The 144,179-nt window shown below is 46.5% G+C and overlaps 1 long non-coding RNA gene and 1 other non-coding gene across 2 annotated transcripts; both read left to right on the forward strand.

The window, feature by feature from the left end:
* The first annotated feature begins 57,335 nt into the window (after nucleotides 1-57,335).
* On the forward strand, nucleotides 57,336-102,727 carry LOC144767750 (uncharacterized). The gene is made up of 3 exons (XR_013598334.1): nucleotides 57,336-57,413; nucleotides 101,140-101,525; nucleotides 102,265-102,727. It is a non-coding gene; the product is annotated as an uncharacterized LOC144767750 (long non-coding RNA).
* A 6,045-nt stretch (nucleotides 102,728-108,772) lies between these two features.
* On the forward strand, nucleotides 108,773-108,845 carry TRNAR-UCG (transfer RNA arginine (anticodon UCG)). Its single transcript has one exon. It is a non-coding gene; the product is annotated as a tRNA-Arg (tRNA).
* Nucleotides 108,846-144,179: the final 35,334 nt, after the last annotated feature.

Genomic DNA, 144,179 nt, shown 5'->3' on the forward strand with positions numbered 1-144,179 from the left:
TAATTCTGTGGCGGAGATTGCCAGAGTACCGTGCACGTATAGGCAGTCCGTGACGGAGATCGCCAGAGCCCCATGTACTACTATGCGCATCTTTTTCGCGCAGGCGAAAACCTGATGAGAATTGTAGTGTGCTTTGGGTCGGCCCTCCTCATTCATTGGCTGGCTCCGTAAATGGAGCCTTGCCATTGGACGAGGGGCCTGTCCGTCAATGCCGGACCAGACACGGGGGCGTTCCCGACATTCTTTGGCTTTTGCCGACGTCACGCGACGCCGGGAACGCCCCCGATTCTGTTCCGGCATTGCCGGCACCTCCCTTGCTCCCCCTCCCTAATTCTGTGGCGGAGATTGCCAGAGTACCGTGCACGTATAGGCAGTCCGTGACGGAGATCGCCAGAGCCCCATGTACTACTAGACACACCAGCTCTAATGCACAGTGGCATAGATCGCCGGAGCACCGTGTACTCCTGGGAACTCTGTGGCGGAGATTGCCAGAGCCCCGTACACTCCTAGGCAGTCCTAGGCAGTCTGTGACGGAGATTGCCAGAGCCCCGTGTACTGAGTGGGCCGCGGCTGACGGAGAGCGCAGAGCGCTCAGGCCCCCACCCCTCCCGTCCCCAGCCCCCCATCCTGAGCTCTAGAGACGGGTCCCCGGCCGCCCAAGAGCCACCGGTGACAGGTCTGAATGTTCTCTTGTCCGGCCCAGGATTGCATGAGCGGACGAGAGAAACAAACCACGTCCAAGGTCACCGTCAGACTAGAACAGCCACCGCGAGACGATTGTCATGAACCAACTCTGTCACGACACGATCGACACCGCTTTCTGTTACATACACATGTATGCACGCACACATGCACCCCCACATGTGTATCACGGATCCCTGCGTTTCTTGGTCACACACTGACACCGAAGGGTAGTGGTGCGTCATGGTGTCCCAGAACTGTCCTTTCAGGAGCACAGTGCAGAGTGGAGCTTCAGAGTGCAGAGTGGAGCTTCAGAGTGCAGAGTGGAGCTTCAGAGTGCAGAGTGGAGCTTCAGAGTGCAGAGTGGAGCTTCAGAGTGCAGAGTGGAGCTTCAGAGTGGAGCTTCAGAGTGCAGAGTGGAGCTTCAGAGTGCAGAGTGGAGCTTCAGAGTGGAGCTTCAGAGTGCAGAGTGGAGCTTCAGAGTGCAGAGTGGAGCTTCAGAGTGCAGAGTGGAGCTTCAGAGTGCAGAGTGGAGCTTCAGAGTGCAGAGTGGAGCTTCAGAGTGGAGCTTCAGAGTGCAGAGTGGAGCTTCAGAGTGGAGCTTCAGAGTGCAGAGTGGAGCTTCAGAGTGGAGCTTCAGAGTGCAGAGTGGAGCTTCAGAGTGGAGCTTCAGAGTGCAGAGTGGAGCTTCAGAGTGCAGAGTGGAGCTTCAGAGTGCAGAGTGGAGCTTCAGAGTGCAGAGTGGAGCTTCAGAGTGGAGCTTCAGAGTGGAGCTTCAGAGTGGAGCTTCAGAGTGGAGAGTGGAGCTTCAGAGTGGAGAGTGGAGCTTCAGAGTGGAGCTTCAGAGTGCAGAGTGGAGCTTCAGAGTGGAGCTTCAGAGTGCAGAGTGGAGCTTCAGAGTGGAGCTTCAGAGTGCAGAGTGGAGCTTCAGAGTGCAGAGTGGAGCTGCAGATTCAGAGTGGAGCTGCAGAGTGGAGCTGCAGAGTGGAGCTTCAGAGTGGAGCTTCAGAGTGGAGCTTCAGAGTGGAGCTTCAGAGTGGAGCTTCAGAGTGGAGCTTCAGAGTGGAGCTTCAGAGTGCAGAGTGGAGCTTCAGAGTGGAGCTTCAGAGTGCAGAGTGGAGCTTCAGAGTGGAGCTTCAGAGTGGAGCTTCAGAGTGCAGAGTGGAGCTTCAGAGTGCAGCTTCAGAGTGCAGAGTGGAGCTTCAGAGTGCAGCTTCAGAGTGCAGAGTGGAGCTTCAGAGTGCAGAGTGGAGCTTCAGAGTGCAGCTTCAGAGTGCAGAGTGGAGCTTCAGAGTGGAGCTTCAGAGTGCAGAGTGGAGCTTCAGAGTGGAGCTTCAGAGTGCAGAGTGGAGCTTCAGAGTGGAGCTTCAGAGTGCAGAGTGGAGCTTCAGAGTGCAGAGTGGAGCTTCAGAGTGCAGAGTGGAGCTTCAGAGTGGAGCTTCAGAGTGGAGCTTCAGAGTGGAGCTTCAGAGTGGAGCTTCAGAGTGCAGAGTGGAGCTTCAGAGTGCAGAGTGGAGCTTCAGAGTGGAGCTTCAGAGTGCAGAGTGGAGCTTCAGAGTGGAGCTTCAGAGTGCAGAGTGGAGCTTCAGAGTGCAGAGTGGAGCTTCAGAGTGCAGAGTGGAGCTTCAGAGTGCAGAGTGGAGCTTCAGAGTGCAGCTTCAGAGTGGAGCTTCAGAGTGGAGCTTCAGAGTGGAGCTTCAGAGTGGAGCTTCAGAGTGGAGCTTCAGAGTGGAGCTTCAGAGTGGAGCTGCAGATTCAGAGTGGAGCTGCAGATTCAGAGTGGAGCTGCAGATTCAGAGTGGAGCTGCAGAGTGGAGCTTCAGAGTGGCGCTTCAGAGTGGAGCTTCAGAGTGGAGCTTCAGAGTGGAGCTTCAGAGTGGAGCTTCAGAGTGGAGAGTGGAGCTTCAGAGTGGAGCTTCAGAGTGGAGAGTGGAGCTTCAGAGTGGAGCTTCAGAGTGGAGAGTGGAGCTTCAGAGTGGAGCTTCAGAGTGCAGAGTGGAGCTTCAGAGTGGAGCTTCAGAGTGCCTAGTGGAGCTTCAGAGTGGAGCTTCAGAGTGCAGAGTGGAGCTTCAGAGTGCAGAGTGGAGCTTCAGAGTGCAGAGTGGAGCTTCAGAGTGCAGAGTGGAGCTTCAGAGTGCAGCTTCAGAGTGCAGAGTGGAGCTTCAGAGTGCAGCTTCAGAGTGCAGAGTGGAGCTTCAGAGTGGAGCTTCAGAGTGCAGAGTGGAGCTTCAGAGTGGAGCTTCAGAGTGCAGAGTGGAGCTTCAGAGTGGAGCTTCAGAGTGCAGAGTGGAGCTTCAGAGTGGAGCTTCAGAGTGCAGAGTGGAGCTTCAGAGTGCAGAGTGGAGCTTCAGAGTGCAGAGTGGAGCTTCAGAGTGCAGAGTGGAGCTTCAGAGTGGAGCTTCAGAGTGGAGCTTCAGAGTGGAGCTTCAGAGTGCAGAGTGGAGCTTCAGAGTGGAGCTTCAGAGTGCAGAGTGGAGCTTCAGAGTGCAGAGTGGAGCTTCAGAGTGGAGCTTCAGAGTGGAGCTTCAGAGTGGAGCTGCAGATTCAGAGTGGAGCTGCAGATTCAGAGTGGAGCTGCAGATTCAGAGTGGAGCTGCAGATTCAGAGTGGAGCTGCAGATTCAGAGTGGAGCTGCAGAGTGGAGCTTCAGAGTGGCGCTTCAGAGTGGAGCTTCAGAGTGGAGCTTCAGAGTGGAGCTTCAGAGTGGAGAGTGGAGCTTCAGAGTGGAGCTTCAGAGTGGAGCTTCAGAGTGCAGAGTGGAGCTTCAGAGTGGAGCTTCAGAGTGCAGAGTGGAGCTTCAGAGTGGAGCTTCAGAGTGCAGAGTGGAGCTTCAGAGTGGAGCTTCAGAGTGCAGAGTGGAGCTTCAGAGTGGAGCTTCAGAGTGCAGAGTGGAGCTTCAGAGTGCAGAGTGGAGCTTCTGAGTGCAGAGTGGAGCTTCAGAGTGCAGAGTGGAGCTTCAGAGTGGAGCTTCAGAGTGGAGCTTCAGAGTGCAGAGTGGAGCTTCAGAGTGGAGCTTCAGAGTGCAGAGTGGAGCTTCAGAGTGGAGCTTCAGAGTGGAGCTTCAGAGTGGAGCTGCAGAGTGGAGCTTCAGAGTGCAGAGTGGAGCTTCAGAGTGCAGAGTGGAGCTTCAGAGTGCAGAGTGGAGCTTCAGAGTGGAGCTTCAGAGTGGAGCTTCAGAGTGGAGCTTCAGAGTGGAGCTTCAGAGTGGAGCTTCAGAGTGGAGCTTCAGAGTGCAGAGTGGAGCTTCAGAGTGGAGCTGCAGATTCAGAGTGGAGCTGCAGATTCAGAGTGGAGCTGCAGATTCAGAGTGGAGCTGCAGATTCAGAGTGGAGCTGCAGATTCAGAGTGGAGCTGCAGAGTGGAGCTGCAGAGTGGCGCTTCAGAGTGGCGCTTCAGAGTGGAGCTTCAGAGTGGAGCTTCAGAGTGGAGCTTCAGAGTGGAGCTTCAGAGTGGAGCTTCAGAGTGGAGCTTCAGAGTGCAGAGTGGAGCTTCTGAGTGGAGCTTCAGAGTGCAGAGTGTAGCTTCAGAGTGGAGCTTCAGAGTGCAGAGTGGAGCTTCAGAGTGGAGCTTCAGAGTGCAGAGTGGAGCTTCAGAGTGGAGCTTCAGAGTGCAGAGTGGAGCTTCAGAGTGGAGCTTCAGAGTGCAGAGTGGAGCTTCAGAGTGCAGAGTGGAGCTTCAGAGTGCAGAGTGGAGCTTCAGAGTGCAGAGTGGAGCTTCAGAGTGGAGCTTCAGAGTGGAGCTTCAGAGTGCAGAGTGGAGCTTCAGAGTGGAGCTTCAGAGTGGAGCTTCAGAGTGGAGCTTCAGAGTGGAGCTTCAGAGTGGAGCTTCAGAGTGGAGCTTCAGAGTGCAGAGTGGAGCTTCAGAGTGCAGAGTGGAGCTTCAGAGTGCAGAGTGGAGCTTCAGAGTGGAGCTTCAGAGTGGAGCTTCAGAGTGGAGCTTCAGAGTGGAGCTTCAGAGTGGAGCTTCAGAGTGGAGCTTCAGAGTGCAGAGTGGAGCTTCAGAGTGGAGCTGCAGATTCAGAGTGGAGCTGCAGATTCAGAGTGGAGCTGCAGATTCAGAGTGGAGCTGCAGATTCAGAGTGGAGCTGCAGATTCAGAGTGGAGCTGCAGAGTGGAGCTGCAGAGTGGAGCTGCAGAGTGGCGCTTCAGAGTGGCGCTTCAGAGTGGAGCTTCAGAGTGGAGCTTCAGAGTGGAGCTTCAGAGTGGAGCTTCAGAGTGGAGCTTCAGAGTGGAGCTTCAGAGTGGAGCTTCAGAGTGCAGAGTGGAGCTTCTGAGTGGAGCTTCAGAGTGCAGAGTGGAGCTTCAGAGTGGAGCTTCAGAGTGCAGAGTGGAGCTTCAGAGTGGAGCTTCAGAGTGCAGAGTGGAGCTTCAGAGTGCAGAGTGGAGCTTCAGAGTGCAGAGTGGAGCTTCAGAGTGGAGCTTCAGAGTGCAGAGTGGAGCTTCAGAGTGGAGCTTCAGAGTGCAGAGTGGAGCTTCAGAGTGGAGCTTCAGAGTGCAGAGTGGAGCTTCAGAGTGGAGCTTCAGAGTGCAGAGTGGAGCTTCAGAGTGCAGAGTGGAGCTTCAGAGTGCAGAGTGGAGCTTCAGAGTGCAGAGTGGAGCTTCAGAGTGCAGAGTGGAGCTTCAGAGTGCAGATTCAGAGTGCAGAGTGGAGCTTCAGAGTGCAGAGTGGAGCTTCAGAGTGGAGCTTCAGAGTGGAGCTTCAGAGTGGAGCTTCAGAGTGGAGCTTCAGAGTGGAGCTTCAGAGTGGAGCTTCAGAGTGCAGCTTCAGAGTGCAGCTTCAGAGTGCAGCTTCAGAGTGCAGAGTGGAGCTTCAGAGTGCAGCTTCAGAGTGCAGAGTGGAGCTTCAGAGTGGAGCTTCAGAGTGCAGAGTGGAGCTTCAGAGTGGAGCTTCAGAGTGGAGCTTCAGAGTGTCAAGAGCAATGCCAATAGCTCTAACTTTAACAAAGGCAAAACCATTGCATTGTAAATGCTTGTTATTATGTATATAACAGTGTCTCCCAAGCGAGACGCCTGCTCTAGCACAAGCTCTCACAGGCTCGATCCTAAAAAGTGGGGAAAAGAGATAATTGCCAAAGATCACACAGTTTGATCGAGCAGGAAAGCTGGGATTGCTGACAGGTTTTCTGGTTGTACTTCGTGCAATTCAGCTACTAGTTGAGTTTCTCTTTCGCCTGTCCACTTTACATCCAAGGCTTTGCTCGGTGGTGCATAAGGTGGGCGGCTGGCACAAGCCACTTCAAAAGTCGGTTCGGTTGGGCTCGAGGGTCCAAGGACCTCGAGCTGAGTCAGGCTCGAGCTTTCAGTGGCTGGCTTGCCTCTTTGTCAGTGCTGGCTGTGGTTCCTACTCCAAACTTACTGGAGTCTAACCGCAGAAGTCAGGACTTCCTGTTCCTGCGCGTGTTGCCACTGACTGTGTGACGGATGTGGCCAGCACAGCATACACTGTTTCTTCGACTTGTGAGTAACAAATCTTATTATTTAGTGCTGGTCAAGTTTAATATCGGATTTGAATATTTTGCTAAACATTTTTCAATGAAGTGTCATTATATAAAGTGTATTTGTGTAAAGACCCGTAAAACTGGACACAGGAAGAAAAAACTTCTGTGACTGAATTAGAGTCTGTGCCTGGAAGCCTGGGCGGAAATTACACATTTTAGCGGAGGCCAAGTTGCGTGATCTTGGGCAAACACTTTCATGTCATAGTTAGTCACTGTTATTACTTGTAAAAGTAGAAGCACCTGCATTTTAGCGCACTTCATTAAGAAATAATGTAATACATTATGTAGTATTACACTGAAACAGTCATCAAAAACGATTAACTGTTTTTTCATCATTGTGCGACATTCTTGTTTCAAGTATTACATGTGGTGCGATTAACATGCTAGGGGTCAAATTAGAGTTTTTCACGATGTCCGTTTGTTGCACTGATAAGGGGGAGGGGGCACGATATGAAAGACTTCGACCGCTTCTCCCCACCGATCGATCAGATAGAAATGCTTGTTTTTTTGCCGATCAAACCTTTACACTCACCTGGGTGACGCCCTCCTGCGCAGCGCATTTCTTCTTTCAGTTTCACTTTCATTGCTGTGTCGTGTTCAGGTTATTCTGTGAGCTTCTCCCTCCTCTGCCAGAGCAGCGCGGAGCCGTGAAGGGATCAGACGAGACTCAACATATCTCACCCTCGGACCATGAGGCAGGGAAGGGGCCCCCAGGGACCTGAATACACGCCTGAGACCGCCCAGGAGCCGCTTCCGGGACCCGGGAAGTCCCCAGAGCCAGGCCGGCACTGCTGTAAGTACACCGGGCCCCGCCCAAGGATGCTGCCCCTTCCTGTGCGCCAGGGTAGGGGTTGTGGTGACTGTTGTTTCTCTTATAAGCAGTGCTTTAAATGGGCAGGTTCTGTCCGGTACTGGGTCCCTGCACTTATTAGCACATGTGCAATGTAATGGGGGAGAACCGGGACTTCTCAGCAGGGAACAGGTACTCTAAAGAATGAGTCCCCGCCCGCACTTTTATATTTTCTGTAAAGCACTGCTTATAAGGGGAGTGGGAGGGCTTCGAGAGATGTTGGAATGTACGCTGGATTGGGGGCGGGTGAAGTGGCACAGGGTAGTCAGTCAGTAGATATGGTCAGTGGTGAGCGGGAGCCTCAGACCACTCTGGCCGTGCTCAGACAGCCCCTATATTGTACTGAGCGTGTGCAGCGAGCAGGCGCAAGGACCTTTGGGCTCAAGAGCAGTAGCGGCTCCTCCGCTAAGGCGGAGGATTGTTGCCCCACTGATTTTCAGCAGTGTAGCGAAAAATAAAATGATAATAACTGAAAGTTATTATCATTTTATTTGTTCCTGTTGCGGGCCCGGTAGCTTTGCCAGGCGGGGCTGGTCTGCTGACGAACCAGGGAGGGGAGGAGTGGTTTTCACTCCCTAAGTGCGCATGAATGTTTGGCCAAAGTTCTATCACTGTGTGCTCTTTTGTGAGCTTAGATATTACAGTTATGGGGAGGCAGGTCCTCGTTAAAGGTAATGCTGCATTTTGGGATCTCACTTCTTTGCATTGACATGCCCTTGCATAAACACTGGCCGCCTCTACGTGTGTTTTTGTCACACATGCCACATTGTAACGGATAGAATAGTTTTGTTTGACAATATTTCATTGCTCGTTCCTAATTCACTCAGCATGTTGTGCTTGCATTGTGTTTATTTATTTTTTGGACCTTTTGTGTTCATGGCGCCAGTATCTTCTAATGTCTGTCATTACCCTTTACCATTTTGTTGAGTAGGGCGGGGTGACTATAACAGGAACATATAACATGGGAGCGCACTCCGACGTCTGCGGTTCTATAGAAGGTGAAATATTTTACAATGTAGGTCATGTGGTGGAGGGACGGGGGATCCGAAGTAACACATGGAACTGCCGCCAATGTGAACAGGGTGGTAAAAGCAGAACAGGTGCAGGGTAACATCATAATTAAGATCTGGAGACTACACAGCCCCCACGGTGCTGCAGGAGACAGGGAACTGCAAGGACTAGATGGGCGCGATGGGTCTTCAGATACTGGTAAAAATAAATATCTGTGTGTGTAATCTATACTGAAGCTGTGCCACCCTTCAACTCATTTTTCGCATGTGAGGGTTCGCTGTGGAGGTCTCGCTCCACCTTGCACTTCTGATAAACTGGGAGCAGTGTTCACCCCTTAAGGGATTACTGTGCTCCTCGCTGAACCTGTTTGTAAAACATTCTAAATGACAATTTACATTTAGACTCGTAGAACATGTTTACTCCTATAAGAATGACATAGCTAGGGGGAGGGGAGGTGAAGGGGGCGGACCGCCCCAGGTGGCACTGTTTTTGAGGCGGCAAGGCGGCGCGGCACTAGTGGCACGTTGCACGCACGGACGGTTCCGCTGCACTGGCTCTGAACTCTAAGTGATTACGGTGACACACTAAAAGGTCAGGTTTAGCACCTCAAATGCATGCAAAATTTAATTGTAGCAGACTCCGGTCTGTGTGTACATTGTGGTTTTACAAATAATATTGTTGAGCATATTTAGTTTACAACCTGAGCCTGTAGCTCATAGATTAATTACCTTAGGCTGGTGCCGGCAGCGGGCTAATAAGCTCATGGCCCAAAATAATCTAGACCCATGCAATGAGACAAACATCACTGGCAGCATAAAAGGCCACTTTATTCATTAGATCAGGCAATTTCATAAATATCCATAAACCTACAAACACTTGTAATTTAACACTTATCTTCAGAACCGTAGAATTTGCATTTTGTACCAAAACCATAACATTTATTTTTGCACTTCTTTGTTTATAACTGTATTATTCCAAAAACCAATATAACTTCGTATTCTTGAATTCACCCCATGTTTCAAAATCTTTCACTTTCCATCTTTTCTTTTCTTTTCCCCCATCCTGTACCTCCCACCACCCTCTCTCATGAAGGACGATCAAGTCCGCTCTAGATCTTGACCTCCCCCTATTGCACCATGCCAAGATATAGGATATAAATCAATTGCCTCACCTACAGTGGCATATTGCAGATATAACATCCCTGCTTAATCAAACAATAGCTTATTAATATAATAAACAAATTTATTTAATATCTTCTTTCCAAAGGGGTGGGTGGGCGGGCCTCGCCTAAACGCTCCTACCTCCTAAGACTGGAACCTAAAATGGCGCCTCTCCCCTGCCTAACGCCTCGCAGCTAACTATGCGCGCGCTGCCCTGCTCTATCGCGTCATCGCTCTGGGTCTGTCCACTCGGGCGAAAATCCACGGGGGAGACTGCTTCGCTCCGCTCCCCCCCCCGAGGATCGCATCGCCCAAAATAATCTAGACCCATGCAATGAGACAAACATCACTGGTAGCATAAAAGGCCACTTTATTCATTAGATCAGGCAATTTCATAAATATCCATAAACCTACAAACACTTGTAATTTAACACTTATCTTCAGAACTGTAGAATTTGCATTTTGTACCAAAACCATAACATTTATTTTTGCACTTCTTTGTTTATAACTGTATTATTCCAAAAACCAATATAACTTCGTTTTCTTGAATTCACCCCATGTTTCAAAATCTTTCACTTTCAATCTTTTCTTTTCTTTTCCCCCATCCTTTACCTCCCACCACCCTCTCATGAAGGACGATCAAGTCCGCTCTAGATCTTGACCTCCCCCCTATTCCGCCACTCAGGAAAAAGAGAATTGTAACAAGACTCAGGTAACAACCACAGCAATTGCTGTAGCAAATCAAAAGTTATTGGTGCTCTTGTGTGTGGAATTGCAGCCTTCTCCCTCTGCAAACCTTTCAAAACTTTTTTCACCAATACGTTGTTATTCGGATCCAGTCCCCAATATAATTGACCGTAGAAAGAAATCCCCGCTAACTTTCCTGCTATGGTGTTATGTGAAAACCCTTTATCAATTAATGTTAAACCAAAGTCAAGTATTAGTGGGATACACATCTCTTCTCTTTTTACAATGTCGAAAGTCTTAACATAACTTAGAAATTCATGCCATGCCAGCATATAACTCCGTTGGGTGGATGACGCTATTGAATTTTCCACCAGCTGTAGGATCCTCAGTCCCCTAGGGCCCAGACGCTGTGAGGCACCGGTGTTTTCTTGACTGCTGCTCCCGGAGCCAGCGCACGAAATCTATCCCACTGGGAACGAGAGTGCATCAGCGATTGTGTTATTGATACCTGGTATGTGTGTTGCCCTGAAAACTATGTTCAGACGCAGACTCAACAACATGAAAGCCCTCAAAAGACCTAGCACTCTTCTGTCTCTTGCTTTCTGCCTATTTAGCAAGTGAACTACTGACATGTTGTCGACGTGAAAAAGGATCGTTCTGTTACTAAGCTCCTGACCCCATACCTGCAAAGCTACCAAAAGGGGGAAAAGCTATATTAAGGCCCTGTGACTTACACACCTCTGGCCACACCTCCCCGCACCAGCGCCCGTCCCAAAAAATACCAAATCCATTCAATCCTGACGCATCTGAATAAAGTTGCACCTGCCATTTCATGCCCTCTGCAATGAAAAGAGAGACACGCCATTAAACTCCTCCAGAAACAATAACCAAGTCCTCCTTAATACTTCAGGTTAGCCTGATTCTATGGTGCGGCAGAGTTGCTCCCGACATGGCCATGCCTAACAACCTGCAGAAAGTCCTGCCTGCCCTCACCACTCTCCACGCAAAATTCAAATATCCTAATAGCTTTTGCACTTGCCTCAGTTGTAATTTGTCTGCCTATAGCGCCTCTTGAACGCATGACTTAATCTCTTCCAATTTTTCTTAGGAAGTCTTGCCACCATCACCACAGTGTCTATTTCTATTCCCAGAAACGTAAACTGTGTACTTGGTCCCTCCGTCTTGTCTTGTGCCAAAGGCACACCGAATGTTTTGGCCATGTTCTGAAAAAATTGTAAAGCTCTCTCACAATGTCTAGACTGCGTTTGTCCCATGAATAAAAAATCATCAAGGTAATGACACACCTTGCCTTCACTAAACCCTTGTTGAAAAACCCACTGTAAAAATGAACTGAATAACTCAAAGAGGGCACAGGATACTGCACACCCCATTGGTAAAACTTTGTCAAAATAAAAATAGCCATTCAACTGCATGCCCAGGAGCTCAAAATCTATGGGGTGAATGGGGATCAAACGAAACGCAGACTGAATGTCGCATTTGGCTAACACAGCATTTTCTCCTAAACTTTTTACCATTTTCAAAGCCTCATGAACTGTGGTGTAAGAGACCGCCGTGTCCTCGTCTGCAATTAAATCATTGATTGACCTACCCTCTGGCCATGAAAGGTGCTGTATCATGCGAAATTCGCCTGAAGACTTCTTAGGAATAACCCCTAATGGTGACACCATAAAATGAACAAAAGGCATCTCCTCAAAAGGGCCTGCCACTCTACCTAAATGCACTTCCTCTTCCAGTTTCTTTCGCACTACCTCCGGGAAGTCCTTTCCAGACCTTAAATTCTCTGCCCAGCGCCTGCATCTGGGGCCCTGGTAACCAATTCTGAATCCATCCCTAAACCCCAAATAAAGTTTGGCAGCCGCCTCCCTGTCCGGGTACCTGTCTAACCAAGGGACAAACAATTCCCATTTAATTGGGGTAAAAGCCTTTTGGTATAGGAGGGAGTGGAGCTCCCCTCCCTTTTGCTGCCTGGCCTTAGTCTTGTGGTTTATGTTCAACTGTGTCTGGTGTCGGTGTAAGGCACTGAAAGAGCATGTGTCTACCTCCGCACTGGGAACATTCATGTTTAAACCTATAGTATGGCCTGTTACAAAAACCTCTGTTGTAGTTCCAACATGAGCCCATGCCGCTTGGATGTCCCCTTGCAACCGACCCCGCCCCTCCCTGGGCGGCACGCCCTGGAAAGGGCCGGTGCGCTACCGGCAAGCCACTAGCTGTATGTGTAGTTTCTGTAAGTTGAGAGGATGCCATCCATTGCAACCATAATTCCGTATCTATGTCCCCCCATGGTTTATCAGGATTCATACTCATCCTGGCCCTGAACTCTTCGTCGTAGTTCAGCCAGGAAAACCCACCAAAATGCATGTGTGCCTTCCGTACCACATCCATGTATTTGAAAAGTGAAACTGCCCTCTCCGGATATTGCTCGCAGTAAATGCTAGCAAAAATTAAAAAGGCCGATGACCAATTATCTATATTTCTAGGCACTCTAGGGCGGCTTGCCAGTTCCATCTCCTCCTCCTTTGACCCCTCTCTTGCTTGCACATCTCGATGCAGCAAGCGAAAGACGTCTACATAATCATGCTGCCATATCTTTTGTTTTGTATTTTGTGACAAATGTGTGCCCAGCGGCATTGACATGCCCATATACGTTAACCTGCCTGGCACAGATGATCTGTCTTCCTTGCCTTCGTGCCTAATACTGTCTTTCCACCCTTCTCACCTGACTGTGATATCGCCACTTGGCCGTGCACCGAAACATCCTGCTCCTGGACCTTTTTACCAGCAACCTGTGAAACGACATCCCATGCCCCCCACCAACGCGGCTTACCCTACGTAATGTACGTGGGACAAACCACACAGAAGGTGAAGACACGCATAAGCCAACATCGAAGCCGCATAAGATGTGGAACTCTCAATGCCCCACTAGTGGAACATTTCTCATCCATGAAACACACGGCTGATGATTTGAGATGGACAGTCTTGAAATCAGTAAAATTACCCCAAAGAGGCGGCAATCTGCAACAGATTCTGAATCGTGAAGAATTGAAATCTATTATACAGTTCAACACCATCCACACTGGACTGAACAGGAGTGAGGACTGGACCACTCTTTTGTGAATAGAAAACACTGAATTATGGAATTTTAAACCAAAAAAGACTCAGTACTCCCATCTATTGGTTTTTCTAGTTTTTAATGAACAGAAAAAGATATATCACAAATGTTTCACTGTTATGCATGTAATCATTTCACCTCACCCGTCACCCATGCAGTTGTTTATAGTTGGACTACTTCGGTAGTAGTCCCCAAACTCGCTTGACTCTAGGCTCCTCACCCAGCAATTCCAGTGCCAAGCAATAGGCGCTATTCAAGTCTCCCGATTTTGCACTCTAGATCATGGTGGAATTATAATTTGTAAAGGTTGTCCCCACTCCGGGACACTTCAAAATGGCGCCCATGTTAGCGCACTAGTACCCCTTCATTTTCTACAGCAAGGCATGACGGGAACACCACTCCAAGATGGCGCCCGTAGTCACATCCACGTGACCGGAACACTGTGCCGGGTTAAACGAGCCCGCGAACACCAGCGGTAACCGGCATTGGGACTGGGCACCCCGACCAAGAGCGAGGTTCATCCTTAATCGGTAAGTGGCTCCTCGTCGGGTGATGTGGCCTGACTCTGACCAAACTTTCCGTTTTGGACGCCTTTGCAAATCACGCTCTTTACTTATATTGCAACATTGACGACATTGTTCGTGTGTGAAGTGCAGGGTTACTGATCCTTCACCTGTGGCCACCGAGCCCCTTATGGCACGCTCCATGAACTAATTACAAGGTAAAAATGCCCCTCGCCATGGCCTCATGAGATTCCCCAGGCCAATCTGTTGATAAAGACCTAAATCCTTTAATAATTTATTTCAGCACGGTAAAATCAGCATCCTCTATTGCTGAGTCATCTCGCCCCCAGATTCTGCTGGAAACCATCACGTTTCGTAACCAGCCCACTATGGGTAGGTATCTTGACCATCTGACCCGACCATTGTCTCAACCCTTGCCACGGGTACTAAAATGAATAATTCTTTCCACAGCCCGGCTCAAAATCGAGATGGGATATAATTAAAAACCCTCGACCAGGACAGGGTATTGAACCACTGGATGCTATTGCCCCTAGGCGCCCCTAGTAGGCTGACGCCTCATTCAAAACCTCGTCTAAATACAGAGGTATGTGCTGAAATACCCAATAGTGCCTCTAATGCCCAATTTCATAACAAAACCAAACGTGCATGTGCCCTGGCTCTAACACCAATTCACTGAGCCTTAAGGTTCCCATATTCACTATACACACCATTGCACAATCCCCACAGTCACTCGTGATGCAAAAACTTTCTGCACTTGAATCACTGCGATTCCGAGGAACAGTATGCAAATAAAATGCTAAAACGCAAATGTAAATTATGAACCTGATTGCTTGCTTCACAAAGGCACATTCACCTAGTACATGTCACAATTTGCGATCGCAGTTGTAAATAGCTATTTTTAAGGCATGCGTCTACTGCTCTCTTAAAAAATGTTTTTCTTAAAATTTCTCTAAAGATTTCTCTTTGTGCTTGTTTTTCTTATCTTCACAACAGGCTTTGTTATATTCAGGCAACCCTATTTATTAAGTCCTGATGATGATCCCAATTAATTAATTGAGCGAAGGGATCGAAACGTCGACACCTATGAGTGTACATACATGTAGAAATTCATAATCATCGCTACACTAGCGCAGGTCGCGCTGCTAGCGAGCTGACAATTTTGCCAATTTTAAACTTCCTTATTTTTGTATCTGGGTTTTGATAATTTTCATTTTCCCCTGATTTTAACTCTATCCCTGTGACTGGGCTGCCCCCATACTCACATTTAAATCAGGAAATCGCACCGCCATTCGGCGGGTCCGGGTCCCCGGGGCTGGAATCTTGGGCGCCATCTTTGTTTGGGGTGAGTGTTTGTAGCGCGGGCGCCATTTTGGAGCGTCCCGACGCTCGAGGTGTGCTGGGAGGCGCCTATTTAAGGCGCACTCGTGCTGTGCTCGGTCTTGATCATCGCTACACTAGCGCAGGTCGCGCTGCTAGCGAGCTGACAATTTTGCCAATTTTAAACTTCCCTATTTTTGTATCTGGGTTTTGATAATTTTCATTTTCCCCTGATTTTAACTCTATCCCTGTGACTGGGCTGCCCCCATACTCACATTTAAATCAGGAAATCGCACCGCCATTCGGCGGGTCCGGGTCCCCGGGGCTGGAATCTTGGGCGCCATCTTTGTTTGGGGTGAGTGTTTGTAGCGCGGGCGCCATTTTGGAGCGTCCCGACGCTCGAGGTGTGCTGGGAGGCGCCTATTTAAAGCCGCCCTCTCCCGCGCAGCGGGAACGCGCAGTGGGACGCCGTCGCTTGCCGGAGTCGTGCCAGAGTCGTGCCCGTCTGCGCTCGTCCGCGTCGAGGTAGCGGCAGCGGGACATGGACTCTGGCTTCCTTCTGTAACATCTTCCTCATTAGCATGGTGACGCTCAGGTATGATCGCGCAACTCTTCTGTCTATAAAAGACAGTACTCAGGTGTGTAACCATGTCCCTCTATCCCCTCTGTCGGGGCCCTTTGTTTGCGCCTGCGGCTCCTTTTCTCTGGCCTCACCCACTGGGGTGCGCCCAGTTGATAGGACTGCCCATAGTACACCTACGGACCGTACTGGCCAAGTACTTAATATATGGAGCTTGAATGTAAGATCGTTGGTCAAGCACCATCAGGCACTACGGGACATGATTGACACGGACCTTCCAGATATCATCTTCCTGACGGAAACTTGGCTTCAGGACACCGACACTGCCATTATAAACCTGGCATTTCCATCCACCTATACGGTGTTTGTTCTGAACCGCTCGACTAGGGGAGGCGGTATAGCCATGGCGATCAAATCTTGTTTCCCAACTGAGTGGAAGGCTCTGGATCTGCCTAGGTGTGAAAGCGCCTTGTTCAAGGTAAAGGCGAGTCATCAATTTACTCTCAGCGGCGTACTTATCTATCGCCCACCCGGGAATGACATTGCTTTTAAAGCCGCCCTTGTGGACGTGGTCAGTTCGCATGCTCCCTCTTGTGCCAACTTCAATATAGTGGGGGACTTAAATATTCATTTTGACCAAACGTCTTCCTCTTCCATCAGCTCTTTGCTGGCGGACTTGGAAGCGATGCAGCTAAACCAACTGGTCTCCTCTCCCACCCATCTAGGAGGACATATACTCGACCCCTTTTTTACCACCTTAGTTCGGGCTACATCAGCTGACCCGAAGGTGATGGGTTGGACTGACCATCTGCTGGTTAAAGTGATATGTCCCCTTGACAATCCTCAACTTAAACCTGTTGACAAACAGACTCTAAAGCGCAATTGGCGCAAACTTAAGCTAGAGGAGTTTGTCAGGATTTTGGAGGCGCAACCGCTAGGCAAACTGCAGAATGCAGAACAGGGATATGAACAGTTCTGCAATTGGGTCCTTACTGCCCTCGATTCTCTTATACCTTTGCGTTGGGCAAAATGTCATGCTAAAAATAGGAGCCCTTGGTATAATGAGACTCTTGCCGAGCTCAAGAGAACTTGCCGGCAAGCAGAGAGGGCTTGGAGAAAATCTTTTGATCCCATGTTAAAATCACTGTACTTTGTTCAGCTTAAGATCTACCATAGAGCTATTTGTCAAACCCGGGCCGCATATTATGCAGCTGAGTTTTCCAATAGCCCTAACCCCTCTAAGTTAATCTTTAAAGTACTTAAAGACTTGATGGGGAAACGGGCCACCTCGCAAGTAATATGCACGGACTCGCACTGCGAAAACCTGGCAGACTTTTTCGTAGAGAAGGTGCAGAAAATCTACCGTGCTTTTATTCCATCTGATCCCGGGGATACTCTGAATGATGTGAAGGTCTCGGTGTCCGAAACTCTGTCCACCTTGCCGGCCATGTCTAACGGGGTATTTAACACGCTGAGCCTCAAAATTAAATCGGGCTCCCCCTTAGACCCTCTGAAGCCGGAGCTCTTCGCCCGCCTCCCGCCTCCCGCCTCTCTGTCGGGAGCCCATTTTGGACTTGATCAATCTCTCCCTCAGTGAGGGCATGGTGCCGTCATCCTGGAAGCAAGCTGTGGTCAGCCCTATTTTGAAGAAAACCAACTCTGACCCCTTGCTCCCGGAGAACTATCGGCCCATCTCCCTCTTACCTTGGACCGCCAAGGTCACTGAGGCGCACGTGAATTCTATTCTGTCTGCTCACCTCTCTCGCAATAACATTCTTGACGAGAGCCAAAATGGGTTTCGTGCTCAACACAGCACTGAAACTGCTTTGCTCTTTATGATCGAGCATTTGCGGTCGGTGCTGGATGCGGGGCAGACTGCGGCGCTCTTATTGTTAGATCTGAGCGCCGCGTTCGACACGGTGTCTCATGACATTCTGTTGCGGCGATTGGAGGAAGTGGGCATTGTGGGGAAGGCCCTTCAGTGGTTCCGCTCCTTCCTCTCGGACCGGTCTTTCAAGGTAGCTATACCACCTGGCCAGTCCTCGCTTCATCCTTTGGAACTGGGAGTCCCTCAGGGCTCTGCTCTTAGCCCCACCTTATTCAACCTGTATGTGAAGCCGCTGGCTGCTGTCGTCAGGCAATTTGGCCTTACCATGACATCGTATGCCGACGACACGCAGCTGGCGGTGACACTCAGTGGGGACCCTGAGGTGACTGCGCTCAGATTCCGGGCAGGACTTATAGCTGTGGCTAGCTGGATGCGTAACAACTGCCTACAGCTTAATGCCAAGAAGACCGAGGTCCTGGTGGTAGGGAAGCAGGCGGACCTCTGGGGAGATCAGTGGTGGCCTTCCGAACTAGGGGTGACCCCCCTTCCAGCGGCCGAAGTTAAAAATCTGGGGGTCTGGCTGGATTCTAATCTATCTTTTACCAGCCACACGAAGAAGACAGCAGCTACCTGTTATGGTATTCTGCGAGGACTGAGACCTGTCCTCAAATTCTTCGACCCCCCCACTCGTCAACTGGTGGTTCAGGCCTCCATCCTTTCCCGGATTGACTACGGGAGCGCCTTGCTGCTAGGAGTCAACCAGGCGGAGGCTACTAGGCTGCAGAGGGTGCAGAATGCTGCTGCACGGGCCATTGTCGGCATTCCTAGACGGTGTTCGGTTTCGACTGTTCTGACCTCTCTTCACTGGCTTCCGGTCAGACAGAGAATCAAATTCAAGGCTCTCTGTCTGACATTCAAGATTCTGAAGCTTTCTTCCCCCCCGCCTTGGTGGGCCTCATCTCTTCTTACGTCCCCACGCGGTCCCTCAGATCTGAATCACTCCATTTGGTGAGTAAGCCTAGGTTCAGGCTGAGCAGGATGGGAGGACGTTCCTTTCGTGTTCTGGCGGCTGATCTGTGGAATTCTCTTCCGGTGCACATTCGTGCCCTTAATAGTCTGACTCTTTTTAGACGGGCCATTAAAACCCATTTGTTTTCCCCTGTTGTCTGATCTTCCCTTTTTTCAGCCCTGATCTGTTGTGTTGTGTACATGATCTGGCGCCAGGACGCCCCTTTGCTGGGGCAGCTGTTGCGCCTAATAAATGTTATTAACATAACATAACATAACATAATTTGAGATTGTTTGTTTCACTCCAGGCGACACTGTCATTATTTCCTTTCCAATTCTAAAGTGCCCTGTTTTGCTCTTTTTCCTTGCCTGAAGACACCCCTTTCACCTTTTTTCTCTATTTTTTCCTCTTCTAAGTACGGCACAGGCTTGTGTCATACTAATTGTTTGTAAATATTGTGCCAAAATTGACATTGGTTGATAAAATAAACTTCCTGTCCGGCTGGGCAGGAACAAGATTTCGTATAGTAGTCCATTGTGTGCTATATTGTATTGTTGAAGATTTAAATAAGCTAGGAACCTTTGTTTCTATAACATAGTCATACCCATGGTTCTTGGCTACCCGCTGGGTTTCCCTTGTTTGTCAAAAATACTTGAGCGCAATCACTAGATTGCAGGGTTTTTCCCTAAACTCGAAATACCTCATCCTTGAGGGTGGCCACCCTAGTGCTAGAGTACTTACAGATTCTGAATCTGTCCTTATCTCCCCCTCTATATTCTTCCTATTTTCTTAGGAGATGTCAGACCATGCCCCGTTGTATACTGTAGATCACATCAAACATTTATGTTCACTACCATCATTACTATCAGAGACTCCGGATGCCCCCCCGGGTGCGGCTTCCAGTTTACCTGAGCAACTAGAAAAACTAAAGAAGAAACAGGTCAGGCTCCAACTAATGGTACTTATGCTTACAGATTATCTCAAATCAGATGTCATACCAGTAGGATTACAGGTGCGGAACATTCCAGGCATATTTACGGATAATCCCAAGTACACGACAAATTTTAGCTACATTGGGACTACATGTTCCAGGCAATGGCTAGCACTGGGCATTGATATTGCCTCTGAGACATTAAAAACACTGGAGGTTGAAATTAGTGACCTCCTGAAGCAGATTAATGACTCAGACCCCACACCTGAATGCAAGAAACTGCTCGAACAAGTCGAGAAGGCAGTAGCGGAGTTTAATTACATAGAACAAAACAAAAAAGCGAACAAAGTTAAGAAAGATATTAAGAACTACAGTGCTGAGAATACCTATCCTTATCTGAATAAAGATTTCTATACTAACAGACCTAATTTCAATCCCCACAACAGACCGTGCGGCCGTTTCAACAAACGGCAAAACATAGTGGGGTTTTCCGATACTTCGGAAGATTCATCTGATCACTCAGACCCTGGTGAAGGAGGGAGTAATTCAAGAAGAGGTGGAGGAGCACCGCAAGGGAATTTTTTATCCAGGGGCCAATCAGGAACTCCTCAGAGAGGAAGTGTGAAAAAACCACGCAGATGGTTCAACGCCCCAGGGGAGCGGAAAACCCGCATCAACTTTTACCAATGGTAGCCCCCTCGCCACAAAATGCTCCTGAGGTAATTCCAATCTTTAACCTGTCCGACCATATACTACAACATTCAGAGCTAGAACTTTTGAAAAAGGGACTATCCTTTGTCCCCACTATTCGTCCAAATTTTATGGAATTGCAAACCGAATTACTTAGATTCTTTAGACTTATTCGTCTGAAGGCCTTCTTTCAGTTGCACCCTCCACCTCAATCAAACCGCAATACACCCTTTAGCCCTCCTTCCACCTTTCTGCCATCTGCCAGCATGGTCCCATCCGAAATAGTAACTTTTGAAAAAATGATTATCAAAGATCTAGAGTCATTGCAAAAGAAAAAACTATTTATCCCATACAACATCCCTAGGAGTGAGAAAGAAGCAATAAGCACACTTAAGTCTAATGCCGATCTGATTATCAAAAGCGCCGATAAGGGCGGAGGAATTGTACTGCAGAACATTGACTCGTATAAAGATGAGATTAATCGGCAACTAAATAACAGAGAACACTATCAAAGGCTAGGGCGGAATCCAACTAGTGACATTCAAGCGCAAATCAAAAAGCTAACCTCAGATGCCAAAGATGAAGGTTACCTCAGTAAAAAGGAGTGTAACTTCTTGAATGTTAAATGTCCACGCTTGCCTGTGATCTACACCCTACCTAAGGTGCATAAAGACGTTGAAAAGCCCCCAGGAAGACCGATAGTGTCTGCATGTGGCTCCATTTTGGAACCATTAGGTTCTTATGTGGATTTTCACATCAAAGATTTTGTGCCATCCACCAGCTGTTATGTCCGTGACAGCATGGAAATGATTAACCTGGTAGAGCATTACCCTTTTGACCCTGATTCTCAGACACTCTGTACCCTGGACGTAGAGTCGCTCTATACTAATATCCCCCAAGGAGCGGCTCTACAGGTCATTCGAAAAATCCTAGACTCCAGGCCCAGACCTCATAGAGTACCGACACTATTCATACTCCAGCTATTGGAATTGTGTCTCACGAAAAACTTTTTTGTCTTTGATGGGGTATTCTACCAGCAGATAAAGGGTACATCTATGGGGGCTATTTTTGCCCCCCACCTGGCAATTCTGTTTATGGACGCACTCGAGACAGGCACAATCCTATCGGATTTCAATCCATTCCGCTCTGGGATCGCCATCTGGCGGCGATACATAGACGATATTTTTCTAATTTGGAATCTGGATGAAAAGACCTTAGAGTCCTTCTTACACTGGCTAAATAATAATTGCGATGATCTACAGTTCACCCTCTCCCATCATAAAACAGAGATCCCTTTCCTCGACTTGACAATTTACCATGAGGAAGGTGAACTACTAACCCGATTGTACAGGAAACCAACCGAACGCAACACGCTGTTGAGGTATGATAGTAATCATCCCAAAGCCCTTAAAGACTCTCTCCCCTACTCGCAATTCCTCCGGATAAGACGCAACTGCTCATCAAAACTGGACTACTTCAGAGAGGCGGATGTTCTGTCATCTAAACTTAAAGCGCGGGGATACCCAAAAAGACTAGTCAGGAATGCTGCTAAAAGAGCTTGGTACTGCCCCCGAGACGTCTTACTCGAACCAAAAAGTAGAGAGAGATCTGATAGAATTGCGTGTGTAACCACTTTTTCCCCAGTTTCAAATCAAATTCGCAAGACAATCCTTCAGCATTGGTCAGTTCTGAACGCAGGCCAGCTAAATTTTGAAAAGCCACTGTTTGCGTTCAAAAAAAGTAGAAATATAAAAGACCATCTTGTTAGGGCGGCCCTACCTACAAAACCTATAACTAACACGATTGAGTCTAACTGGGGCTTGCCACCTGTGACAGGGCATGCTAAGTGCGGTCAATGTATTGTTTGTGATTTGACACTGGAGGGGCGCACTTTCACTCACAATAATGTCACAAATGAAATGAAAACCGTAACAAACTGTAACAGCCACAATGTAATTTATGCGGTCTTATGCCCTTGTCCAAAAATGTACGTGGGACAAACCACACAGAAGGTGAAGACACGCATAAGCCAACATCGAAGCCGCATAAGATGTGGAACTCTCAATGCCCCACTAGTGGAACATTTCTCATCCATGAAACACACGGCTGATGATTTGAGATGGACAGTCTTGAAATCAGTAAAATTACCCCAAAGAGGCGGCAATCTGCAACAGATTCTGAATCGTGAAGAATTGAAATCTATTATACAGTTCAACACCATCCACACTGGACTGAATAGGAGTGAGGACTGGACCACTCTTTTGTGAATAGAAAACACTGAATTATGGAATTTTAAACCAAAAAAGACTCAGTACTCCCATCTATTGGTTTTTCTAGTTTTTAATGAACATAAAAAGATATATCACAAATGTTTCACTGTTATGCATGTAATCATTTCACCTCACCCGTCACCCATGCAGTTGTTTATAGTTGGACTACTTCGGTAGTAGTCCCCAAACTCGCTTGACTCTAGGCTCCTCACCCAGCAATTCCAGTGCCAAGCAATAGGCGCTATTCAAGTCTCCCGATTTTGCACTCTAGATCATGGTGGAATTATAATTTGTAAAGGTTGTCCCCACTCCGGGACACTTCAAAATGGCGCCCATGTTAGCGCACTAGTACCCCTTCATTTTCTACAGCAAGGCATGACGGGAACACCACTCCAAGATGGCGCCCGTAGTCACATCCACGTGACCGGAACACTGTGCCGGGTTAAACGAGCCCGCGAACACCAGCGGTAACCGGCATTGGGACTGGGCACCCCGACCAAGAGCGAGGTTCATCCTTAATCGGTAAGTGGCTCCTCGTCGGGTGATGTGGCCTGACTCTGACCGAACTTTCCGTTTTGGACGCCTTTGCAAATCACGCTCTTTACTTATATTGCAGCATTGACGACATTGTTTGTGTGTGAAGTGCAGGGTTACTGATCCTTCACCTGTGGCCACCGAGCCCCTTATGGCACGCTCCATGAACTAATTACAAGGTAAAAATGCCCCTCGCCATGGCCTCATGAGATTCCCCAGGCCAATCTGTTGATAAAGACCTAAATCCTTTAATAATTTATTTCAGCACGGTAAAATCAGCATCCTCTATTGCTGAGTCATCTCGCCCCCAGATTCTGCTGGAAACCATCACGTTTCGTAACCAGCCCACTATGGGTAGGTATCTTGACCATCTGACCCGACCATTGTCTCAACCCTTGCCACGGGTACTAAAATGAATAATTCTTTCCACAGCCCGGCTCAAAATCGAGATGGGATATAATTAAAAACCCTCGACCAGGACAGGGTATTGAACCCCTGGATGCTATTGCCCCTAGGCGCCCCTAGTAGGCTGACGCCTCATTCAAAACCTCGTCTAAATACAGAGGTATGTGCTGAAATACCCAATAGTGCCTCTAATGCCCAATTTCATAACAAAACCAAACGTGCATGTGCCCTGGCTCTAACACCAATTCACTGAGCCTTAAGGTTCCCATATTCACTATACACACCATTGCACAATCCCCACAGTCACTCGTGATGCAAAAACTTTCTGCACTTGAATCACTGCGATTCCGAGGAACAGTATGCAAATGAAATGCTAAAACGCAAATGTAAATTATGAACCTGATTGCTTGCTTCACAAAGGCACATTCACCTAGTACATGTCACAATTTGCGATCGCAGTTGTAAATAGCTATTTTTAAGGCATGCGTCTACTGCTCTCTTAAAAAATGTTTTTCTTAAAATTTCTCTAAAGATTTCTCTTTGTGCTTGTTTTTCTTATCTTCACAACAGGCTTTGTTATATTCAGGCAACCCTATTTATTAAATCCTGATGATGATCCCAATTAATTAATTGAGCGAAGGGATCGAAATGTCGACACCTATGAGTGTACATACATGTAGAAATTCATAATTTGAGATTGTTTGTTTCACTCCAGGCGACACTGTCATTATTTCCTTTCCAATTCTAAAGTGCCCTGTTTTGCTCTTTTTCCTTGCCTGAAGACACCCCTTTCACCTTTTTTCTCTATTTTTTCCTCTTCTAAGTACGGCACAGGCTTGTGTCATACTAATTGTTTGTAAATATTGTGCCAAAATTGACATTGGTTGATAAAATAAACTTCCTGTCCGGCTGGGCAGGAACAAGATTTCGTATAGTAGTCCATTGTGTGCTATATTGTATTGTTGAAGACTCTTCTTGATGTGGCATAACCCCTAATTCCTTTTCACTGCCACCGGAATAATCAACTAAAGGCTGAGACTGTAACTGCCGTGCCTCTGGGGCTGATGTAGTGGGCAGGCGCTTATCCACCCCTTTTACTGTATTGCCCTCTAAACCTTGAGGCACACTGAATAAAGGCACTGGTCTGGGCCGTGTCTGCCGCTCTGGGGCTGCTCTTGCTGACCTGCCCCTTCCACCTACTTGACACAGGGAACCTGAGCCGGGCCCGCCCTCTGCTAACCCCTCCCTCGAACCCGGGGGCGTAGCCAACTCACCCAGCCGCCTGACGACACAGCCAGACCCTCGCAGCAATGCTGGGGAGAGGGAGCGTGAAGACTGGCCCCTCCACAGAGCCAATTGCAGAGCGTGCACACAGACTGACGTGCACCTCTGGCCGAGCGCGCTCTCCTTGTGCCTTTTTTGCACTGCCGCCGGCTGCCTGCACGCCTCAACGGCCCTCCTCACACCATTCGCCGCCTGTCTCCTCGGTGGCCTGTGAGGGGGCTCTGCTGCACCGTCGACTCCGACCGCTAATAGATCGCTTCTTCCCGCTGCCGCTATGACGCGGAGCGCCTCCTGCAGTGCCTCCTTCGTCACCATAGCCAAAGCGTTAAGCGGCAATGTTAAACAAAAAACTGTTATATTCACTTTTGCCTAAAATGCCCCAGCCTCGCCTAAACGCTCCTAAGACTGGAACCTAAAATGGCGCCTCTCCTGCCTAACACCTACGCAGCTAACTATGCGTGCGCTGCCCTGCTCTATCGCGTCATCGCTCTGGGTCTGTCCACTCGGGCGAAAATCCACGGGGGGAGACTGCTTCGCTCCGCTCCCCCCGAGGATCGCAGTCTGTTTCTCATGTGGGTTAGTGGCCTTCCATTGCTGGTGCTCTGCAGAGTTGCTCAAATTTATTTATTTATTTATTTATCCAAAGTTTTATATAGCGCGAACAAGATCCTTACAGATATCAGAGTGCTTCACAGAGACAGGGGCAAGTGCAACAGGAATGAACAAGATAATGGGAGCAATATAGTAGTCACTAAACATAGAAGAGAACAATAATGTACAGAAACATATCAAAACCTATCAAAATACAGTCAGGTAAACAAGTAATATAAATACAGCAAAGAGTAGCATATATTGGTCGTTAGAAAGAGAGTAGCGTAGTAGTGACCCCCTAGGTAGGAGGATAGTGCCAAAGGGTAGGGTGATCAGTGATACATCGCGATGCAGAGACTCAGTTCCAGTCTCTGTAAGGTTCAGGAGATCTTGGCCAGAAGGATTCTCTTCACCTCTTTCTTGAAGAGTGCAGTGGAGGAGATAAGCCTCGTTTCCGGAGGGAGCGCATTCCAGATCCTGGGTGCCATTCCTGAGAAGGAGCGCTTGTATGTTTTTTCTTTCTGGAATCTACTAGGTTTCAGAAGTAGATTTTTTGTACTACGATTGGATCTCGACCCTCCTGATATAGACAACTTTTGCGCGAAGTAGTTGGGTGCTTTGTGGTGCACGGCCGAGTGTGTCATTATTGCAATTTTTAGCTGTATTCTGGCTTCAAAAGGCAGCCATTTTAGAGATTTTAAGTCTGGGGAAATATGCGAATGTTTTCTTGAGCCAGTAATGAGTCTCGCGGCAGCGTTCAGGGAGGCTCTTAGGGGTGCTGTTGTGGATAGCGGGAGTCCGCTGAGGGCCACAATTCCGTAGTCTATGCGAGGGATGACTAAAGCTTGCACAGCAGTTTGGAAGTCTTTGGCAGGGAGGAAGGGTTTGAGTTTCCTCAGTGTGTTAATTTGGAAATTAGCCCCTTTTTGTGGCTATGCTAACGTGCTGTTGCATGTTGAGCTTGGCGTCAACTGTGATGCCTAGGGATTTCGCTGAGTCCACGATAGTAGGTTGGACATTGAGTGCTGTTAGGTTATTGAGCCACGTTTGGGTGGTGGAAGTTTTCGCCGGGGGTGAGATGAGTAGGAACTCAGTTTTCAGCGCATTTAGTTTGAGGTGATTAACGGCCAACCAGGATTGAGTGTTGCTAAGTGTGGAATTCAGTAGTTTAATATCTTCCGGGGATTGTAGCTTTAGGTAAAGTTGTGTGTCATCGGCGTACATATGGAAATATGTACGCCGGAAAAATGTGTGTAATTTTTGATATTTATATGTTTCCCTCATCTTCCTTGCTTGAATTTTGCTTACAAGAAAGTGTCACTCATAATCATTGAATGTCACTCATAAGTACACCGAAATTATGAAAATGTCACACATAAGCAATCTGAAACCTTGGCAGCTATGCATCGAGCAGGCGGCATTTCAAAGGTTTCTGAACTGCGCGACATCCTGGGACTCGGGAGCCAGTCTCGAACTATTCAACCCTGTCCCGGTGCCCGGTGGGGATCTTGAGGAATGGATTGATTCGGGATGACACTTTAAGGGCCCTTGGTCCACAGTTCCCAGTCAATCCTTCATGCTAATAGGAGCTCCAGCTAGGTTATCAAAAACTCCCAGTTCATAAGAAGGAAGGCTGGCTTAGATATGACAGAATTCATCAGTTTAAATCGAAGCAGAAAAAGTATAGCACCTCCTATGTGTGGAGCAAAACAAGTAATACAAGCCCCCTGGATCCAATGTCAATTAGTCCGGATATACACTAGGGCCGAGTTTAGCAAATTGAAAGACAGTGAAGTACTGGGGTGGTGGCCGAGCCCTCTCAATCTTTTCTCCTGAGGCGTTGCATGCACCCCAATGCTTAATTGTGTCTCAATGGTAAATACTTAGACTTGCAATGCAACGTAGCTTCAACCTCAGGTTGTTAATAAATAACGGGCGGCGCCGCACACCCTGCTATTATCAGTGAATTAATTTTTTTATCAAATTGCTCAATGTGTCTTTTTGAGATAAATTACAGTCTGCAGAGGGTTTGTGACCTCTAAGCTGTGCGTATATCCTTCCATTTCCAGTACTTTGCTGCCGTTTTAAAATCTTCTTACAGTTCTCTTTGCTCAAATGGGTGTAATTTCTGATATTTATGTTTCCGTTGTTTTTATTGCTTGATTTTCCTTGCGAAAAAAGTGTCACTCATAGTTGTTGAAATGTCACTCATAATTACTCTGACATTATAAAAATGTCACACTTAGCAATCTGAAACCTTGGCAGCTATGCTTCGTTGCGAGAGTCTAGCTTTCAGTCTAGAATTTTCCCCTAACAACTGCTTTTCAGGCACCGTTGTATATCGCCCCCCGGGACCCCCCAAACAGTTCCACAGTCACCTTCCGACCATCCTAGCTGAACGAGCCAGAATCGCCTCTAACTTTACTCTGCTAGGGGACCTTAATTTTCATTTTGGTGTCGCCCTGGACCATACAGCTATGTCACTTATAGATGATCTAGCAGCATTACAGCTAGTCCAACGAGTAAAGGCTCCCACCCACATTAAATGTCACTTGCTGGACCCTGTGTTCAGTAACTGTACAGAGATTGCGGTGGGATTGCCAATCCCCCTCCCATGGACTGACCATCTACTGGTGCCTTTCACCGGGACTATACCCAAGGCAGCCCCTTCTAGACCCATCGTAAGGAGGGCTAGAAGTTGGGCCAAACTACCAGTTGAATCTTTGACCAGTAGACTTGGGATGGGCCAGCCCTCCTATAATGAGGATCCATGTGTAGCCAATCAGGAATTTGAAGACTGGATTGCACAGTCTATCGATGCCACTGTTCCTCTTAGCAAAATCACATTGAAATGTTCTCAAAAGACTGCCCCCTGGTACTCCGAGCTCCTTAGGGATAAGAAACGCCATTGTAGGAAAATGGAAAGACGGTGGCGTTTAGGCTACTCACTGAACGATACAGCCCAATATAGAGAGGCAATTAAAACCTATACATCTGAGGTCAGATCTGCCCAATCTATATACTTTGCTGATAAAATTATACAAGCTAAGTCCAAGCCCAAGGAGATCTTCCAAATAGTGAAGAAGCTGACCAAACTTCCTTCCCCCATCACGCACTTGGACAAATCCACAGCCCACTGCAATAACTTGGCAGAATTCTTCCACCAGAAAGTCACTCAAATCTACTCTTCCTTCCCCTCTATAGCATTACAGCCCATAGCCCAGGACCTGACAATCTTGGGGGATATGTCATCCCAATCCTTCATCACGCTAGATCACTTCCCGCCACTTGACCCTGAATCTCTAGCTTCCATAGCCAGCAAAGTAAAATCTGGATCTCCATGTGATCCAGCACCCCCAGAAGTCATGATGCTGGCACCTCAGGTTATCTTGCCGACCATTCAGAACCTCCTAAATGCCTCCATTACTTCCTGTATCGTGCCGCCTGCCTGGAAGCGGGCCATGGTGCGTGCTCTGCTAAAAAAAAACAATTTGGACCCCGGTGACTTCAGTAGTTATCGTCCTATCTCTCTGCTCCCCTGGGTAAGCAAAATTCTCGAGAGGCACATCAATATCCATCTGGGGCATTTCCTCGAGAATAACCAGCTCTTAGATGCCACCCAGACGGGCTTTAGACCCAGGCATGGGACAGATACCGACCTGCTGGCAGTCACCGAGGCAACCAGAAAGATCTTGGATCAGGGAGGGTCAGTGGCAGTGATCCTCCTTGATCTAAGCGCGGCATTCGACACGATCAGCCATGACATCTTGCTGAGACGTCTGTCGAGTGTCGGAATAGTTGGCGGAGCATGGCTATGGTTCAAATCCTTTTTGAGTGATAGGTCTTTCCAAATTTTTGATGGAGACTCGATATCCTCAAGCAGGCCACTGATGTGTGGAGTCCCGCAGGGTTCCTCTCTAAGCCCTGCGCTTTTTAACATCTATATGAGACCACTGGCTGAGGTTGTTCGTCCGTTTGGCATTAAGATCATCTCCTATGCGGACGACACTCAGCTAGTGGTCTCCCTGGCACAGGAGCCGGGCTCGCCATCCCCAGGTGGTCTGGCAATATGCTTAGAGGAGGTAAAGGGATGGATGACTTCCTCTCCTCTCAAGCTTAATGGGAACAAAACAGAGCTGATGCTCCTGGGTCCCACTAACCCTACTTTTGTCAACCCCTTGTGGCCATCATGTCTTGGTGCCCCCCCAATACCCAAGGACAATATAAAAAGCCTTGGGGTTTGGCTGGACAAGACTCTTTCTTTTAACACCCAGGCCACAAAACTCGCGTCTACTTGCTTTGGCCTCCTAAGGATGTTGAAGAAAGTTCTTTCTCTTCTGCCGGTGGAGGCAAAGCAAGTGGCCATTCAGGGTCTGATTCAGTCCCGCTTGGACTCTAACAACGTCCTCTATCTTGGCGCCCCGGAATATACACTGCGCAAGCTTCAGATTGTGCAAAACTGTGCGGCTCGTACCGTGCTCCAGTTGCCGCGCAGGCTGTCAGCCAAACCTGGTCTGATCAGTCTGCACTGGCTTCCAGTACGACAAAGAATCGCCTTTAAGGCGATGTGTATATTCCACCAAGCTTTCTGGGACACAGGACCGGCTATTATTCGGGACTTAGCAACACAGTATCAACCCAGCAGAACTCTCCGTTCTAGCCAGGCATGTATGGCTATAGTCCCCAGAATAAAAAAGGTAAGAGCTGGCGGCAGGATGTTCACTTACAACGCCGCCAAGCTGTGGAATTCACTCCCGTTTCAACTCAGGTCCAATTCAAACCTCTCCACCTTTCGTAAACAGCTGAAGACTTTTTTTGTTCAATGCTCCTTTTTAATTCTTTTTCTTCTTTTTAGGCAACTTCATTATTGTTCGCTAGTGCTTGGACGCCCCAGGGCAACAATCGCGCTTTATAAGTTGACATTTCATTTCATTTAATTCATTTCCTTTATGTCCGGCCTGCTGTTGTTACCTGTACTTCCGGTGCCAGCTGTGCCACTCCACGTGCACAAACCATGAGCTGAACATTGCAGGCATTGCTCTGCAACTGCAGAAACGTAGACATGGCCGCCGGTTGTACAGTGGGGTGTCGGAGAACATTCCATAAAGTATAGAACCCTGCGAATGCTGGTCATTTCTAAGTTTTTATTTCTTTATTTGAAATTTTATATCACACACAGACAACGTTAAAGTACTCTACAGTTATTTTTTTACAAAAAAATGTGAGAAATGATTCCAAATAGTAAACATACATATTTACAAAGAAATATTCAGGATGATGTCAGAGCATTTTGCAATGTGTAGATACATATTCTGAGAAATGCATCTAAGTCATACAAATCCATGTTAGCAAAGATGTGTTGTCTTATAGTGAACATTAAGTCATCAGTTTGTTCTTCACGCTACAATATTTGATTTAAGAATTGCACTGCATATGTGGCGGTACAGGTACTGGAGAGAGCTGCAATTAAATGTCACAAACGTAAGTGTTAGTATGGTGGCAGTCTGTGTGTTCTCCCTTGTACTGCCGGTCACCGGTGTATTTAACTGTGTAGCCTTGGACCGTGTCATGTATGTGCATGTAACTTGCATGATCGAGGTAACTATTAGCGGTGATACTTCGTGACTCTCAGTCCTTTTTCCCCAGCCCCCTCCCCAGGGGCGGCAATCTGAGGGATAGCCCCGGGCGCCACAAGCTCTAGCTACGCCTTTAAAGGTTTATTTTCAGATTTTAGTTATATAGAAAACGAGTAATGTAGTCAATAGTCAAATTAATCAAACTATAAATCAGAGTGCAAATCTCAGTTAAAGTACAGAATTGAACAAAGAACCTATGAAAATTCCGTATAGGAAAATACGAAGTATATAATGGGAGAGCAATCCCGCACAGACGTGCCTCCAAGGTCAATGAGAAAAGGCCTACCACACTTCTAAAAAGGCACATTTGTATCAGGTTCTGAACAAAGGATTTCTTACATTCAGGGCAGTTGTACACAGTTTCCACAATATAGAGTAAATAGAATTAAGCGCAGTGAAACAGCTGCAAGGCAGTACATTTAAAAGTCTCTCATAATTCTACAACTTGGAACTTTTCACAGACACTAGCTGTATGTGTACACAACTTGATACATTATTTGTGATTCTACTATTACAAGTAGAACCATTAACACGCACAGCTGTGCTGAAACAGCATTTTAATATTCTCACGAAGGTCGTCATCTAATCAGGGTTGGATTGGGCTAAAAAATTGACCCACATTTGCAGATTGCATCTTTTTTCAAAACACTGCTTCAGTGGTTTAGGTGGTATAAAAAGAATGAGAAGGGGTTTCTATAAAAGAGGCGTGTTTTCTTAACTTCTCTAAGTAAAAAAAAAAGCAGATGTTGCCAGGACTCTGTGTTTACGGATTAGTCACACTGGTGAATTACACCTGAATATAAGTGAGGCCACTTCTGCTCAGGCCCCCTGCCACTGCTCAATCTGTGTACATTAATGGGCTGACCCAGTAAGAGACCAGGACTGACACCTTCGCCCCGTTGGTAAAAGGGAGGTAATAGAGGTCCATCTGCCTCTGGAAAAGCCGCTCAGGCCCCCAATGGGCCACTGGTGACATCTTACACAGCCCATATCGGCCACCACACCTACCCAAAAAAGCAGCCCCACAGCTGGAAGTCGGATTCCGGCCCATTGCCCGCTTTACCAATCCGACCCTGGTCATCTTACCTGTCAAACTGTATTCAGCATCATTTTACTGAGACACAAAAATACATGTATATCCATGTGGTTTGGATTATTTATAGTAAATGTAACAAACAAGATGGAGTATGAAGCCCAATACATTAGTTAGCATTTGATTACCAATAGCGCAATTCATTTATTTTCAGGACAAAAAAAGTTCACACTATCTTCTGGTGCATTTATGTGCTTGCTGCCACCCACCTTGCCTACAATTACTTTGCTCTTGTTCTCTACTTTGTCACCGATGTCCTTCCATCGATTACAGGGCATTTTTCAGTTTTTAGGTTTCGCCTGATCCAGAGCATCCGTTGGCCTGGCGAGACTTTTAGTAAGGGCTTCAAAAAATGCTTCCATGGCCGGCCTGCAGCTTGAGTGCATGTGCGCAGGCGCGCGCTTCCGAGCAGAGGAGCCATATGGCTTTCCTCGTCATGCTCATTAAGCACATCACTGGCCTCACTTGATCGTGATCACTTTCACTTTCGTGGCCGCTTTGATGTTCCTCTCATCCTCAGTCCTGTCGCTGCCTCTCTTCTCCTTCCCAAATCTCGCTTCACATCCTTTCTCCCACTTTTCCGTCTCTCTTCTTCATACTTTCTTTGTTACTGTCACCTTAACTGTTTTGTGCCTCTATCCCCAATTTTCCCACCAACTCCTTTCCCTTTGTTTTCACCTCCCTCTCTTGTTTAACTTTCAGCATGTCTATTTTAAGGAGATTGAGTCACTTCAACAGCAGCTCATCTGGAATGGCAGACCCCGCATAGCTTTTGTCAAGTTAACCCTCCCGTGGTAAGATGGGGGCATTGGTCTCCCGGATTTGAGGAAATAATATTAGGCCTCACACCTTGCGGCTGTGAATCACATAGTTTATGGGCCCCCTGGGGACCCAGGCTATGCTATGGATCGTGGCCAGGCGCCGGGTGGTGATATTATTAAAGCCTTGTATGCTATACCTGGGAGGTTCACGCTGGCGGGCCCAACAGCACACGCTGTGCATGTTTGGCACGCTGCTACCAGAAGTTTGGGGTGGGAGTGAAGATTGACGTTGGCCACCCCCCTGTTCAGCTCGGAGAAGCTTGGGAGTTTGTGGAAGTCTAAAGGGTTTGACAAGTGGGACCTCATTGGAATCAGCCATATTAAGGATGTGTGAGGGAGGGGCAATGTGCAGGCATTTGAAACTTTAAAACACCAATACAGTTTAAATGATAACAAACACTTTCGATATCGACAGATTAGACACGCTCTTCTTGCCCACATACCCAGAGACTGGGAGCTTCCAGAGGCTCCTCCTGAGGACTGAGTGCTAGATGGTCACATCCCAGAAAGGACTATCTCCTCAATATATTGGAAGCTTGTAAATAACATGGATGACTCGTTGGGAAGTCTTAGAATAGTGTGGGGGGCAGATGGGCTGGAATTAGACGACGAGGACTGGGTTGCAGTGGTTGCAGTTCAGATGAGGCTCCGATTGGTACAGCTTAAGATCTTACATAGGTCCTATATCACGGAGCCTAGACTAGTCCATATGGGGCGTGCGGAGAGTGTAGAAGAGGTTGTGGTGAGCCCGGCACTTTCATGCATATCCTATGGCACTGTGAGGAGATACAAACCTACTGGGTTAAGAAACACGATGAGATTAAAGAAGTACTGGGGGAGGAGATACGACCGGAAGCCCGGAGATGTATACTTAACATATGGGAGCCCACAGATTTGAATGGGTATCTGAAACAGTGGGTGACGTTGGCGAATATGGTGGCGAAGCGAAATATTGCTCTGTTATGGGGAGCCAGCCGGCCACCCCGGATTACTAAGTGGGCCGAGGACCTAGATTGGTGTATGTTCAGGGAAAGAGCAGTGTGTGTGGCCAGGGGTTGTCCGGAAAAGTGGGGGAAGATCTGGGGGGCTTGGAGTAGTTATCGAGGCGAATTGTGTACACCCCCGATGCACCAAAGGGAAGCAGAAACACAGGTATCCCTGTGGTCCCAAATTTTATGCACATTGTAATTTATGATTATGTACGAAAGACAAACTAAATCTCACAATGATGTGAATGGTTGTTCACCTGATGCTGTTTCCTTTGTTTCTTTTGTTTCTTATCAATAAAAATAATTAAAAAAAAAAAACTTTCAGCGCGTCGTAATTGTATTTCTGCCTAGTGTGCTGTCTATGGAAGGGCCAGCTCTGATAGCAAGACAGTTTTTTTTTTTTAAATGCACGAGTAACATGATACAATGTTGGCAACAAGCCACTGGTTTCGATTTCGTGCTTGTTAACTGAGTGTTTGCTTCTCTGGCTTTGCATGCAGTTTACCAGCAGAGGCAATGTATAGACCGTGAGCTGCTGGAAATGCAGCGTTGGAAGTACTGTTCACTGAGTGCTTTCGTAGTTTTCTGAGCATTGGTGACGTCTGCGTGGTGTTAGTTTGTTGCGGACAATGTACAGAATGGCACCAGGCGCCGATTCTGTCTGCCTGGCTCTATGTTAACTCGTTTGATTAATTGGTAGCAGATGCCCTAGCTTAACAAGTTAAAAGGCAAGTAAACGAAGCTGGACACATCAAAAAACGGTACTCTTATAGATGGAATTGCCGCTAATGGATCACCTCGGGAGTGAAAGGTCTGTTAATGTAGTTGTAGCCTATGTATAGCCCTGCACTGAAACGGACGCGTCGAGGGACACTGCCACCACATCTCAAGACGTCACGAGTAGAGTAAGTAGGCACCAGATATGCTAGAGAAAAGGGATGGGATTGTAGTACTACTGCCTGAGCACCACTAATCACGCTGTGCGGAGGCTCGCGCTAGCACGTTTAGTGCTATGTAAGTGTGAATTTACATTTTTAGAGAAATCTTTCTTTATAACACACTATTTTTCATATCCTGTTTTCCCCATGAATCTTCTGGCCTACTAAAAGCGAAAACACATTTGGGGTGTTTGATGAGTGATTGCCTCTTTTTCGGAATAAAGGACAGCATTTAATGGTTTGGGCTTGTGTTGACCCGATTCCTAGTGCGCCCTGTAAAATATTTAGCTGTAGATATTTGCCTGCCAGTGCTTTCTGTTTGCTAGCCTGCCTGCTGATGTTCTGTGGATGTTGCTTTTGGTAAAGACGAAGGGTTTCCCCACATTTGTCAATGAAAAAGTGGATGCGTGTCTGTTTGTGGGGGTTTGTCGGTGGTTTTGGTGTTTAAGAGGGTCACAACGGAATGTACCTGTGCCTTAGTGGCAGTTGGGTGCTTCGAGGAAGTTGGGGATTCTTTTTGATAAAGAATACTGTTTTTGGTGGGACGGGGTGAACGGGGAGTTCCGATGAATGCAGCAGTGATTTACAATCCAGGCTGAATCTGGTTTTATCTTTTAATTTATACGTCTGTCTCTGGCCTGCTTTGTCTTGGCTTCGAATGTTCTAGTTGCAGGCTTTCGCACACCATTTAAACTGCTAAAGTTAGGCCAGACTGTATTTGGAGTGATGTATGTTGGTCCTTAAAAACTGTGATATGTTTTTGTAAATTAAAATGCTTCAGCGAACGTACCTCTGGGCTGGTCACTCCCACGCACCACGCACACTCCTCGTGAGTGAGCCCAGGCTGCCCCCCTTTCCCGCCAAGTGCCGCCGCCGCCGCTCGCAGCTGGGTCCTGTGACCCTGTGACTCCGCTGTTGGCGCTCGTGACCCTGTGACACTGCTGTTGGCGCTCTTGCCCCACCTGCGCCGCGTCTGTTTTTAAGTATCCGATTGTTTCTCTTCCCCCCGTGTGTTCTCTGCTCCCTAGCATTTTACACTCCCCGTGTTGCTGTACTTGTTCCTCTGTAACTCCGTTTGCTTTGAATCCCTGTGTAGCTTCTGCTCCCTGTTTATTTTCTGTTTCCCCGTTTTGTACTATTGTACCCCTGTGACTTGTCGCCCCCGGCCCCTGCCGCGCTTCCCGCCACCTCCCAGCTCCCCGCCGCTGCCCCCTGCGGCCCCGCCCCTCCCCTCGTCAGCCCTTCCAATTCGCCGCCCCGCTCCCGCCTCCCAGCTGCCCCTCCCTCCCACTGACTGGGCCATATAGGACGAGGTGGGCGAGGTGGCGAGCAGTGACCACTGTCCCTCTGGGCTGGTCACCCCCACGCACCATGCACACTCCTCGTGAGTGAGCCCAGGCTGCCCCCCTTTCCCGCCAAGTGCCGCCGCCGCCGCTCGCAGCTGGGTCCTGTGACCCTGTGACTCCGCTGTTGGCGCTCGTGACCCTGTGACACCGCTGTTGGCGCTCTTGCCCCACCTGCGCCGCGTCTGTTTTTAAGTATCCGATTGTTTCTCTTCCCCCCGTGTGTTCTCTGCTCCCTAGCATTTTACACTCCCCGTGTTGCTGTACTTGTTCCTCTGTAACTCCGTTTGCTTTGACCCCCTGTGTAGCTTCTGCTCCCTGTTTATTTTCTGTTTCCCCCGTTTTGTACTATTGTACCCCTGTGACTTGTCGCCCCCGGCCCCTGCCGCGCTTCCCGCCACCTCCCCGCTCCCCGCCGCTGCCCCCTGCGGCCCCGCCCCTCCCCTCGTCAGCCCTTCCCATTCGCCGCCCCGCTCCCGCCTCCCAGCTGCCCCTCCCTCGCTCCGCCCCCCCCCACTCTCCACATATGGCAGAGCGGTCAACGCGCAGCGTGCGCGCGCAGCGGGCGCACGGAATGTGCGCCGAAGGCGCGCCAAAGGTAAGCCCGCCAGCGCCCGTCCGCGCCTGGACCGCGCCCAGTGCCAGGACCCCTGGCTCCCGCAGAGACCAGTCCAGCCGCTAGACATACGACGCCACCGAACTCCACGCACTCAACGCCGGCCGACCCCCAGGATACTTCCGAGCCACCCCGAGACGCACTCACGGACCCTTCTGCTGCCACTCCTGCAAGTTCGCCTGCACCCGGACCTGCTCTACTCCAGCACCAACTAAGACCAAGACGCACAACAGCTGCAACCACCTGAAGTGCATCCTGCTCAACACCCGCTCCGTCCACAGACACGCCGTCGAGCTCTGGAACCTGCTCGACACCACATCTCCAGACGTTGCCTTCCTCACGGAAACCTGGATGAACGCATCCTCAGCGCCCGACATCGCCATCGCCATCCCGGACGGCTACAAGATCATCCGGAGGGACCGTGTCAACCAGACAGGAGGAGGCATCGCCATCATCCACAGGAACACCATTCGCATCACGACCATCACCGACGACAACCTCGCAACCGCCGAACACCTACACTTCCAGATCCACGTCAACCCCAAGACCACCCTCAGAGGCACCCTCATCTACAGACCCCCGGGACCACGCACACAATTCAGCGAGGACATCGCCGACTTCGTCAGTCCACACGCCCTCCCCTCCGCCGACTACATCCTCCTCGGGGACCTCAACTTCCACCTGGAGAACAACAACGACCGCAACACCACCACCCTGCTGGACAACCTCGCCAACCTCGGACTCAAGCAGCTGGTCAACACCCCCACCCACTACGCCGGACACACACTCGACCCCGTCTTCTCATCCAGCAAGGACATCGCCTTCAGCCACGCCACGGGACTCCACTGGACGGACCACAGCTGCGTCCACTTCAGCTTCAGAAGGACCACGCTACACCATCACCAGCAACAGGCTCCCCGCAGAAGGTGGAACAAGATCACTGCAGACCAGCTCGTTACCTCCCTGAGCAAGAACCCGCCCACCAGCACAACGAACCCCAGCCAAGCGGCCACCAACCTCACGAAATGGATCAGCGACTGCGCAGACGACCTCGCCCCTCTGAAGACCCAGCCGAGCAGACCCGGCAGCAAGAAAGCCCCATGGTTTAACGACGAACTCAAGAGCTCCAAGAAGAACTGCAGAGCACTCGAGAAAACCTGGCGCAGAGACCCAACACCGGACAACATGACTGCCCTCAAGCTCGCCACCCGAAAACACCACCAACTGATCCACGCCACCAAGAAAACCGCATTCAAGGAGCGACTGGACAACAACGCACACAACAGCAAGGAACTCTTCAACATCGTCAAAGAGCTCTCCAACCCCAACGCCGTAAACAACGACATCACCCCTTCGCAAGACCTCTGCAACTCCCTCGCCTCCTACTTCCACAACAAGATCGCGGACATACACAACAGCTTCAGCACTCAACCGACGCACGCCGCGACCGAACCACCGCCCCCCACCACCACCCTCCGCGCCTGGACCCCGATCAGCACCGAAGACACCATCCGCACGATGAACTCCATCCACTCCGGATCTCCAACAGACCCCTGCCCTCGCCACGTCTTCAACAAAGCCGACGCTGTCATCGCACCCCACCTGCGGGACATCATCAACACCTCCTTCGACAACGCCACCTTCCCGGAGAGCTGGAAGCACGCCGAACTCAGCGCCCTACTAAAGAAGCCATCAGCCGACCCCACCGACCTCAAGAACTATCGCCCCATCTCGCTACTCCCGTTTCCGGCAAAGGTCATCGAGAAGACCGTCAACAAGCAACTGGCCGCCTTCCTCGAGACGAACGGTTCCCTCGACCTCTCGCAGTCTGGCTTCCGGGCCAACCACAGCACCGAGACCGCCCTGATCGCAGCTACCGATGACATCCGAGCCCTGCTCGACAACGGAGAAACAGCGGCCCTCATCCTCCTGGACCTCTCCGCGGCCTTCGACACTGTCTGCCACCGTACCCTAGTACAGCGCCTCTGCAACGTCGGAATCCAGGAGAAGGCACTTGAGTGGATCACCTCCTTCCTCGCCGGAAGGACACAGAGAGTCCGCCTCCCCCCGTTCAGATCGGAAGCCACCGAAGTCATCTGCGGCGTTCCTCAAGGATCCTCGCTCAGCCCAACACTCTTCAACGTATACATAAGCCCCCTAGCAGCCATCGCACGCCAGCACAACCTCAACATCATTTCCAGCTGATCCTCTCCCTCACCAACGACCCCGCCACCGCCAGAGCCAACCTGCACGAAGGGATGACAGACGTAGCCAAATGGATGTCGAACAGCCGCCTGAAACTGAACTCGGACAAGACGGAAGTCCTCATTTGGGATCCTCACCCTCCGCCTGGGACGACTCCTGGTGGCCCCCCGCCCTGGGCAGCGCACCCAAACCAACAGACCACGCACGCAACCTGGGCTTCATCCTGGACTCCTCCCTCTCCATGACCAGACAAGTCAACGCCGTCTCCTCGTCATGCTTCAACATCCTGCGCATGCTTCGTAAGATCTTCCGATGGATCCCCACCGAGACCAGGAAGACGGTCACCCAGGCCCTCGTCACCAGCCGTCTGGACTACGGCAACTCCCTCTACGCCGGAACCACCGCCAAACTCCAAAAGAGACTCCAGCGGATCCAGAACACCTCAGCACGACTCATCCTGGACATCCCCCGCCGAAGCCACATCTCCGGACACCTGAGAGACCTGCACTGGCTCCCGATCAACAAGAGAATCACTTTCCGGCTCCTCACCCACGCACACAAAGCCCTACACAACCAAGGCCCAGGATACCTCACCAGCCGCCTCAACTTCTACGCTCCCAAACGCCAGCTTCGATCGACCAGCCACGCCCTCGCCGCCGTCCCCCGCATCCGAAGAGCCACCACAGGAGGAAGGTCCTTCTCCTAGCTGGCCGCCAAGACCTGGAACTCCCTTCCGACCCACCTCCGCCTGACCCAAGACCACCTCGCCTTCAGGAAGCAGCTCAAGACCTGGCTGTTCGAGCAGTAGCGGACCCCCCCCAGCGCCTTGAGACCCCCCCGGGTGAGTAGTGCGCTATATGAATGCTTTGATTGATTGATTGATTGATATTGCTACACTGGGTACATTTTAGAGGTAATTCACTGTGTAAAGTTCGAAGCCTGCAAACGCTGTGATTAAATGAATATTTTATCCACCTCCTCTGACCAAAGATGAGGTCACCTCCTCTGTAGTAGTGGAAAGGCGGGATTTTCCTTCAAGAGTATGCTTACCGTTTTTTAGAATCCCGTCACAGGTCGACTAGACCTTTTTACCTGTCATAGAATGAATTAGGCAACCTACCCACCAATAGTCAATCAAATTTCAACAATTCCCATTGTTTTCCCCCAAAGAACCACCGACTAAGGACTAAGTTTGAAAATTTATTACATAACCAAAAACAACTGAAGGCATAAACACCTCAGCAAAAGGTTCAGAAGATAAACAGGCACTAATACAAACATAATCCTACGGAAAAGTCTCAGACGGCTTATGAATAATACAAGAATCAATTCGAGAATCATCAGGCTAACAAGAATTGCTATAACCTGAGTTCTAGTATGCATTGGAAAGGAGTATAGATCCGGTTAATCTGTCCCTACACTATACTAAGTGACATCCCTAGTCAGCAATAGCCCAACCTAATAAAGGTGTCACCAGTGGTGACTTCCAACGAAGTTCACTCACTTTCCTCCTACTTAGTCTAGAGATCTCTCAGTCATAGCTAAGCTCTCTGTCAACCAACTGCTCCCTCTCGCCTCTCAGCCCATCTACTCTGCTTCCACCCTCGGGGTGCTGTCCCTAATACAAAACCCCACAATGCGGACGACACTCCTTCAGGTACGCCCCTCTCAAAAGTGTTGGTTTTCAGAATTTTCCATTATGGCACATCTCCATCCTTGTCCGTTAAGACGTCCTTGGGTTCCAGACTCTCCTTCGCTTCAAGTTGCTTCCTTGAATTCCTCGGCGACTCCTCCATGTCTGAGTCTAGCTTCCTAGCACTCATACACAATGGGCCCTTCTACTTTACTGTCTACTTGGTCCGGCACCTGCAAAGGAATACATGTGAAGCGGCTCACAAATTCTTTAATGTTGCAATGGACTTTAGCTAAAGGCAGCTTTCTTCATAAAACATTTCTACGATTTAATGCTAAGCAAGACATTTTCGATCAGGCCTACACAATTTCCATGAACTGGGCCTCTGCACGTTTATAGTCCCAACATCCTAACATGAACATTTCTTTCGTTTCTTAAGCCTCCATCTTTAAAGCAAATACATTTTTCTACTTCAAGCACTTTTATAACATATAAAAAGGTACACTATAACTTTAATAAAGCAGAACCAAATACACAATGGTGATCAAATTACAACACCTCTTATTAGTGAAAGGCTTCACGTCAAACGACATCCCTATATTAAAACGGCATTACTAATTTTCAAAACTCTTAACATTAGCTCTCCATGTATCTCTAATACCAAGTACATTAGTCCTCAACCCTACATTACATTTGAACACGATTAGTAAGTCCTCTATATACGCGGGTGTTGACTACTTATATATATGATACACCCCTACGAATTTTTATTTCTGTTTGACGCTCTCTCAGTTCCCCCCTTTGATGACCTGTGTCATCACCATCACCACACCATCCCTGAGGGTAAGAACAGAGTTAAACAGAGCTTGTCGCCATTTTCCCTCGCTTGAGCATCTCCAATGCTCTCAAGCTCCGATATTGACTGTCCTGCAGGCTCTCCATTCTTTGCTCTTGTACTCTCATCGATCTTTCCATCCTAGTTGACCTGTACCACTTGTACACTCGTACCAAACCCCACAACCCAATCACACATGCCACAACTATGATGAGGGGTTTCAGTACAAACTCAAGGAAACTTCTTCCCAGATTTGCAAACCAGTTTCCCACATTTCCAAATCCCTTGCCAACCTTCTCCCACACGTTCTCTTGCGTCAAATCCTCAATTTCATAATGAATGGCAGTAATGTTACTTATATACTTCTTCAGATCATTGGAGTGGTCTGGAATATACGTGCAACATTCCTGAACCTTCAAAAGTTTACAGACTCCTCCCTCTTTTGCTAGAAGGACGTCTAAAGCAAGACGGTTTTGTAAAACCATTGCCCTTATCGACAACATCTCACCCTCAACCAACACTAATGACTTAGCTGTGTTCATTGACAGTTCATCCACCACAGTTGCTAACCACCGTATCTTCACGTCATTCAAAATCACTCCTAAAATGGGTATTACTGCTCCAAACACGTCTCCAACTATTGCACCTGCACTTTCACCTCGCTTTACCCTCGTCTGCCGTCCTCCCTCCAAAAGAGCAAAATCCTCAGTATGGTAAATCTTGGGAAAAATGATCGCTAGATAACACGTTCCATACCACTTTTCCGGCAATCTTACATACGCATTCCTTCCGCAGACAAAGTAAACCCTAGGAATCACCTGCACCACGCTCTTCAAGAAATCCTTCGTGTAATACTCCATTGTGAAAGTGTGTTCACATGTAGTATGACCCACATACACATTTTCATAATACGTCTGTGGTCTGTGAATACACAACTTCCCTTTCTGTACTTCTTCTAGAGCTATCGGACCATAACTCCCTCTTGACTTGTGCTGTTTCTCCTCATCCGTCCAATCAACTTGACCTTGCCCTGAATCTTGCAACTGTTTTTGCCTTTTGTACCTGTCCTCAACTTGTTCTATGAACTTTTTCTCTGTCTCTGCTAACAAACATGTCAAATTGTGTCGGTGTGCATATGAGGTGTCTAACTCTTGTGTCGGAATGAAAAAATACCCAAGTCTATCCTCTGACTTATAATAATCGAACTTATTCAGGTGTTTATAAGCAGGGACTTCTGGTAGCACAGCATCATAATTTGAAAAGAAATATTCAAAATGGTTTCGCCCATAAAATATGCTAAGCAGCAAACTACATGAAATTCCATATGTCAATGGAAGATGATGGTATCTAATACCCTCATCTACTGAAGCCGGCAATTGCATACACACATAACAGTCTTTCGCATCCATCGCATCAATATATTCGTACAATAACTTTGCATACGCATTCTGCCCAAAATTGCCTTTAGACAGATCGGTATGTAACCTACGACTCTCCTCTTCCAGCAAAGCCTTCTCTGCTCCTACCTTGACCTCTTTCTTGCTAGAAGTGGGAGGTGTCGGTGTTCCCTCAACCTTCGCTGCCTGCTCATGTGGTACTAAATAGGAAACTATAACTACTAAGAAAATAAAGAATATCACTACTCCTATAAGGGTGCCTACAATGCACTTAGCCCTACGAGTCGGGTTTGCAGCCTCCATGGTCTCGGAACAATGTAGTTTGATTTCAGCAACAACCCAAAGTTTCTTTCTTGGTTATTTGAGTCTCTCGAACCACACCGCTGAAAGCAGAAATCCCCGTTTTAGTTCTTCTCTTACATCAAAAACAGACCTTCTCCGTCTTCTGAGGAAAGTCCCTAAATTTCTTCTTCTTCCACTCGGCTCTAGGTTAGTTTAGCAGCTATTTACAAAAGTCTTTAATAATCAATGAAAATATTTGCTCCGACTGCGCTTAGCACATAATCCAGAAGTTCCATGCGAAGCACAACCGATTCGTAAGCTGGTATTTCTGGACCAAGTGTAGGAAAAATCAGTCTATCCAGGATTAAATCACGTATCTTGCTTAGGTAAGGGGGATTTGGAATGGTGAGTGTCAGTACGCCTTCGATCTCAAGTCCTGGTACCAACAGCACCACTTCCAACTTAACATTTGGGATCGTACTGGTCACTGTCACAGCCCTCACCCTCCTTGATCTCAGTACACCGGGCATTTGTCACAGGATATGTCCACTCAGGAGTGGCGTATCTTCGACAAGGTACTCTCAACCTCCTTTACCTCCTCGGACCTCTTTGCTCTGTTTCTTGTTCTCCCTCATCCTGGTCGGATTCTTCAGAGACAGGGGCAAGATCTCTTTCGGGAGCCAATCTTACGTTCAATCGCCTCCGCCTCTCCGGCCAATGAGCCTCTGCGCTTCTCACTCTTCTGCTTCTCGTTTGCACACCCTGCTCATCACTACTTCCAGCTTGTTCTGCGCTCAAATCGCCTTCACAGTCACTTCCCCATTCAGAGGCAGACTCAGTGTCACTGTTGTCGTGATTTCCTTCAGCTTGATCAGATGAGTTACCAGCCTCTTCAGACACCCCCACAGCTTGACTTGTCCCCTCTAGTGGATCTTCTTCCACGTCCGGATTTTCATCTACGAGAGGAGCTGTCTCTTCCAGGGGTGCAGGAACTCGTCGGGTGTGAGAAGCATGGACCCAGTTTGGCAATCCTCCACACTTCACAGCAGTGTTCGTCACCAGGATAACTTGAAACGGTCCTCTCCAGCGCACATCCAGGCAGCTTTTCCTTACGTGCTTCCGCACCAAGACCCAGTCACCCGGGCACAAGTCGTGACAAAGGTCTCTAGATGCCGGAATTTCAGCAGCCTGCACCTGAAGGGACACAGAATGGATGACATCAGAAAGTCCTTTGCAATAATCAAGAATCAGATCATCTGTGATATTTAGCAAGGCTGTTGTAGGAATAGATGGCAGTCTCATAGCCCTCCCCATCAATACTTCGTGAGGTGAAAGTCCTGTCCTCCTGTCTGGCGTACTACGCATGCTCATTAGCACCAAAGGTAAAGCATCTGGCCATTTCAGGGACATGGATGAGCACACTTTCGCCATTCGGGCCTTGAGGGTTCCATTTATTTGCTCCACTATGCCAGAAGCCTCTGGTCGGTAACTACAATGCAGTCTCTGATCAATGTTCAGCGCAGAGCATTTTCACAATTTCGCTATTAAAATGCGTCCCTCTGTCCGATTCCAAGGAGGTCGGAACCCCGAAACGTGGCACTAGCTCCCTCAACAATAATTTTGCTACTGTGAGCGTATCGCACCTACGAGTTGGGTATGCCTCAATGCACCTGGAAAACACACACACGATCACCAAGACATACCTGAGGCGATTACACCTCGGCATCTCAATGAAATCCAGTTGCATCCTATAGAAAGGTCCGCCGGACCTCCCAATGTGACCCATTGTAACTGGTGTTCTTTTCCCAACGTTCATTTGTTGACATGTAACACACCTCTGACATACTGCTTCCGCAGCCGTTCGAAATATCGGGTTGTACCAAGTTTGTCTGAACACATGCATCATCGCATCTCTCCCCAAATGTACAGGACTATGTATCTGTCGTGCCATCGGACTCACCAGTTCATTCGGCAACACCGCTCTCCCATCGGCCGAAACCCACAAGTCCAATTCTCCCTTGACACAACCAGCTATCTCCCATACCCTTTTCTCATAGTCTGACGCCTGCTCCTGCATGCTCTTCAATTCTTCCCAGGTATCTGCCACCTCAAGCATCATGCTTAACTCAGTCCTTCCCTGTGCCCCTTCGACAGTTTGTTCAGTAAACGAGTATCCCTGCTCGGCACAGTAACGTGCAACTTCATCAGCATAACAATTTCCCTGGGACACAAAGTCAGTACCCTTGGTATGTGCAGTGCATTTCACAACAGCTATCTCTGCTGGACCCTGCAAAGCTTCCAACAGCAATCTGATAAATTCTCCATTCCTGATAGGGGAACCTGATGATGTCATGTAATCCCTTTGAGACCACAACTGACCGAAGTCATGAACCACACCGAACCCATATTGGCTGTCAGTATATATGGTGATCCGAATTTTGTTGGCTGCCAAACAGGCACGCGTCAACGCAATTATCTCAGCCACCTGAGCGGAGTGTACTCCTTCCAGGCAGACCGCTTCGACTATTCCAGAAATAGTAAATACAGCAAAAGCTGCTCTCAACTGACCAGTATTGTCCCTTACACATGAGCCATCAACAAAGAAAATTTCATCAGGGTCTACCAGTGGCTCATCAACAATATCCGGTCTGGGTTTGGTGCACAGTTCAGTCACATCAAGGCAATCATGGTCTTCACAATCATCGTCTAAGTCACTTGGTAATGGCATCAAAGTAGCAGGATTCAAGACCGAGCACCTCCTAAGGGTCACATTCTCCGCAGCAAGTATAACCTGCTCGTAGCGTGTGAGCCTGTTGTTTGTCAAGTGCTGCGTCTTGGTCCTGGTCATCAACAATTCCACTGAATGAGGCACATGTACTGTCAGAGAATGACTCATCACAATGCTTTCACACCTTTCAATGCTGACACATGTTGCGGCAACGGATTTAAGACATCCGGGCAATGCTGCGGCTACTGGATCTAAGGTAGCCAAGAAGTAAGCAACTGGTCTACGGACTCCTCCATGATCTTGTGCTAAGACTGCCAAAGCACACCCCTCTCTCTCACAACAGAACAGTGAAAATGATTTGATGTAATCGGGCACTCCCAGAGCCGGAGCGCGACACAAGTCTTCTCGCAGCTCAAGGAAAGCCATCATACAATCTTTGTCCCATGGTACTGGATCACTTACATCCTTGTGCGTCAGTTTCTGCAATGGTTTCGCCTTCAGGGAAAAATTGGCAATCCACTGGCGACAGTAGCCAACCATGCCCAAGAACATCCTAACCTCTCTCTGGGTTGAAGGCACCATCATTCTCATGATCGCCTCCATCCTGTCAGGCAACACTTTCCTCTTTCCCTTCTCTATTCTGTGACCCAGATACTGTACTTCAGACAAACAGTACTGTAACTTGCTGGGAGATACCTTGTGTCCATTCTCTGCTAAATGGTTCAACAAAGCAATGGTGTCAATTCTACAAGCATCTTCTGTCTCTGACGCAACAAGGAGATCGTCTATGTACTGTACGAGAACGGAGTTCTGCGGTAGTACCAAACTCTCAAGATTCTTCTTCAGCAACTGATTAAAGATCGATGGGCTCTCCGTGTACCCGTGAGGGATACGACACCACGTTAGAACACGATTCTCCATTTTGAACGCAAAAAGAAATTGGCTCTCCTCATGCAATGGAATCGAAAAGAAAGCCTGACCCAAATCTATCACAGAAAACCATTCAGCTTGGAACGGTATCTGAAACAGTATCACTGATGGATTCGGTACCACTGGACAGCATGGGACAACTATGTTGTTCACTTTTCGCAAATCCTGCACAATCCTAAACTTCCCGCTAGGCTTCTGCAAACCTACGATCGGGGAGTGGCATGGACTGCCCATGACTTCCTTCAGAATTCCCTGTCTAATCATGGATTCGATCACAGGTCTTATCCCTGCAATCGTTTCCGGAGTCAACTTGTATTGGGGTGTTCTTGGGAACTCAGCATTTGGCCTTACTTGAATCTTAACTGGCTCCACTCCTCTAATCAAACCGATCTCCTCTCCTGTAAAGTCCCACACTTCCTGTGAGACCGAGTCCCTCAAATCCCAAGGGAGTTCCTCCACAGTTAAAGCAGGATACAATTCTATGCACACATGCGTATTTGCAACCTTAAAGTCAGCATCATCGTCATTTGTCTGCAACTCCACTCCCCTTGGGGTACAGTAGATGGTACAATTGAGTTTACACAGGAGATCTCTCCCTAACAGACACACAAGACTGGAATCACACACTACGAATTGGTGATTGTCCCTGAAACTACCGATCTTCACTGGGACTGGTTCCGTCAATGGGTTTGTCATTTTCCTGTTTGCAACGCCTACAACTTGGATTGTCTGTCCTGAAAGGGGTAAATTGGGGACTATTGCAGACCGTACAGTAGAACGGGAAGCACCAGTATCTACCAAAAAGGTGGTGGGATGTCCATCTACATCAGCCTCTACGAATGGTCCCCGCTGATCTACCTCCAGAACTGCCCCGAGGGTACAGTCCTCCTCCCCACTCAGACACCGTCCTGTCACTGGGTCAAAGTAATAGTACTCGTCCCCTTCAACTATGAAAGGCATCTGCTTGTAAACCTTGTTCCCCACTGAAATCTTCGGTGGCTGGGGAACCGGAGCCTTAGGAGCTGAAGTCCCCCCTTTAGTCGTCCTGAACTTAGTTACTGTTACTTTCTGTTCCGGAGGGGCTTGAACCTCCTCCTCCTCTTCTTCCTGCCCTTGATTCTCCGGGTTATGGGGACACTTGCGTCTCCAATGTCCGACCTCGTGACACTGATGACACTTGGTGGTCTTTTTCAGAGTCGCCGGGTCTATCCTTGGTCTTGGGCCTTCCTCGTTGTCCCTTTTCTGTCCCCCTTGTTTTCTTCCTAAGGTTCCATTTCCTGACTGACCCTGTCTTCCCGATTGCATCTGGACTAACATCAGTTTATCCTTAAGCTTCTTTGTCTTAGAGTCTATCTCGTCACTGCAATACCTCACGTACCTCAAGACCTCGTCCAGAGGCTTGTTCTGCCAACAAATTAAATGTTGTTGTATCATGAGACAAATATCAGGTCGCAGTCCCAGAACAAACTTAGACACGAATTGTCCCATGTCCTTTGGGTCCATCACATCCAATCCACTGTACTGTTTAAAAATCTGCAGTAATTTCTCATAAAACTAGTGAACTGTCTCCTTCTGGTTTCACTGCTTCCCGTGCAGCCGAGCAAAGCGCTGCCGTGGAAACAGGCTTTTTCCCCGCTTGCCGCCATTCAGCAAGGCTCACCCCTGGCCACGCCCACCAGAACGAGGCCACGCCCTGTCTCCCCCCTAAAGCATGTGCATCCCCCGTACGCGCGGCGGACGTGCGCAGCGGGCGCGCCTAAGGCAAGCCCGTCTGCGCCCGTCTGCGACGGGCCGGGACCAGGGGCCATGGATCCTGCCCATTTTCTGGCGTATTCCTCAGCCCAACTCTCCGCTGCCTCTCCTCTCTCCCCTTCCCTACTGCGCCGTCTGGATTCTTTCGGCATCCTCGCCCCCCGCCCCCCTAGCCCACCTTTTTCTACCGGCAGCCCCATCTCTCCCTTCATAGCTCCCCCTGCCACCATTCGTCCTTCACCTGCCCCTCAGGCAGTCTCTGCTTATCTGCTCAACACCCGCTCTGCTGTTAAGCGTCAGATGGAACTTTTTAATTTACTGAATACCGACTCTCCAGACTATCTCTTCCTAACCGAAACTTGGTTTTCCGCTGATTCCCTCCCGGACCTCCTGGCTATCCTTCCTGATACCCACTATGCCATCCGGGCAGATCGCCCGGCTGGCAAGGTTGGGGGTGGTGTGGCAATGATTTTTCGTTCCACCTTGAAATTTCAACTTCTTGCTCACCCCCCCATACCTAATGTGGACTACTTAGTGGCCCACTCTCTCAATCTTCCCATCCCTCTCACTATTGTCCTTATGTACCGTCCCCCCAAGCTATGCCTTTATTTGTAGCAGCTTTACAGGATCTTCTGGCCACACTTGTGGTCAACAACTCCACGGTTATTTTACTTGGTGATTTTAACTTCTGGCTAGGCGACCCCAGGGAAGACCTGTCTTCTAAAGACTTCTCTGCTACCCTACAGAGTTTGAACTTTACATCCCATGTCACGGTCCCCACCCATATCCAGGGTCATACCCTAGATCAAATCTGGTCGTCTGGCTGCGACATCTCATCCCTTTCTATACTCCCCTGCGTCTGGTCCGACCACTCCATCATTTCTTTTCTTATTCATACGGCCTCGGTAGATAAGCTGCCCCGACCCAAAAATATTCTGGCTCGCAGCTGGAAGGACACTGACCTCAACTCCCTCTCGCTCTCCTTGGCCTCTTCAGCTCCGGATCTCTCCGACCTCCCTCTGGATTTGAAGGCAGACACCATCAGCACCTGGCTCTCCTCTTCTTGCGATCAGGTCGCTCCGCTAAAACAAATCAAATCCGCTCGCCCTCACGATGCGCACAAATGGTTCACCAAGGAGCTCAAGGCCCTCAAACTTGATCTCAGGCGGTCGGAGCGCCATTGGAGACGGAACTACTGCCCTAATCTTCGTGCCAAATACAAACTTCTTCTGAACAACTATAAAAGAGCAATTCTCGTGGCCAAAACAAAATATTTCACCGAAAAAGTTGCTCTTTCCGCCAACAAATCCCGAGAAATCTTCTCCCTGGTCCACAACCTAGCTACCTCTGACCGCACTAACGCCAGCCCTGCTTCATCTCAGTCCCTCTGCTTGTCACTCAATGATTATTTCATTGACAAGATTATTAACATCAAGGCTAATATCCCTATAGTTTCCCAAGCTGGCTCTTCCTGCCCCCTCCCTTTGCCCCCCTCCTTCTTGGATCACTTCCCACCCATCTCCTTGGATTGTTTTCTTAAATTACTTACAAAAGTTAAGTCTGGCTCTCCGGCGGACTGTGCTCCTGCACGGGTTCTTAAAATCCTCTTCACCAACTGTCCCGCTCCCCCCCTTGCTCTTCTTAATGCTTCCTTGGCTTTGGGCTCTGTCCCTTCATCCTTTAAATCTGCCATTGTTTTTCCCATCCTTAAAAAAACTGGTTTGGATCCCACTTCTCCTTCTAATTTCAGGCCTATTTCCCTCCTTCCTTACTTGGGCAAAATCCTGGAGAGCCATATCACATCTTGCCTGTCCAACTATATCGAGGAGAACCTCCTTCTGGCCTCCCATCAGGCAGGCTTTCGCCCAGGCCACTCCACGGAGTCAGTGATTATCGCAGTCTTGGACGAACTTAAAGGGAAAGCAGACATCAACCTCCCCCAGGCCTTGGTCCTCCTCGATTTGTCCGCTGCGTTTGACACGGTCGATCATTCTATCCTCCTTGGCGGTGTCAGCGCAGCGGGCATCCGGGGCGCCGCCTTTTCCTGGCTTGCGTCCTTTCTTTAGGGCAGGACTCAAGCGGTCCACCTATCAGGCTTCTCGGCCCCCCCGCTTGATCACTTGCGGGGTCCCCCAAGGCTCTTCACTTTCTCCCCTCCTTTTCAATCTGTATATCTACCCTCTTATCACTTCACTTCTCAAGCTGGGGGTATCTGTATACAACTATGCGGATGACCTCCAGCTAGTCTTCGATCTCTCTTCCCCCTCTGTGTCACTTCCTAAGTTCTGCTCCACCTTAGTTTTTATATCTGAATGGATGAGCTCCAATCATTTGAAGCTCAATCCGGACAAGACGGAACTTGTCCTCACGGGTGGCCCCTCTAATCCTTGGTCCACGGTTCATTGGCCCCCCTCCTTTGGTCCCCCTCCCTCACCGGTCTCTTCTGTCCGGACTTTGGCAATCAAGGTCAGCCACGATCTGACTATGCATGCCCAAATTAGCTCCGTGGTGTCCTCTTGTTTCTTGTCCCTTCGCCTCATCCGAAAGATCTCCCGGTATTTCACGGCGGATGCCCTTAAAACCATAGTCATGGCCCTTGTCACCTCCCGCCTCGACTATGGGAACGGCCTGTACGTGGGCATACCTGCCTACGAAACCCGCCGTCTCCAGGCCATTCAAAATCAGGCCGCCCGTCTCATCCTTCGCCTTCCTAAATCTTCCCACATCACCCATGCTCTCGAATCTCTTCATTGGCTTCCTGTGCATTCCAGATCTGTTTTCAAATTGGCCTGCTTGGCCTTTCGCGCGCACACCCACTCGGCTCCACTTTTTATTGGCTCTCTCATCACTCCTCATGTCCCAAGCCGCACCCTCCGCTCTTCCTCCCTCTCTCTTCTTCATGTCCCTCGTTTCCGCAAATCCAAAATGGGAGGCACTCGATTTGCGGTCTTGGACCCCCAGATCTGGAATAGCCTCCCTCTGTTCATTCGCTCTATTCCTATCTACACCCACTTCTGCAAGGCTCTCAAAACTTTCCTGTTCTCCCAAGCATTTCCTTGCTAGTCCTCCCGTGCTCCCCTCATGAATCTGGCTTAACCCCTCAGGGCCAGGAAGCCGCTTGGCCGCAGTGCGCTTAATCAAGTTCCTTTTCAAATTCAAATTCAAATTCAAATTCGGTTCCTGCCTAGTTCGATCTATCTTCACCCAGTCTATGTCCTGTGGTGGTACCTTAGTCTTCAACCACGTGATCGCCTGCTCATACTTTATCATTACCCTGGGTGAGGGTCCATTCGGGGCAGCATCCCGGTCTGGCTCCACTGTGGGCCATTCGACACTGACCTTACATGCTATCCACAGGTCTCCTGGAACCACAATGTCAAACAGTGTGTTTAGATCAATCCACAGTACCTTTGAGATCTTAACAAACCTCTCTACCTGTTTGTACCATTCCACTGGACTCTCGCGCAACTTCGGAAACGAGTTCGTAAAGGCAGCCAAATCTCCCCTGCTCCAGCGTACATGTACATATCCCCCGTGAGCCACCTCCCGCAAGGGGTACGCCTCCGCATGCATCAACCCTCCTCCCGGGGATGTCTCAATAGCACTTCGCCTAACACTCTTTTTCTTTGACCACCTTTCCTCCCATTTGTCCAATTGGGTCCAAGTTCGAAGTCCCACGACCAGTTCCCTGATGTGGGTTTTTAATCCGATCACCCTCTTCTCTTCTAGATCTTGGTCCAAGTACTGCAACCTATGGCCACCCTGTAATGCTTTCGTCCTTGTCAAATCCACAGCATACTTATTCGCTAACTCAGACAATTTCTCATGTGCTGTCCTAGCCCTTCGGGTAACGTCTTTCGCCACGAACAATAGTTCATCTGGTTCATAGAGTTCGATTCTCTCTAGTGGCAATGTGCCTTCCACTATTTCCTCCACTTCTGATTTGAGTCTCAGTACATCAATCCTTCTTGCCTTTATCGCCGCCCTCAATGTACCTTGGCTAGAAGTTCCATTAGAGTCCCTCCCGCCACAGTCCTGACTCACTCGTCTGTCCTCTTCGGGTGTGTTATGGGGAACCCTTCGATTTTCCCAACTGTCGCGGTCCCATTCCCTTCTATTATCGCTAGGGGTGTGTTGGGATGCCCCCCTACTTTCCACACTCCCGCGATCCCATTCCTGCCTGCTTTCGCTAGGTGTGCAGTGAGGCACCCCCCTACTTTTGTGGTTCCCATTGCCAAAATGCTTTCCCGACCTGTTGCTCTGGGTATCCACAATCGTTTCCCATGTTCTCAAATCAGGCCTTAATTCTCTAAGTGACCTTGGCCGTGGTCCTCTCAAGTCCATCTGTCCTCTCCTGATGAGTCTGCCGATGCTGCCAAAGGGGTGCTCCTTTCTACAGGCCTTGGTAATTGGCTCCATCCGTCCGCCACATTACTCCTTCCTTCCCTGACACTTCTGTCTCTCTCTGTTTGTGACGGACCCTCACTTGGTGTCTGCTCTGGATTGTACACTGATACTATGGGACCTATGGTAACAGGTACCGTAAGAGCATCTGGCAGCCTCTGAGAATCGACACCCCCTTCCTCTTGTACGTTTTGTACCGTAAATCTTCCCACCACTCTCGTCCTTGGCGAAGGTTGAGGTGCCCTTTCTCCCTCTACCGAGCTGAACCTGTCCCCTAAGGGGCTCAAGCCGCTCTCTGTTGGGACGCCACCATCCGCGGCGGAGGCTTCCCTGCTCATTGCTGATGTTGACCTTCCCTCTACCTCAGGATTATATGGAGGTGGTCTCTCCGACAGCAGTCTCTCTATCAGGCTGTCGTCTGTCTCACTGTCCTCATCCTCAGTGCTTCTCCTCTGCGCATCGCCTGTATTGACCAACAACGGGTACAACCTGTCCCCTTCGATGGTCTGCACTCTCCACCTCTTGGCCAGTGCATCCCATCTCGCATCTTGCACCGCCCTAACTGATCGTTTCACTCTTTCTTGTCTCCTATCTCTGTTCCTTTCATGGGCTGCCCTGATCCACGCATTTAGCGCTTCAAACTGTGTTGGTCTAGGCAAAGGTCGCAACGCAGCCATAATCGCTTTTAGCTGATACAACACCTCTAATCTAAATGTTCCATATTTAGGAAAAGTCAATTCCTCGTTTCCATCTGTCATCTTACACCAATTCTCAAGCCACAATATGGTATGCAACCCAACATTCGTAGCCATATAATGGGCTGGGGTATCCTCGGGTGGAGCCTCTTCCCCACCCCGAGGTTCTAACTTCTTTTCGCCTTTGAAACAATTTCGCAACACTTTTAAGCATTTCATGATGAAACCCACAACGTTTCTTTGTTTACAGCGCTCTTTTACTTCTCGATGACAATCCACCAATCCCAGCGCGGCTCGACACTAACCACCCTATCCCAGCGCGGCTCCACACTAACCGCCCTATCCCAGCGCGGCTCCTTCTGACGTCACTCGCCTCCGTTACGCAGCAGTTCCCCTCCTTTCTCCGCTCGTCTCCCGGTCACGCATGCATCCCAATCATACACTGGAAATGATCACTTCCGACCAAGCAACCACTTCCTTGACTGTACGTCCACAGTGTGACTGTAATTGTCACCGAACTGGCAAATCTCTGTCCACAAACGACCGGACAATCGCCTCAACTGACAGGTTACAAAAACACGGCAACTTCCGACCAGCGTCCGTTACCCACACATTCACACATTCATTCCCCCTATCTCGGTCCTGCGGGCGATCAATGGTACCTCATGACCCCCTTAACAATGGTCGACAATTACTATGGGTGTTCGATACACCCGGACCACTTAAACTCCCCTTGAGCCTAAGATTTTCACTGGTTGCGCGCGCTCACAACCTGATCTCCTTTCTCACTACAGGCACTCAACTCCGCAAGACAATACAACACAACAATACAACGTAATACCGCAATCTAACAACGCATGACCCTTTTCATACTCACTCTCTTCCGACCTGCTGCATTCTGCCGCACCGTCACTTTCCGTCAGTTTCCATGGAACGCCATCCTCCGTCCGCAACTCTCTGGACACTCGCCATTGGTTCTCTATGGGCCTCGGGGAAATCTCAACCTACTCTAGATTGCCCTCACTCCAGAAGATAAACCATCCTACTCTGCTACCAACTGGAAAGGCGGGATTTTCCTTCTAGAGTCTGCTTACCGTTTTCCAGAATCCCGTCACAGGTCGACTAGACCTTTTTACCTGTCATAGAATGAATTAGGCAACCTATCCACCAATAGTCAATCAAATTTCAACGATTCCCATTGTTTTCCCCCAAAGAACCACCGACTAAGGACTCAGTTTGAAAATGTATTACATAACCAAAAACAACTGAAGGTATAAACACCTCAGCAAAAGGTTCAGAAGATAAACAGGCACTAATACAAATATAACCCTACGGAAAAGTCTCAGACGGCTTATGAATAATACAAGAATCAATTCGAGAATCATCAGGCTAACAAGAATTGCTATAACCTGAGTTCTAGTATGCATTGGAAAGGAGTATAGATCCGGTTAATCTGTCCTTACACTATACTAAGTGACATCCCTACTCAGCAATAGCCCAACCTAATAAAGGTGTCAGCAGTGGTGACTTCCAACGAAGTTCACTCACTTTCCTCCTACTTAGTCTAGAGATCTCTCAGTCATAGCTAAGCTCTCTGTCAACCAACCGCTCCCTCTCGCCTCTCAGCCCATCTACTCTGCTTCCACCCTCGGGGTGCTGTCCCTAATACAAAACCCCACAATGCGGACGACACGCCTTCAGGTACGCACCTCTCAAAAGTGTTGGTTTTCAGAATTTTCCATTATGGCACATCTCCATCCTTGTCCGTTAAGACGTCCTTGGGCCCCACACTCTCCTTCGCTTCAAGTTGCTTCCTTGAATTCCTCGGCGACTCCTCCATGTCTGAGTCTAGCTTCCTAGCACTCATACACAATGGGCCCTTCTACTTTACTGTCTACTTGGTCCGGCACCTGCAAAGGAATACATGTGAAGCGGCTCGCAAATTCTTTAATGTTGCAATGGACTTTAGCTAAAGGCAGCTTTCTTCATAAAACATTTCTACGATTTAATGCTCAGCAAGACATTTTCGATCAGGCCTACACAATTTCCATGAACTGGGCCTCTGCACGTTTATAGTCCCAACATCCTAACATGAACATTTCTTTCGTTTCTTAAGCCTCCATCTTTAAAGCAAATACATTTTTCTACTTCAAGCACTTTTATAACATGTAAAAAGGTACACTATAACTTTAATAAAGCAGAACCAAATACACAATGGTGATCAAATTACAACACCTCTTATTAGTGAAAGGCTTCACGTCAAACGACATCCCTATATTAAAACGGCATTACTAATTTTGAAAACTCTTAACATTAGCTCTCCATGTATCTCTAATACCAAGTACATTAGTCCTCAACCCTACATTACATTTGAACACGATTAGTAAGTCCTCTATATACGCGGGGTGTTGACTACTTATATATATGATACACCCCTACGAATTTTTACTTCTGTTTGACGCTCTCTCAGTAGAATCTATTTATAGCTTGCCACGTGCCTGAACGGATCCTGGGCTGGCCTGGTAGGATTGCTCCTTGAACCTGTTGATAAGAGAACGTACATCGGTCTCCTCCCGAGAGTCTCTTCCTCCTGCAGTCTCATGTGCCATGAAATAATTTTCGGCAGTGAAGGCAGAAACCACGCTTGCTTGTACATATGCCGTCTGCGACATTGCAATAAGAAACTGTATCCAGCGTGACACCGGAGTAGGCACCGTGGAGTCACTTTGTATCTTGCTTTATGGCGCCATGTTGTATCGTGCTCTAGTAACTAATTTCATGGTGTGATGAGCAATCCTTCTTTCTACACATCACTTGTTCACCAGTATGGAAGAAGGGACATTTCACGTCTACCTCGGCAGATGGGAGAGCTTCCTCTAACCAGTGCTTGTTGTATTTTGCACTCTCTGTTCCTAACGTTATCCTTTTCCCCTTCCTTCCGTGACTCGTCTCTGTTTTACTTTCATTTTCAGCTGTTTTCTTTCGTCTTCATTAGACTATATCAAGGTCACAATCAGTCCATTTCACAGCAGAGAAGGGTGCAATAAAAACAGAAAAGTAACAATATGCAGCAGACCCGCTGTTATTCTGCTGCAGCAGAGCGGCCATAGATTGTATGGGCATGGAGCCTCGGTTATGAGGCGCTACTCTTCGTGAAGCAGCTATTAACTGAAGTTCACCCCCTCTGCCAGGCAGTTAATGTTGCCTTCCAAGGGCTGGGAGATGAAAGGTGTCCGCAGATGCTGGACAGGTAGGGAGCTCTTGGGTACTCAGAAGAGGAGGGCGGCGTGATCCATGTAGGGAGAGCAGGGCCACTCACTTGTCTTTTAAGAACAGGCTTTCTCAAGCCTCCACTCTCTTCCACGTGTCCCTCGCCTTCCCGCCATTGTCTCCCTCTTTCTCCCCCCCTACTCATGCATCTTCTTATTTCCGTCTCCCCTGCTCTCTCTCTCTCGTGATCTTCTTCCACAACATTTTCTTTCCTCCTTTATCCCCCTGTCCCTTTTGCGGCTTTCTTCTCTCTCGCCTTTCCCCATGACTATGCTCCTCTCTTTCCGAGTGGTTACTCCTTGTCCCTTCCCCTTCCCTCTGTTTTTCTCTACTTGTCCTAGGCTTTGTGGCTCCTTTTTCTAAACTGAATGTTTGAGCTATTGGTGTTGCATTATTATTAGCAATGCCAATAGCTCAAACTTTAATAATGCGAGACCTATTGCATTGCAAATGCTTGTTCCACTCCAGTTCTCCCGCCCCTCCCATCAGTCACGTCCGCCTCTTGTGAGATGTCTTTATACTGGATGCCCATGCCTGAGGTGCCGGACCAGCAGTGGGTAAAGTGCAACCTAGGAGTGGTTGAAGGAGCAATACCCGGGAGGGGCTGCAGGGGGCAGTGGAACTCCAACTCCTGCCTCCAGCCCCAGACTAAGGGTTATCATTATTTCATAGGAAATGTCTTTTAAATGCTTCTTCCTGGTACTATCTGTGCATTGCATTACACTCGCTGAAAGAACACCCTTTTCTTTCTAGGTCATAAGCTGCCTGTATTTCTGAGAAGAAGAGTGTCCATAGCCCAGCTGCTGGCTGCTGTCATAGTGCTGCTGATGCTCGCTGTAGCCTTCTACTTGGCGCATCTCGCAGGTGAGTGGCCGCTTCTTCATGTTGTGACAGCCTCTTGAACCCCGTTTTTCCAGTCTTCCGAATTGCTGCTGCCTGGGTCAGCCCTGACATGGAAACCCCGGGTCCACACGGGCTCTGCCTCCTGAGCGCCAGCAGTATTTGCAGCCGATTATGCATCAGGCCACAGTTTTGGTGCAAAGTCCGTGGCCGGCCTTATTTTCTATGTTGAGAGGGAGGGGGGCTGGGTGGAGGAAGGGGGTGGGTTGTGCGAACATGAGACTTGATTCAACCTCATGCCTCTTTAATCCACCACCAGACGCTCCCTCCCCTTTATGCCCGTTTTGTAGGTTCCTGCTTTCTCCAGTTGTCACTGTTTTTTAGTCTTTCTTTCCCCTCTGTCCTTCCTTCCACTTGGGTGTCTTTCTTTCTCTGGGTCAAAGTCTGACGAGGACAAAATAGGCGCCGGTGCCTAAAAATAGGTGCCGGTGGGTCCCACCTCCAGCCACCGGCTCAAATTAAGGACTGAGCCCGTGCGTTTTTTAGACTGCATTACCTGCAGCACCCCTGCTACACACGCCTCGATAATAGGCAGCCTTAGCTTCAGCATTGTTGAGGCCTCGCTGTGATGGAGCACGTGTCCCACCAAGTAGCACCCCAGCCGCAAAACTATGGAATAGCTTGCCCAGTGGCGTAACGAAACCTGAGGGGGCCCCCCTGCAAAGTTCAAGGAGGGGGCCGCCTGACCCACCGCCCACCACTTTGCCCCACTGCCCAAAAATTGGGTATATTTTGAATTGAAACCTCCAACATTTAATGAAATGCCTCTATATTTGCATACTCAAAATTCGAATAAGAAAGTAAGAAACACTTTTAACATATAAGCCACAGGAGATTACTCTTGTTGTTAGGTTGTTATTTACCCTCACGCCCAGGGCACCCACTACCTAGAGTTACCCTGATTACGTGATTCACACTTGGAGTGCGATAGTCCACATTGCAATTGGATTCAACATATAAGCTACACCATTTGTAACATTATTGTCAAGAGCAGATTATTTAACGGAGATAGGAATCAGAGCAATGCTAAGGAGCGGTCGTATTGTTAGAGGAACTGCCTATCGATGAAGAACAAGGAACAACTACATAGGTTCTGAGTTAGAATTGACATTGATGGAAAATAACTTGAAACATTGAAAGACAATCCAAGAAATGCAATTTAACAGGCTTGATTGACAATATACAGGAGCAGTACACAAGATATAACCCAATATCCTGCTTGCTCCAAGAGAAATAAACTGGTGTGAATTATCTGCATGCCACACACTTGTGTCTGTTAGGGATTTTGAATGATATTAACCACTCTATAGTATTTAAAATGAACTGACGATACACTTTCAATATCTACTATCAGGGCTTTATTAGTAAGCAGGGCATAAACAGGCAGGCACACAAGGCTGAGGATGAAAACTGCTTGGATGCTTCAGAACATTGATGCAGATGTATGCCTATATTTATCATTTCTGTATTGTAAACAAAGCTAATTACACGATTTCAGGTGCACATATTATAGACAAGTGCAAACAACACCATCAATAACGCATCATGCAGGATAAAAATAAACCATATTATCAAGTACCTAATGACAGAATTTATACCAACTGTGACTGGTGAAGCAATTTAAAACGTGCAAATACTTTCAAAGTGCATAATAAAAGAATCAGCAATCCAGCAATATACGAAACTCAAGCGTGTTGTAAAGCAACACCCCTGTCTTCTTGCATCAAGGTGAAAACACTTTCAAAGTACGTGATAAAAACAAATCCTGCAGTATGCAGAAATGAATTCTGGTTGGGCAAACAATTGCCCCTTTGGTTTGTGTATGAAGGGGTGCAAATACTTCAAAGTGACTCGTCAAACAATAACTTGTGGAACAAAAGGAGTGGTTCACAGTAGGTGAGGTAGTAGTCACCTTTACCCACCTAGACAATTGTATCTGGGGGAGAGAGTAAAACAGGGGTCATGTTAGTATAGGAGGAGGGGGATTCCTCCATGTGGAACTAGGGCTCTCACACACCCAGCAAGCTAGGTGTCATGCTTCATCATTTGAGCCTGCTCCTCGTTGGGCCGGCGCTGCAATGCCCAACGGGCACCCTTAAAGGGGCTCTTTGTCGGAGATCTTTTATTCCTTGCCGTAAGGGTGCAGTGGGGGTAAGGGGGCCTAGTCTAATGTAGATGTATGCGTTGTGGTTTAAAATAGGTTAAGGATTCCTCTGAGATACTTTATTCTGTTGGGTACCTTACCTAGAGTAAAAATTAATAAGGAGGATAGTGGGTTCTCTGTGTTAAGTGTAGGGACCTCTACTCTACTCCTTGGTGGTAGACATGTTTCTCGCCATATTATTGTCTAAGGGAGATCATTGGCGATTCCTCAGGACTGTGGAGGAAAAAAGAATAGGTGAAAAGAAAACTATCTACAAGTGGGGGTGGTAAGTAAATGGAATTCTACTTGCCACCTTCAAAACTCACCTAGAGTGATCCTCCTAGGTGATAGAGACTGGCTAAATTATAGGGAGTGATGGCCTCATCTGGTGCAGCAGTAAAAAGAGAAACGCAACAGTAGTGTCCCTGTTCCGAAGTTCGGAACTGCTTATACGACCTACCCCAACCGCTGCTCCTCGGGATGGTGACAATAACATGCACAGCAGCATACAAAAATCAAATCTAACCAGTTTAATCAGACTATGGCCCTTTAGTTTGTGAATGAAGGGACAAATATTTCACAATTAATTTTAAGACAATAACAAGTACAGCAGGCAGCAGCATACAAAAATCAAACCAGTTTAGTCAGCCAATGCCCCTTTGGTTTGTGCATGAAGGTGCAGATATTTCAAAGTCACTGTTAAAACAATAAGTACAGCAGGCAGCAGCATATAAAATCCCTGTATTGTACCCTTCCCAGGCACACACATCTAGCACAGTCACTGCTCCTGTGCAGCACTGCACATCAACCTGAAGTAGGCCAAGGATGAGTCAAGCACGCAGCAGCTCAACTTTTAAAAAAGTGAGTGAGCCTGTAGGCCTCACTCCAGAAGGACCTCTTCACTACTACTGATCACCACACAGTATGCTGCCACCACTGCCCTTGTGCTGCTTAACACCTGGCGAAGGCTGTAGCCTTCCACCACTATAAGGATAGCTGGGTGCCCCTCCTGGTCCAACAAGACCGCATACCGTGAGACAGATCTGTGTCATGGCGCACCCGCATGATATGTGCTCACCTATAAGAATAAAATCAACATTAGGGTCCAGTGCTTTAAATGGGCCAGTACTCACCGGTACTGAGTACCGGCCCTTCTCAGTTTTCTCCCCCTGAGTACCAAGACTTGTTTTTGGGCAAGGAGAGTACCGCTACTCCCAGAAGCAGCAGGGCTCATGCCCTGAAGTACGGGTACGTGCAATGCAAAAGCTACTGAAAATAACCCTTTCCGAAGGAGCTTGTTTATGTACCGCTCTGGCAGGCAACAGGTAGTGTATTCCTGCCCTGGGGTGCTCCTGCAGTGTTAGGTTTTAATTAGCACCGCAACGAGAATGAAGAAGTCGCCAGAGCTGCCGACGGTGGAACTGGAGAACCAGGTTCGAATCCCGACGTCAGCTCATCATCCTGTGAGTCTGGACAACTTCCTTAACCAGTGGTGCTTAAAAAAAGTAAGCTTTAATAAAAATGTTCTGACTGTCATGTAAAGCACTTAAATGTCCATAGCCCAAATTTGCGCAATATCAATATGCCAAAAATTAGGCCCTGCACCTATGACATTGGAGCTGATGCTTGCCATGTCTGCTATGTAAGGAGGCAATTTGATATTGTGCGAATTTGACCAATGGGTTTTCAAGTGCTTAACATGACAATCAGAACATTTGCATTAAAGCTTACTTATGTTGCTATTGTTAAATTCCTGGCTCATAACCGCGCCCCTAATGGCCCACCCAGTCTAATTAGTGAGTACCGGCACTTCTCATTTTCCATTTAAAGCATTGACTCCAATTGATTGCCTCCCTCTTCTCCTCTTGGGGTGATGGCGGTTCTGTTTACTCCAAGTAGAATGCTGCATTTGGAACCCAGATGTGCATTAATATAGAAGATATGTATCTGCACGCAAAGTTCGGCCAGGGACCATGCTTAATCATTTGATTTTGAGGAATAGGGAGCCTCATGTAGAAACTCAGCTTAAGCATTCCAAGTTTCTAGAGAATAAAGGTTATTTGGTTTGAATAACTTGGGGAAAAAAGGAATCTACAACTAAGCGTTTGAGGTGCTGAATCCGAAACACCAATACTCTATATAGCAAGTCCCAATATAATGTCGTTAATATACTTATACTATATATAGTGCTTTAATTAGGCCGGTACTTACTGGTACTAAGTACCGGCACTTCTACATTTTCTGCTCTTGAGTACCGGAACTTCTCCGTGCCCAAAGAGAGTACTGGTACTCAAGCTCAGTGCAATTTGGCATGTACAAAAAGAAGCGCGACAGACCTGACTAGTCAGTCCGTGTTCATGAAGCACTCTCGTAATCGAGTGCTAATCTGCCCTCAGTGTGCTACTGCGGGGCGGCCCGTATGCATTTATTAGGAGCTGGCAGGAAGTTTGGGAGGGGCCCGAGTCACACTGTGGTAGTTGACACTCTGTGGCGTCAATAGCACTGTAGGTGTGTGAGCAGGGCCTGCTAACAGGCATATTTTCACTGTGGGAAATCTAAGAAAGGATTCCTGCTGACATAGCAGAGTACAGATGCACTTGTTTGAAGTCCGATTGAGGAGGAAGGTGTTGTTCTCAGCAGAGAACTAAATCAAATAAACTTAAACTTAAACTGGAAACTTGAGGAGAAAGGTGCTGATAGTGAAATTGTTTGTTTGTAAAAACAACGGGGTTGACCCTGTGTCCCTCAGAACCTGGGTAATCAATGGTTAAATAGAAATGGTTCTGTCGGGTGAGAACAACAATGATTTACCAAAAAATGCCTTCTCATACAGTTTTCAAACAAGAAGAAACAACAACAACCCCCTCTGAAAGAAAGATAAATAAATACAGGTTCTTACAATAAATGGAGAGAAGGCCTGTGTATAACTTTGTTATATCTTTATATATTTCTCTAAATCAGATTCTTTCGAAAATCGTTTCTATGCAATCCATACAGTGACTGTCAATATATCAAATATAGTGCAAACCAGTGACAATAGTGAATAGTGATCAACTGACAAAAACAATATATACACAATAATAATGAATTCCAATATAGAAAATCTATACAAATATATACAAGTTCTTATTTCATAAAGGCCATCCGCTAATCTAATTTTCCAGAATCCTATTTCTTTCTTTCAATTCGCTGGAATTCTAGAGTTATGAGGCCTGTGGAAAGATGTCGACGTTTCGACCCTTAGGGCGCCAGTGTTTATGGTCGCAGCGGGTCTTTCTCAAGACAAGTATACAGGGCACGACAGTCCTAGCGTCCAAGTACATGCAAGTCACCTGGAATCAAATGGCACAAAGTCCTCTAATCGTGAAGTTTATAGCAGTCACTCTATGTTTATCCGACACGTGTGCTCGTGGAACGGCTGCAAAAAGGAGCTGGCAGGAAGTTTGGGAGGGGCCCGAGTCACACTGTAATAGTTGACACTCTGTGGCGTCAATAGCACTGTAGGTGTGTGAGCAGGGCTTGCTAATAGGCATATTTTCACTGTGGGAAATCTAAGAAAGGATTCCTGCTGACATAGCAGAGTACAGATGCACTTGTTTGAAGTCAGATTGAGGAGGAAGGTGTTGTTCTCAGCAGAGAACTAAATCAAATAAACTTAAACTTGAAACTTGAGGAGAAAGGTGCTGATAGTGAAAGTCAAGCTGACTTTTTGCAGCCGTTCCACGAGCAGACGTGTCGGATAAACATAGCGTGACTGCTATAAACTTCACGATTAGAGGACTTTGTGCCATTTGATTCCAGGTGACTTGCATGTACTTGGACGCTAGGACTGTCATACTTGTCTTGAGAAAGACCCGCTGCGACCTTAAACACTGGCGCCCTAAGGGTCGAAACGTCGACATCTTTCCACAGGCCTCATAACTCTAGAATTCCAGCGAATTGAAATAAATAAATAGGATTCTGGAAAATTAGATTAGCGGATGGCCTTTATGAAATAAGAACTTGTATATATTTGTATTGATTTTCTATATTTGAATTCATTATTATTGTGTATATATTGTTTTTGTCACGTGATCACTATTCACTATTGTCACTGGTTTGCACTATATTTGATATATTGACAGTCACTGTATAGATTGTATAGAAACGATTTTCGAAAGAATCAGATTCAGAGAAATATATAAAGATATAACAAAGTTATACACAGGCCTTCTCTCCATTTATTGTAAGAACCTGTCTTTATTTCTCTTTCTTTCAGAGGGGGTTGTTGTTGTTTCTTCTCGTTTGAAAACTGTATGAGTAGGCATTTTTTGGCAAATCATTGTTGTTCTCACCCGACAGAACCATTTCTAGATAGTGAAATTGTAGCACAGCCAATGGGAATCAAAGTTAGTAATGTGGGCAGCAGCCAGGAATGGATTGGCAAAGCGCATGGGCCCTGCCTGAGTGTCACATGTGGGCTGCTTTCATGGAGGACAACCGACCCCAATATCCTACTGGCCACCCAGCCCCCACCATGGCAACCTGACTAGGCCACTATGCAGGGCCGGCTATAGTGCTGGTGGCACCCTGTGTGACAATGTCTGTCCCCCCCCCCCAAAGACCACCTCTGCCACAGATTCCCTCACTAGAACCCTTTAACAGTGCCCTTTAGTTTTATAGCATCACTCATACCAGTGTAAAGTGTCTGAGCACTTTACACCACACACACATTGCACAGAGAAAATCATATGTGTGTAAATCACCCACTATGGAATGTGTAGGCGGGTCGCAACACAAAAGGCTGTGCTAGGAGGTGGGGAGCCGAGATGAGTGAGAGGCCAGTTTTGTGGCTGTAGTTTTGGGCCGTCTTCACCTTAGGTCAGACCCCACAAGCAGTGCTATTGTACATCCCTTCCTGCCATTTTGTCACACTGTGCCTTAATAGATGTGGTCAGGGTGGGGCAGGTGTTCTTCTGGTCATTAGGCCATTCACAACTCGGCCCCTATGGGACATGGGCACCGTTCCCTCAAGGCAGCACGTGCGCGCGCGTACCTCCCCCCAAGTCAGCGTGCACCACCTAGCGTGGAGCGCGCACACAGGACGTTGCTAGAGAGTCGCGCCGCTCGCCGCTTTTAAAACGTCAGCGGCGCGAATATGAGCACTTTTCCAGTGGTGGCGGTGGAGCGGGTGTGAGGAGTGCAGGTAAGAAGGCGGGGGGGCTGGTGGGGATTATGGCGCTTGCGGCTGTGGGAGCGGGGCAGACTGTGGCCTTTTGTTTAAATATTGCTGTTAATCGGAGCCCCTTCACGGGCTCCGATTAACAGCCATACTTAAACAAAATGCCACAGTCTGCCTCGCGCTATACTAACAAAAGCGTAGACACTTTCCAAACACAGCGCGAGCACATGCTGTGTTTGGAAAGTGTCTACCTTTTGTTAGTAAAGCGCGGGGCAGACTGTGGCGTTTTGTTTAAGTATTGCTGTTAATCGGAGCCCGTGAAGGGGCTCCGATTAACAGCAATATTTAAACAAAAGGCCACAGCCGCTGGGGAGCGAGCGGAACAGAAGGCAAGAGGGCATAAAGGTACGAGTGGGACACAGACAGAGGACAGAAAGGCACAAAAAAACGAGTGAGACACAGACAGAGGACATAAAGGCACAAACAAAAACGAGTGGGACACAGACAGAGGACATAAAGGCACAAAAAAACGAGTGGGACACAGACAGAGGACAGGAAGGCACAAAATAACGAGTAACGAGTGGGACACAGACAGAGGACATAAAGGCACAAAAAAACGAGTGGGACACAGACAGAGGACATAAAGGCACACAAAAACGAGTGGGACACAGACAGAGAACATAAAGGCATAAAAAAACGAGTGGGACACAGACAGAGGACAGAAAGGCACAAAAAACCGAGTGGGACAGAGGGCAGAAAGGCACAAAAAACGAGTGGGACAGAGAGCATAAAGTCACAAAAAACGATTGGGACAGAGGGCCGAAAGACTGGGACAGAGGGCAGAAAGGCACAAAAAACGAGTGGGACAGAGGACATAAAGGCACAAAAAACGAGTGGGACAGAGCAGAAAAGCACAAAAAACGAGTGGGACACAGACAGAGGACAGAAAGGCACAAAAAAAACGAGTGGGACAGAGGGCAGAAAGGCACAAAAAACGAGTCGGACAGAGGACATAAAGGCACAAAAAATGAGTGGGACAGAGGACATAAAGGCACAAGAAACGAGGGGGACAGAGGGCAGAAAGACTGGGACAGAGGGCAGAAAGGCACAAAAAACAAGTGGGACAGAGAGCATAAAAGCACAAAAAACGAGTGGGACACAGACAGAGGACATAAAGGCACACAAAAACGAGTGGGACAGAGGGCAGAAAGGCACAAAAAACGAGTGGGACAGAGGACATAAAGGCACAAAAAACGAGTGGGACAGAGGGCAGAAAGACTGGGATAGAGGGCTAAAAGGCACAAAAAATGAGTGGCACAGAGGGCAGAAGGGCACAAAAACGAGTGAAACAGAGGGCAGAAGGGCACAAAAACGAGTGGGACAGAGGGCAGAAAGGCACACAAAAACGAGTGGAACAGATGGCAGAAGGGCACAGAAAACGAGGGGAAACGAAGTGGAACAGAAGGCTAAAAGGCACAAAAAACGAGTGGAACACAGGGCAGATGGGCACAAAAGACGAGTGGGACAGTGAGCATAAAGGCACAAAAAATGAGTGGGACAGAGGGCAGAAAGGCACAAAAAAACGAGTGGAACAGGGCAGAAAGGCACACAAAACGAGGGGAAAACGAAGTGAAAAAGAGGGCTAAAAGGCACAAAAAATGAGTGGCAAAGAGGGCAGAAGGGCACAAAAACGAGTGGCACAGAGGGCAGACGGGCACAAAAAACTAATGGCATAGAGGCAGAATACAGAAATATAGGGGCAGCTAAGAACAGAAGGCAGAACGGGCAGAGAGGCCCGGGTGCAGCGAGGGAAACAGAAGGGAAAACTGGGCAGAGAGCGCACGGGGATAGCGAGGGGAACAGAGGGAAGAAAACGGGGCATGGACCACGTACAGGCAGCGGGGAAGACAGACAACAGCAGTCAGCGACACAACAATGAAAATAAGGGCAATACAATAAATTTGCAAACTGCCCTTAAGACCCTTATTGTGGCTCTGTATGTGTGAAAATGCATCATCTTCTCACTTTTTAAAGTAAACGTTTTGAGTGCCATTTGGTGCCGCAGACACGCGCGGTTTGGTTCCTGGCGCACATAGCCATGGTTGCAGCGCACAGAGACCCTCCAGTGCCGCACACAGAGGAAAAGAATTAGAGGGAACATTGGACACGGGGCTCGGTAGGTGGAACAGCTAAACACAAAAGCAGTGTCTTTGCAGTACTCCTCTGCCAAGAACTCCTTGCACTGAGGCAATGGCAGATGGGGGAGAAGAGAGTGTGAGGAGGCTGAGAAGCCACACAGGGAGGCCAGGCCAGGCGTTGTGGCCCTAGGGTCGTTCAGCAGCCTAAAGGTTGTGTTTTTCCCATGCTCCCTCCCAGGCTGGTACTTCACATTCATCCCGTGGTAGGCTGGGAGGGCAGGTACTATTCAGAGACCTTCCTGAAAGGCCAGGTTTGGCTCTACCTTTTGGGCCGTTCCAGTGATTGAAATGGAAACATAGAAGTGCAGGTACTCTGTGCCAGAGTACCTGCTTGTTTCTGAGAAGTGCCAGTAATCTCCAATTAAAAGTATAGCATTTCTCTTGAGAAGTGCCAGTACTCTCCCTCTCAAAATAAAAAAGTGCCGGTACTCTGTACCAGACAGTACCAGCCCATTTAAAGCACTGGCTGTTCCCATGTCAGCCCTAAAGGGCTAGCCCAGTGCAGAAGCAATTTGTTTCAGCTGACCTCTCTGCCAGGCCATCACATTCAAGCCATGGTGGGTGTAGGAGTCTGCAAAGGCTCAGAGGCCTCGCTGGGAGGCCATGTGAGGTGTTGGCGCCATTGGGAGATTTGAAGCTCTACCCCAATTTCAATAATTAGGTTACCTGCAAATGTTCCATTTTTCGAACGCCAACAAAAGTACTTCCTGAAAAGATCTGTGCTTTATTTGATAACAGTTTTGACTCATTATAAGTTAGCACAGAGGGTTCATGTGCTTGCTGCAAAACACAACATGCTGATACCAGATTTGTATTTTATGTAGATAGGCATGTGGGTTACTAGTTTTGCACACCAATTAAATCTCAATCAAATCAAATGTGTGCCCCTGGCCGGGTCCCTAAGCACTCCACGTAGTCCCGGCCCATAGCCCCCCTCTGCCCAAGCCCAACCCCCTAATCACATCTTAATATGGTGCAAGGCCGGCTTTTGCACTGGTGGCACCCAGTGCGACAATGTTTTTTGGTGCCCCTCAATGACCACCTCCACCACGGATTCCCTCCCTACCACCCATTAACAGTCACCATAACCACTCTCTCTCAGATGCATTTAATACATTTTATAGCGTCACTCATAAAAGTGAGGGGTGTCAGAGCACTGTACTTAGCGCACACATTACACAGAGACTATCAATCATAGGTGTGTATATCAGTGTATAGGACATGGTACATAAGACAAAGGACAACAAGTTATGAATTCACATGTCATCCATATTGGATGGGCAGTATAGTTGAAGAGTACTTGGTCTGGAGAAGCACAAACTCTTAATTTAAAATAACAAAATGGATTGGGGCTCTTTTTAATAACAAGAAGTGATTTGTACCCAAGTGAACCCTTTTCACAACATTAGAATAATGAAAGTCTGGGGAAGAAATCCATATGTTCTAATCTATACCTTGAAGTCTGCACGCAGTTCTTTGATGACAGTTAATAGTTCACCGTAAACTGCAACTAACAAAAGCAAGTCCCTCACAAAAGCAGTAACCCACTGACATGTTTACATTGCATTCACTTTGTTATATGCATGGTACATGTTCTTTGCAGCAAGCGTATTAACCCTCTGCGCTACCTTACCATGGATTAACACTTCCAAGAGTCAAAACATCTATTAAACAAAACTCCATCTGTCTGAAAGAATATTAATCACCGGAGTTTTCTTAACATTTTAATTGCTGCAATGCTGCCTGGTGGATCACTGAAAGAATATCGACTGAAAGAATATCGACTACCCAAAATATCGTTGAGAAAATATCGAGTACAAAATATCGAGTTTCTATCTACAAACAGGTAAGTACAAAAATATCGAGTACAAAATATCGTTTACAAAAATATCGTTGTTAAAAATATCGACTTTACTAAAAACAATGTTTAATTACATTAATATAAAAAATTAATTACTAAAATATAATTAACAATACTTAAAATAACTTTTAATAATTAAATAATTAATGAAAGTAAAAAAATATTTTTTTTTCATCATATTTCTTAAAACATATATATATAGTAACAAAATTTAATTAAATAATAGGCAATATTGTATATGTACCCCAAAAACCCCAAACTGACCCTGAACCCTAAAAATACCCCTTTACCCAAAAACTGAAAACTGACCCTGAACCCTAAAAATACCCCTTTACCCAAAAACTGAAAACTGACCCTGAACCCTAAAAATACCCCTTTACCCAAAAACTGAAAACTGACCCTGAACCCTAAAAATACCCCTTTGCCCAAAAACTGAAAACTGACCCTGAACCCTAAAAATACCCCTTTACCCAAAAACTGAAAACTGACCCTGAACCCTAAAAATACCCCTTTACCCAAAAACTGACACTGAACCCTAAAAATACCCCTTTACCCAAAAACTGAAAATTGACCCTGAACCCTAAAAATACCCCTTTGCCCAAAAACTGAAAACTGACCCTGAACCCTAAAAATACCCCTTTGCCCAAAAACTGAAAACTGACCCTGAACCCTAAAAATACCCCTTTACCCAAAAACTGAAAACTGACCCTGAACCCTAAAAATACCCCTTTGCCCAAAAACTGAAAACTGACCCTGAACCCTAAAAATACCCCTTTACCCAAAAACTGAAAACTGACCCTGAACTCTAAAAATACCCCTTTACCCAAAAACTGAAAACTGACCCTGAACCCTAAAAATACCCCTTTGCCCAAAAACTGAAAACTGACCCTGAACCCTAAAAATACCCCTTTAATTTAACATAATTAGCAATTAATCAATTAAATTAAATTAATTACCAATTAAATTGTAAATAATTAACATGTATTATTTAATTACCAATTAATTAATTATTACTACCAATTAATAAATTTACATATTTAATTTATTATAATTAAATTACTTCCCACCCTATTCCCCTATAAACCCACAACCCGGTACAGAATAAAATTACACAATAATTTAAAAAAATTATTAATTAAAAATAATTATTTAAAAAAATGACACTTTTCACATATATTATAACATAAAAACACTATAAATAATTAAATATTATTGAAAAAACTATATTTTTTACTATCTAGATTATATACTTGGATATTTTCACTGTCTATATTATTTACAGTCGATATTACTTCACTTACCTTAAAAACGATATTTTGACTGTCGATATTCTGTCTAGTCGATATTTTCTCCAAACGATATTTAAAACTCGATATTCTTTCCAGTCGATATTTTGGAGTCGATATTATGTCTGTGCACCCTGCCTGAACATAGCTAGAGCCAGGAATGCAGCAGCAGGTGCTTTTAAGCAAATATAACTAGCAAACACCAAACAGGCGCCCCCATGCGAAGTCAGCACCCGGTGCGGTGGCACCGGTCGCACCCCCCTAGAGCCGTCCCTGATATGGTGAGTACCAGCACTTATTTTTTTCCATTTAAAGCACTGCATATACATATGTACATCCATCTATGTCAATAGTATAATTTTAATTATCTTGTAGCCCTGGAAAGCTACATTGTCCAGAAAATACATAGTAAGCTAAAACGCAACATTTTGTTGAATGTGGAAGCATAACACTGCTGCTTTAAACAGTATTTGTTTTTTCGAACCATAGCTCAAGCTGGCTTGTTTTTCAGCCCTTAGTAACATGCTCACTGAAAGCTGGCCTGGATCAATATTTATTCATTAGCCTGGGCAGAGTAGAGGTCGAATTCAGCAGCACATTTCAGAGTCGTCCCGTACACATTTTGCACAAAAGCATATTTATTCTCAAGGCAACACGTGGGAACCCAAGGGTCATACATGGCCTCTTGATTATTATAAGACTGGCTAAGCATCATGCCCTAGACATACTGTATACCCTTAATGAAAACCACAATAAAGTTTTATCTCAGTACATCTTCTTTATATGCTCACCTCCACCCCACTCTCAGCTCAGTGCCCTCTTCACTTGACGTTGCCTCCACCTTGTTATTGTTATTGTTATTGTTATTTTTGATTTGTAGCGCGCCCAATCACCTACAGGTCTGTAGGCGCTCGGAAATCGATGGTAAGAACAATAACTTAGCAAAGACAGAAAAGCAACCATTAAACTATATTGCGCTCATGGATCTTCTAAACAGCAATGTTTTTAACACCCGTCTAAAACATAGGAGATTCTCTTCCCTGCGCAGCGGCTCAGGTAGTGCGTTCCACAGCTTCGGAACTAGCACAGAGAAGGCTCTCCCTCCCTTAGTTACCAGTTTGTACCGGGGACAGACCAGTAACTGACCACCTCCTTCACCTCTGTTCCAAGAGTGCGTCCTGGGACCTGGGGCACATGGATAACTGAAGAAGAGGATTGAGGGAGTCTGCAAAGGGGCCTCTCGAACACCGGACTCCCGGCTCTCTGCACAGGAGAAACATTCGGCCATCGCCAGGCTCCTAGTGGGGCCCTTAGAACGTTAGAGGGGGGAGGAAGCGCAGTGCAACAGGAGGCAGCCAAAACTCAAACTGACAAAAAAGACGCACTTCCCTGCATTAATGTAAAACAGGACAGCGTGTGGTTCTAATGCATTACAGGGGATGCTGGCTCACACAGGGCAAGCTGTGGCGGTGCGCTGTCTGTTCCCCAAAGGGGCCCCCTGGAGCTTGAGGGCCCCCTGCACCGCGGGGCCTGCGGAGGCGTGTGTTACTCCCCTGAGCTTGCCTCCCTCTCTGAGACAGACACAGGATCTCCTTGGTTTCAGGCGACTTTTCAAAACCTGTCTTTTCCAACAGTAGAGGAGGCGCATATTGTTCTGTTCACACTGCTTTGTCAAGAGTTTTTTTAAGACCGTGCTGGGACACTCCCTGGAGTAGTCGTGCGCTCAACAAATACCTTATAACATAACATAACATATGCTGATGGTGCTTCCAATTAACATCCACGTGATCTGCTGCTTTCAATTAACATCTTCGTGGCCTTCTGCCAGTTTCTCCTACATAACACCTTTCTGTGGGAGCCAGGGTCGGTACATTTCTGGCGGGCCTCAGCTTTAGGTCATTTGTGGATCTCCACTGAGGCAACATACCAAGCGCCTCCCTCTGGATGCCGTGGCTAATGTGTCCGATGGCACGCCACAGAAAAGACCTAGGAATCGTCACCCTCCCCATACTTGGGAACCATGGAAACACCACATAATTATTACATTTGTTTGACATTAGTTAACGTGTGCGTGACACCGCAACTGCTTTCTCATGAACCAGGAAGAAGTCCTAAAGAGGGGAAAATGGAAACGGCACAATAAAGATAGAATGATCCAGAAGAGAAGTAAAGAAAGCATAAATGTCCAACGATTAACAAAGTAAAGAGTACAGGAAATAGAGATGAACAAATGGAAAGAGGAGAAGAAAAAAACAATTGAAAGCAGAGCGCAACAGAAAAAAGCAAGGTGGATGAAATGAAGCAAAAAGGTGTGGATTGCCAATCCGTGTTTCAAATTTCAATGAAATCACGCCCTTCACAGATCAACAAAACATTTCATTTCTTAAGATTGTGCAAGCTGCAAGGAAAGCAGCTAAAGCATAAAATCAGCATAATAGAAAATTGTTTGACACTTAAAGGCTTAACATGTATCCAGTTTCCCCTCTCTTTGGTTATTTAACTGAATGAGATTCAGAGATACCAGCTTTTAGCACAAAACAAGCATTTACCATGCAATGGTCTCTGCATTATTAAAGGTAGAGCTATTGGCATTGCTCATGACCTTTTTTTTTTTTAAACATAAATAAATGGTATTGTCATTTACAATGGCAATAGGTGAGCATTAGAGAGTAGTAGAGAGTATTCGCGGACACAGAGCCACACACGCACACAGAGCACCACACACACACACACGCAGAGCCCCACACGCAGAGCCCCACATACAGAGCTCCACACACAGAGCCCCACACACAGAGCCCCACACACAGAGCCCCCCCCCACACACAGAGCCCCCCACACACACAGAGCCCCCCCACACACACAGAGCCCCCACACACACAGAGCCCCCACACACACAGAGCCCCCACACACACAGAGCCCCCCACACACACAGAGCCCCACACACACACAGAGCCCCACACACACACAGAGCCCCACACACACACAGAGCCTCACACACACAGAGCCCCCCACACACACAGAGCTGTCGCGACTAGGACAACGCAGGCGCCTGTCACAAATCAGAACCAGATAACAGAAAGCAAATGGCATTGGTTGGTTAGAAGCACAAGTTCAAAGTCAAATTCAAAGGTCGGAGCCTAAAGGGTAAAAACATAGGTCAAAGGTCAGGACAAATGAACATAAACTTATACCACAGATAAAATAGAACGTGGGAGGCCCAAACCGAAAGAATCAAAGCCCCCAATATTTCCCAAACAAAGGTGACTGCTGAAACATTGGTAAAGGCAGCGAGTGTGGTGGGAGAGACATGGGAGGGGCGAGTCTGGGAGCCCGGGAGGGGCTGGCATAGCGCTGATGCTGGCGCTCTGGAAACCCGAGGCTGGGCGGGAGCCCAGATGTGCGAGGGAGGGTCTGAGACCTGTGCGTGGGGTCGTGGTGAGGAAAAGGGAGGGGGCAGGGGCCGAGCCGGGGGCCAGGATGCCGGAGGGTCACTCAGTGAGGGGAAAAAGAGACCACGACAGGGGGGTTGAGAGGGGCCCACTTTACTCCAGCTGGGGGAGGCGGGCCCATTTCACATCCTTGCACCCTTGCTGGATGGGTAGGGGGCGGCTAATGGGTGAGCCCGGGTCAGAAATACATCTATACTGCGAGGGAGACGGGCCGACGGGGAGAGGCAAGGAAAGCAGCAACTTGTTGGGTAAAAGGGACGGGCCGTTCAAAGAGAGGGCAAGGCCGAAAGAAGGGAGACGGTGCTGGTGATGGGAAAAAAGGGGGAGCCGGGCTAGCGAGACAGGAGTATAGAAAGGCGAGCAGAGACTAGTGAAAGGGGGCGCTGATATAGTGGAATGAGGGCAGGGATAGTAAGGGAGAGGGAGCAGGCGGCTGAAAAGATAAGCAGATCATAGTGAGGGGGATGGAGGCGAATGAATATGAGAGAGAAGGGCCGAGTGCGCGGAGGGAGGACATGCTGCCGAAAGCAAAACGCGACCCAGTGAGAGGAGCAGGAGACAGATGGGTGGAAAAAGAGAGAGCGGGGACTAGGTTGAGGGGACGAGCGGAGGAGAAAGAGGAGGAGGGACAAACGAGGGACGGAGATAATGGACTGGTGTGAAAGAGAGCAGTGTGCAGTCACTGGTGAGAGCGAGCGACAGGCGGACAGATATTAATGAGGGAGAGAGGACAGACGAACGAAACGGAGAGGAGGGTCGAATTTGGTGGAAGCGAGAGCACACTGGCGAATGGATAACTACAACTAGAGTTGATAGAGAGGCCCAATAATGAAAAGCGGAGCCCGGACTAGTGGGGAGAGGCGGGTGAAAAGGTGAGAAGAGGACCAGTGAGTGGAGCGGGGACAGCCTGCTGAAAGAAGCGCAGGAGGCAGTGTGGGAGCGGGGACAGAGGGATGAAATGGAGAGCGGATAGCAGCCTTCAGGAAAGATCTCAAGACATGGCTTTTTGTTTAGTAAATTTGCCATTTTCTTCTGCACTGTGCCTCCTTTGGGTCTATAGCGCCGGGACACTCTTTTGAGTAGCTGAGCGCTCTACAAAACTCATTTAACATAACATAACTTAACGAGGGAGAGGCAGGACAGACGGAAGGGAGGGAAAGCAGGGGGCCGGGGGGGGAGGGGTCGAATGGTGAATGGATACAAAACACTAGCGTGGGGAGAGTGGCAGACGGGGCAATGGTTCACGGGAGCTAGTGCACAGGAGAGGGCACGGTGAAGAAGAGGAGCGCGGGGAGAGTAGATATGCGGATGAAAGGAGGAGCGAGCAGGGAGCACTCACTGGAAAGCAGACTGAGTAGCACTAACCAGCGAGGGGTTGGGGACAGACTAGTTAAGAGAGCAGGGGCTAGTGTGGGAGAGGCGACAGGCGGGAGACAGAGCGGGGATTTGTGAGCGGAGAGTGGCCGACTGGTACAAGAAGACGACGAACTAGTAGGGCAGATGAGTGAAAGAGAGACCACGGACTAATAAGAGAGAGAGGGAGAGGGAAGACGGATAAACGGAGAGCAGAGACGAATGAGCAAGAGATAGATTTTGGACTGATAAAAAGGACAGCAGGAAGAGGTATTGGAGTGAGAATACGGGTGAAATGGGGAGCAGCTACCAATGAGGGAGAGGGGACGGGCGAAGAGGAACGGACAGGTGTAAAGGACAGCAGGGGCTGCTGAGGAAAGACTGAGGACAGGGAGAGGGCGAACTCATGAGAAAAGAAAGGTGAAAGGTGTCTGGGAGTAGAAACGGTGGTCTTCCCTGCCGTGCCCGCTTCTGTGCCGAGATGCTCCTGCATACCTGTGAAGGGCCGAGCCCCATGCGGACTCTCTGCGACCGGACCTCGGCCAGCTTTGCTCGGTGGCAGCGCTGTCCGCCCTCCCCATGGCTGGCGTGCGGGTGTTGCTGCTGATAGCTGTGCTGCTGAGGGCTGCTGGTAATCGCTGCTGCAGTCCATCGCATGCTGAAATTGCGGCGCTGCAGTGCTAGTGCTTCTCGCCGTGCATGCTCTCGGGAGGGAGGACACACTCGAGCCGCAGACGTAAGGGCAGAAGGGTGATCGCGGGGGACCGACGCGAGCCAGGGGCGCGGAAATATGACCCCGAACTGCACCGGAGCCCGGACTGACTGGGGAGGGAAGGAAAGCAGAGATGCAGACTCCTCAACAGGGGAACCAAAATGGCGGCCGCAAAGCTCTGGAAATTTCGGATTCGGGGGCGTGTTTTTGGCGTTCTGAGTGACGGATGACGTCACAGATGGAAAGAACGCCAAAAACACGCCCCCGAATCCGAAAGAGATGGGGCTTGATTGGAGTGATGCCCCTCTCCTCCAATAGAAATTCGAACAGTGAGCAACCCAGGATACCCTTGAGGGCTTGGGTAATTAAGTAGAAGGGTAAAGGTGCCTTCAAGGGAATTCGTTTACGAAGCTAGAGTTAATTTCAAATTTAAATTAGAGGGATGAATTAATAATCCCTATGTGGATTCAATCCCACTCAGTAAATAAATAAAGTTCACAAATCATCACAAAAACATGAATATCTACATTAACGACAAACAAAAACACAAACAAGGTGTATAGAGAAAAGAATTTATCAAAAAATAATTCATTTAGTATATACAGAGAAAACAATAGGTCTGCAGGTCTATAAACAATATATAAATATGCAACTCAACAGAACCTAAAAACACCTATCCAAAAAGCACAATGAATAATACAGAAGGATGAGGTGGAGGTCGACGTTTCGGTCTCTTGGAGGACAATTAGTGAGACCATCTTCAGGACTGGAGTCAATTAAAAACTGTATATTGACAAAGTGTAATCTGAAACAGAAATGTTTTTCAGTTACAAACAATTCTTATTTAAGTTATTTTATCCATAACACCTTGGTAAACAAACAACAATTTATACTAATACCACAACAAACAACATATAGGATACACAATACACTATTTACAAAGAAAATTTTAAATACCCACAAAAAGGTTTGAAAAAACAGGATTCTGATTCTAGTCATCACCATGTTCATACCCAAACACATTGAAAATTCTATTATGAGAAAAGAGTCTAAGAAATCTCTCTCATATCAACACTTGGCAGCGCGGAAATTACATCTTGCATCTAGTGAATACATCAATACTGTTGCTGCTGGAAGTTAAATCTTTGAATTTAAACAATGAGACTATACCGATTGATTTTAACATGTTGGCGGTTAGTTAACAGTTTGTATAAGAGTCAGATCGAAACTACTCGCAGAGCTTAGTGGACGTTTCAGAAGACCAAACCAACAAAATGACCAACAAAGTTACCATATTTGAATTCCAGAGCTATTCAAGTTTGGTCGTTAATCCAAAAGGTAGGAATCTCTTAATCCTAAATATAAATATATCAGTTGTTTAGAACAAATCAACCTCATGAGTGGAGATTATAAACTAGAGTGAGATCGTTGTTCTAAACAACTGATATATTTATATTTAGGATTAAGAGATTCCTACCTTTTGGATTAACGACCAAACTTGAATAGCTCTGGAATTCAAATAAGGTAACTTTGTTGGTCATTTTGTTGGTTTGGCTTTCTGAAACGTCCACTAAGCTCTGCGAGTAGTTTCGAGCTGACTCTTATACAAACTGTTACCTAACCGCCAACATGTTAAAATCAATCGGTATAGTCTCATTGTTTAAATTCAAAGATTTAACTTCCAGCAGCAACAGTATTGATGTATTCACTAGATGCAAGATGTAATTTCCGCGCTGCCAAGTGTTGATATGAGAGAGATTTCTTAGACTCTTTTCTCATAATAGAATTTTCAATGTGTTTGGGTATGAACATGCTGATGACTAGAATCAGAATCCTGTTTTTTCAAACCTTTTTGTGGGTATTTAAAATTTTCTTTGTAAATAGTGTATTGTGTATCCTATATGTTGTTTGTTGTGGTATTAGTATAAATTGTTGTTTGTTCACCAAGGTGTTATGGATAAAATAACTTAAATAAGAATTGTTTGTAACTGAAAAACATTTCTGTTTCAGATTACACTTTGTCAATATACAGTTTTTAATTGACTCCAGTCCTGAAGATGGTCTCACTAATTGTCCTCTAAGAGACCGAAACGTCGACCTCCACCTCATCCTTCTGTATTATTCATTGTGCTTTTTGGATAGGTGTTTTTAGGTTCTGTTGAGTTGCATATTTATATATTGTTTATAGACCTGCAGACCTATTGTTTTCTCTGTATATACTAAATGAATTATTTTTTGATAAATTCTTTTCTCTATACACCTTGTTTGTGTTTTTGTTCCTCTCCTCCAATGGCTGGCCTCCGTTTAGGAAGCCAGCCAATGGAGGAGAGATGGAGGAGAGTGGCGGGTTCAAGCCCCGTCTAAAAAACATTAAACTTCGACCAAAGACTGCGCAAGCGCAGCCTTTAGGTCCTCGACCTAAAAAGAAACGTAACCGAGTTCCTCCCTGCACATTCAGCCATGCAGGTGTGTGACTCATGGCTTGGGCGATGGCATTTTAGAGTCGCACAAAGCACGATTTGGCAAAGTTTCTCTGGCACCTGTTAAAAACTAAAGCATTGATAAAACTACTGGGGTTGTTAGTCACTAGGGAACCTTTCCCCTATTATACTAGCTCAGTAGAGGGAGAGGGCAGAGAAGAGAGTGAGAGAAGGGCAGTAGGAACGGGCAGAGAAAGTGAGAGATAGGTAGACAGAGAGGTGCAGATATCTGAAACATACAAAGGGGCTGATTTACAAGCCTCTTGTGCCTCTTTTGCGTCACTTTTCCCGTGTTAAAATTGACGCAAAAGTAGCACAAGGGGCCTGTAAATCTGCCCCTGAGAGCATAGGAGAGACACAGCGAAAAGGCTGGCAAAGAAAGAAATGGACAATGCCACAGAAAGAGAGAGACCGGAGGAATAAAGGTAAACCGATATGAAAAAAAGAATAAGCGAGGGAGAGAAAAAGAGATTAAGAGAGACTGAGATGCAAGGACAGACTGAGATACACACAGAATAAAAAGAAGTGAAAGGAGAGACAAGGACAGAGACAGTGAGACTTTTACAGACAGGTAAAAAGAGAAATGGCGAAAGATCAAGCAAGCTGAAAAATACAAAGAAGTACATCTCGCATTGTTCATTTGACCACATGTGTGATGTGGGCTTGCAATTAAGGCACCCTCCTAAATGCACTCTGCTCTGGTACTGCTAGTTGGCGTGTACTGACAAACACTTTTAAACAGGATGGTGGCAAATCAAAATGTTCAAAATAAAGTGTTCAAATAAAAACATTTTATCATTGTTTTATAAGCGCACGCCATGATATTGCACATTCACTGTGCTGTGTAATACACTCCATTGTGTAACATGGATAGATCTGTGCTGCACAAATACTGCAAATAAAATACAAGTGCACCTGTGCACTGTCAGTGACCTTGCCAAAGAGGGCATGAAAGAGCTGAAACTGGATCATAAATTTAAAACTGTTCCAAACAGGGTCCCCCAAAATAAGTTTGGCACAGGGCCCGCAAAATCCTTAAAATGTCCCTGTTAAAGAAGGATATTTTAATTGGAACAAAGGTCTCCACCACACATGTTGCGAGGAGCTACACATGTGCTCGCAGCAAATCTGCAGTACTTCTGTTCATTGCCATCAACGTGAAGATGCTGTGTAGTATTAATGGACATTGTTCATTCTTTAATAGTTCTCCATTTGCATTGCGTTTGTAATTCACATAATGCCCATGAAACCATTCACCACATTTTGTCATTGCTTGCTACCTGATGCCTTGAATCTAATTACACTCCCTACCCTGGGGACAGAGAGTTTGTGTGAAGAGAAGATATGGTCCTTCAGAGCTGCCGACAGCGGAACCAAGATGGAGTCTCCGCGTCGGCCCAACACCTATTGATTCTTGCCAAATGTATCAATTTCCCCGTGCCAAAAAAAATTAATGTAACTGGTGCTCATGTAATAGCGCTCCGATACCTTTAGGTTTGCGGTACCTAAAACTGCAAAACAAAACATGGGAGCGGGAGAAAACATGAAAACAATTGAGCTGGCGTTTGGCGAGGACACGGAGGAAAGAGCAACACTGGGCAATGGAGACCGCTCACAAGGGAGGGTGCACAGAGGAGGAAGAAGCACAGGGACGAGAATAAGAACTATATTGAAATCTATAAAGAATAGAATGTGTCAGACAAAAAAATATGGCCAGTGTGCCCATTTTATTAGCTCCCTCCCAAGTCAAAAAGGAAGATCATCCTGGAGTGATTCTGAAGTCATTCGATGACTTCAGCCAGGCGATTCCTGCAATTAACTGGGGATGTCATCCGAAGCCATCCTGAAGTCTGCCCACAGGGCAGAATATTTAAATGGGATGACTTTATCTAGAGTCATCAGAGAAACTACTCCAGGATTAAGGCCCGATTACTTCAGTGGAAAAGATGTGATGAGCTTGAACTACTGCCGGATGATCCCATTCTGTTTACAGGATTAGGGTGGATTACTCCAGGATGGGTCCCTGATTACTTCAGTGGAAAACATGTGATGACCTTGTACTACTCCAGAATGATCCCATGATGATTTCAGATTAGGTTGGATTACTCCAGGATGATCTTTTGAGTATTTCAGGATGGAGCTGTATTATTATAGAATCATTTTGTGATGACTTCAGAATGAGGCTGCATTACTCATGGATGATCCAAGGATAACTTTAGAATGTGACTGGAACCGTACTAGTTGATTAATTAATAATGGGTATGTATTACCGCAGGATGGGTTCTGGCTGTATTACTGCATGGCAGTGTCAATATGCAGAAGTGTTATTCTAGGATGACCTCCAGTAGTAATATTTGTTTGCCATTCACAAGATGTTAAGAAATACACAGTTTTATTACTTTGTTAGCAGAGCAAATAATGGTTACAAAAACAAGCATTGGCAAAGCCAATAGGTTTTGCCTTTTTGACCCTGTGACTTGCCAATGTCTTTTGTCGATGGTCTGTAGTATCGGTTAAAATGAACAAGCATTGGCAAAGCCAAATGGTCTGGCCTTTGCAAGAGCTATTGTCTTTGCCAATTTGTTTTAGCCATATTGTACACGAGCGTGGCTGTTCAGCACGGCTGAAAGTTAGTGGGGTAATGAAGAGTTGCATGTTGAAAAGTGCAATGTGATGAAGTAGCATAGATTCTAGTGACAGAGTGTCATGGAGTGGTGTAGAACAGAGTGGCGTTAAGTTTTGCGTAGACTAGATTGCTGTGGAGTGGCATAAAGTGGAGTCGTGTAGGAGAGTGGAATGGCAGAGTGGAGTAAAGTGTTGTAGAATCGAGTGTGAGTGGAGTGGCATGGAGTAGAGAGGAGTAGTATGTTATAGAATAGAGTGGACTAAAGTGGCATGGAGGGGGTTAGGTAGAGCGTTGTTGAGTAGTGTTGAAGAGTGACATAGCATGTAGTAGTGTTGTAGAGTGGAGTGGCAAAGAGTCGAGTAGAGGTTTATGGAGTAGAGCATCACCGAGTGGAGTATCAAAGCTTATAGTGTGTTAAAGTGCAGTAGCCTAGATTGAAGCAGTGTAAAAAAACAGTGGTGCAGAGTAGACTGGCGTACAGTGCACTGGTTGAGTAGAGTGGTGTAGAGTGCATTGGCGCAGAGTAGAGCGATGTAGGGTGCAGAGTAGATTGCAGTGGTGTAAAGTAGATTGTTTCAGAGAAGAGTGGCAAAGAGTGGAGTGGTGCATTGTAGATTGCAGAGGTGTAGAGCAGAGTGCAGTGACAGAGTAGTGTAGAGTGCAATGGTACAGAATAGATTAGAGTGGCGTAGAGCAATGCAGATTGCAGTGACTTAGACTGCAGCCGTGCAGAGTAGCGTGGCATTGAGTTCAGTTTCAGAGAATGCAGTCTTGTAGAGCTGAGAATCAAGAGTGCAGGGGCGCAGAGTAAAATAGTGGTGCAGCTGAGAGTGCAGTGGCGTAGAGTTCAGTGGCAGAGAGTGCTGTGTGGCAGAGTAGAATGTCGTAGAGTGAAGTGGTATATGGTAGAGTGGTGTAAAATACATTGGCAAGAAGTCCAGGGGCCTACAGGGGCGTTGAGAATAGTGGTAGCAGAGTGGTGGTGTCAAGTGGTGACACAAAGTGGTGTTATCGAGTATAGTGGCAAAATGTAGAGTGTTGCGGAGGGGCAGAGAGTAGAGTGAGGTGGAGTGGCATAGAGTTGTAGAGAACTTAGTTTACCATCCTTCTGAGACTGGTAAATGGAGAAATAGGAAAGAGTGTAATAGCAACAACTGTAAGATATAGCGCTTAAAAGATGGAAGTATAGCATAAAAAATTAATCATAGTTTGGCGATAGGAGACCTTTAATGTAGGAAAATTCACCATATGGTACCCTAACTTCACTGTAGAATCATTTGCAATGAGAACATCGCCCTTAACACTAATAGGACTCCTTGCCTCCAAATGTGACTTCAATACAAGGCAAGGAGCCTACCTGACTCATAGCTTTATTTTAAGTCTGGTATGTGTGTGTGTATGTATATATATATATATATATTGTAGTGTAGTTCCTATTATCCCAATAGGCTCTGCGCATTGGAATAATATCTTCAATAGTATAGACGTAGGACAGAGGTTAACTAGGTCTTCTACTGACGATATTAGACTTAAAGTTTAGTGTTTGCCAGCTAGCTCAGAGTTCACTAGAAACTTTCTCGAATAGACAAGGAGGAGTTTAACCTCCCTGGATAGACAAGAAGGGATTTAGTTTCTGACAACCATAGAACATGACAACTTGGCTCTCCCCTAATCAAGAGTGTATCTCTAGAGTCGTGTGAAAACAAAAGACAACTTATTTTACTCAGTCAGTTCAGTGCATTCTTAGTTTCACCAGATTGTAGAGAAAAGGAAGAGACGGGCGTGTTCAATAAAAAGAAGTTATTTATTGATAAGTCTCTTTACTCATACAAGAGAAATGAATCGTTATTATTGCAATACTTATTGTTAAGTAAAGTGCATACAGTAATAACAGAATTATAAAATAATACTGTAAAAGCATTGATATGGTTTCTTAGCCATATGATACTTAAAATGGATAAAATAGATACATACATATATACATTGACTAATCGTACTCAACTGGTGCTTCTAACTACGCCTACCCCAATGCACCTGACCTAAGCCTAATACGTGGGCGGGAGTAGATAAGTAGCAGTTTAAGTTAAGTTTGCTTTGCCAAGGGTCTGCTTCAAGAATTCTCTACAAAGGATTATTCAGTTCAGTACCTGGGATTTAGAAGGCTGGAGGGCTGGTATCTCTATCTCAGGGCTTGATATTCCAGCTGCCTGCAAGGGCGGCTTGGAAGCGCTGGAGCTGGATTTCTCAGCAGGAGAAAAGGCAGCGTCTCTCTCTCTCAGCGTGTCAGAAAGGAGGGGCAGCGTCTGTGGGCTTCGCTGTCAGCTGGGCTCCTCGGCAAGTCTCGCTGCTCCAATCTTGTTACCACCTCGTGTGTTTGCTTAAGGCAATGTCGGTATTATTTATACCTGAAAGGTGCCGGGATTGACGTAAGGATGGACATAAATACGTCAATAAGGATGTCATACGAACTGATCGTTTGCACATTCTTTACTGAAGTTCTCGGCCAAATCAAAGCAATGGCTGTGGGGATTTCCCAGGTCGTGGTAGGTTTGATTTGTTTTGAGAACACCGTATGCCTATTAGGGGGCTGGAGAAATAGTGCTTGCCTAATGAGATGGCATGCGCTATGACCTAATCAGATAACGGGCTTCTGTGCCGTTGTGTGGCTAATCAGATAACGGGTTTCTGTGCAGTTGAATGGCTGCTAGTTAATTATTAACCAGACAAGGGTCAGAAATAGGGGGATCGATACAGTACCCATAGTAAATACACCACACCCACTCCACGTAATCTATGTCCATATTTACAAGTCGAGGCATAGTAAACATACTAGTAGTGCATGTGTATACCGAACCACCCCAAAATACAATCAAATGCATTTTGAAAATTGGAAATGTGAAATACACAAAAAGATGAGTATAGTTACTATATGCACTTCAAGCAGTATAATAATGCTAAATCTAAACGCATATTTTGAAATCAGCATGAACGAAATGTGGAAATTACACATGAAATGGCTCTTAATACAGAAGAAAAGGTCGAGACCATCTCATCACAAAAATCATAAATACTTGTGAACATGCTAGAGGGTAGCTAATGTCTCTAGAGTAGCTAATTATAGAAATGTTGTTCTCTAAGAATAGTCTTACTTTAAGCAGAAGATAAGTGTCCCAAAAAAATCGTAAATATTTTGGAATGGAAGGGGAAAAAATGTCTCGCTCTCTGTAAAAACTGGTGAGAAAATGTCTTTTTGCTTTATTTTCAAAGTTGAAGGCCAAATACAGGGTGTAGGGAACGCCGTGTGCTAGTTTGTTCAAAGTCATTCTTTCTGCTCTGGTGAAAACATCATATTATTGAGACTGTCGAAAAAACTATCAACTGCTTCTTGCGAAAGTTCCACTAACTCGGAAAAAGTTGTTACCATGCATTCATGAGCATGATTGCCTTCATTGATGTTTCGATCAGCATAGCTGACAGAAGGTTGTACCTGATCGATGCTGCTTTCATCTTGTACTTTACAACTATTCAATCGTAGTGGTGAAGTCTCCACGAATGCCGTCATCAGGATAGGTAGCCGCTGGGGACAGTACAATGCATGAGCCGTTACCTGACCCAACAAAGTCTCTGCGTCCATTGGCACATCCGATTGTAGTGTCAGACAGGTGTCCAACACGCATTCTTCGCCGCATAGCATGCACCTTAATACAGGCATAACACAACTTTGCCACATCGGTCTGAATGAAAGAAACCAAGTCATGTTCAAATCTCGTAGCCGTGCTAGTCCAAGGACTTTAGTTATGCGGTCCCGGTAGCCAATAGCTCGGATAGTTTCTTCCATTGTCGCTGGTGTCTTGTCTGTGACGTGGTTTGCCATAGCGAAGTAACAGGATCAAAAATAGGATTCCTGCCACTAGTTCCAAAAGGAGAGGAAGTCCGCCAAAGATGGAATGGACAAAATCAGGAAAAATACCCAGGATGGCTTTGAATGGGGTTAAAGCTCCCGAAAACACTGTCCTAAATACACTCGCGATTCCACTTGTATCAGAAATATTTAAGATTTCGCTCAGTATTTCTGCGAAATGTATAGGGGAATTGGTTGATAACAGTGAATGAATCTCAGCAGTTGTCCTTGCAACTTGGAGATCATACGTTTCTTTTGATGACTTTAACATGGTTGGCGTCTGTAGGAGCACTGTCTTCATTCTGCTTAAAGTATCAATTCGAATAGAAGAAATTTTCAAATTGGGCCATAACCTTGCCTCCCTGTCTCGGGCATCGTTTGGGAACAATACTCGTTCACAGCACATGACCTTCGTAGTCACGGTTATGAGATAAGGTTTTCCGGGCAGCAGACTGCAACATCTGCGATCTACAATTAGAATGTAACTCCCGTTCGAGAGTCTCCTAAAGAATGGTTCTATTTGTGTTGCAGGTGTGCCTAGCTGGTGACATGAAAGGTTATTTGAGTTCCCTTCACATGCTCCATGCAAACTAATACCCTGACACAGAAGTGTACCGCTTAGTGACCTTTCACAATTATTGCCACTAAGGAACACACTTTGTCCTTTATTACTAACACATGCGTGTGTATAGGGCAAGTTCCATGTTGACTTAATGTATCCTTTACCCAACCTTTCATACTGGACTGCCTGTATATATTTTTGGCAGTATTGAAACTGGAAAGTTGTTATCGGAATATTTATTATCCCATGTATTATCCATTCAATGACAGGTCGTTCCGACATTGTCAATGGTAATCTCTCAAGTTTTTCAATGCTCAGAATTGTATAGTCAGCACCCTTCTGTGCCAAACTGATTTGTTTATCAGTAAGGTTAAAGATATTAAATAGTGACGTTGTGTTGATTAAACGCCAAGGCACATAGCCTGAACGCAGATTTTGTAACGTCCAGCCAAGCTGTACAATAGAGCGCAATTGGGACTGACCGTGTTGTAACATCAGTAAGTCTTGCGATATTATATCAATTGCTGAAGACACAATACTGTCCAGTGAATATATTCTGGAGGACAGAGTCATTAACCCATTGTCCACAACAGAAAGTGATTTTTCCAAATTTATACGGTCAATTTCCCGTATTTTTTCTGCTGTCTCAATTTGAGTTACTGTCCAAACTTCATTGTAAGCTGCATATATAGAGGCCGCTATGAAACGTTTTTGACGCTGTTTGCGTGGTCCCATAATGAAATCACGCAAGTCAGCACCCTCTTGAAGTAAAGTTAGGTGTTGCTTAATTTCTGCCAGTGTGGATGTTTGTAGCCATTGAAGGCAGAGCTTGCCCACACTGTAAGTAGTTACTATCCCTGGATGTTGTCTTTGGGAATATATAGGGTCTGGCCTAGTCAATTTGAACCCCTGTATTTTGTTCAGGAATCTGTCTTGACAGTTATTTGTATCTGTGGGCCAGATCAACCATTGTTTCCAATCAGGATGTGTTCTGTTTTGTTTAAAATATAGTTTACGTCTATCTCAACATCTGTAGAGTTATTACTGTTTGTTGTTGGCTTTGGAATAGACGGTTTGTTTAAGTCTTTGATTTTGGCTAAGCCAAGACAGGTAGTTTGTTGAATGGTGTCTTTCAAAAATATAATTTGTTCTGGGATCATGCAGGCTCTGAACAATGATTCTATACCTTGTACTTGCCAATCTTTTGTACCCCAAACAGTCTTTGTTTCAATGTTACTGTTCCAGAAATCAAAACCAAATGTATTCATTTGCTCAAAAAACGAATCTGAATATATCAATTTTGTGTTTGTAAGCATGGTCTTCATACCTGTCTTATTTGTTAATTTGAAATAAAATGTTTCTGCATTACTTGTGTTAAACCCTGAAAAGTATGAATATTTATCAAAAAATGTTTTGGAACTACCCTTTGGTGGAGTAGCACAATGTTCCCATTGGTTATAATTTAAAACATTTCTAGGTTGTGCAGATTTATGGAGATAATGGTTACCATAGTGGTTATAGCAGAACATTTGATCATAATTAGACGAACCCTGCAAATAATCATGTTCTGTAAATTTTGCAGACATTACTAGGTCAGACATCATATCATTAATACTTTCAAAGTCCCAATCATCAGCAAATGTGCTAGGTTTTACAAAATCACTTAACGAGATCTTAAATTGGTGTGGATACTTCAGGATTTCAACCGGGCCATAGATTTCATAATCAGTATTGTCCCATGCTACACCGCCTGGTATAGGGTTGGCTGTGAAGTTCACTGAAGAAAGTTCTCTTTTCTTGACGTGTGAAGATGTGTGTGGTTTAAGGACCAAGTTGATTTTCTGGCTTGCTGTGTCCATTTTAGCATATTCTCCCTCAATGAAATGTCCCAAGCATAGTACCATGATGAGCCAAAGTATGAGGATAAATGCACCTAATGTCACCCAAATTTCAATCTATGGAGAAGTCAGATAGGTTCTCTTTAGTTGATGAAAAAGTTCCTTTGCTTTGTCTTTAAAAGTTTTTGTTGATGGCTGTACTTCTGATTCGCTTTGTTCTTCTGAAGAATCATCAAAGTTGATGAAGTAGCCAGATGCAGTTCTGTCAATTGTTCCAATTGCTTCTGGATTACTTTTTGCTTTTGGATTTTGCTTTGTTTCATTAGCAAAGTCTGTAGTTACATCATCATAGGTTGTTGTTTCTTGATGAAAAGCTTTGATTTGGGTTTTAAGAGGTTCAAGTTCCATTGCTTTGTTGCATAGTCCTTGTTGTTTCACTGTAGATTTTCCAAATGTGATCAGTCTTTCAGTTTGAACCTCTGTGGATGTAGCAAACTTTGGTGTTCTGCTACTTCTTGGGAGTCCACTTGGCCTACTATTTGTTATCGGCCACATGATTGTGGTTTAACCAGGTCGATGGATATGACTCGGTTCTCCTTTTTACCAGCAAGGGGCGGTAGTACTACGTATCCCGTTGATAGACAAGACAGGAACTGCTTTTCTGTAATAAGGCCCAAATTCCTTCTTTACCGCGATCTTTTCTCTGACCAGATCCCCGACTTTTGGAATCCAGACAGGCCTTGCTGGAACAGGTGGTTTTTCTTCAGTGGTTGTTGGCTGCTGTTTCAACTTTATGTTGCTGAGGTCTTTTCTTGTTTCATTTAAGTCCTGTAAAATAGCCAAGCGATCTTTGATATCAAAGCATTTTTCTTTAACCACTGAAGTCTGACTATCTAAGTCCTGGATTAACATTCTAGTCCCAAACAATAGTTCGTACGGACTGAGTCCTTTCAGAGAATTTCTTGGCAGGTTATTTAGACTACGTTGGACACTTATTAGATGTTTGACCCACCCAGCTCCTGAACCTAATACCTTTGCTGTTATGGATTGCTTTATGCCTTGGTTTTTTCTTTACACCATCTTGTTTCCCTCAGGAAGGAAGTGAGAAGAGTCCCGCAATGCAATGCTCATTCTGGCCAGGCACCCCCATAAGCTGTTTTTAGAGCTAAAGGAAAGATTTTGGTCAGAACGTAACATGCTTCTAGCGTATATGCCATTATAGACTCGCAAATCTTTGTATAACAGTTCCGGCGTCAGCCCAAAGCTGGGGTCTACATTATGAGTGAAGATAGTCTTTACATGTTAATGTGACGCATTATTCATACTGGGTTTTTATTTTTTTTGTTGATTTGATACATTCTGGAGTGAAACGCCATTGTATTAAACCGTTTCTCTCGCCACTGCGATCTCTGTTGCAGTCTGGGCAGTTTTTTACAAAAATGTGATGATGCAGGCTCATGCCTGGCCACGAGTACACTGATTGTAATTCTTCCAGAGAATCTTTTAGCTTGAGGTGTCTGAGACCCTCACCCATATGTGCGTCTGCTACTAACAAGCCTCTCCTGTCCGTGTTTGGAATTACTCTATCCCCCACTCCAGGGATTCGAGCAAAAGGGACTGAGTTTGCATCGATTATGTATGTATAATTGAGTGGATAATTGATCGGTAGCGCTGAGCAGTCGCCTTTTGATGACATTTTTACTGCCAGCACGGTTTCCCCGTCAATGTATTTTACTGCACGCTTTTTTGTAGCTACGGAAGCCGATTTAGTTGCTACCGCTGTGGCTGTCTCAGCCAATGATTTCCCTGCAACGTGAACGCCATCACGCTGATGACTCAGTGAATATATCACATGAGTTTTTGGTAGTTCTTTCTGTAAATGAACTACTTGTTCCCAAAACACTTTTTGCTTTATTGTTGCACCTGTGTCATCTTTGTAACCGTTTTGAATCCATTTCTGTAAATCGTTATTGTATGATTTGACGCAGTAATACGAATCGCACACTATAAGTGTCGGGAAATCGCGATCGGCATTATCTAGCGCCATTTTTAACGCTATGATTTCAGTTTGTTGTTCTGAATTATTTTCCACTGAGTGTGTTTTTGTAAGTAGAGGTCTTAATTTACCTCCGCGCCACACGTTTTTTACAATTTCGCATGTGGCGTTGTAAGCCAGCGCTCCCCAAACTGAGGGTTGAGCATGACCGTCTGTATATATTACACAGGCGTACTGTCGTAAAGGCAGAATGTCGATTGGCAGAGGGTATTCTTTCTCATATTCTAGATATTTTAATTCTTTCATTTCCGGGTCAAAATAGTATTTTACTTTGTCTGTAGCAACAGAATTTACCCATTGTATCCATTCTGGATTCAGTGCAGTTGTCGGTAAATTACATGGTGTTGTTAATGCCTCAAAAGCTGATTCTGCTGTTCTGACTGTAACCTGTCTACCGTCGGCTTGGTATTTTTCTTTTGCTACAGCTGTTTGAACCGCATGAACAAGGTTTTCCTTAATGCTGAACCTTTTTTCAGCTTCTGTGTACAAATGTGATTTGTATGCAATTGGTACCTTCTCTCCCTCATTAGAGGTCAGGTATGTGAATCCGCATCTTCCTGGGATGACTCGAATCACAAGGTTGCATGTGTTGTCATGTGTTTGTAATTTTGTTTTAACTAACATGTCTGTTTGTAAAGATCTCAAAATTTCTGTGTGTTTTTGAGTCCAATTGATTCTTTTAAAATCTGGTTTTATAAGATCATAGAGAGGTTTAACTCTCTCTGCATAATTTATAATGCAAGTTCTTCCGAAATTTAGGAAACCTAGAATTGATTGTAAGTTTTTTAGTGTTCTAGGTGCTTGGATTACAGCACATTTCTCTAGGAAATTGTCAGCCAGGCTTTTGCCTTCACTTGATAGTTCATATCCTAAAAACAGGACAGTTAGATGGGCAATTCTTGACTTTTTAAAGTTGAATTTGTAACCCTCTGCTGCGAACCCAAGTATTATGGTGTTTACTCTCTTCAAGTGAGTATCCAAGTCATCATCTGTTAGATAGATGTCATCGACATAAGATAATGCCTCATCATCATATATTTGTAGTAACTCTGTTACTCTTGCTGAGAATAATCCTGGGCTGTTCTTGAACCCCTGGGGCAAACGACAGAATTTTTTTTGCGCGCCATTTATTGAGAACGCGGTCAAATATCTGCTCTCTGGTGCTATATTTTGACAGAAGAATCCATTAGAGATGTCTAATGTTGTTTTGTATTTTTTGCGCACTATGTTATTCATTAGTGCAGCACTATGCGAGTTTTGTACTGCAAAGGTTTTGCAACATGAGTTAAGATGTCTGTAGTCCAAAACAAGACGATATGAATTGTCTGGTTTGGAGACAGGAAACAAGGGATTATTCATTTGTGATGTGCAAGTTTCAATCACCCCCTGGTATTCAAGTTGATCTAGGATCTCTTTTACCCGTTTTCTAGCTTCTTGCTTAATTGGGTACTGCCTCTGAGCAGTAGGTTGTGATTTTAACTGGATTTTGTGAGGAGGAGAGTCCTCATCCCATCCCACATGGTTTTTATATAATGCAGGAGCTTGGGCTACTGCCCACTTTCTTGCAAGTGTATATTTTTTATGAATTGGAATATGATTTGAGAAGGCAGGCATAATTATTTCTTCGCCATGAGGGCACTCCCTGACAAACTCTGGTGGCCAGTCTCTTTCAGCTAGAAGGATATCATAGCCCTTGGAGAGATTATCCCAAAAGAGACCCCTTATTTTCCTAGTCTTATCCCCCTCTATACGCAATGTTATTTCATATATTTTATGAGGTTTGCTAACTCTGGTATCTGCAGTTTCCACCTGAATGTATTCATTCGTGTCCACTGTCTCCAGATGATTCATAAGGATCTTGCGAGCTATGCTCACTTCTGCTGCGCTGTCTAGCATTGTCTGAGCCCATTCTCCGTTTTTCAGCTGTGTCCTCACTATTCTCGGCATGGTTGATTACTTTAATACTGGCTACCTTCTTTTTTGGAAACTAATTTTTTATTTTGATGAGCAGGTTCCTTGTCTTTGGACTTGACGTGCTCTTCCCTGTGTTCTGATCGTCCTCTTCTTTCCGATTTCTGCGAGGAAGTCTGAAAAGATTGAGAGGGACGTGTATCAATATCTTGATATCTATCAGGTTTCTTCAGATTATTCCTATTTCTAAGGTTGTATTTTTTCTCAGAGGGCACCCTCTGGGGAGACTTGTGTCCTTGGTCCGGAGATCTTTCTCTCCGCCGAGGAGACCTTCCTCTGGACTGGAATCTTTTTTCTTTAGGAGTGGCTTGTTTATTTCCATCCCAGCTCTTTTTTGAAGTGTTTAGATTATTTTTAATAAATACCTTTTCAGGTTCTTCAATAAGTTGGGGTTTCACCGGTTTTCCACCCAAACTATCTCTTCCTAGTTCTTCATAGGATTTTTCTATGATTCTGGCAATTTCAAATGGTTGGTCTGCTATATCTGTCTCTTTTAACCTCTGGCGGATTGCCACATTTGCTGCTTCTCCCTTTATATTGGCTAATAATATTGCCGAGACCTGCTTGAAGTCTTTTAGTAATTTCATACCAAGAGTTAAAGCAGGTTCTGGACCGTATTCATCTTGAATTTGTTTTAGCACATCTGGGATTACTGACATGGATGGAACACCATGTGTTTTTGTGTAAATGGAAGCAAAGACTGTACCCCAAGTGTCACAGTCCTCCACATGTGGTGCGATTCCCATTGGAAAACAGATAGTCAGAATCCTGTGTTTCTCAACCGGGGTGGTATCTGGAAATACCGCCTCTATTTGAGTGATTTTTTGTGCTAACCAGAATGGAATTTGTTCCCGTTTTGCGGTTACTTTACCTAGACAGGACTGTATGTTCTGTGGTGTAATTTTATTTGTGTTCCCCTGGTGAGGGATCAGCTGTGGAATTTTAATAGCTGTTTGGACTGTTGAAGTCCGCATTACATATTGGACTAATTGTCTATGCATTTTAATTAATTGTTTTAGCTGTGCTAAAAGATCTGGTGCAGACATTTCTTCAATGTCTGGATGTGGTGTGTATCCGGATAGGACCGGCCACGTTGCTCCTGGTCTACCTAGTGGACCGAGCCTGGTGATGTGATTGTTATGTTTTAGGGCGCCATTAAACCAGAGCAGGTGCTCTTGGTATTTGAGTGGTATTTCCACCTCCTCGAAAGGAGTGTACTCAATAGGAGGTTTCTCTATTTTATAATAGTGGAAGTCCTTTGTTACAGCGTTTGCTGCTGGAAAGTTTATCCATGAATAGAATACCTCTGTCTGCCGATATTCGTGTGCCTCAATTACGAATATGACTGTACCACCTCTCGGTGTCAGCCCATTTTCTATAAGTTTTAAAGTTATAGATTTCCTTATGTTGACCGGGATGAGTATTGCCTCCGGGTCTTGCTGTAGGAGAGTATTGTCAGCTGCTAGGAGTTCAGCTGCTATTCTAACTGTCTCCCTTTCTTCTTCTTCTTGTGACATTCTAATGTCAAGAAAGTTATTTTATTTATTTGCAGATCAGGTTTCTATGGAAACAAAGATTAGATGCACAATATTTTGGAACAGTGTATCCTTCAACGTTGAATAAACCAAGAACCATACATAGGAGTCTCCTCCTACTAAGTTTGGCGGATTTAACCTTTCACCCACTCCAGACGTCTTTGGAGTATTATGGGGAAAAGGGGTCTGTGTGAAAAAGCACGACTGAGTTACTCTAATGTCTTACGTTAGATTTATCGCCTATCCAAACAGTTGGGCGCCATGTAGTGTAGTTCCTATTATCCCAATAGGCTCTGCACATTGGAATAATATCTTCAATAGTATAGACGTAGGACAGAGGTTAACTAGGTCTTCTACTGACGATATTAGACTTAAAATTTAGTGTTTGCCAGCTAGCTCAGAGTTCACTAGAAACTTTCTCGAATAGACAAGGAGGAGTTTAACCTCCCTGGATAGACAAGAAGGGATTTAGTTTCTGACAACCATAGAACATGACAACTTTGCTCTCCCCTAATCAAGAGTGTATCTCTAGAGTCGTGTGAAAACAAAAGACAACTTATTTTACTCAGTCAGTTCAGTGCATTCTTAGTTTCACCAGATTGTAGAGAAAAGGAAGAGACGGGCATGTTCAATAAAAAGATGTTATTTATTGATCAGTCTCTTTTCTCATACAAGAGAAATGAATCGCTATTATTGCAATACTTGTTGTTAAGTAAAGTGCATACAGTAATAACAGAATTATAAAATAATACTGTAAAAGCATTGATATGGTTTCTTAGCCATATGATACTTAAAATGGATAAAATAGATACATACATATATACATTGACTAATCGTACTCAACTGGTGCTTCTAACTACGCCTACCCCAATGTACCTGAGCTAAGCCTAATACGTGGGCGGGAGTAGATAAGTAGCAGTTTAAGTTAAGTTTGCTTTGCCAAGGGTCTGCTTCAAGAATTCTCTACAAAGGATGATTCAGTTCAGTACCTGGGATTTAGAAGGCTGGAGGGCTGGTATCTCTATCTCAGGGCTTGGTATTCCAGCTGCCTGCAGAGCGGCTTGGAAGCGCTGGAGCTGGATTTCTCGGCAGGAGAAAAGGCAGCGTCTCTCTCTCTCAGCGCGTCAGAAAGGAGGGGCAGCGTCTGTGGGCTTCGCTGTCAGCTGGGCTCCTCGGCAAGTCTCGCTGCTCCAATCTTGTCACCACCTCGTGTGTTTGCTTAAGGCAATGTCGGTATTATTTATACCTGAAAGGTGCCGGGATTGACGTAAGGATGGACATAAATACGTCAATAAGGATGTCATACGAACTGATCGTTCGCACATTCTTTACTGAAGTTCTCGGCCAAATCAAAACAATGGCTGTGGGGATTTCCCAGGTCGTGGTAGGTTTGATTTGTTTTGAGAACACTGTATGCCTATTAGGGGGCTGGAGAAATAGTGCTTGCCTAATGAGATGGCATGCGCTATGACCTAATCAGATAACGGGCTTCTGTGCCGTTGTGTGGCTAATCAGATAACGGGTTTCTGTGCAGTTGAATGGCTGCTAGTTAATTATTAACCAGACAAGGGTCAGAAATAGGGGGATCGATACAGTACCCATAGTAAATACACCACAATATATATATATATATACATATATATATATATATATATATGTATATATATATATATATATATATATATATATATATATATATATATATATACACACATACATACATACACACACACACACGCATATATACACAAACACATCCACACAATTACACACTGACACATATATATATATATACACACACACATATATACACACACACATATATACACACACACATTTAGAGCTATACAACTTTGGCACAGTTTGACGAATCTTCGCAAACTTTTTCCTAAAAAAGGTGCTCCGGTAAATCTTGTTGCACATGGAAAGTTTTGGGGGGATTTGTAAAGTGGGGGCTGAGAAAAATGGGGTTGGAAAAAAGGGTGTGTTTGCAATGTTAATTCCCATCGAACCCTGTCAACACTACTACAGCCCAAACAACTGAATAGAATTACCTCAAACTTGGCAGAAAGGTAGACGTTGTTATGTAGATTGTGCTTTTTGTTATTTTGTGCTAAGAGCCATCTCCTCGAGGCTAATTGCAATAATATAGGGGGGCTATGAAGACTCCCCCCAGTCCCTCCCCAGCGCTTTTTATATTTGGCTTGGGGGGCCTCAAGAACCCACTGAGGTCCCAGGACCAGAACCGTCCCAGGACCACAACCTCCCCAGGGGCCAAACTCTGAAATGGGAGGGTGCCGCATGGCTCCTCCTCCTGGGCCATTCTCGGCCCGGGGACTGCCACTTCCCCACTCACGACAGAAGATACCCTAAAGACAATGAAGAGCATCCACTCTGGAGCACCTTCTGACCCCTGCTCGCTGCTCAACTTCCACAGGGCTGCCAAAACCATCGCACCTGAGCTACATCGTACAATCAACAATGTCGAACAATCAACTGCTCCCTCGAAACCGCCACAATCCCAGGAGAATGGAAGCGCGCCGAAGTCAATCCCCTCCTACAGAAGCCCTCTGCAGACCCGACGGACCTCAAGCACTTCGGGCCCATCTCACTGCTCCCTTTCGCAGCCTGGGTCATCGAAAAGGCAGTCAACACCCAGCTAGCACACTTCATTGAAACCAACAACATCCTAGACACCTCTCAATCTGGATTCCGCAGCAACCACAGCACAGAGATCACCCTCCTCGTCACCACAGATGACATCCGCGCCCTCCTCGACCAAGGGAAAACGGCAGCCCTCACCCTCCTGGACCTATCAGTAGCCTTCGACACCGTTTCCCACCGCACACTAGCCACCATACTCCACGACAGCGGCATCCAAGGAAAGGCCCTACCCTGGTTACGATCAGTTCTCACAGGCAGAACACAGAGAATACGACTCCCACCCTTCCTCTCAGAACTGACAGATCAGATGTGGAGTACCCCAAGGATCCTCCCTCAGCCCCACCCTCTTCAATATCTACATTGCCCTAGTCGCTACTATCGTCAGAAACCAAGGGCTCAAAATCGTCTTCTACGCCGATGACACCCAACTCATCCTCTCCCTCACCAAGGAACCCGACATCACCAGGCACAACTTCCAAGAAGGGATGAAAGCCGTTGCAACCTGGTTGAAGAGCAGCCGCCTGAAACTCAACTCGGAGAAAACAGATGTCCTCATCCTCAGCTCCACCCCCTCCGCATTGAACGACACCTGGTGGCCCCCTGCCCTCGGACACCCACCCACCCCAACGGACCATGCACGCAACCTCTGCATCATGCAAGACATTCATGTTGATCACCCGCCCCTCCCCCTATGACTACAGATCAAGAGTCACTCACACCCTCATCAGCAGCAGACTGGACAATGGCAACGCCCTCTATGCAGGAATCAACTAAAAACTCCTCCGCAAACTCCAGACCGCCCAGAACGCTGCAGCCAGACTGATCCTCGATTATCCCACGGGAATGAAAAGGCAAGCAATGACAGAAGGGGTCAGGAGCAAGCAAGAACTCAGGAGGATGCAAGGAACACAGAGTGGAATAGGGTGGCCGGCACACACATATACACTCTTATCAAGTGCTGCAACTAAAAGAACAAGCATTTGCAATGCAATACGTCTCGCATTTGTGAGTGCTAGAGCTATTGGCATTTTAAATGACAATGTCTTTTTCCCATGTGCTGTGGGTTGGATTAGACTTATTAGTTCTGGAATTGTGTGGCATGGTGCACAGTAGAATTATGTGGATAGCAATTATGTAATGAGTGTACTGGAATTATGTGGAGTGCGAGTGTGTGTCATGAAGTGCACTTATGTGGATGGTTATGTGTTGTGAAGTGGCATGTTGAGTTTAATTATGTGGTGTGCTGTTGAATTTTGTGGCATGATGTGGAATTCTGTGGTGTGGATTGGAGGTATGTGTTGTGTAATTGTGTTGGTTTGGAACTGTGTATCATTAAGTGAAGTTATCCTCAACATCCTAACATAGAAGCACCCAAAGCTGCAGCACTCTGGTAACAGAGTGAAGGAGCATTATCCAGGGGCTGGCTAGATATGCAGCATCTTGAGAGTAACAGCCATTGGCAGTGCTGCAGGGGCAGCTTAAAGTAAGCGTAGTGCCATGGAACAATTTAAAATAACGCAGCAGCCCTTGTATGGACAATAATCTTAAAGAAGTCCTGGAAAGGCCACCTGGAGACACGCAGTAAAGAGGCAGTCCAATGGCATAAAAAAGGTGTCTGGAGAAGGAATGGGCAAGAGGAGAGAACCAAAAGACAGGACCAAGACTTGGATTAACAAAAGGGGCTGAAGGTGAGTAAGCAGAGTGTATTAAGGTGGCTGGAAATAGAAAAGTGAGAAGTTAATGGACAGAGAGGGGCTAGAGGGACTGCCTGGACAGAAAGAGCAGAACTGGACTGGTACAAAGATGTGGCTGGTAAAAGAGGAATATGAAGTGGCTTAGCAAGAGAGTTACAGGAAGCGGTTTGAGAAGAGAGTGACAGAAAATGGGTAGAAGTGACAGGAAGAGGTTTGCAGGGAACTGACAAAGAGGCTGGGCAAAGAAAGGACAGGGAGAGACGATTGGTCATCAGAAATGGGAAAGCTGCTTAGAGAAGAACACAGGATGGCTGAGAAGAAAGGAACAGGAGTTGGCATGACAGGCATGAGGTGGCCTGACACAGCTAGGCTGCATCTGATTTGGGGGAAACCGTGGCCTAGGAGTTAGAGTCGACCAGATTATTTTTGAAGGATAGACAGTGTGGGAGCATAGGCAAATGGGCAGTAGCTAGGCTGAGCAATGAGGGACGGGCAGGCGACGGAGCAGAGTGGGATATGAGGAGGTAGTGTGGTAAAACAAATCCAAATGCGTGTTGAAAGACAAATGCAGAGGGCTGTGAATTGGCTTAGTATAGAAATGTGACATGACTGGGGATATGTTGCTATGCCGTAATTACCAGAAGGGCTGGGAAGATTGGGCTGGTAGAGAGGGACGGGCACCAGGGACAGAAAGGGCAGTGTCTTAGCATGTAGTTTGTAATCAGAGAGGAACAGAAATTAGCGGAGGGCAATATGATTTGAATGGCCAGATGTCATATAGGTAGATATATAAAAGTGCCAGTTTGACACTGGAGGGGACACAAGGTTGAGGGACAATGTAACTGCAGGAGAGGTAGTAATAGAGGGAGGGTGGGCAGACTAGGGCTGGGTGAAACTGGACATAGGGACACCAGAGTCAGCTAGGCAGAATGTGTCTGGGAGAATGATGCCGGAGAGGTACAACAGTCAGCTAAGCAGAGTGGACAGGCAGCTGAAGCAAATTTATTTTAAACAAGAAGAGTGGGCAGGGTGGCAGGAAGAGAGTGAACACACCAACCACAGACAACACAGCCACGCGCTGGTACAAAATCCCACACAAGTACTCTCACAGTCGGAAATCCCCAACACAAACGCACATTTTCACGGGTGCACGTGCGCTGTGTGCATTCACTGTTTCATTATCTTACCTGGGGGCTGCTCACAGATCCGCTCGGGGTGAGAGGTGAATGTGAAAGCGGGGCAGAGGGTCAGGCACTCTTTTTGTCACTAATACCCTAAAGTGTGACGCTCCGTGCTGGTGACGAGGTGCTATAATACGCTCTTTCAAAAGCAATGGCGGTGACTGAAAAAATGAAATTTGACCGGCGTGATTTTTGGTAGAAGTTTCTACGAGGAGAAACATTTCCCGTAGTTTTAAACTTCCCGTGAACATAGGTGCTCATAAACCAGGGGTCCGCCCTGTGCTTCAGAGCGTCGAGGTCTCGGTTGCCAGCCCACCAACCACCCTTACATGGCACACAAGAAAGACAAAGGGTAGAACCGTGCACTGCCGTGTACGCCACACGCAGGGCATGACCACTGTAATTTGCCGCATGATTCCAAGATTGTTGTACCAATACACTCGTGTGATAGACCAGGTGGGATTCCCCGTAGACCAGTCACAGATGGCATGGCGTGCTTTTCACCATAAAGTCTTATACTTTTCAGCACTGTCTCTTAACGTCCTACATTAGGATGCATATTTTAATTCTTAAATCTTATCCTTTAGATGGTTTACAGTTGATCTCAAAAGTCTAACATATTTAGCGATAAAACTCGACACATTTGGCACAATTAGGTGTTATGCTATAAATCATTCTGCTTTCTGTATTTCAAAAATACATCTTTTACTTTTAACCATCAAGCCTCAAACATTTCAGGTTTGGTTTAGAAATACTTTAAAGAAAGTTAGAAATGTGCAAATCATAGACCTACTAACTAGCTATTGTGTACTTTTCTGACTCCCTGGGGAATCACAAAAACCACAAGGACTACACAAAACAGCTGCACCAAATTGAATTACCCTCTACATTCACTTGTTCCATTTGTATGCATGATGGACGCCCAACATGTGTAAGTGCAACAAATGTATACATTTGCACATAAACCAATTCTTTCTTCACAAGGAAAACTAGTTTCAGAAACGTTTTACTCTACACCCCAAAGCTATTTGTGAGTGCTCTCTTTCTATCACAAACATGCTCCTTCCTGCCTTATATAGTGGTTATAAATGTATTTCCTGAGCACAAATTGCTTCCGAATTCCTCCAAATTGTAATTTCATTTTTAATACTACATAAAACTTAAGATTTTCATGTCCCATAGTTCGTGTATTATTGGAGTTTCACTGTCTCACTATGACTCTGCAATAAATAGGTTATTTTACATGTTTGTTTCTTCTAACGTAGGTGATAAAATCCCCATCCCCTCATTTAATGTCCTTCACCTGCTGCCAGAGAAGCTTGCCCAGTTCTACCTGTACCGCGGCTCCCTGACCACCCCACCCTGCCACCAGAGAGGGCTGGGGACAGTCTTCCACCAGGCGGTGCAGCTATCAAAGCCTCAGGTCTGTTCAGGGTTGCACAGGTAAATTCCAATGCCACGTCTTTCAAAACGAAGTCAGACACCTTCGAATAGGCTATCACGCGCACTTTAGAAATAATAAATCACAAAATGCCATGGAGTCTGCTCCATGGTTGTGGTTGAGATGTGAGAACCCCCCCCCCCACACACACACACACACACACACATCTGCTGCTGTGTCTCAAACAACGACGCATGCACATTCAGGCAATCTAGCTCACAGGTGGTTCCATTCGAACCTTTAAAAAAAATGGCAAAGTAGTTAATGCTCAGAGAGGAGCGGAGGTCTACTTTATCCACCACCTCTCCCAAACAAAGCACTATCCCCCACATGCATCAACCTATTTAGGAAGTGCAAACGGTGCGAATCGGTAAATTCGGTCATTTGCACTTCCTAAATACGTTTTTGGGATGCATCAAACAGAGTGTCAATCCCCCACATGCATCATTGTGTTTTGTATTCGCAAACGGTGCGATTCGCAGAATTTGGCCGTTTGCGAATGCAAAATCCAATATTGGGATGCATTATTATTATTGAGAAAATTCGCATTTTAGGAATTCGCATATTGGTTGCGAATTCGCATATAAGTGGCAAAATTAAGGAATCGCTTTTTTTTTAGAAAAACTGGCATGCATGAAAAAACGCTATTTGCGATTCTCTGTAAATTCGCAAATAGCATTACCTAAAATAAGAAGAGCTCAGACTTGGTGTTATTTTTTTCCAATCCAAACTCACATGTGATTTTGATCCCTCTTGGTATATAAGTGACACTCTGACCATTACATTTTCTTTCACCATGGCTGCAGTCATAGTCTTGGCACGTAGGCGGAGATCGAGAGCTGCTCTGAGGCGCAGAGTAGTGAGTGAAAGGATATTTAGGGTGCCCATTAATTTATTTGGGCAGACTGAGGCAGAAATGTATGATAAGTACAGGTTAAATGTTGATTCTATACTGGAATTAATTGCTGATTTGGATCCTATACTACAGAGGCCCACCCTTAGAACACAAGCCATTCCTACTCATGTCCAAGTACTTTGTTGCCTACATCTTCTGGCTTCTGGTTCATTTCAAGGTGTGATTGCCATTGCTGGGGGGGTGTCACAGAGTTCCCTTTCAAGGTTTTTCAGACATTTTTTAAATGCTTTGTTGTTGAGGATCAGGCATTACATAGTTTTTCCAAGTACTCAGCAGGAACTTTTACAGACAAAGTTGGACTTCTATAATATGGCTCATTTCCCTCATGTCATAGGCTGCATAGATGGTACTCATATTCCCATATGCCCACCTTCTCACAATGAGTACATTTTTAGGAATAGGAAATTGTATCATTCATTGAACATTCAAGCCATTTGTAATTCAAAAACCATAATCACAGACCTAGTTCCTAGTTTCCCTGGAAGTGCTCATGACTCCTACATATTTAAACAGAGTGCCATATTCACAAAGTTGGAAGCTGGACATTTTGGAGATGGATATTTGCTGGGTAAGTTATCATGTTATGTTGTTGATATTGTTTTCAGACAAATAATGTTTTGACATGTTAGCAATCAAATTAAATGTTGTAAACTTTTCCATAGGTGACAGTGCTTATGGTGTGAGAACATTTATCCTGACTCCTTATCTCAACCCAACAACCCGCAAAGAGCAAAATTATAACCAAGCTCATATCTCTACCAGAAATGTGATTGAGAGGACATTTGGAATAATGAAATCCAGATTCAGAATACTTCATAAAACTGGAGGTGCATTACAATATCGTCCTGATGTCTGTTGCAAAATTGTTGCCACTTGTGCCATGCTGCACAATGTAGCCATGAAAAGAGGCCTTGGATTGGAATTTGAAGACAACATCCCAAACAACCACAACCAACCTCACCAACCCCAACCTAGAATCAATGGTCCTGATGCAGCAGAGGGAAGGAGAAGGAGAGCAGAGATAACTCAGCATTACTTTTAACTAAAGGTATGACACAGAACAAACATGCTTTTGCTGTAACTTATGAATTTATTGAAGGTCAAAAGTAATTTAATGTGAGCCTCTATTCAAACATATCTGCTCTTTGTGAACAAAAATGTCATTTGAATTTAATCTTCAAAGGTATGGATATTGACATTCAAAAACAGTGCAAAATAAGGTTCCCAAAATATTCACATATGATTCATTTTTTCCTTCCACTTATCCCCAATGCTTTAACCTGCACAGGGTTTGAATTAAGGTTTTTAAAGGTATCTTTGGCTACATTTCTGACACTTCTTCTTTCTGAAGCTGCTTTGATTTTTACATTTGCATTTTCTGAAGAAGATGCAGTGACTGCAGACTCTGGTTGAATTATAGTACTTGGCCCTTGATGGTGCTCTGAAATGAGGCCTTGCATTGACTTCATGCCAGAGGACAGCTCTCCATAAAATTTCATCATTTCCTTTTGAATGTCAACAGTAGTTTCAATCAATTTTGAGGTGTTATTGCACATTCTGTGCATGGCTCTTGTGTTGGAATGCATATTTACTACGGTTGCTCTTTGTAAAACTGCACCCTGGTTGCCCTGCATTGCTTGACATAGTGTCTCTATTGCTGATGTCATGCGTTCCATTTTGTCTGAGGAGACATTGACCATGTTGACAAGTGCTGTACTCATATTGTTAATGTCTTTGGCCATATTGGTGATTGTACCCTTGATAACCCTTATATCCTTTCCTTGCAGGCGCTGTACTTTTAATAACTTCCTCTCAATGACACTGCCATTTACAATGTCATCCATTTCTTCATGACTTTGGAAAGAACGTCTGCGACGCCGGAAGAATTGTCGCAGTCTTTGACGCCTGCCTGGGACCCTTTGGGCAGGCTCTGCATTCACTGTTGTATTTGGGACTGCAGTGTTCACATTATCCTCTGCCTCAGATTCTGTGTCTACCAGTTGACGCAGTCTGCGTCTTTGACTTTGAGGTTCCACAGTGGGTGAAGGTGGTGGGTCAAAGTTATTTCCAGCATCATTTAATAGGTCTTGTGTAAATGACTCTGCAAATTGAATGAATTCAGCATCCAATTCTGCATCTGAAAATGAGACAGTGGGAGTAAACTGTTAGAAAAGTTTTCCCAATGCCTACTTTCTTTTTACAGGTTAACATATGACACTCATATATTGAGGCATGGCTCACAAATACTCCTAAAAGTGACTCTACTAATTTTCTGAATGGACCCTGTTTTTTTGATTTCAATAAAGAAATATTTTTAAAACTACATGTCCCATGATGCAATTCTTTTAAGCTAAATTTGCCATAAATGTCATACACTTTGGCCAAACATGTAGTTTTCACATTATTAACATTTCAACATTAATAACAACTGATGCAGTCAATAACATTACCCTGATTTCAGATAAAATTTACCTTGACTTGGTCCTGGCTGCTCAGAGGTGTCTATGTCAAACACTCCAATCACTGCTTCTGTAGGTAAAGTCCCTTCTACTAGTTCCTCCCAAGGGGTAGTTGGTATGTCTTTTGGTGTACCCCCACCAGTTTTCCTTGATGATTTAATGCGTGTCGCAATCTTCTCTTTGGCTCTGCTGCGCAAATCATACCATCTCTTCTGGAGATTGCTGATGTCTCTGTGGGCGACACCTACAGCATTGACCTTTGCCTGTATAGTAATCCAAATTTTTCTTTTCAAAGCCTCAGGTATTTTTAGAGAATTTTTACCAAATAGCTGTTCATGCTTAGCTGTGACTTCCTCAATTAGTATCTCCAATTCTTTGTCACTAAATTTGACTTTCCTTTTCCTGGGCTGCTGCTTCTGCTGCTGGTGCTCCAAGACCTCATTGCTTGACTCCATAATCACAAGAGAAAACAGGAACCTCTCCAGCAGCTTCCAAACACACTCCCCAAACTGCCAAATTCAAATTGAAGGTAGCCCACAGGTGTCTGTAATTAGTTTCAGAGGCAGGCACACTGCATTGACTTCAGTATTCATCATGTGTGTGTTTTCCTTATTAGCGAATTCACAAAATGCGAATTCGCTAATAAGGAATCGCATTTTCCTTGCGATTCGGTAAAAATTGCGATTTTTACCGAATCGCAAAAAAAATGCGAAAAAGTACATGCATCCCATTATGCGAATTCTTATTTGCGATTCCTTATTTTTCGCAAATAAGAATTCGCAATTTGTCACAATGATGCATGTGGGGGAAAATTCGCTATTTTTTGCATTTCTTAAAAATGCAAATGCAATTAAGGAATCGCATTTGTGCGATTCCTTAAATGTAATGCATCATTTTTTTAAAAATTGCGAATTTTAAAATTGGAAGTGCAAATTAACACGAGGTTGACCCTCGTGTTAATTTGCGAACATTTTAAAAAAAGCAAAAAAATGAATTTTTTAAACTTGCATGTTAGAGACACACATGTCCTTAGGACATGTGTGTGTGAAACATGCACTTGAAAATACATTTCAGGGGTGCAGGGGGGGGGTCCTTTGGACCCCCCTCTGCACCCTTGCAATGCATCAACAAATTGCGAGTGCAAAAAAAAAAATGCAAAACGGCATTGATTCGTATGGGCCTCTAGGCCCATAGGAATCAATGTAATGCCATTCCTTAATTGCGATTCGCAATTAAGGAATCGCAATTTCCGAAAATTAAGAAATCCTAAAAACTTATAGGATTTCTTGATGCATTGGATTTTGCATTTCCTAAATAGCGATTCCTTAATTTTCGCTATTTAAGAAATGCAAAATCCTAGATTGATGCATGTGGGGGTATATTTAAGCGCCGCAAATTAAGGAGGCTTCTAGCCTTTGCAAAAAAGCGTGGCGTTTGCAGATAACCAAAAGCGCGCAGAGGCAACAAAAATCACACCGCCTCTTTTCCCTGTCCCCGAGCCAAATACCGACGAAACAGAGCGAATCTTTCTTATTTTCCGCTCTAGTAAGCTCTACCCGAATCTCCACACAGTCGACGAAGCAAGACTTTCTCTGCCCGCCTCCCTGGAGCCAGCGCCTCAAATTCCGCTTCCGTCCCTTGCAGAGGAGGCTCTACTCTATGGTTCAGGAAATAGAGAAAGGACCAAGACACAGTATTAAGTGTGTGTGTGTGTGTAGTCATCAAGCACTGGCAATGACAACCGATCTCCTAACTTGCAAAGTTGGGCGTCCAATTGGCACAGCTCTTCCTCCACCAACATGTTATTGTATGTCTCCTTTGAAGCTAAAACAAATACCTGGTAAGGTCAATGAACTGCTTTTTATTACAGTCATGCTGCCAGCTACAAACAAGGCCACATACAGTAATTTCAACATCACTGATAACAGTCCAGAACATCACACTGCTACGTTCAGACTAAATATTTGTAAAATAAGGGTGTTGTCTTTGTTTAAAAACAGATGTTACAAGCTAGAAGAAATTGTCAAGCCAGTAGCTCTTGCAGAGGCAAAACCTCTTGGCGTTGCCAATGCTTGTTAAAATTGTAAACAGTGTCCGAGCATTGGTAGCACCTCGCGAAGACTACCCTCCCACTAGGCCCCAGAAAGCCCTTGCACGGCTGCAATCAATTACGGGGCTGCTATAAAGTCAACAGTCCACCTTCCAGTCGGTACCTCCCGGGGCGAGCTCTTGCAGGAGACGAGGTACCGACGGATAGGTAAGACAAATAGTTATTTTTGGACACTAGGTGCTTGACATATCTATTCTAAATAGGAACTATTCTAAATAGGATACTTTACCTTTCCTCTTGTATTATAGAGTCTAATTTGTTAAACTTAAGATGCCACATCCACTCTACTCTCTTTAACACATGAGGGTCCTTATTGTGTTACACTTATGAAAACTTTCTTCTTCCTGTTTGCCATAGCCATAATGGATTGTTAAGAATAGAGAATAAGTGTACTTGATTCAGACACTGATATATTATTCCCTATAGAGCGGGGCCTCCCTCCAGAGCAGCCTGCCAGGTAGAGGTGAGGCAGGACTATCCTACAATTGAGTGTAAGTCCATGTTTTTAGTGACTGTTTCTCTAGCACATTTTCTGCAATATAGTGACATATGCACTGAGTATGCAGATTGATATATGTGATAACCTAGCAACTTGTATGTGTCTCTCTCTCTCTCTCTCTCTCCCCCCCTTTTTTCTGTACGTATAGATACCTGGGTATAATCTGACAGAACAAAGAAAACGCAGGAATACCGGTGTTGTATAAATACTATATATTTTTTTCACTCTTTTTCGCTTTATTGCAGCAGCAATTTTCACACATTAGATCTGGTCCTGAAGAAAGCCGCTGATACTTTAATAAAGATCAATAGGCTGAAACATGTCGACCACTTAGTGACAGTGGTTCTATATCCATACCACTGTGCTGTTTTTTCTGTATTTTAACCCTGTCAAGTAGAACACAATAATAAAGTTATGTAGTGATTCTACTTAGTCAGTTTTAACGTCACTCACACCCTCCTTAACACAGCGCTGCATACCCCACTACATCCATCATCTCACCTATGGGTTTGCCATCCTTCAAAACATCTCTGAGCTCCTTCTTTAAACACCGAAGTAGTAGCTCCCAGTGTTTGACTAGGGTTTCATCACTGGTAAGGAGGACCCATATGATGAAGCATGTCACCTTCGGGTGAGTGAGGGTTCTTATCCTTAAGGGATGTCTTCCCCAGTTAGGTTTCCGTTATATTATCTGGTTTGAGAGAGGCACTACCTTCTTGCTTATAGACACATGTAGGAGACCATTGGTGTATTATATGTTATTGAGAACCAAAACAATCATTTGTCTCTTTGTATCGTCACTCAGCCACTGGCTCACCCCTATGCTCTAGTAGAACCACAAAAACATAAATTATGTGTACAAACTTCAGAGTCTTTATTATAAAAAAAATTTTGTTTAAAAAAGTACTCAATACATTGCAAAACATATACTTATCAGAAATAATAAAAACAATATTCATGTATTCAGTGGTGCCTAGATTTCAGGATTATTGATCGAATACTTAGGCATTCAGATATACAAATTTCCACAATTTCGAAACATCAGTTACAATAAAAAGTAATTATACAATATACAGTTAATACATCCCCTTCGGGGTAGTCGACGCGTTTCGGTGGTTGTGGCGATAGGCCCCATCTTCCTAAGGACAATTCTGTTGTACACTTATATCTCTTAAAAATATCCCTTTTTGATTAGGGCATCTGTATGTGATAAAACTTCTTCTTTTGGCGGCTTATTAAAGTCTCGCTCTTTTCTTGTTAGCAAGGTACTTAGTTTTGCTCACATTATTTTTCTATTTTCATTCCTTGGCAGTTGCGTTCAATTCTGCCCTTAGTTAGGATCATTAGACGATTACACCGGTGTAGTCTTCTCTTCAATTAACTCAAAGATTTGGAGTTTTATTTATTCTCCATTGCTTAAGTTCTTTCAGGAAGTGGTATTATCAATTAACCGTTTCTGTTTGGGGAAATTCTGCTGATTCAGACTCGCGTTGTCGCCTTTCTAACGCTTCCACCGGTGTGCATTCACGAGGAACTAAAATCGTGAATGCACACCGGTGGAAGCGTTAGAAAGGCGACAACGCGAGTCTGAATCAGCAGAATTTCCCCAAACAGAAATGGTTAATTGATAATACCACTTCCTGAAAGAACTTAAGCAATGGAGAATAAATAAAACTCCAAATCTTTGAGTTAATTGAAGAGAAGACTACACCGGTGTAATCGTCTAATGATCCTAACTAAGGGCAGAATTGAACGCAACTGCCAAGGAATGAAAATAGAAAAATAATGTGAGCAAAACTAAGTACCTTGCTAACAAGAAAAGAGCGAGACTTTAATAAGCCGCCAAAAGAAGAAGTTTTATCACATACAGATGCCCTAATCAAAAAGGGATATTTTTAAGAGATATAAGTGTACAACAGAATTGTCCTGAGGAAGGTGGGGCCTATCGCCACAACCACCGAAACGCGTCGACTACCCCGAAGGGGATGTATTGACTGTATATTGTATAATTACTTTTTATTGTAACTGATGTTTCGAAATTGTGGAAATTTGTATATCTGAATGCCTAAGTATTCGATCAATAATCCTGAAATCTAGGCACCACTGAATAGATGAATATTGTTTTCATTATTTCTGATAAGTATATGTTTTACAATGTATTGAGTACTTTTTTAAACAAATTTTTTTTATAATAAAGACTCTGAAGTTTGTACACATAATTTATGTTTTTGTGGTTCTACTAGAGCATAGGGGTGAGCCAGTGGCTGAGTGACGATACAAAGAGACGAATGATTGTTTTGGTTCCCCATTAGAAACAAAAACCCAGGGAACATCCAATTTCCTTTTTTGCAATATTACCCTGTTCCTGTGGGTGTTAACATAAGGGTACTCTCTTTCCTTTTTAATTATATGTTATTGAGCACCTCATTAGTACCAGTTTAACTACCAAATATAGCAAAAATCCTCAGAAGGGTGACCAGTCAACCTTTGCAAAGAGCCATCCACTGCACATGCCGCTGCGCTTTTAGTAACTTTTGAATTGTTTGAGCTAGGAACAAACTTTGTTTTGTTAAAATCTACAGATTATGTGGCAGATGGTGGATTATGTGGCAAATGCGGATAATCTATAATTATGCGAAAATTGCTGCTGCAGCCAGTCAATCGCATAATTTCAGTGGATCTGACTTTAGGAGAGGCTACGAGATCAGGCAGAAAAAGAGAAACTCCATTTATCTTTCTTTATTACATTTATGGCCATTCACTGGCACAGATGAGAAGTAAAAAGAAACAACGGGTCCAGGAATCAAAAGTCTTGTGTAAGGTTCAGCACAAACAGAAACGCACAGTTTTCGAGGCTGCTGCACCGATGCGCTACAGAGGAACAAAACAGGAAGGGACTATAGAAAACAGAAGTGTTAGACTGCTTCTCTTTCTGCACACATTTTTTTTTTTTTTTAAATCCTTGCTTAACCATGACATGCAGTAACCATGATTTGTTTAAACGAACAAACGCAGGGTTTCTAAAGGATGTTGTGGTCTCTCTTACTGATTGAACAGGTATGCAGAGGGGAGTGGGGGGTTGGGGGACTGCACAGAAGAGGCAGTTCTCCCTTCTAGGAGCACACACGTTCAGCCGGGCCCCTGGGCCCCTTGATCCTCATCACAAGCAGAGTGCGTCAGGCAGTGGGTGCGCGAGGACACATCTGTAGCAGAGAGCTTTAATCAGTGACCGCGTGGCCTAATGGATAAGGCGTCTGACTTCGAATCAGAAGAGTGAGGGTTCGAGTCCCTTCGTGGTCGAAATTATTGGGCAGAAAATGTGCCTTTTCATTAAACATATATAGGCAACATTGGCCTGTATTTCATACATCAGCAAAGTGAAAGCGTTGCTTCAAACTAAAACACGTATAACTGCAGACCTCGTGTTTGTAGTGTCCTGCAAAGACACAGTCTAGTTGTTCTCCAGTGTAACCATACACTGTGCACCCACCCACCACAGATATCACTGAGTCAGGTGACGCTGCTAATAAAAGGACCCGAGCGCACGTGCTCGAGGCCAGAGTTCCACTCCCCAACTGGTGTCCTGTGTCGTCCTTTACTTCACCATGTGGGCCTAGGGCCCCATCACCACATTGGCGACGAGGCGGTAACGCAATGCCACGCGTGCCGCAGCTGAAAATCCCCGAAAAGGAGAAGGGAAGTGCCCATGTGCAGGGCACCCCTCTGGGGAAGCGGCGACGGCCGCCGAGAGGCCTGCAGGGCGTAAGCCGAGCCCCGGGCCTGCCTGCGGACAAGAAGGTGACTGGGAGCCTACCCCACACCTTATGAGCCAAGCCTGCACGGCCCCCTGCGTGGGGTGAAGAAGAGCGGACGGACCGGAGCCCACCCGCGTCGGCCGCGACTGCGCCCCTACCTGGGGTAAAGAGAAAGAGCCGTGCAGAGCCCACCTGCATCGGCCGCCACCGAACCCGTGACGAGGAAGACCATCGCGGTGCCCACCCGCATGGACGAAAAGGCAGCCAGCCGAAGGTGAGCGGAGGGGGCCACGCATGCCAGGAGCGAGCCCCCTCTTATGACTGCATAACTGCGGTGCCCACCCGCATGGCCTGCGTGCAACGCGGCCGAAAATAAACTCAGAATAAGGCAAGGCCAGCGGAGCCCACCCGCGGCCTGCCTGCCGTGTCCCCCGCCGTGTGTATGAAGTACGGCGAGGGTGAATGAACATTTGAGGCAAGACACGCGGAGCCCACCCGCGGCCTGCCTGTAGCACCTCCTGTCCCCCGCAGCGCAGCATCTGTGGCGAGCGGCCGCCGCTGCGAGGGTGAAAAGTAAATGAAGCGGAGCCCACCCGCATGACCAGAGCGCCTTGACGGGCGCAATGCAGCCGTAAATAAACTTGAAACAAAGCAGGACCAGCGGAGCCCACCCGCGGCCTGCCTGAGGCATCCCCTGCCCCGCCGCGTGTGTGAGTGGAGGCGGCGGGGTGAATGTCCAAAGGAAGCGCCCGCAGCGTGCAGAGAGCTGACGGGCACTAAGTAAACAAAGTGGAGCCCAGCCCAACACACGGAGCCTTCAGCAGGGAGAAAGCGGGGCCGGACTACAGCATCGCCGACCACCGCGAAGTGTGTGCAGCCCCATAAGGGGCCCAGTGTCTCCGGTTGCAGCCGCCCCCCTCCACCCGCGCAGCAATTGAAGCGGTTGCGGGGGGAGAAGCGAGGAAGAATAGCGCCCGACCCGCAGCAGGTACGAGCAGCGCAAAACCCCCTCTGCGCAGCCTAACCAGCGGACATCGACCCCCCCTCCCCCGCCGCACTGCGTGAGGAAAGTAAGGCTGCGGCGGCGGGGAGAGCCACAAGAGACTGCCCGCGGCCATCAGAGCAGCCCCCCTTTTCCCCTCTTCCTCAGCCCGGGACCTGAAGGGGCCTGCAGCGAGGGTAGAGCAACAAGAGACTGCCCACCCCACAGCGACAGAGTTACCCCCTCCCCCAAAAGCCTGTGAAAACTCTGCCTGTGGCGAGGGGCAGGGAGTGGGGGAAAAAGAAGAGGAAGCCTTCCAGAGGCCAGGGGAGCCCCAAGCACATTGCCACGAACGTAGGGAGGCTGGTACCGGCATATGCTCACTCTCCCTCTCAGAGACCAATGAAATAAAAAGGACCTACCTGTCATCCACGTAGCCCAGCACCGGCAGCTCAGATCCATCTGGCAAAAGCTGAACGAAGCTCCAGAGCAGCACACAAAGACGCAGACTGCCACCTAGTGGCGGAATCGCAGCACTGCACCCGCTGCACAAAATATACTGCACACAGTGTCTACACCCTGTCATGTCCCCAACACAGACTCTGCCTCTAACAATAGACAGGGTCACAAGGGAAGCACCATAACCAAGCCTGATTACCAGCAGTCACCCTAGGACTGTAGCTACGCACAGTGTCAAGAGCCACCAGCGTTCTGCCACAGAAGCAATCTCAGGCTGCTGTGACCTACAGCAAGAGAATCAAGGCACTTCCACTGAAGCACAGTAGTGCACAAGGAAAAGCGAAGCACAAAGTAACTGCGCAACAGCACAAGGAGAATCTGTCCAAGCACAAGGACACAGCCACGCCCGAATGACGCCACGTCAATATGCAACCTCCTGAGGACAAAAGGAGACAGCGCAGGAACGCGCCAGAAAACGCAGGCACCGTACCACAAAGCGCAAGAACGCGACAGGAGTGCCAGAACTCCACACCCACGCGACAGGACCGCGCAGCACTGCGCCGGAACGTGCCAGGAGCGCCAGGTATCAAGAGCGCCAGAGTGACGCTGCACAGCGACACGCCACCGCCACGGGACCGCGCACAAAGGTCCCCAAGAGAGACAGCGACGTCTCGCAGCAACCAGAGCGCCATCGTCAGCACGCATGGCGGCATGCACCAGAGTTGCACCAGGAGCGGTGACGCAACCCTCCTCCGCTCAGACAAAGCGCGCCAACGCCAAAACACCGTGACGGTGAATAGCGACCACAAAGTAAATAGCACAGCATGACAACTCATGCCCAAGATGAAAGCCGACCACCCAGTCTGGTCACCAAGGAAAGAAAAGCAATAACAGAGAAGATCGCGACAAACGGTCCAGTCAGAGAAGAGAAGAACACCATGCCGGAGAGCTATGCCCAGACCAGAAAGAAACAGGTGGAGTGCACGCCGCCTGGGGAAGACTGGTCGGGAAGGCCAACGACAACAAGAGGACCAGACCACGTCGCAAGAAGGAACATGGAAAGGAAGGGCGCAACGCCATAAAGATAAGGAAGGAGGAAGAGTAGAGCCAAAGGAACCCGACGAGACAGGAGGGTCACGATGGAATTGACCAAAGAAGGGTATCCTGATTGAAGGCAACAGAAGTGATCAAGTAACAGGAAGGTACGACGACAGGTCTAGTCAACAAGCCAGGGGAAGATAGTGTCCTACCACATGGACAAGACCAAGGCGACGACATGTAGAGGGCCCGCTACATGGAGAAGCCTGGTTAGCATGAGTAAGCAAGAAAGAAGACCGGACCGCGTCGAGGAAGAAAACGTAAAGGAAGAATGGAGTATCACAACATCACTCCACAGAGGAAGAGAGAGAACCACAGCACACAGGAACATCGGTGCCATCCAAGGAGCATCGCAACAGTCAGCACACATGAACATCGGTGCTGTCCAAGGAACATCGCAACATCCGTTTGGATCCCAGTAATCCATACAACCTGCATTCGAGGAGACCAACCACTGAAGAACTATATGGGTGCCCCGTGAACCTGAAGCCTGCCAAAGCAGAGCATACCCGAGCACTAGACAATCCACCCTTGTGGACTACACAAGACTCGACTGTGGCCATGTCCGAAGTTCCGCAGCGACCCGCACAGCCCACGCGATCATGTGGCAGTCCAGGGGACAAGGGCCTCGGCCGCATGTCCTGTGAGAGAGGAATCCGGATGGGAGAGGTGCAGCAGCGACAGCTCCACGACGGGCAACAGGAAGCACGAAGGCCCCAGGTGAACACCTGGCACGGAGAAATGGTCTGGTGAAGACACTGAACCCATGTCCTAATGGCAAGACCATCCTGGCGGATGACATCAATACCCTGAGGACATCATGAGAGACTTGGCGGTGAGTCCGTTAGCAGTTCCTCAGCGACGCTTTTGCGCGGCTCATGCGAAGCCCCGCACGGTCCACCCGGTCCCATCGTGTCCAGCAAGTGGGTCCTCCCAGCGTCTCTAGTGAGAGAAGAGTCCAAGCAGGAGAGGCCAGTCTTCGAGGCTCTAGTGAGAGAGGAGTCCGGCAAGAAAGGCAAGTCGGAAGTTACTTGGCCGGACGGAGGTGTGAAGGCATCAAGATCAGCAAATCCCAAGAAAGACCTCTCGTGCCATAGTCGTCTCCAACAACCAACAAGCGTTGTAATCCACTGGACTAGGAACACCTGCGAGACCCCTCAAGGGTAAATCCCATTCTGCTCCAGGTACCCCAAGTGTTGAACAATGTACATAAGCGCAGCAAGACAAGGATGATCTGAAGTACACCGCTGAGGTGAAGCTCATCTGACTGACTTTGTAATCCAGGAACTGTTTTCAACGTTCTCCCAGCCGATCGTCTGCAGAAAATCTGTTGGGGCTGTAAATTGTTATTATTCTATTTTCTTGCAGGTTGGACATTTCGTTTTCTTTTCCCTGAACTTTGGGAGGGATGTAGTGTCCTGCAAAGACACAGTCTAGTTGTTCTCCAGTGTAACCATACACTGTGCACCCACCCACCACTGACGTCACTGGGTCAGGTGACGCTGCTAATAAAAGAACCCGAGAGCACGTGCTCGAGGCCAGAGTTCCACTCCCTAACTGGTGTCCTGTGTCGTCCTTTACTTCACCATGTGGGCCTAGGGCCCCATCACCACAGTGTTCACTCACTGTGTTCAAGAGCAGGATGTCGTATGGAGGTGTGGTCGGGTCAACCAGTGTCCAGTACCAGCGCGTAGGGGACGCAGCACTGTTTCTTTGACACACAGCTGATGAGGAGAGTTGGGGTCCAGAGTCTGCAGCTGTGGTTCACCTTCTTCACAAGCTCTTTTTCTTAAACTGGCAATTTGGCATCAATTTATCACAACGAGGACCTCCTGCGAAGTTAATGCCCTTCCATTTCTAGTGGTTTGCAGCAGTTTTAAGATGATCTTACAGAGTTTCTCGGTCCTCAAATGGGTGTGATATATATATATATATTCACTGAAAAAACCATAGGTTATAGACCATATATAGTTAGGAATTAGCATTTAGAAAACCTTATTTTACTCACACAAAACCATTGAAATTCCATATATAGTTAGTTGCACTAACTATATATCGCGCACCCGCAATCCACTGCTGATGATGTCACATATTACATCATTCATGACATGGTCAGTGACATCACTGATGACATCACTGATGACATCTCAAATGACATCACTGATGACATCATCTAGTGTCTGTGTGTTTTTGTAAAGTTTAAATACGTTTTACATATTGAAGAATGAGTGGATGTATGGAAGACTGAGTGTGTGTGTGGCTGGCTGGGAGGTGTGTGACTCTGTGCATATCAATGTGTACTTGTATCAGTGATTGTATAAGAGAGTAAGTATGTGTTAGTATATGTGTGAAAAGTATGGTGTTCTGTGTTTAACTATAGATGAGGAAATCGAAGTGTGATTGATTCTTCACAGGACTGACTAGGTGTATGAGTGCATATGATAGTGTTCTAATAATAACTGACTGTATGTATGAGTAATTGTATGGGTGAATGAGTGAATGTGTGTGTAGACGTAGGAATCAGTGAGTGCGTATGTAGTAACTGGTATTGGTGTGTCATGATGTCATCAGTGATGTCATTTGAGATGTCATCAGTGATGTCATTTCAGATGTCATTAGTGATGTCATCAGTGATGTCACTGAAGTATAGTGTTCTGTGTTTAACTGTATAGATGAAGAAATTGAAGTGTGATTGATTCTTTACAGGACTGACTTGGTGTGTGAGTAACTCCATGGATGAGTGGCAGTGTGTGACTGTCTGCATAGGTGTATGAGTGCATATGATAGTGTTGTAATAATGAGTGACTGTATGTATGAGTGATTGTATGGGTGAATGAGTGAATGTGTGTGTAGACGTAGGAATCAGTGAGTGCGTATGTAGTAACTGGTATTGGTGTGTCATGATGTCATCAGTGATGTCATTTGAGATGTCATCAGTGATGTCATCAGTGATGTCATTTGAGATGTCATCAGTGATGTCATCAGTGATGTCACTGACCATGTCATGAATGATGTAATATGTGACATCATCAGCAGTGGATTGCGGGTGCGCGATATATAGTTAGTGCAACTAACTATATATGGAATTTCAATGGTTTTGTGTGAGTAAAATAAGGTTTTCTAAATGCTAATTCCTAACTATATATGGTCTATAACCTATGGTTTTTTCAGTGAATTTTCAAGGTTTTGTAAATGCTAATTCCTAACTATATATGGTCTATAACCTATGGTTTTTTCTGTGAATTTCATTGGTTTTTTAACAGCTAATATCTGTAGCTGTAAAATGTATTCTTCTTTAAATCCAAAAATATATTTTATATGTTTATGAATAATTTTTTTTTAAAATATTTTTTTTTCTTCGTTCCCGCTTCGCGAATCGGGAAGCTTCCCGTTAGCTGACCTTGATGCCGCGAAATAGACCGCGAGCCGGTAAACGTTTCTTTACCGCAAGTGCCGCGTTAGAAAACAACATCGTGACGCCTCCCGTCCGCATGACGTTTCACGTTGTTGCGTGATACGTCATATGACGTGCTACGTTAGCGAACTGGTACGCGAACCGAGTCGCAAAGCGCAGGTTTCTGGAAGCAAACCGGGAGGCCCTGCAAAGCGCTTAACGTAAACACAGCAAGTCATGTGACTTGGTAATAACACTTTTCATTGGTTCATTTCACTTTTGGTTTCCTAATGATGTAAGACTAGGTCATATAATCTAAAATGAACACTTTTGATTGGTTGAGAACTCTTGTTTTTCCCAAATGATGAAAATCCCTCCTTCTTTCCTCACTCTGACTTTCATCATTGTGAGAGAAAGACCCTTTGTGATCACTGAGCAATGGCTTCTTTAGTAGCTTCAGCTGGTGCTTCCCCACCACCTCCACCACATCCAAGGAAGAGTGGACCACCTGCTCAAGTTATAATTCAACAAGAAGAGGAAGAAGAGGAACAGGACGACGAGCACGAAGAGAGGCAGTTTTTGCCTGAGCAGCCCAGGACGTCTCACCGGAAAGAAAACTTCATTTGGCAATTTTTAAAAATTCCCAAAGGTCAGAAAAAAGTAAATGCAAGATACGTAACTTGCCTTATATGTCAAGATAGACTGTCCAGAGGGACCGACAAAAAATACAGTTTCGGAAACTACACAATGCATCGCCATATGACTAGGTGGCATCCTAACAACTACAGTGCTGCACAGTTTCGGAACGACCTAGATAATCTCCCTATTATGGCCAGAAGATCTGTTGTACCGGAAGTAACGGGACCAGAGGGCAGGGAGATGGTGCCAAATATACAAATGAGATTTGGTGATGTAAAACACATCTGCGTATTTTGCGATGGATTCATTTCCTACGGAGAAAAAAGCATCACTCTGATCAACAGAGCTATTGACTATCATATGCAAGTTTGTACGAAACGCCCAAAATAATAAATACTTCTTTTTTTGTTTTGTTGCTCCTGTTGAGCCCTTTACAATGAATCGTTTTCATTGCCCCCTCCAAGAAAAACCCCAAAAAATCTAAAACTGTTCAGAAAAATTCAAAAAAAGTAAAAAAATGTTCCGAAAAATAATAAAAAAAATATAAAACAACAAAAACAATAAAAAAAAAAGTTCTTTTCAGAACTACCTCCCCGTTATTAAAAAATTGGTACAATATTTGGAACTGTGCCAACCTCTATTTCTCTTAGTTCGCTTCCCAGTTCGCTCGCCGGTACGCGAACCGGAAGCGAACCAAAAACAGTAAGTATAAGGGAAGGAAACAGACACTTATGTTAAAAGAAAGACAGCTATAGGGGAGTAAACTAGAGATACTATTACCCGTAATCCACTGCTGATGATGTCACATATTACATCATTCATGACATGCTCAGTGACATCATCAGCAGAGGATTGCGGGTTTTTTGGCAACGTGCCTTATCCACGGTTTAATAACGCTGCCTTTTGCTTTATATAAGTTTTCAAATTGTATGAAATATATACCAATAGGTCGTTATGAACCTTTAGGTAGTGCTTTTCTTCATGAGGTCTGGTCGCTTCCATACACATACAGATGTTTCAAAGATGATCAAGAAGTTTATCTGAATGGAGAGGAATGCACTGAGACGCCAGATCATTCACTAATGTGTAGGCACATACAGTTACACGGTTCATGCAACAAACACCGACCAAATATGGCTTGCGTGTTGCAAGGCACGCCAGTTCCTGCTATCATCCCCACGTTCAAGTTGTTGGAAAATGGTAGTTATTTGATGCTCAATAATGAAGATTGTTCTGAGTTAATTAAAAGTATTCCTTTTATCGTAACAGTAAGTGAACGGGTTATTTGCTGCAAAAATGTTCTATTTCCTCCCACACATGAACATAGGGAGTTTTCAATCTGGCCACAAATACCAACCTTGGGACAGATTTCAACGGCATGGCAAGAATAAGAGCTCTTTTGTCTCACAGAGAGGTGGCCTTGAGTTCGGCCCGTGAAACTTTCGTGCTTCACATAGCGAACACCCGTACAGAGGTGCACACCCTTTTCAATTCAGATTTGCCTTTCAATTTCAGCAAGATGGTTCCGACTATCTTTAACGCATCCTCCACAAAGGCCCTGGCGCACTTTTTTAAAGTTGTTACCAGTGGTCTCGTGACTTCATTTGAGAAAATCTTTGGAGTCATCCCTGCTTCCTTTCATTCTATTTTCTCCACTCTGGTTCGTGGATTGGCATTTTTACTTGCATTACCAGCGGACACTCTTGTGCTTTTTTACATTTTTAAATATGGATGTCCCTCCTATGCAACCTCCCACCCTGCAGCTGCTGACACTGTTCCGCAATCGCATGCTAGAATATTATGGCACAATGCCATTGGCGATATTAAGCACGGCATATGGATTATCTTTTCGATTCTCCTACTTCACCTGTGTCCAGCCTGTATTTCACTGCCTGACCTGTGATTTCGATTGGGCCATTGATTTGTGTCTCTGCGGACCGGTTTCTCCTGACGTCGACTTTAATCAGCTGATGACTCCTATCATTACTCACGAGTTGGTTTGTCCTGGCGAAAGGATTATGGCTGTGGCATTGATGCATGGACTACTTGGTCCCTGGAATTTACTGGCGGCAGCACAGTCTTTCTTGGAACAGAGCTTTCTTGAAAACCCACCGAGCTGTCCTCTGATGGTGATAGAGGATCCGGTGCTGGGAGAGCACGTATGTTCTTTTCCGCTTTTAAATTGGATGGCTGAACTGTTTTCGGATGAAGACGGTGACTTCCTATTGGAGGCTGTTGCAGCTTATTTTGCATACACAGTTATGTCATAGACCTTTTTCATGTTTGATATGCTGAGTACTAGCATTTCATTGACAATTCATTGACTTATTTGTCAAGTTTTTATTATTTACCTTGCCTATTGGCTTAAGACTCGATAAAGTACTTGGCTGTTTTATTTTTCTTTAGCATTAAATTTTCCTAGTTTTTAATGCTTTACCTTGCGGACCGTCCACATATAAACTTGCAATCTGCTCTCATGAGATGGCACTTCTATTATCTTATTCAGTTCGTTTCCGGATCATGGGGAGGTGTCATCTAGGTCCTGGATATCTTTACACCGTGTTAAGTTAGCATGGGCTCATTACCGGTTTAAACGCCATTTTTCCTTTTTTGCAACTTCTGCACACAACACTTAGTTGTTGCTTTAGCTTTCCACCTAGTAGTTCATCGTGGTTTACATGAGAATAATATGTTATTGCTCTACTATCTGCTTTGCTTGTTAAACTATATCTGTACAGCGAGTGCTAAAGTTTCAAGAACAACACGATACAGAATTGTTATGAGGTCTGATCTCCACGACTTCATACTCATAACATAAGTGCAACTTCTGCCAATTCTGGGCATGAGGCGGGTTTTATATTGCTTTGCCGAACACACATACACAACAGTTGATGCGGTTCACATGAAGAGAGAGCTGGTGTATGCTGATGTGATTCCTTCAAATCTAAGACACTAAAGTATGGGCACGCCCTAAACCAACACAAAGAGACCTTCTTAGCAAATAATATAATATGTGTATTAGGGAGGGTGAGATATAAGCAGCCGCGGGCCGTGGAGGGAGTTACGGTGAGGCAGGGAGGCGGGGAGGGGGAGAAGCAGGGTGGAGCCCTCTCTACCTTGCCCCTCCCCCTCCCCGCCTCCCTGCCCCACCGTAACTCCCTCCACGGCCCGCGGCTGCTTATAAGTGTTGCTAACTCTTATTCATTTACAGCATGTTAACATACTATCACCATTCGCTTTTTATGTACTAGTAACTATGCTGGTAATTTTGCTACTGATAATATGTGTACTTCTATTATCTAAGATACTACGCCTGGGGAGGGGGAGAAGCAGGGTGGAGCCCTCTCTACATTGCCCCTCCCCCTCCCCGCCTCCCTGCCCCACCGTAACTCCCTCCACGGCCCGCGGCTGCTTATAAGTGTTGCTAACTCTTATTCATTTACAGCATGTTAACATACTATCACCATTCGCTTTTTATGTACTAGTAACTATGCTGGTAATTTTTGCTACTGATAATATGTGTACTTCTATTATCTAAGATACTACGCCTGAGAAGACGGCATTAGTAAATAAACATTTCAAATACACATGTGTTCTTCTTAACTCCATGTTCTGGTTTCTAAGAAATATATAACGACCGACTGTTCATGAGTTCCACGTATCCTGAGGTACTATAAGTTCATATTCTGGATTGTCTAAACATTGAGAGTTTGTTATATCCAATGTGACACTGTACCTAGCTTGCTAAGGAGTTTTTGATTACTAACGTGAGTTTTGGGACACCCTAATTCGCCGAGGTTCCAATCCTCTGTCCACAGTTCTGTGTGAGAACAGAAACCCTGCGACAGGGGCACCCCCGACCCTTGCTGGAGCTTCATCACACTTGCGATACAACTCCAGCAATGCGCCACCTTTACGGCACAGATACATCACGCATCTGTGCTGTTTTTGCCCCATGATGCGCCGCATTGTAAATGCAGCACACCATAGGTGACGGAACAGCGGCACAGAATGACTAACACATCCCTGGTGATGCGCCAGTCATCATAAATGTATCCCTATGCTTCTTATCTTGTTAGAGATGAACCGCCATATGTATCATCAAAGTTTTTTGCATTTCCTAAATAGCGAACTTTAAGGAATAAATAGCGATTCTTTACCATTCCTAGTTTGCGATTAGCTATTTGCTAATTACAAATTACCCATTCATTTCCTTCATTTCCATAGGGCGGTTGGACTCACTTTTAGCTCGAACGGCTGAATGGATTTCCACAAAACTTGGCAAAATTGTAGGGACTGGTAGCCCGATGTGCCTTTGCTATGTCTCAAGATATATGCTCCAGTGGTTTTTACGAAAATTAACTTTGAAAAATATATATTGGGCTACATTGGCCTATATATATGTTGGAGCCCAAATGTAGCCCAATGTAGCCCAATGAAGCCCAATGTAGCCCAATGTAGCCCAAAGATGGCCGCCAGACACACAAAAAAACAAATGTAGCCCAAATATCAGCCAGATGTAGCCCAACTATAGCCCAGTGACAGAATGACCAATCAGCTTCGCAAACCTCCGTTCGGGCTAAAAGTGAGGCCAACCGCCCTATGGAAATTAACATGGGAAAAACGCGTTTTGGGACCCCCCTTTTTTCTCGGCCCCCCCTTGACAAACCCCCCCAAAATTTTCAGGGGCTGCTCAGAAAAAAAATTTGCCATTTTCCTGAAAATTTCATATATATATTACCTACTGGCGGTCGCCAGTAGGTATATATAGTTAGGATTTTTGATTTGATTTGTCATTTGAGATGTCATCAGTGATGTCATCAGTGATGTCACTGACCATGTCATGAATGATGTAATATGTGACATCATCAGCAGTGGATTGCGGGTGCGCGATATATATAGTTAGTACAACTAACTATATATGGAATTTCAATGGTTTTGTGTGAGTAAAATAAGGTTTTTTAAATGCTAATTCCTAACTATATATGGTCTATAACCTATGGTTTTTTCAGTGAATATATATATATATATATATATATATATATATATATATATATATATATATGTGTGTGTGTGTGTGTGTCCTTTGTCCACATTACTTGATTTTGCTTGCGAGAAAGTGTCACTCACGGTCGCCGAATGTCACTCATAAGTACAATGACATTTTAAACATGTCACACATAAGCAATCTGAAACCTTGGCATCTATGCGAGCCTACTAAGTCTGGAGTTGGCTCAGGCTGTAAAAACCAGTGTACGAGCAATATTTGGTACGTGAGGATGCAACAAATCTCATGTTAAGGTGTGGCGCCGCGCCCAGGGCGACTGACTCCGGAATCTGGGGATCACGGTTCGATCCCCGGCTCCGGCGGCAGGTTAGCCCAGCACCATGTAACTCTGGGCAATAGCTTGCTTAATCTTCCCGACAGCCCCCAGCGCCTAGAGACCCTAACGGGTAATCGTGCGCTTTACAAATATGGATATTATTATATTATTATGTTACAATAAAAGAAATGTGTCTTTAAACTTTTGAGTAAGTGTATTTCTTTCTTATGTTTTATAAATTGCTATCTTTTTAAAGTGAACGTTTTAAACAGTAAACTAAGAAACAATTCTGGGCCGCTCTGATAACATTTCTGAACTAAGAGACATACTCAGTGAGAGGTCTTGCGTATCACGGTATTTGCAGTTGTTTATATAGCGCGAATAATCTATTGGAGCGCTTTGCACGAGCAAACGGGCATTCACACCAAACCTCCCGATTCAGGCGGGAGACTATCGACTTTGAGGAATCTGCTGGTGCCAGACAAGGCAACTCAGAAAGTATGCCTAATCTGCAATTCACTGTCAGCCTGGCATCCTAAACCTGCTAATTATTATGCGTAGCTTCAAATGTGGGGGGTGGAGTGGCTAACAAGCAAGAGCTGAGGAAAGGTATTCACGATTCGGTGGCAGTCAATGTGCTGCCTGCACCTCCGTTTGACGTGATTGCAGTGACAGGCAGCGAGTGGCCCGGTACTTTGAAGTGTGCAGCGAGTAATCTGCTGCTCCAACCTACCAACTCCTTGCAGAACTCTAATGCACCATGGTAATCAAACACTTGTGTCCCTCTGAGCCACAGCGCTCTCTGTAATCTGGCCACCGTGTCGGATAACAAAGTATTTATCCGCTAATGTAAAGCGGTGCCAGCCCACAGCAATACCGAGTGTGTATTGTGGGGGTCCTTCTGTAGCACAATCGGATCTTTCTGAGCCTGCTTCTTCCCTAATGTAACAAACCAAAAAAAGCTACCTAATTTGCTCTGCTCAGGAGTTAACTAGTGCACCATGTGTGCATTATTACTGAGCAATGGGAGAGGTTGTGGCCTTACGGCCAGATCAGCCGACTTTGGAGCGGTCTCGGCAATGACGCTTCTGTGATTCTGGGGAAGGTATACCCTCCCCTGAAGTGAACGTTACTGGTGCTGGGGTCGGGTTTGCGTTGTATAAATCTGCACAAAAAAACTGCATTTTAGAGCTCTGAGATTTTCACATCCCATAAAACAGGATCTAGACTTTCATTTAGTTAAGATTTGTTCTTTGTATTCTGGTGCTAATAGGTCGCAGTTTTATACATTGAACTACAAGTACCAGAATGCAAAGAAAAAATCTGGAATGGATATACTAAGCTTGTTCCAAAAGGAGAGAAATTCGAGGCAAGACCCTACGCTCTCCAGCACCTGCACATAAAAAAAATCATTCTACGTGTGTGCACACATTTCTTATGGGAAGTTTGCAAACAAACTGGTATATACTATGCAATACCGTGCAAAAGTAAAGTTTTTCAGCTAAAGAAACAGCATTGCGATGCCAGATGCTCAACATTCTTTCACTTAATTTGAAGCTGCAAAACACTGCACTCCAGAAGAGAAAACCTTTTATAATGGTAAATGAACTCAGGAATGAGGCTGCTGGTGAAAATAAATAAGACCAGAGATAGGCCAGATAAAGAAGGCAAAGGGAAAGTCAGGGTAGAGAGACTGCCCATAAGATTGCCTAGTTATACATGTGCAATGTTAATATTAAATACCTACTTTTGAAAATAAATAAGACCAGAGATAGGCCAGATAAAGAAGGCAAAGGGAAAGTTAGGGTAGAGAGACTGCCCATAAGATTGCCTAGTTATACATGTGCAATGTTAATATTAAATACCTACTTTTGAAAATAAATAAGACCAGAGATAGGCCAGATAAAGAAGGCAAAGGGAAAGTTAGGGTAGAGAGACTGCCCATAAGATTGCCTAGTTATACATGTGCAATGTTAATATTAAATACCTACTTTTGAAAATAAATAAGACCAGAGATAGGCCAGATAAAGAAGGCAAAGGGAAAGTTAGGGTAGAGAGACTGCCCATAAGATTGCCTAGTTATACATGTGCAATGTTAATATTAAATACCTACTTCCAGGAAGGCAGCCAGGTCCGGACTTGGTATGCAAACCGGCCCTGTTAATTAAGTCATTGGTGAGGGGGGAGGGCGGGAATGGGGTGCGGGAGGGAAGCACTGCTGTTGTTGCTTTATAAGGGGCCAATATTGCAGCACTGCTGCAAAATAGGCCCCCTGTTCACAAAACAGCCCCCACCGGTCCAAAACCGCCCCCCACCCTTCCAGCCCACCGGGTAACGCCCGGAGCCAGCTACGGCCAGTCCGGCCCTGAAGGCAGCATACTACCTTCTACTTACTGGTGTGCAAAGAACTTATTTGTATGAAGCACCATTTATTTGTATGTACATGAAAATTTGTGAAATAGCTAAATGGTGTTCATTGTTCACTAATCAACAAATAATTCTTAAATGATCAATAAGGCTTATTTTTGTAAGAAAAATGAAACCAAAACAGAGAAAGGCTCTTGAAGTAAAAAGTAAGCCCTCCTCAAATAATCAGGGCCTGTTTAATTTTGCGAGGGCCTATGAAGTAATCAGATAGTCATCTTCAAAACATCCTCAAATCCTCAGGAACAATCACATCTTCAGACGCATTCGACTGCTCATCCCCTGATCTTCAGGAACAATCACACCTTGTGACGTCATCAGATACTCATTTTCAAGTCATTCTCAAATCATCAGGCTCACTTTTCTAAGCTCTGCTGATGACTTCAAGAGCTTGATGATGTCTGATGATGTGAAAATGACGTCTAGAGTAGTTGGATGATCATCCAATCACTCTGGGATGGCTTCTACAGTAATCCTGTTTGACCTGGGCTATTACCTTCGCTTCCACTAGTTGCGCCTCAATACATCGTACTTGGAAGTTGAGTTTCTCCCAGTTAAGCTCCTGTGAAAGGATATTCAGCCCAAGTGCACGCGGACAGCTGCAACACCTAATTCTTTCTACCCATGGGGTACAGCGCATTGTTCAATTGACGCGATGCTACTTACTTTTGCTTTGTCTCTCATAGGTCCATGTGTGACGGCATGAGTAGGAAAAGTGGGATTTAAAACAGCACTTGTGAAAAGTGCTCCTAAAGGGAAAAAAAGCTATTGAGGGTGGAAAGTGACAGCAGAAAAGCGAAGCAACGGGCCGGGTGGGTGAAAGGCCGGGGAGGGTGTTGAACTAATGGAGCAGCGCGTTAAAACAAGGCTGGGCATGCACCTCTGCTATAAGAAGCTTTCATGCCCAGACTGGAGAAGCTATGAAAAAGCATTGTGGCCGACCATTAGTGCATGCTATGAAGGAGAGTTACAGCCGACCAATAGAAACCATTAGTGAGTGCTATGGAAGAGTGTTGCGGTCGACCAAAGGAAACGATTAGTGAAATTGCCATGGGACGGAACAGACACAGAAAGGAGGAACCAACACTGACAAACACCAATAACAAGTTAGCATTTCTGAATGCCACAGACAATAACCAATGGCAATAGGTGGGTGTGCAAAAAGCTCACAGAAGATGAAACAGGTCGAGGCTTGACCTAAAATAGGTGGGCAATTATGCCCCGTCATCACAGTAAGGGCTGCCAGATCTATTCCTGTCTTCACATTTCGTAAATATAGGCATATTTGGCTGTCCCTGCTGAAGCCCAATCTTTGGTATGCATAAAATAAATGTATGATTTACTATGTATTTTTTATTTTTAAACTGCACATTCTTGTCTATTAACCTGTGAATACAGAGGCCTACCAAGCCTACATTTAAACAATAATACATTCAAGCATAAACATTCATTCATGCCTGCCACACAATCATGCAAGAAAATATGGAAAGCAAATGTTGCCATCATCTTTTATATCAGGAACGTATCACTTTTAAATCTGTGGTGACGTGTGTTGGACTTGGCCCTTTTTGCAGGAGCATCCCTGAACTTTTTTTTTCTTCCTCCTAGTCTTTTTTCTGACCTACTGTTGGTGGTTTTAGGACTCTGGGCACATTAGCACTGCTGTCCAGTGTAAAGTGCGTGTGCTCTCTGTGGTAAACATGGTAAGATTGGTCTACACCTGTTTGGCATATTTAATTTACCTGTCAGTCCTTTAAAGTGGTATCTCATATACCCAGGGCCAGTAAATGAAATGCTACTAGTGGGTTTGCAGCGCTGCTGGCGCCACCCACCAAAGTAGCCTTTCAAACCTGTCTCAGGCCTCTGCCATTGCAGGGCCTGTGCATGCAGTTTACTGCCGTTGTGACATGGCACATAAAGTGGGTGCCATGTCTGTGACCCCCCCCTTTTACTGTCAGTCGCCCCATAGGTAGGCCCTAGCTAGCCCTATGGGCAGGCTGCATTGTAGGTAAAAGGTAGGACATGTAACTTAATTGTGTGACATGTCCTGGTAGTGACAAACAGCCATTTTGTTTTCTCACTGCTGTGAGGCTGCCCTCTCATAGGAATGCATTGGGGATGCCCTGATAAGTGTGTCAGTGGTAATTCCTGATACGAGAGGAGCAGCGTGATCAAGTTTGGTATGTTTGGAATAGTAATAATAAATGCTGTTTGATGGTGTGCGTAGATTCATTATCACTATTTTTGAAATGCCACTTTTTGAAGTTGGCATTTCTGTGTGTGCTTTGTGCCTTTGTGCCTTTGTGCCTGCCTGATGTGTAATGTATGTCTGGCTCCGGAGTGACAGGAGCTGGGGAACTGCAGTGGCTCCAGAGGGGCTGGATGAGTCAGTATTAGGCTGAATGGGCAGATCTGCATTTGGAGTAGTGGGAGGAGTAGCTCCTGACCCTGAATAGGTCTGTGCCTGCCTTGTTCAATGCTGGTCCCCGCCCCTCTGTGGTGTGTCTGAGGCCAGGACCTACTCTGACAATGAGGGTGTTTGTGCCCTGTAAGCAAAAGTTGGAGAATCCCCCCCCCCCCTCCTTCCCCCCAGAACCATTTGGGACTGGATCCTCAAAAACTGTGCCACGGCAGAACAAAGGACGCAAAGAGTATTAGTACTGGGGCTGTGGCCCAATAATGTGTGTTTTTATTTGGAACCTGTTTGGAGCTGGAGGGTATCAGGAGGAACCGCCTTGGGACCCAGCTGCTAGCTCCTGGGGGTCCCTACATGCTGGCCTACCTGTGCCCAGCTCTGCCCTGTGTGCCCTTGGACCCAGCGTGGGGTCCTTGCTGTATTCTCCCCTCTACCAGGAGTGGACTGAGCCCATTTGCCTTGGGGAGAATGCTGCATGGTCCTGGTGTCGTGGACCAGCTGGATGCTGCTGGGGCTACCGGGGGCGTGAAGAGCGTCTCGTGAGCTTTGGGCCCCAAAGCGCAGAGAATCCCGGCGGGGGGATCCCTGTGCTGCCTGGAGGTGGAGCGGGAGCCAACTCCACATTTGTGTGCACCCGCAGACGTCAGGCAGAGTTGCGGCCTTTTGGTGGGCGGGGCCTCCCCATGTGGAGGAGGAGAAGCCCTACGTGCCTGCACTGAGGGAGACAGAGCCTTGTGACCTGAAGTGCTGGTAGGGCGCAGGGCCTAACAGGATGCATAATATGGTTTATGCCTTAGGTGATGTATGCACCTAGGGAGTGTTACTATGTTACACTTCTAAATGTGGTTTATGCCTAATGTGTTTATCCATAATATGTTTCGGCTGAGTACCGTATTTTACTAGTAGTCACAGGTTGATGCATTACTTACCTGTTCTTATGGTTCTGACAGTGGCCCTATTGGCTCTGTCCTGTATATAATTCCCTGTAAAGTACTACCTAGTGGCAGTTGTGATTATGACTTCATGTGTTTGAGTAATATCAAATGCTATTTTTTATATAACTTTGTGTGGAGTTTCTTTTGTGGTGTGCCTAGTGTGTTGCTGCTGTGTGTGTGCTGCGCAAACGCTTTACACATTGCCTCTGCGATAAGCCTGACTGCTCGTGCCAAGCTACCAAGGAGTTGAGAAGGGGTTATCTTCAGCGTGTAACTCACTTGCCCTGACTAGAGTGGTGGTTTCTGCCTTGCTTAGGAGCAAACCCTAGCCAACCAGAAATCCCATTTCTAACAACGTGTCACTTAAAATGCAGTTAGGAGTTATACATTATAGAAAGTGTGCCTTGCAAATTACTTCTTTGTAATCAGCAGCCTCCTACATCTCTGCAAGCTATTCAAAAACCATACATTATTTATACCGCACAGATATATGATAAAACATTTCAAATGTAATTACTTACTGTAACTTCACCTGCATTTTGTCCACATATTTTTGGGTAACCATGTTCAAACATCACTTAAAGTGAAAACATATTCAAACGAAGGGGAAAGTAAGTTTTGCTGATACATTTAAATAGGGCATGCTTTTCAGTGAGCAAAACAAAAGTCCTGATTTTAAAGTAATAGATTGTCACTGCTCTGGTGGAAGTGAGAAATGGCTTGCAGTTACAACCAAGAGAGGGTCTCCGCAGGAGCAGATGTTGTGGTGTTGGACTGCCATGGCTACCAGCTAGAGGGGCCTGACTCTCCCCCCCCCCCTTTATGCAGCTAGACAATTCAGACACCAGTCCTATCAGACGTCACATGTTTCACTCCTTTAACAAAGGCAGGTGCTCAACAAACACTGCGCACATGGGGTAAGTTCGGCGGGGTGGGGGTTTATTACCTACTCAGATTGCCAATGGTCTCTGCCATTGTCCTGGCTCTATAAACACGGATAAATTAGACAAGCATTTGCAATGCAATAGGTCTCGCATTTAGGCAAGACCTTTTGCATTGCACATGGTCGGCATCGCGGACAATGGGAGGGAAGGCGGGGGGAGAAGGCATTGACAAATGGAGGGCGGGTGGAGGGGAGTGGGCACGGACAACGGGAGGGCAGGCACGGCAGAGGGGAGGCACGGACAACGGGAGTGAGGGCGGGGGAAGAAGGCATCAAAGCATGTCGTGCCTGCAGTAAAATAACCTAATTCAAGAAAATAGTGCTCACAGTCTAAATAACACGCACAGTGCAACAACTGAAGTAAAGGGGCCAGTCGCCAGGGGAGGTTGGAAATGAAGAGAAGGCGGTACTAAGGAGGGAGTAACAAGCCTATTGACGAATCAGAAGCTAGTATTTTGGATGGACAGTGGCACAAGCCAATTGGAAATGTGAGTGGAGAGTGGGCGGGGCTTCTATTCACTAGCTCCTTTATAATAAGTCTCGCAGAGCAGCGCATGCGCGCTGGCACGAGACTTGACCTAAAAAAGGGCACTTTCCTACACCTTTCAATATTTTGTACTTCAGAATTCTGTCCACGATGGTCTGATACCATGTTATATGTCGTCTGTTGCTCACTGTCTTTTGGCATTTTGTATGTTGTTTATGGGTGTAACAATCATGTTTGTATAGTATGTGCCCCGGGTCAGTTTGGTCCAATAAAGGGGGAATTACAATAATAAGAAACGATCACTGCCAAAACCAAAAGGCAGGTAGCTAGCAGGATTGGAGAAAGCAGAATATGATTGGAAAGTAGTCCCTTATGCAGTTCAATGCAAGTCCTGGAGTGCAATTGGAAGGATAAACCCAATACCATTGGGGGAGAGGACCACTCTAGGCTGAGCAGCTTCCATAACCACTCTGGGCTGAGCCAAGAAGAGATTTACAATGTTTCAAGCCAACAATTTAAAGACGATAGTCCCAGAAAGCCAATGGTTGATAGGGGCAGTCCCAGGGCTTTCAGTGGGCCGCGTCTCACCGGTGCTGGGCACCAGCCCATTTTTTTGGGACTGCAGTGACAGCAGGCACATCGATGTGTGCGTGCTCACACTGCTCACTTCTCACTAGTGGAGAAGTTACAACATGATGTCATGCCAGATGAACATTGTAGGGAAAGGGAAATCCTTTAAAGAGTCATTTTCTCTTTGGATTTCCCTTCTCTTTCCGAAACGCAAGAGCAGCAACATTGTGGCAGGGTCACCAGGGCTTTAATTGGAAGCCTTTTCAATTTTATAGGTAACAATCCATAGTTGCAGCTTATTTATCCTATGCAACTAATAACTATTGACAAAGCCAATAGCTCTTACTTTTTGTAGGTATGATGTTACTTGTTGTATCACATTTCTGGATGCAAAGAACAAGTCGGGCAGCATTCAATATTATATACAAGCTATAGTTGCTGCTTATTTATCTTATGCAACTAACAACCATTGACAAAGCCAATAGTCCTGACTTGTTGTAGGCATGATGTTACTTGTTGAATCATATATCTGGATGCAATGACGAACAGCAAAATGCAAGTAGGGTGGCACACTATGCTAAGCACAGATTTTTAGCTCATGTGTTTTTAAGCCACACCCTTAATTACGTTGGCTACGCCCCTTTGAAAGACCCCCCAGTTTTGTCATCCCACTTAAAGCCCTGGGCAGTCCCAAATCCACTCGTAGAGCCAACACCTTCAGCGTTATCCCCTTCTTATTTCTGAACCCTCGTCGCCACTTGATAGCATCACAATCTTTTATGTTCCTGCTAATCTTAAGTACTGACAACCCATTAAGCACATAATTCTGATAATGGGACACTGTTCACATCCTTGGCACAATAATCTGGTTGAATGGCGAGATTGAACTCCCTCTAGTACAATAAATTGCGGAGAGAGGATTATTTCATGTGTACTTGCCTGTTTTTTGTTTTCGCGAGAAAAGCCTGAACGTGAAATGAAATCCGGCCTTTGAACATGCTCAGCATTTGCATCTAAAAAACTAATCATTGCATCAAGAAACGTCCGCTAATGACTTCTCAGCAACGCTTCACTATGTTCCGCAACTGGCAGTGTCGCGGGGCAGAGACAGAAGCCAGCGATAAGTGAAAAATAATACATGACTTATTGACGAGCTAGTGGATGGACTTGTAAAGATGGGACTGAGCGTGGTTACCTGCCTCAGGAACTCGGGTGCCCCGCCCTGCCACCTGGCTGAATTGCATCTCTCGTAGCTTGCACCATCCATTTGTTTTTTAAACATATTTTATTGGTTTCATATTCACAAATGACACAATACTTTATCATCCACAATCTTCGTACATCAAACCTTCCAGTGTCCCTCCCCAGCACATCATATATAAACCATCCAATGATACTTCAGAATTCAATTCAATAAGGACCGGACGATTCATATATAGCCTTACTATATGTCTCAATTCTATGAACCTTAATCCTCTTACTAATACTACCCCCAACCCATTACAGATCCCGCCCCATGCCTCCCCACCGGTGTGTGTTACTGTTAGAAGCGGCTGTCTCTAGTTGGCAGAGGTATACCCTTCTAACAAATAGGGACACACCTTTTCTAGTCAGGGCAAGGGGATCACACACTTAGATAACCCCTGCTCACCCCCTTGGTAGCTTGGCAAAGCAGACAGGCTTATCTCAGAGGCAGTGCGTTAAGCATTTATGACCACATACAGTAATAAAGTGAATACACTACAAATGGACACGACACAGTAGTATTATAAAAATAGGAATGTTTATATAAGGCTTAGCACAAGACCAAATAACGACAAAAATATACCACAATCTTAATAAATACTCTTGGAAGGAAAAATAATAGTTCAAGCACGGTTTCTTCTTAGCACAAAGTTTTTAGTAACAAAAGCAACTCTTCTTCTTTAAAACACAGTTCTTGGCAACGATGTAACCCACACGGGAGTCACACGACGTGGAGGCAAAGTTAATCCAAAGGTTCGGCGTCGACCGCGAGGAGCACTACGTCGAGCCCGGAGTCGCACAGACCCCCACAACACAGTACCTTGGAAAAGTGAAGCACTCGATGATCAGCGGCGTCGAGATGTCCGGCGTCGCGTCTTCGGCGTCGATCGGGCCTCGGAGTCGGGGCGATCTGCAGCAGCGTCGACCGAAGTCAGACAGGAGCAGCGCTCACGAGATGAAGCAGGATACGGCATCGTCGATGTCGATGTTGCAAGAGTGAGCAGCGCTCACGGCGTCGAGAGGGCTCGAGGTCGATGCGATCAGCGGCGGCGTCGACACAGGGTCACTTGGAGCTGGAGCCGAACTCGCTACTCACTGGCGTCGCTACTGGCGTCGATCGGGCCCGGCGGCCGGCGTCGAAGGTGCGGGACACTGGAGCCGTTACTCACGATGTCGAGCTGGATTCGGCGGCGTCCGTCGGCGTCGAGATTGCTGGATTCTTCAGAGGTGCTGGATTTCAGGTTCCAGCAACAAGCACTTTCAGCAAACAAATGAAGTCCTTTGGCCCTGTGACTTCAACAGGAGGCTGGCACTCTTCCAACCCTTGGAGATTTTCTTTAGCAAGTTTGAGAGTACACACTCAGTTCCTCTCTCCTGGTTCCTTGGCAAAAATAAAGAAGCAACTGCAGGATTCCCCCAACAAACAGCACTCTGGCAGAAGGGGTAAGCAGTCCTTGGATCAGCAGGCTTCTTGGCCTTGGTTCAGGTTTCCTTGTCAGAAGTGATCTAAATTCTTGGTTCAGGGGTCCTTCTCTTATACCCCTTTTTGGCTTTGATCCTTTTGTCCATGCAGGGGAATTTCCCCCCATCTTGGGTTTGTTGTGGGTGTTGCCAGGCCGAGGCACCTGGCCTATTCACTGTGCAGGGCAGAGTCTTCAGCCGCCCAGCAGGAGCGGAGCCAGCATTGTCACTGGCAGGGGCAGGGCCATCAGCTGCCCGGCAGGAGGTGGGCCAGGAAAGTCCCTGGCAGGCACAGAGTCATCAGTCGCCCGGCAGGGGGGCGGAGCCAGCATTGTATCAGGCAGGGCAGGCTATCAGGAGCTACTCTTCCCCTACTCTCAATGCAAAGGCCCCACTCATCCCTCACTGACTCATTCAGACCTCTGGAGCCACCCAGCTCCTGTCACACGCACTCCAGAACCAGCAGAGACCGGTAGACAGTTAGACAAGAAAATAGCTACTTTCTAAAAGTGCTATTTTCAAACACAGAGTCCAAAAACCATCCACACAAACGGATGCGTTATTAAACACTGAGTTCAGGGATACCAAACTCGACATTGCACCATGCTCCCCGAGCCCGCTAGGATTATCGCATTAATAATCCTGGCAGCCCATTCTAACTGATGGAGAGCAGGTAACCTTACAATAGTGAAAAACGAATATGGCTGTAATTCACTATTAGGACATGCCAACCTTGTCAGGCTTGTCCTACCTTATGCTTACAATGCACCCTGCCCTTGGGCCTACCATAGGGGTGACTAACATGAAGTTAAGGGAAGGTTTAGGGACTGGCAAGTAGGTGTACTTGCGCAGTCCTCGTGACAGTCAGACTGCACGTGGTCCAGCAATGGTAGACCTTCAGACATACTTTTACTTGGCCGCTCTTGTGGGTGGCACAACACGTGCTGCAAGCCCACTAGCAGCATTTGTATTTACAAGCCCTGGCACTCCTGGTGCACGCTACTAGGGACTGACAGTAAACCAAATAAGCCAAACATGGAATTCAATCAATACAGCAATTTCACATAGGGAGCACTTGCACTGTGGCACTGATCAGCAGTGGCACAGTGCCCAAAGCAGTATACCAGCAAAAACATCGTAAACAGAGGAGGCAAACAGAAAAAATGGAGGAGAGACTCATGCCAATGATGTCAGGTCTAACACGTGTCCCCTCCAGCTGAAATGTGGGGAGAACTACCCTTACCCTAGGGAGTCCTCATCACTAAGGCGGAAAAATCTGGACAGACCATCAGCATTGGCGTGATCTGTGCCAGGGCGGTGTTCCACCGTGAAGTCCATCCCCTGTAGGGAAATGGACCACCTCAACAGCTTTGGATTCTCACCCCTCATTTGCATCAACCATCTGAGGGGCCTGTGGTCTGTCTGAACCCGGAAGTGAGTCCCAAACAGGTAGGGTCTTAGCTTCTTCAGCGCCCAGACCACAGCAAATGCTTCTCTCTCTATCGCACTCCACCTCTGTTCCCTGGGAAGTAACCTCCTGCTGAGGAAGGCTACAGGTAAGTCTCGGCCCTCTTCATTCACCTGAGCTAGAACAGCCCCCACGCCATGCTCTGAAGCGTCCGTCTGGACAACAAATTCTTTAGAAAAGTCGGGTGCCTGGAGTATGGGTGCTGTGCACATTGCAGTTTTCAGGGTGTCAAAGGCCGTCTGACAGGCGTCAGTCCAGATCACAAGTCTTGGCTGCTTCCTGGAAGTCAGCGAAGTCAAGGGGTGCACAATGTTACCATAATCCTTGACGAACCTCCTGTAATAACCCGTGAGACCCAAGAAGGCTCTCACCTGAGTCTGGGTTTTGGGCGGTGCCCATGCCAGGATGGTATCAATCTTGGGTTGCAGGGGGGCCACCTTGCCGCTCCCTACTTGGTGCCCCAAATACACCACTGAACCCTGCCCAATCTGGCACTTACTGGCTTTGATTGTGAGGCCTGCTCTGCGCAGGGCCAACAACACTTCCTGGAGGTGGCGCAAGTGTTCCTCCCAGCTGGCGCTGAACACTGCGATGTCGTCCAGGTAGGCGGCACTGAAATCCTCCAGTCCAGCCAAGACCTGGTTGACCAACCTCTGGAAGGTGGCAGGGGCATTCTTCATCCCAAAGGGCATAACCCAGAACTGGTAGTGCCCATCTGGTGTGGAGAATGCTGACCTCTCTTTTGCCCCATCAGTTAAGGCGATCTGCCAGTACCCAGACGTTAGATCAAACGTACTAAGGTACCGGGCAGCCCCCAACCGATCTATGAGCTCATCAGCTCTGGGGATGGGGTGCGCGTCAGTCTTGGTGACTGAATTGAGTCCTCGGTAATCCACACAGAACCGAAGTTCCGGTGAAGCACCAGGCGCTGCAGCCTTTGGGACCAAGACCACTGGGCTGGCCCAAGGACTGCTAGAGGACTCAACCATCCCTAAGGCAAACATTTTGGAGACCTCCTCCTTGATGTATGCTCTGACCTTGTCAGCCACTCTGTAAGCCTTGTGCTTCACAGGAGTGCTGTCCCCGGTGTCCACATCATGGACACACCACTGAGTGACACCAGGAATCAAGGAAAACAGATCAGGGAATTGTCCCAACAATTGGCGACAATCCTGCTGCTGTTCAGGGGTCAGTGTGTCAGAGAGGACAACACCATCCACTGACCCATCTTGCTCTTTTGCATACAGGAGGTCAGGAAGAGGCTCACTCTCCTCCTCCATTCCAGCATCTGTAGCTAGGAGCATGCCCACTTCGGACCTTTCTAAGTGGGGCTTCAAACGGTTGACATGCAGGACCCGCAAGGGGTTCCTGGGAGACTTTAAGTCCACCATGTAGGTGACATCGCTCTTTTTCTCCACAACCTCAAATGGTCCAGTCCACCTGTCCTTGAGCGCACAAGGTTCCACAGGGGACATGACCCAAACTTTCTGTCCAGGCTGAAGCGCTACCAGAGTGGCATTCCGGTCGTACCACCGCTTCATCTCTTCCTGGCTGGCCTCCAGATTTGCCTGAGCAAGATCTCTGAAGCGCCTAGTCTGGTTCCTAAAGGCCAGCATGTAACTGTATACATCATGGGGAGGTTTCCTGGGAGATTGCTCCCAGCCTTCTTTGACCAGACTCAAAGGTCCTCTTACTGGGTGTCCATACAAAAGCTCAAAGGGGCTGAACCCTAGAGACTTCTGTGGCACCTCACGGTAAGCAAACAGCAGGCATGGCAAGAGGACGTCCCATTTACGCCCCATTGGTTCTTCAAGACCCATAATCATGCCTTTAAGGGTACGGTTGAATCTTTCAACCAATCCATTACCTTGAGGGTGGTAAGGAGTGGTGAACTTGTAGGTTACCCCACACTCCTTCCACAGAGACTTCATATAGTTGGAAGTGAAGTTGGTGCCCCGGTCTGACACCACCTCTCTGGGGAACCCCATTCGGGAAAAAACACCCATCAGTGCCCGTCCCACCACGGGGGCCGTCACTGTTCTGAGAGGGATGGCTTCCGGGTACCGTGTGGCATGATCCACCAAGACCAGGATGAACCTGTTGCCCATGGCGGTCTTGGGGTCCAGGGGCCCAACAATGTCAATCCCCACCCGGTCAAAGGGGGTACTGACCACAGGAAAAGGTTGGAGGGGAGCCTTCTGCTTCCGCCCGCTTTTCCCACTTGCCTGGCAAGTTGGACAGGTCTTGCAATGGATATCTGTATCCCTTCTCATCTGAGGCCAATAAAAATGGGTGACAAGCCTGTCATAGGTCTTGTCCTGCCCCAGATGTCCAGCTAACGGAACGTCATGAGCCAAACCCAGTAGGAAGGCTCTGAAGCGCTGGAGTACCACCAGCACACGGGCTGACCCAGGCTCAGCAGCCTTAGGCTCGCTATACAGGAGGTCGTTCTCCCAGTAAACAAAATGTGACCCTGACTGATCACCTGAGGTTTGGGCTGAGGCCTGCTGCCTTATACCCACAAGAGAAGGGCACACTTTCTGTTCTGCACAGAATTCCTCCCTGGAGGGACCACCATCCTGCTGCCAGTGGGTCAGCTCGGGCAGGTCTCCCAGTTCAGCAACTTGTTCACCTGTGGGTTCCAGGGCATGCCCCTCAAGGTCGGCCTCCTCCTGGACCACGGGAACTACGGGGGATGGTTTCCCACGCCCCCTGCCTCTTCTCTTCACAGCTGGGTCCTGGGCCATACTTTCAGGCTCCAGAACCCCATCAACACCCTTACTTGCTGTCATGGATCGAGTGGTTGCACACACCCACTCTGGCACACCCAACATTTTCAAATGTGTCTCCCTCTCCACCTTAGCCCAAAGGGAGTCTTCCAAATCATTGCCCAGGAGACAATCAACAGGCATGGCGGGCCTTACAGCAACTTGAAGAGTACCTGAAACTCCCCCCCATTCAAAGGAAACCTGAGCTACCTCACACTCTCTCTGGGAGTTGTCAGCAGCTATCACAGGGTAGAATGCGTGGGGAACAACCTGCTCTCTGGACACCAAGTGACACTTGACAGCTGTCACACTCGCTCCGGTGTCTCTGAGAGCTTCCACTCTATGGCCATTAATGGTCACCCACTGCCTATATTTCTTAGTGTTACTAGGCAGAGGGGGTGGAGGGACCATTTCCATGTCTCCTAAAGAGACCAGGGACATCTCTGCGGGACCCTCCCCACCATGGGCAACCATCTCCTCCCCTCCCAGGGCTACACTCGCCAGCTGACGGGGTGGTGCACTGGGTGGTGCACTAGAGTTCTTCAAGGGACACTGAGGATCATAAAAACGGTGTCCCACCTGCTTACAAGCGAAGCAGGTCATTGGGCCCCTACGAACAGGTTTACCTGTCGGGGCCTCTGATTTCTTATCTGGGGGAGGCTGGGAACCCTTCCCTTGGTTCCCTTGGGGATTACTTTGGGGCCCTTTCTGGAACTCCCTCTGTTTACCCTTGTCCCCCCCACTCTTCTGCTGGGGACCCTGCCCACCTTTGGCTGAGTCTCCCACTGGACCCTTGTGGACCCTGGTACTGACCCAGCGGTCCGCCTCCTCAGCAAGTTTTCTAGGGTTAGATATCTTGCTATCAATAAGGTGCTGGCGCAGCTCTGGAAAACAGTTCTTAGACAAGTGCTCCCAAGCAAACAAATCATAAAGAGCATCATAACTTTCCACTTTGCTGCCCTTTACCCAACCATCCATGGCTCTGCAAAAATATGACACATATTCCACCCACGTAGTACCAGGCAACTTCTTACATTCTCTAAAGGCCTGTCTGTACTTTTCTGGGGTTAGGCCATACCTTAACATTAAAGCATCTTTCATATGAGTATAAGACATCCTATCCTCAACAGGCATGTCTAACAGGGTATCTCTTCCCTCATTCACAAAGCGACCCCACAACCCCGCTCCCCAATCCTTCTCAGGGACCCGGTGGGCCAACAATGCTAACTCATATGCTTTAAACCATTGACCAATATCTTCATTCTTCTGAAAATCTTTGATCACATCTTTAGGAAAATAAAACCTACTTTCTGCATGCACAGATGGGATGCTGCCACCAGAGGGATTCAATTCTAACTCTTTAGCTTTGAGCTCCAACTCCCTCAACCTGGTATCACGCTCCAAAGCTAACTTCTCTCTTTCAAACTCCAACCTTTTGATCTCCAGATCAGCTTCTCTCCTGCCTCTTGCATTATCTATCTCCAACTGCCCATCTATCTTAAGTTTTGCCATTTCCATGTTGTATGCTCGCTCCTTCGCCCTTTCTTCTCTTTCTTCAGGAGAAAGACCTTTGGAGGAAACACTGCTGCCAGGAGAGGGGGGCCCATTCACTGGCACCTCCTCTTCCCCTTCCCCTGTCGGTACCACCACCGGATCAGAGGAATCTCTGGCCTCTAACCAGGCCTGCAATGCTTTAAGATAATCTTCCTTAACTTTGAGGCCTGTTGTAGGAACTTTAAATTGCTTGCAAAAGGATTTCAGCTGCTGTACTTTGTAATCCTTTATCTTACTCCTATCAAACTCCTCCACAACAACAGGGGCAGTGACTCCGGCATCACTCATGGTCAAAACTGGCAGTTTCAAAAATCAAGTTCCAGGAAAGTGGAGAACAAAAATAAAATATCCAACCAAGTAGATTGTGTCTGCTTTCACTATGTAGCGTACACTAATCACTGCACATGGGTCATAAATGCAAAGTTAAAATCCTCACCGCTGACCCACCAATGTTAGAAGCGGCTGTCTCTAGTTGGCAGAGGTATACACTTCTGACAAATAGGGACACACCTTTTCTAGTCAGGGCAAGGGGATCACACACTTAGATAACCCCTGCTCACCCCCTTGGTAGCTTGGCAAAGCAGACAGGCTTATCTCAGAGGCAGTGCGTTAAGCATTTATGACCACATACAGTAATAAAGTGAATACACTACAAATGGACACGACACAGTAGTATTATAAAAATAAGAATGTTTATATAAGGCTTAGCACAAGACCAAATAACGACAAAAATATACCACAATCTTAATAAATACTCTTGGAAGGAAAAATAATAGTTCAAGCACGGTTTCTTCTTAGCACAAAGGGAGAGGTGTGGCGCCGCGGCCAGGGCGACCGACGCTGGAATCTGGGGACCATGGTTCGATCCCCGGCTCCGGCGGCAGGTTAGCCCAGCACCATGTGACTCTGGGCAATAGCTCGCTTAATCTTCCCGACGGCCCCCCAGCGCCTAGAGACCCTTACGGGTGATTGTGCGCTTTACAAATGTGGACTTTACTTTACTTTACTTTAGTAACAAAAGCAACTCTTCTTCTTTAAAACACAGTTCTTGGCAACAATGTAACCCACACGGGAGTCACACGACGTGGAGGCAAAGTTAATCCAAAGTTTCGGTGTCGACCGCGAGGAGCACTACGTCGAGCCCGGAGTCGCACAGACCCCCACAACACAGTACCTTGGAAAAGTGAAGCACTCAATGATCAGCGGCTTCGAGATGTCCGGCGTCGCGTCTTCGGCGTCGATCGGGCCTCGGAGTCGGGGCGATCTGCAGCGGCGTCGACCGAAGTCAGGCAGGAGCAGCGCTCACGAGATGAAGCAGGATACGGCGTCGTCGATGTCGATGTTGCAAGAGTGAGCAGCGCTCACGGCGTCGAGAGGGCTCGAGGTCGATGCGATCAGCGGCGGCGTCGACACAGGGTCACTTGGAGCTGGAGCCGAACTCGCTACTCACTGGCGTCGCTACTGGCGTCGATCGGGCCCGGCGGCCGGCGTCGAAGGTGCGGTACACTGGAGCCGTTACTCACGATGTCGAGCTGGATTCGGCGGCGTCCGTCGGCGTCGAGATTGCTGGATTCTTCAGAGGTGCTGGATTTCAGGTTCCAGCAACAAGCACTTTCAGCAAACAAATGAAGTCCTTTGGCCCTGTGACTTCAACAGGAGGCTGGCACTCTTCCAACCCTTGGAGATTTTCTTTAGCAAGTTTGAGAGTACACACTCAGTTCCTCTCTCCTGGTTCCTTGGCAAAAATAAAGAAGCAACTGCAGGATTCCCCCAACAAACAGCACTCTGGCAGAAGGGGTAAGCAGTCCTTGGATCAGCAGGCTTGTTGTCCTTGGTTCAGGTTTCCTTGTCAGAAGTGATCTAAATTCTTGGTTCAGGGGTCCTTCTCTTATACCCCTTTTTGGCTTTGATCCCTTTGTCCATGCAGGGGAATTTCCCCCCATCTTGGGTTTGTTGTGGGTGTTGCCAGGCCGAGGCACCTGGCCTATTTACTGTGCAGGGCAGAGTCTTCAGCCGCCCAGCAGGAGCAGAGCCAGCATTGTCACTGGCAGGGGCAGGGCCATCAGCTGCCCGGCAGGAGGTGGGCCAGGAAAGTCCCTGGCAGGCACAGAGTCATCAGTCGCCCGGCAGGGGAGCGGAGCCAGCATTGTATCAGGCAGGGCAGGCTATCAGGAGCTACTCTTCCCCTACTCTCAATGCAAATGCCCCACTCATCCCACACTGACTCATTCAGACCTCTGGAGCCACCCAGCTCCTGTCACACGCACTCCAGAACCAGCAGAGACCGGTAGACAGTTAGACAAGAAAATAGCTACTTTCTAAAAGTGCTATTTTCAAACACAGAGTCCAAAAACCATCCACACAAACGGATGCGTTATTAAACCCTGAGTTCAGGGATACCAAACTCGACATTGCACCATGCTCCCCGAGCCCGCTAGGATTATAGCATTAATAATCCTGGCAGCCCATTCTAACTGATGGAGAGCAGGTAACCTTACAATAGTGAAAAACGAATATGGCTGTAATTCACTATTAGGACATGCCAACCTTGTCAGGCTTGTCCTACCTTATGCTTACAATGCACCCTGCCCTTGGGCCTACCATAGGGGTGACTAACATGAAGTTAAGGGAAGGTTTAGGGACTGGCAAGTAGGTGTACTTGCGCAGTCCTCGTGACAGTCAGACTGCACGTGGTCCAGCAATGGTAGACCTTCAGACATACTTTTACCAGGCCGCTCTTGTGGGTGGCACAACACGTGCTGCAAGCCCACTAGCAGCATTTGTATTTACAAGCCCTGGCACTCCTGGTGCACGCTACTAGGGACTGACAGTAAACCAAATAAGCCAAACATGGAATTCAATCAATACAGCAATTTCACATAGGGAGCACTTGCACTGTGGCAATGATCAGCAGTGGCACAGTGCCCAAAGCAGTATACCAGCAAAAACATCGTAAACAGAGGAGGCAAACAGAAAAAATGGAGGAGAGACTCATGCCAATGATGTCAGGTCTAACAGTTACTTTAAGCATCTTTTTCCAATCACGTTTCATGATTTAACTACTATTCAAGGTATTCCACAACGTACCTATAAGGGGTCTTCTCCTTGCATAATATCCTCCTCCTACTCTTCAGCTGTTTGGTGGTCAGATAAAGATTGTACTATTGTCTCCCAATGCGTTTGCAGATTCTAGTGCCTTCTCATTATTCAGACGTCGCGCCTGCTGATATCTAAGAACACTCTCGCCACTAGCCCATTTTAGTAACTCAGCCTTCCATCTCTTGCTGTTAGGGCCTTCTTTCGATTTCCAATGCCTTGTTATTTCCCTTTTTGCTAGCAGTAACCCCATATCCACGAATTTGCTTGTTACCTTGGTCTTGGATGTATGAGGGAACCAATGCAGTATACATGTTGCTATATCAAAAGTTAAGTGTCGCTCCGTGACCACATTCAATATGCTTCCCACTTCTTCCCAGTAGTCCCCCAGCTTAGGGCACTCCCACAGCATAAGTTCCAGCTATACACCTTCGCTTGTGCACCGAGGGCATACTGCATCGTCCACTTTAAAGTACTTCCTAATCCTACCCGGTGTCTAATATGCCGTATGTTGTATAAAGAAATGCACCAGTTGAAATCTTGCATTCCTCGTGCTTTTCCAAGCCCTACTCATTATCTGTTCCCATGCTGTCTCCGGTATAGGCTTCCCGATGCCTGCCTCCCATTTTAATCTCAAAGCGTCCAATGGCGCCAATCCTTCATTCAGCATTCTGGAATACAGGCACGTGACCGCTTTAAAGGTCCCAGCCGCCATCATTACATATTGGCATGCCATTGTTGTTTTGGGTTCTGTGAGCCCTTCCCTCCTCTGTGTCCGTAGTGCATAAACCAGCGCGGCGTGTAGTGAGAATCCTCCCCCAGGTAGATCATACCTCTCCTGTAATGCCTGGTAAGATAGTAATTCCCCGTCCTCATATAAATCCCCAAGTACCTGGATTCCTGCCTGCTCCCAGTCCATCAAGGACGTCCAATCACCTCCTTGGGGTAATGCTATAGCCAACTCCAATGGGATTTCGGGCGCATAGGGATGTAACACTCCTGCCCTACCTTGACTACGATTCCAGCACAATCTCAACGTCTTTTCTTCTAGGGAGAGAGCTTTAAGATCCAGCTTTTGTTGCATAACTATAAAGGATAAAACGTGCCGTGAAATCCCCTTGCCTCTCAGGGCCTCTAAATTCCATTGCAACTGCTTGCGTCAATACCTGTTTTTGAGCCGCCAAACAGTACAGCTCAAAATCGGGGGCCGCTAGCGCACCCTCCGCCTTCGGCCTCACCAGTGTTGCCTGGGCCACTCACCTTCTACCAGATCCCCATAGGAACCCTACCATCAAGGATTTCAATGACTTAAAGATCAAGCACGGTATCCGAACAGGTAATGTTCTAAAAACATATAACAGTCTAGGCAGCGCCACCAATTTTTAACAACGCTATCCATTCCATCACCGACAACGGGAGAGAAGCCCTAAAAGGCCATACTACCCTTCAAAGCTCTCACACATCTCCCCACGTTCCCTTCCAGCATATCATTGGCCCCATGATAGATATGTACACCTCGATATGCCAAGCAGATCGGTTCCCAGCGCACTTCCCTAGATATGGTGCGTGGCAGCTCATCGGGCTTCACTGGAAATAGACACGTCTTAGCCCAATTCACCCGTAGTCCTGAAACATCACCAAACTCCGATAACAAGCTCGCTGCTCCCTCCAGTGCATCTCCCGTATCCTCTAGAAACATCAGTAGATCATCCGAATACAGCGAAATATAGTGCCGATCTCCTCTGTACCCCAGGCCCTCATAACTCTCTCCCAATCTGGCTCTTGCTGCCAACGGCTCTATTGCAAGGGCAAACAATAATGGGGAAAGCGAGCATCCCTGTCTCGTCCCGTGGGCCACGCAGTATTGGGGTGATATCAATGCTCCTACCTTCACCCAGGCCACTGTGGAGGTGTACAGCACCCTGGTCCAGTCTACAAATTAATCTCCTAATCCAAAGCGTCCAAGTTTCTTATATAAATACAACCATTCCAAACTATCAAAGGCTTTCTCTATGTCCACTGAAAGCACCGTTGGTTTCGGTGCACCAGGTTGATCCTCTTCTAAAATCCTCACCAATCTCCACACGTTAGTGGCTGTGTTCCTAGTTGGGATAAACTCCGCCTGATCCTCATGGATCAGGCCAGTCATGTGCTGTAAGAGACGAGTCGCCAATATCCTACTCAAGGTCTTGTAATCAGTAGTCAACATTGATAATGGTCGATAGGCAGCTGTGTCTGTACCCTCCCTCCCAGGTTTTAACAATGGGATAACAAGCGCCTCCCTCATTGACCCGGGAAGTTGACCTAGATCTTTCGCCTCTCTATAAACCTCTAGCAACCTCGGAGAGAATAAGTCCACATACTGCAAGTAGAACTCTACAGGCAATCCGTCTACGCTCAGTGTCTTATTACGGGCCATGTGCTTGATAGCGCTATTAATTTCTTCCAACGTTATATCTTGGCCCAAGCATTTCGCTTGTTCCTTTTCAAACTTTGGAAGGAGCATCCCATCCAAAAAGGAGTCAATTTCTGAGTCCCCCGCCACCAGTGAGCTTTCATACAATGCCTCATAGTACTCTAAGAAACGGCCCAAAATCTCACGTTGGGTAAACACAGTGCCACCGTCTTGATCCTTCAGTGCCAAGATTGGAGAGCCCCGCGTCGTGGGGTTGGCCAGCCAAGCTAACAATGTCCCTGCCTTGTCCCCCTCAGCATGCACCTTCGTAATATAGGTTTTATAATCAATGCAACGTAGTCTCTCTATCTCCCCCGCCACTGTTTCCTTGGCTGCAACTACTTCTGCCTGCACTTCTGGATGCTCAGTTCTTCCTAACTCAGCCTTCCTCAATCTGCTTTCTGCCCGGTCTACGTCCTTTAGTAACACCCTCCTCACTCCTACATGTTTACCAATGCAGAGCCCCCGTATCACCACCTTAAAGGCGTCCCATTCCATTGCTCTTTTAGACGCCGTACCTGCATTTTCATTAAAATAATGTGTTATCCCCTCTCCTACCTCCCTCTGAAAAACCTGGTCCTCCAATGTTTCGGGATGTAACCTCCAAGTGGTGATGTCAGACTTCACCGTCATCCAGTGCATAGTAAACATCAATGGATTATGATCAGACAGTGTCCTAGTGAGGTATTCAGTGTGCATTATGGAGGGCACTATCGATGTGGAGCATAAAACTGCATCCAACCGAACGTGCAGGTCGTGCATCGCAGAGAAGTAGGAATAATTCCGGACTCGTGGATGGTGTGTCTGCCATATGTCCACTAAATTCCATCTGTTTTGCCACTCCAGCCTACATTTGGCTAATCTATGGACAGGGGAGTCCGCCAGAGGGGGGTGCGACCTGTCTTGCGACACATCCACTATGGAATTAAAATCCCCTCCCAAGACTACCGGGCCTGTAAAGTAATGTGCCAATGTGCCTGATAAGCATTCTAAGAAGCGCGCTTGGTCAATGTTTGGTGCGTATATACTACACAGCGCTAGTAGCTTGCACCATCCATAACCCAACATTACCAATCTCGCTACTCAAAGGTCAGTGAGGTGCTAGGATAGGGCAACGATGCTACCGCAACATTGGCACTTTCAAGGACGGAATTAATAAGA

This window comes from Lissotriton helveticus, chromosome 7 (genome assembly GCF_964261635.1).
Source record: "Lissotriton helveticus chromosome 7, aLisHel1.1, whole genome shotgun sequence".
Lineage (NCBI taxonomy): Eukaryota > Metazoa > Chordata > Amphibia > Caudata > Salamandridae > Lissotriton > Lissotriton helveticus.